Below are 121,896 nucleotides of genomic sequence, written 5' to 3'. Positions count from 1 at the left end.
GCACTGAAATGATGCATTCAAGCTTTAAATAAATCGTACACTGTTTTGTTGCATCAACATAAAATAAAACGATGAACTGAGATCTAAGACTTTTAAATAGTTCTTTAAAACATGTATGAACTACTTAAATATACCGCTTCTACAACTTCAGAAGTGGAAATAAGGGGGCGGACACCTCGGGGGAGGCACGAAGAAAATGTCTCACGTTCCTCCCCCCGCTACGTCATTATTACCATATGTTTTTTAAAAGGTTTATATCCGGAACCGAAACGCTCATATGAAAAAGGGAATTCACTCTGGAGTTGAGAACTTGTTCGCTGGAGAAATGGAGACAGACGAGAAAACGCCACAACAAATGTAAGTCTTTTAGAACTATCACTTTAGACCTATACCTAACGACCCAACGTTGCTTTAAATTGACTTAACTACACTGGTTTCAAATGAACTAACTATTAATTGACCACGTCTCTGTGACTTGCATTAAAGGCAAGAGTTGCGTTTTATTCATGTAGCTAAACATTTCAAAACCGAACTATTTTAACCGTGAAGTATTTGACTGAATCCCAAAGTCAAAAGCCGCTGACGTATCTACCGTACACTGTGGGAGCATTTCATTAAGATGTATAATTTTATAATTTTTGGTATTAATAGTACTGTTATTTTATCTGTCGGACTGTAACTTTCTGTGTCAAACTGGAGCTAGGAGACGGTTCAGAAACAACGCGGGGACATGCCCGGGCTAGACACCAAGTCCATGACAAACGCAAAATGAAAGTTTCTGGCGTACTACCTATTGATTCTTTTCATTTGATTTATGTTCACATGTAAACAAAGTTACCTCTGACTGATGTCATTCCTTCTTTGGAACAGTTTTCCTCCCTTACAGTAGTTTTAATTTCTTAGGTTTCAATCAGTAATCGAGTTTTGCAAACGTTCAATGTGACAGAAAGAAATAGTCGGCTTCTTGGTTTCCCATGCCGTTAATAGTGACGTGAAAATCGCAAATCTCATTCCAAAGTTTTATTTAGTTACTTATAACTCACTCACATATAAAAATGACAACGATTCATATTTTCTTCCCTTTTTTGTGAATAACATATGTATATATACAGTTATGTTTCTTCTTTTTGTGACCAGAACTGAAAGAAACGGACAGTCTCAGATGGATCTTGAAGACAGTTTCGAATACAGATTCCTTACGTCATACACAAAGAGGAGAGTTCCTACACACACGGAGCCCCCACAAAGCAACGGGGCAATAAAAACTTCGCCTGTGTCTTCGAAGAAAAAACGGAAAATTTTTAAACGTATAAAACTTCTAAGTTGTATTTTACCAGCCACGGGCGATAATGCTGACCTGACTGAAGAGAACAGACTCAAGCCAAACTCAGATGCAAGTGAGTTTAATATGTGTATTACAGTAAAAATATTTTACGTAAATTCCTTCTGTGATTTTGTAGAATATTCATTTCCATATAATGATTTACTGTGGGCATGGCTGTTTTTATTTTTTTAGTGAGTCAGATATATTTTGACTCATCAGCATTGTGTCTTGTATTTGCCCTTAAAATTAGTTATCCAAAAAATTATCTATATATTTACAATGGATTAATAGTCTCATTCACCAACAGCACATCTTTGTCATTACTAGCTGTACAGTCAAATTGGCACAACATCATTATTCCATTTTAAGATTTTGAACCCTAGTTTTTTAGCTGATACTGTGCAATAAGGCTTTATGTTGGTCTTTAGTCAGCAGTTTTGTGTTGTTTTTGGGTCTTCATGTTTATAATTTTATGAAACGGATAAACACCATGCTGGGTCAAATTTACAATGATTTATTGCTGTTTATTTCAGCAGGCTCAGAAAAGGATGTGGAGGACATAGTCAACAAAGTGACTAAGATCACAGATTCTGTGCATTTCCTACCCACAGACCTAGAATGTGATGCCCCTGGTATGTATCTGCTCTTTGGTTGATCACATTGACAGTTTATTATTCCTGTAATAAAACTGAAACCTGACTTCCCTTCTGTGCTTTGTGTGAATAGTCTACATAGTAACATATGTGGTTGAATAACTGATATAAAATTTAAGTGTAACCTTGTGTTTTGCAGATGTTGTTGATAGAATAGTAGAACTGCTTAGAGAGCAAGGAGATGAACTCGACAAAAAAGTAAGTTAGGTGTGCTGTATCTTTATGCTGGATATTATAAGAGTAATTATTTATTGATTGAATCGAATGTCAGTCTAAAATCGGCTCAAAGTGAGCTGTGTGGTCATACTCTGAAAGGTTACATTTATACCTAACATGCATCCGGTGGGATTGGAGTAGAGAACAGTGCTCAGCATTAGTTTGGTGCATTGTGATTGTAATATCTTCTCTGTACATGTGTATGATGAAGGACTTGAGACTTATGTAATAAACGTGCACCTAGTCCCATGGAAATGTCATGAATAAATTGCTAATCTGATCCAAAATATTTCAAATTGATTATATAATGTCCACAAGATAATTCCATAATGATGTGTATCAGATCCATAATATAGAATGGCATACTGAACTATTATTACTATTATTTAAATATTATGTATTTGTTTTATTATCAACCTTTATCTAGCTGTCAGTCTACACTTAAGAATTATGGAATAATTAATAATATGACAGGTGATTCCAAACTTGGAAAAGGTAGTGTAGCCTATGTGTTTTTACATTTAGTGGCAGTAGTAGTAGTACTACTACTAGTAGTAGCCACCACTAACATATATTTTGTAATGTAGCACACTCTTAATTACTGCTCCACCCTTTCCTATCTGGGTGAGTCACTCTTGTCTGATAAAGCAACTCTGACTCTTCGACAGTGTCAAAGACTCCATTTTAGTGAAAATGGATGTAGTAGGTGTCTGTGCCCTTTTTACAATAAACTTTCTTTCTCATTCATTGTCCACTACTTTGTCTGTCTATAGATTAAGAAAGACCACAAACTTATGGAAGAACTCCAGCAAGTTCTGTCATACAGTTTCTTTAAGAAGCTGACTAAAGGCTATTTTCGGTGTCTGAGCCCAGAGGAAGTTCCACAAGTAAAAGACCCAAAAGAAGTCCAGATTGCTCTGGTTTGTGAAATAACTCACCGTCTGAAAATCATGGACCGCCACCCAATGAACCGAGTGCTAGGCTTCGGGGCCAAATACCTGCAGGAATATTATACCACCTGGATCAATGAACAAGGCGGCTATGTGAGTAAATTTAACTTGTAATAAATCTAGTCAGGTTTTAAATGGTCAGTGCTAGAGTTTAAATGTTTTTATTCTGATTGTAAAATCTGATTAGCAAATCCATATTTCAAACAATTTTTTTTGGAGGAAATATATATTATTATAAGGTATTCCAAAAAACTAAGGTGCTATACAGTTACCAATCATAGCATATAATTACTGAACTACAATGTTGGGTTAATATTTGATTATGCTTTACTATAAATAATACATAAATACAAACATTGTATTTTGCTTTTAGGGACAAGAGCTTTGCTTTATTTATTTATTTCTTTATATGCTTTATATTTGATAAGGACAGACTAAACTGAAATACTTTGTTGGTTTCTTCTCAGGGTAAAGTCTTTAGCACAGATGATGATGCTGATGAGGAGGTCCACTGAGCCAGGAGGATTTTAGCCTTTTTTCCTTTAGTTTATTCATTTGAGCCTTAATTGCGGTTACCAGTCAGCTAATAGTATTTTTTGTGAGAAATTTCAGGCATGTTTATAAGCATGGACAGAAGTTTATAAGCTGCCATAAATATCATTCATTGTCTGTAACTGCTTATCCAGTTCAGGGATGTGGTGGGTCTGAAGCCAAGCCTGAATCACAGGGCCCAAGGCAGGGACACAACTGGAAGGGGCATCAGTCCATAATAGGGCACCACAAATTCTCTTACACTTATGAACACTTGAATAACCCACCCTCCAACATGTGTTTTTGGACTGAGGGAGGAAACTGTAGCAGCCAGAGGAAACCCATGTTGCCATAAATAACTGAACCTGAATTTTATAAATATTTATCTGAAATTCATCTTGTAGCAAACAACATCTCTCAGGGGAGTATTATTGCATGCACCTTATATGCCTTATATTGTTTGGGGGCTTCTGTTGTTGTGTTGTGTTGTTAATGTTGGGAAGGGCTTTGATGTATGTTTGAATATAAAGTATAAGAATAATCTACTCCAGATTGAACTGCTTGATTGTGCATTTTGTCATAAGTGACCAACCTCACGGCTGCCTTAAGATATTTATTTCAAATTATTTTTTAATTGTCCATGTAAGTTTTAGCAAATTTAGCAAAAAAGAAAAAAAAAAAAAAATATATATATATATTAGCCAATCCACATACCAACATGTGTTTTTGGACTATCGGATATCGGAGAAAACCGAAGCAAACCAACTCGGACAGGGGGAAAACACACCTCAAAGACAGTCACCTGGAGTGGGGCTCGAACCCACAACCCCAGTGAAATGCAGCAAAACTAACTGTTGCAATTCCGTGCAGCTCTTTGTAGGATATTAATTATTAATATATTATTATTAGGTAATATAAGAAAATGTTTTCATATATTGTGATTTCCATTTATTTATAAGATGTTTTACTTGTACAATAAAATTTTTTATTATTATGTTTTTTCTTAACTTTTTATTGCTTGTGTGAGAGAGAGTTAATTTAATGCAAAATGACGAAAATGTGTATTGGTTTTGGCTGCAATAATTCAATGTACAGTGGGACATCTGTGCACAAATGGCCCAAAGATTCCAAAATATGCAGAAAATGGACTAAATTTGTCAACTTTAAACGGGCACTTTGGAAAGGACCATCCGCTCACTCCGTTATCTGTAGTGCTCATTTCACTGGTGCTTTTCCAACAATATGGGCATGTAAGGACACCAACGAAAGGTGTTCAAGAGCCTCTGTAACATGGAGGTAAACAGGGTAAGGACACTCACTTCGCCTGTTTTAGTTGGTGTTAGTTAACGTTAGCTTGACTCGCTAAACTCGGTGGCTCAGATTATACTCGGCTACGTAGCTGCATTACGGAGGTTTATAGAATTCGAGTTCGACTTCGATCACATTTACAAGACTAAAGGTACCTCTAAATATGAGTTTAGCTTATTGCTAGGTTGTTGTCATGAATAATGTTTGTTATTTAGCTAGATACTGTCATAACAGTCAGTCATAACGGTGTTTTACCGCGGCGTTCGGCTGTTGTCCACCAGTGACGTCACACGGCTGCGTTCAAGAATTTCCGTAGCGAGCTCGGGTTTTATTTATTTAATAAAATTGTCAGTTTTAAAGCGAATTAAGCATGCAATTTTCATTTTAATTCATACTCATATATGTCAGTAACTAAAATCACGTGAAATATTCATGGAGGTCCATTAAGTGGTGCTTAGCCTTTAAAGGTTGTAAATGCATCAGATATTTAACTTTTTGGTAAATATCTGCTTTCATTTGGGCAGGTAGATGCTTTAGTAACATTATGTACACTTGGTTTGTGTGATTTGTGCAAATGTGGTTTGGGATAATATGTTTGTTTCAAAAGTTAATTCTATCTTCAGCGTTTCACTGCTATAATTCCAATAAGGTGCCCGTTTAAGGTGGAACTAAATATTTGAGTACAGAAATTGTGAATTAAAAGCAAATATATGCCTCCAAAAAAGGCATTTATGGTGGAAGGATAAATAAAAAGAAGATATCTGCCATGCCCTGAAAACTGAATAGTGTAGTAAAAGCTTGTAAATGCAGGAGAAAAAAAAACGTGGGCGTTTGTTCACGTTTTTAGCTTTTAGCTAGCATAGATTAATGTTGTAGAGAAATGATTACTTTTGTGTGTAAGTTGGTTATGGCACCTTTTAACTATTATTATGGTCCAAATTTCATAAACCTGAACTCTGTTTTCCTCAAACTGGCTGAGTTTCGTGTCTGAGGAGGTGGGGGAGGGGGATATGTCTCCCTTCGCTATTTTGAATCTCTTTTGCAGTCGTATTTAAAACCCACGTCAGTACTCGGCTAGATTGCTCCTAAAGTATCAGAGAAAATAAGTGCACAGAGTGCACAAATAAATACACATTCACATCAGATGTTATATTACTGATTCAATACATTGTTCTAGTGTTATACCACACAATCGTTTGCTTAGTTTGCACATACAAGGTATTTTCTGTGGCTCACTGCCGCCATCTACAGGGAAACTGCCGCTCCAGCGTAGTTGGTGTAATTTTGGGGCAGGCTCACATGTGAAGAGCCAATACGTGTAAATACAAACCCCTCTGGATCTCGACTCAAAATCCAGATAATCCTGAACTGCGCTTAATCTTTTTTGTATTTACATTTTAAATGTAATATTTGGTTACTGTATTGGTACACAAACGGCTACTATTTCACATTATCGGAGTCCCACCTCCTCGCTTAATGCCAACATGATTGGCCGTGCCGTTTCTTCATAAAATTTGAGAGTTGTTGATAAATATGGTGAAAATAAGTGTCAGCTCCTCGACGATACACCGAGTGACATTCGCAGTGTGCGCCACAAACGTACTGTAAAAAAAACATTGCATGTATTATATAATGAGGAAGTTTTCCGTCGGAATTTGTGACGACGGTGTGTGTGTGTGTGTGTGTGTGTGAGGTGATTACACCTGCCCTACCTGCTCGTCACCCAAAAAAAAACACTTACCCTAGAGAGAGAGAGAGAGAGAGTGAGAGAGAGAGAGATGCAGTTTTTTATCATTATCCCGTTGAACTGTGTGAACTGACTCTTGTTCACAGCTCTGCTCCACAGGTGAGTACATGCCGTTCACCCTTCCCCTGTCCGCAAAACCCCATCTCGAGAATAATTTGCTTACTTCAGGCTACTCGAGTGTAACTGAAAGGAAATGACCATTTCCTTTTCTACTTTTCCCTCAGTTTCATTTTAATCTCAAAACCGAATTCCTAATTTGGGATTATTTCCTGTGTTCGATGACAGTTTTGCTGCTGCGCAGTTGGGTCTGTGTTCGGGTTTAGAGGTTAAATGTCGTCTGAAGAAGATTCAGGTCCAGTGCTGATAGTCTGATTAATGTTGAATGGATGGCGAATATGTATATTAATGTGTATGTTTTATTGTTGTTTGTTGTTGTTCACTCAAACTTGTTTTGCTTCTACGTCATTTACACGACACATATTTGAATGTGTACGTTCCTCTTTATTTTCGTGACGGAACATTTACATCAATGCATTTATTTTAGGCATTAATCGTTCGTTTATTCCAATGAATAATTAATCCCATCTTAGTTCATTTATTTCCTTTACTGAATTTACACCCCCTGCATTTCAACAGGTAATATGTTTTTTGCTGGTTGTTTACACAAAAGTTTCAGGAGATGATGTGTTTAATCAGGATTATGTGTGAGACAGGTAACATTTTGCTTGTCTAATATTTATTAAATTACTTCCAGTTACTCCAGATTTGGAAGTTATTTTCATTCTGTTTAATTCGTGACAACATCAGTTCTCTTGCTAATTCACACAACCATTCTACATACAGTGGATTGAAGATAATTCCACCACTGTGTTTGATACTTAAACCCCCCTGCAACCAAAAAAATCGAAGCAGTTGAACAGTGTTCTCTGGATTGATGAGGGTACTTCAATGAGTGGTATTTGTGATCCAGAAACAACCAGCCAACCCGTGCTTGCAAGAAACTGCCATTGCAATATTTCTTCAGCGTTGTTGCTATATGAAAGATACACGAATTGACACAAGATTTGTTGTATAGCTTTTCTGAAGTCATTTTGGAAGTGGCATGTTACTCACAAGCAACAAATTCATCCAAAATTGTTATACTGTTAGAGTTGTGTCTTTCCTTGAGTCTTGTAATCACTCAAGGAAAATGCACAGTGTGAATTCTTCAAGCAGCATGTATATATATATATATATATATATATATATATATATATATATATATATATATATATATATATATATATGAGAGAGAGAGAGAGAGACATTTTTTCTTACTTGACATTACACCATTTGACTATTCAGATATATATATATATGTGGACGAATGTGATTAAGACTCTCACAGAACTGGTCTAATATCTAGTACAAAGCCTTCTCCAGAAGAGCAAACATAGTCACTTCAGCAAAGACTCCCGACCAATACCCTTCATTTCAAAAAGTCAAACAAATTTCAGAGGTTCTGTTTTTAAAAATTTCTTTTCTCTTTTTCCCCAGACGACATCTAACTGTCTCCATGCCTGTCATTAGAAAGTTTTCTCCTCCACGCTACACGGATCCAGTTCGTCCTTTATCACTGCTAGTTCTGAATAAATATCCCAACTCGCTCCAGTTAGATGGTTCTTGCTGGAGTTCCCCAAGCCCTCCACCCGGGATGAGGCCCAAAGTAAAAGGTCAGAGAGGGGCTCGGCCTCCATTGGCTCTGGACCCGAGAGATGGAGAGAGGGAAGCAGGGGACGAGGCGAAAGGTGCGGCTCACAGAGCCAGGAAGAAAGGCTACAAACCTCCGGATGTGAGGACCATTTTTGAAGCACGAGTCCAGGACCCCCGGGTCAGAGTGGAGAGAGGGGAAGGACACGCGTTTATATTGAAGAAATTTTGTTTGGACTGGTGTGATGTCTGCTGTAAAAACATCTTACAGGATTGTCTCGAGTGCACAGGTGAGAATTAATACAAGCCTAGATACCTTCTCAACACATACTTTTGCTATCAAGATGTTCTTCATGGTAAGATGACCTGCTGAGATTATTTAAGAAAAGTTTTGATATATGATCACCATCCAAAAAATAAAAAAAACCCTGAAAAAATCTTGAAAATGTTACAGATACAAGATATATTTCAAATAAGGGATCAAACAAGTACATTCTTACTGTGTAAACAGCCCTATTCAAACCACCTGGTTGCAGTGCCTGATCCTTAAATGCAAATGAGCCACAGCTCACTTCAGCACGAGCACCCATAAGTGAGAAGTGAGTATTTTAGCATTTTAGCTTTTATTCAGTTGTTTCCCCACTGTTGCCCGGTGTAGTTCCCACCCATCGTCTAGGTCTCCCTGGACTAACACTAACACAATCTCATTGAACAACACAACACACTTGAAGGAGAACATTAACTGCTTAGTTCTGTTACATCATCTTATTGACACCTGCACTGATTAGCTTCACCCTGAGAGATGGAGTATAGGAAAGTCAGGTTAACCTACCAAAAGAGGGTGAGGTCATGTATCTGATCTTGGACTTTCAGTCACAAATTTCTGTGCTACCCAGAAAAAAAGCTCATCTTTTGAGGATAGGCACGACTTTTGATGACACCTTTATTTTTAAGAATGCAGTAGGGTATAGAATATCAGCACTATTTAAGATAGTGTCCCAGTGTTAGACAGGATTGTTTATCCTGGTTAGGTTCAGATAGAAAGACTGTCTTGCATTGTTAGAATAGTAGGTAAGTTTAAGATATGGAAATGTTGGTGTACGTTTTTGAATAGTTCTTTATGAAATGTTCTACCCAGTTTGAAATGTTTTCTATAGTCTATATCACTTCCAAATCACGTCCAAAAGAACACGCACAAGAAATAGGCGTGCACATGCATGCTCACAAACCTGCACACATTACAAGCATGTAGACAGACTGGTTTCTGGTTCTTTGGTCACTAGATGCATTCAGGTGGAAACATTTTTTAGAAAGACAACATATATGGAAGACAGATATGACACTTCTTGATTTAAGAGATAGTACTTTATAGTTTGACAATTAACTTATTAATAATACCTTGATTTCTCATTGGTCTGTATCAGCCTTGATATGTAAAATAAGAAATAAAGATTGGCTACTCAAAACTGTACGTACGAGTAAGTGTGTGAGTGAATGTGTGAGTGTGTGTCACCCTGCGATAGACTGGCACCCCTCCAGGGTGTGTTCCCGCCTTGCACCCAGTGATTCTGGGTAGGCTCTTGACCCACTGCGACCCTGAACTGTATAAGCGTTTACAGTCAATAAATGAATCAATGAATAAATACATAGTGGAATAAAATGATAAATCAAATCACAGTACTGCACTAGGTAAAAGTGCCCCAGATCAAAAAGGCTTTGTTCAAAATGACTTAAGTATCTTCCCAAAACTGATAGGATTATGAGTATTATCTGAACATCAAACAACCGCATCAGGAATGTGTGAAACGTACAGTCTTGTTCTGCTCTTACGTCAGGAAGAAAACTTAACACATGAACCTGATTTTATCCGTTAGAGCTTAGCAATCAGTTCTGCCTTTGATCTCCTTCTGGGTCTGTATTGGGACTTCTCTCTTTTAAATTTTCATATGTAGCATTTTAACCAAAGCTAAAGCAGTGTTAGGAGTATTTTTGAAGGACTTTTATTGGTGTAGTTTTCCTGTCTGAACGTGGAATCAGACCTTATTATTCCGTATGATGTGCAGCAGTGTTGTACACTCTATACTAACTTCTCATACATTTACACTGAAATACAAGTAATTGTTAGTTCATCCAAGTACAATATCTCTTAAAATGGCTGTCACTACTTTGCTTGTCTCTGTTTTGCTCTGAGTGGTTGTTCATTCACAAGTAGTGGTGACTGTGTTCACTCAGATGTATCACCTGGACAAAGGTGACTTTGACCAAGACTCATTTTCTCCTGCTTCTGTTTAACGTGACACCAGTCTCTAGTGATTAAATAATCAGGCGAAAGAGTGAGACGCTCACTGGATTGAGTGATTAGGATAATAGCCTGCACTACACCAGCCATCTATTTTTTATCATATGCTCCTAGGCTTGCTGCCTTCTAATTGTTGTCTAGTAATGCTATAAGAGGCCTATTCATGATCATATAGCATGTATGAGCTCATAGTAAGTTTTCAGATTTGTGTAGCATATTTTGAAATTTACTTCTCATTGTTTGTACCCACTTATCCAGTTCATGGTCACGGTGGGTCCGGAGCCTCCCCGGAATCACTGGGTGCAAGACAGGAACACACCCTGGAGTCCTTCACAGGGTGACACATACACTCACACATTCGGACACTTTTGAGTCACCAATCTACCTGCCAATGTCTGTTTTTGGACTATGGGAGGAAACCGGAGCACCCAGAGGAAACCCACGCAAACACGTGGAGAACATACCAAACTCTTCACAGACAGTCACCCGGAGTGGGACTCGAACCCACAACCTCCAGGTCCCTGGAGCTGTGTGACTGTGACACTACCTGCTGTGCCACCCCCATCATGAATATTACATATTATTAGAAAGATACTATATTTTATCTCTATGTGTGACGTAGTAATTCAGAAAGGACAAGGCTTAATATATATATATATATATATATATATAAATCCAAATTTAAAATGATAAGACTTACACTAAACCCTTTTACAACATTATACTGGATATTAGCATTTAACATCTAGTATATTTATAGCAATTGGATAAAAGTTTACGAAGACATAAAATATCGTGAGTTTGGCATAATCCAATATAATATTATAGCCCTGATTGTTATGTTTAATTTATATTTAATATGATATATTGTGTATAATGGCATAGGACAGTACTTTTTTTTTTTTTTTTTTTTTTTTTTTTACTTGCTCTGTTAATTTGCATTGCATGGTTCTCATAGTTTTGAGTTTCCTGTGGCTTGTGTGTTTTGTCTGGTGCTATTTGACACCCACCTGTTGGCTCCCCTAATGTCCATCTGCCTGTTTGTATAGCACCCCTGACAGTTAGTCTAGAGGAGACTCATGGGCCTGTGACAATGTAATGACGAGCCACAATGGACTGCCTTTAGGCCAGCTGACTCTAAACATAACAGAGGACCAGACAACTGGACACACACACACACACACACACACACACACACACACACACACACAAGCACACATTCTGGGGCTGGTGGGGCTCACTGAGGGGAGGCCACCAACAGTTAATAGTCATGACATACAGCTCAACTAGGGCTGCATGGGCTAGAGAAAGACTCAGTGAAAGAGAAAGAGAGATAAGTGAGGTGTAATAGACAGCTCACTTGTCTGTTGGTATATTATACACATGGAAGAACCCTGTTTGTTTGGAGTTTATTGTGTGTATGTTGTATGAGTGATGGGCCTGGGCCGGGGCTTTGGACGGACGCTGAGAAGACTGACTGTACTCTTCTACTGCTTCCCCAAAGCCATGCGCCGCTCTGGCTGCCTAGAGCTTAGTCTGCTCTGGAAGACCTCTGGTGAGTGCAGTACATTATAGTACAGAGCTAATGTGTTTTCTGGTTCATACTGCAGGGGTAGGCTTCAGTGTTTAGGTGAAGTGCTATTTGTTGTGCTTTGTAGATGAACTATACTTGTTAGTGTATTAAAAAGCAAAACCAGAAGAGAAAATGTGGATGCACTGCAGAACAAAAAAGGCATTAGTTTAATCTTGTGTTTCAACTGCCTGTTAAATGTTTGGGGACATCTTGATTTTAAGCCTAAAATTTTAGTATGATTGAGGTGATTTTTCATAGTTCACAGTAGCATGCGTTTTTGAAATACAGCTTGAGCAGGAAGTACTAATTTTTTGTATTAAATGCCTAAAATTAAAAAGTGTTTGTCAAGTTTTGGATAGTAAATAAAGTGGCTGTGTTTTCCTGGTACAACTTATCCCCTCCCCCACCCTCTGGCATATTATAAGTAGGTATGCAATATACAAGTTATTAAAAAACAACCCTGTAGCAATTAGTAAGCCGTTCAGTTGAATTATGCAAAAATCATTCAAAAACTTATTCACAATATTAGTCTCTTGCCCCGTCTTTCTGCTCTTGGTGCTAACAAGCACAGGTGTCTGTTAGCTGGTGAGACAGATTTGGGCAGTTTGACATTTCTAGCAATAATACTGAGGATAATAATAATAATAATAATAATAATAATAATAATGATAATAATGTGATATAGATTCATAAAGAGAGAGAAATTCTGCATCTCCCCTCCAGTATTAAGTCTACTTTACCAAGCATGAATAAATAAGCATCACTTTCATTAGCAAGGCCACACATTGCCCACCTGTGTGACTGAATGACCAGCAGCAGGGTGTTGGGTTTTTGGGTTTGGTTTTGGCATTGTGTGGACTCTGTATTGTTGCTGCTGGACGCTTTGCTGCCTCAGCTTATCTGCCCTGACCCACATGCTTTCAGACAGCAACAGAGCAGCTCATTTGATAGCTCCTGCAGCCATATATTGCCCAAGCATACCAGAGCAGTGTAAACATTAGCAGATTCTCAGTACTGGAGAATGTGGGTGAAGTCAGGGTTTAGCGATGCTTTTTTATTAAATAGCAGTGTGTGAATATGAACACAGTAGACTGTTCAGTATATAAAATTGTTCCAAAATGAAGAGTAAGTAAAGGGTGTCACTCTGGCAAAAATCAGAGGTAGTGTTGCAGTCACACAGCTCCAGGGACCCGGAGGTTGTGGCTTCGAGTCCCGCTCCAGATGACTGTCTGTGAGGAGTTGGTGTGTTCTCCCCGTGTCTGTGTGGGTTTCCTCCGGGTGCTCCGATTTTCTCCCACAGTCCAAAAGCACACATTGGTAGGTGGATTGGCGACTCAAAACTGTCCGTAGGTGTGGGATAGTGTGTGTGTTGCCCTGTGAAGGACTGGCACCCCCTCCAGTGAATTGGTGTTCCTCCTAATTATCGGTATCAGTATATTTAACCTCTCTGTTCTTACTTAATGTTTATGAGCCAGGCCTGCTTGTTGTTTCAGCAGTCAGTCAGAAATGCAGTCTGTCTGCCGGTCAGGAGCCAAGCCAAAAGGAATGTTTCTTCAATCAGAATGTGTCTTTTTTTTAGAAAAGGATGCGTCTTTGAAAAACGTATACACTTCCCTCCAGTATCCAAAATGTAGACATTTGGTCAAGACTATTAAAGTCTATGTGAGATCTTGACAGATATGTCACACTGATTTATTTGGTTTTGCTCAAGGGCTAAGAGACTAATGTACTGGAAACCATTTTAAAGCATAAAATCATGGCCATATCAGACTGCTTAAAGAAATAGTTCACCAAAAATAGTAGCTGATTATGTGGTCCATGCTTTTAATAATTGAATCCACTGCATGAAGATTTAGGCAGGCTGAAGTATAATCAATGGCTGTATTTAAATGCAGAGACTTGCCGGTCAGACTGAATTAAATTTAAGATATCTATCTGAGTTAGATATCATCGCTGTCCAGTTAAAAACATGTACCTTCATTTCTGTGGATTTTTTGTTTGCTGCATTGTTTGAACACAGCAGCTGTCCTTCACACTATGTGAACACTTCATGATGAATTCACCAATAGAAATGCTCCAAAATACAGTGGAATTATATATTTTTATATTCACTTTTTTTGAAAGTGAGTAATGTCTTTCCTTCTCCTATAAAGTTAATATTTTGGGAGATAAATATTTTTAATTGGACAGTAACATTCATATAACATTCAAGTAATATTCCATACTCCCGATTTTCTTGTCTACATTTGAATTTAACCGAATTTTGTATAAAATAATTTTCTGTAAGGGCGGCACGGTGGCGCAGCAGGTAGTGTCGCAGTCACACAGCTCCATAGGCCTGGAGGTTGTGGGTTTGATTCCCACTCCGGGTGACTGTCTGTGAGGAGTTGGTGTGTTCTCCCCGTGTCCGCGTAGGTTTCCTCCGGGTGCTCCGGTTTCCTCCCACGGTCCAAAAACACACGTTGGTAGGTGGATTGGTGACTCAAAAGTGTCCATAAGTGTGAATGTGTCTGTGTTGCCCTGTGAAGGACTGGCGCCCCCTCCAGGGTGTGTTCCCGCCTTACACCCAATGATTCCAGGTAGGCTCTGGACCCACCGCGACCCTGAACTGGATAAGCGGTTACAGATAATGAATGAATGAATAATCTTCTGTGTATTGACAAAACCAGAGCCATAGGTAAAGATTCAGGATTAATAAATTCATTGCTTTTAAATGTGGTACAGATCATAGTGATATTTCATAAAATTATACCAGATTTGGAGTTTTTATTTGGTGCACTTGTGTTTTTTTAATGGCATAAAATTAATTCTGGTTCTTAGCTTTGAAAGAGCTAATTAAAAAAGGTTTCCCTTTTTTTGCATCCATCCATTCTACCATCTCTTTTTATTCTTTTAAATCATTTTCATCCTCTCCTCTACAGACCAGCTCTTGGCTTCTGCCCTGCTGAATATTGTAAATGTTTTACATCACGTTAATGAGTTAATCAGATACATGCATTAACACGGCTGTTATTTCTAATATTTAGCAGAATATTAACAGGATTATCCAGCTCACTTAATCAAGTAGATTATAATCAGATTGGCTTGAATTCTTATTTACTTTTCCAATCAAAGTGCAAATATGAATGTGTTTAATACTGATTGACAGTTTATTAATTCTGATTAACACACACACACATATTTAGTCTCATGTGGTATTTTCTTCATGTGCCTTATAGAACAATTAAAATGAGCATAAGGGAATGTGTAGCCTAGACCAAACCGGTGTCCAATTCCAGTGGTTTTACAAAGGAATGCTGCCACATTTCAGGTCTTAGTGTGAAGTGAAGAAAAAGCCTTAGTCTCCTGAAAATCATCTCATGTGTGACAGGTCAGATGGAAGAAATAACAATAACACAGCAATATTACTAAAGGTGAATGTACTTAGACTATGACATTTATGACTTTGGAGGTGGAAACAGGTCAAAGTAAAACGTGAGGTTTTTGCAGGATGTGACAGCATTACGTAAAGCGTTTTAACTACATCAACTCAATTTGGTATAAACAAGCTTCTGGGGAACAAAATTCACCAGATATTTTTTGAAAACACATTTAAAAAAGATTGAAAAATGGCTTGTGATCTTTAGGAAGACAAGGTAGAGCATTTGGAGAAGGAACAGGTGTTCCCTAGAGCTGTGCCTCTACTCGTTCTGGTTTAGGGAATAGAGTCAGAATTGACGGGAGTGGAAAGGACATTAGGTGTGTGTGGCCAACTCCCTGAATGTCGTCATAAGCGACATTTTTATATAATTGCAGACAGAGAGTTGCCCATGCTTCTGTCTCATTAGTCATCTTTATCACACACAAACATTTTCACCTAGTAGAGACACACCACTGTGTTGGGATATTCAGAGTAAATGTGTGTTATACTGAGTGCTGAGTTCTGTCTTCACACGGAGACTAATCGATAGATCTGTCTCTCCCTCATTACGGGAAAAGCAATTACTGCCAGTACAAACCAGCACTTTTCATAAACCCCAGAGACCACAACTAATAGTGTGTATGTGTGGCTTTGAGAGTCTGTTTAAAACAGCAGTTTGGGAGGAAAAAAAATCCTGAGCCTTTTACTTATTGTAAAATGAGAAATCAGTTATAATATCAGGTTATATTAATCCCATCCAAATTGACGTGTGGGTGAATATTCCATCATATCCTGGGTTAATGCAGTTCTCTTGAGAATGGAGGATCTGGAGGACACCTTTTTTGATTAAATAAGTTTCCAATATAAGAATAAGTTCAGCTACCGATCGATCCACAATGCTAATGGCAATGCTTGAACTGAGAATCCAGTCCAGCTGTTATTTTCACCATAATTTCCTATCCAGTGTGAATCTACCATAAACATTACTGATGTCAATTGGTAAAATTACCTTTACCCAAAGTAAAACTGATCAGTCTGAATAGGGCTTAAGTCTGCATCTTTAGTTTTGCACTACAAGGGTAATGTATTTCACACATTTCACACTCTGCAAACTGTATTCCAAAATATGCTCATGTTTGCCTCAATCTTTTATGGTTAGTTTTGAACTAACCATAGATTAGATGGGTTCTTCTAAAACACCTTTGATAATACCCATGCATAATATCTGCTTTCATATAAATAATTACAATATTCAATATATCAAAGCACATAGTTATGTAACTTATGTATATGTATGTGTATTGTCTGTGGAGATTGGACAGCAGACAAAACACAGACCTTCACTCGCCAGAATGCACCTCTATTACTGCTCGAATGATGTATAACAACTCTGGCATTTTATTACACTGGGATCTTGGACAGCTTTCCCATTTGGAAATCCCACCAGTCTGTGTGTGTTCAGGGGCCAGAGAGGCATGTTTGAGGTTGTTGGTAGTTGGAGAAGAATGGAGAATGTGCAGAATTCAGGAAATTGTACAGAAGAAAGGGATTGAGGAGAGGACACTAAGAAAACAATAGAGCAAAGCTATAGTAAATTATTTTCAAAAGTGTACAACAATGTAAGATCATTTGTTGCTGGTAAATATATAAAATGATTTGAGTTAATGTCCTATTCCAGAGAAACCTTAGAGCTGTTTAAACTGAAAACAAGGAATGCCTCATGTTTATAAAGTAGTAATCAAATCTGAAGCCTTGTAATGCTGGTAAGGGTATTTGCATAAACATGTGATTATTGTACCTTATACATAATTTCACAACTATGTATAAAAACTGAACCAATTGGACTGAACCAATCCAAAATAAGACACATTCTGGTGTGTAGTTCATCGCATTTCAGCCACTATAGGGGTTTATATTGAATAAAATATTAATTTATTGCAGTGATATGACGTGCGAACTATAAAATCATTCACTATGACTCCGGATCTAAGGAGGGGAAGGGATGGGTTAGCTTTGGTTCTCTGGCAAATAAAACACAGTCTCTCTCTCTCTCTCACTCACACACACACACACACACCACTCTCCCCTGCTCTGAGGAAAGTCCTCTCTCATTGTCCATCAGAACTCAGCCAGAGAGCCAAACATTTGACAGTCAAATCTCCCCACTCAGCACTCAGAGAGAGAGGGTGAGACGGAGAGGGAAAGAGGGAGGCAAATGAGATTCAACAGAATTGTGAGGACGAGAGATGAGGGATGCTTTAAGATCTTGCACGGTAAACAGCGTTTGTTTTGTCTGATGGATTTCCATCAGCCAAGCCACGCTAAGTGATAAAGGCGAGTGAGGGAGAATCATTTTGTTATTTGTCTGGAATGGGAGCAGCGATGTGCAAACTTTCGGACAAAATCACACAGCAAGTCAAGCAGAGGTCCTCAGGTAGCTCTCTTTTCCTCATTCTATTCTCAGACTGTGTGTGGTTTTGATTGTGCAGTATAAACAGCAATGTGTATGTACTGGTAATTATGTGAACTCAATATATTTCATATGTACATACTGCTGATTATGTTGTATTTTAGAAATGTAATTTTATATATACACATTTTATAACAATACAATTTTATACAGTGCCTTGCGAAAGTGTTTGGCCCCCTTGAACTTTTCAACCTTTTGCCACATTTCAGGCTTCAAACATAAAGATTTAAAATTTTAGAATTAAAATTTTTTGTGAAGAATCAACAACAAGTGGGACAAAATCGTGAAGTGGAATGAAATGAATTGGATGTGTCAAACTTTTTTAACAAATAAAAAACTCAAAAGTGGGACGTGCAATATTATTCAGCCCCATTACTTTCAGTGCAGCAAACTCACTCCAGAAGTTCAGTGAGGATCTCTGAATGATCCAGTGTTGTCCCAAATGACTGATGATGATAAATAGAATCCACCTGTGTGTAATCAAGTCTCTGTATAAATGCATCTGCTCTGTGATAGTCTCAGCGTTCTGTTCAAAGTGCAGAGAGCATCATGAAGACCAAGGAACACACCAGGCAGGTCAGAGATACTGTTGTGGAGAAGTTTAAAGCCAGATTTGGATACAAAAAGATTTCCCAAGCTTTAAACATCCCAAGGAGCACTGTGCAAGCAATCATATTGAAATGGAAGGAGTATCAGACCACTGCAAATCTACCAAGACCTGGCTGTCCCTCTAGACTTTCAGCTCGAACAAGGAGAAGACTGATCAGAGACACAGCCAAGAGGCCCATGATCACTCTGGATGAACTGCAGAGATCTACAGCTGAGGTGGGAGAGTCTGTCCATAGGACAACAATCAGTCGTACACTGCACACATCTGGCCTTTATGGAAGAGTGGCAAGAAGAAAGCCATTTATCAAAGACGTCCATAAAAAGTCTTGTTTAAAGTTTGCCACAAGCCACCTGGGAGACACACCAAACATGTGGAAGAAGGTGCTCTGGGCAGATGAAACCAAAATCGAACTGTTTGGCCACAATGCAAAACGATATGTTTGGTGTAAAAGCAACACAGCTCATCACCCTGAACACACCATCCCCACTGTCAAACATGGTGGTGGCAGCATCATGGTTTGGGCCTGCTTTTCATCAGCAGGGACAGGGAAGATGGTCAAAATTGATGGGAAGATGGATGGGGCCAAATACAGGACCATTCTGGAAGAAAACCTGTTGGAGTCTGCAAGAGACTTGAGGCTGGGACGGAGATTTATCTTCCAACAAAACAATGATCCAAAATATAAAGCCAAATCTACAATGGAATGGTTCACAAATAAACGTATCCAGGTGTTGGAATGGCCAAGTCAAAGTCCAGACCTGAATCCAATCGAGAATCTGTGGAAAGGGCTGAAGACTGCTGTTCACAAACACTGTCCATCCAACCTCACTGAGCTTGAGCTGTTTTGCGAGGAAGAATGGGCAAGAATTTCACTCTCTCAATGTGCAAAACAGAGACATACCCCAAACGACTTGCAGCTGTAATTGCAGCAAAAGGTGGAGCTATAAAGTATTAACGTAAGGGGGCCGAATAATATTGCACGCCCCACTTTTCAGTTTTTTTTTTTTGTTAATGTTTGACACATCCAATATATTTCATTCCACTTCACGATTGTGTCCCACTTGTTGTTGATTCTTCACAAAAAAAAATAATTTTATATCTTTGTTTGAAGCCTGAAATGTGGCAAAAGGTTTAAAAGTTCAAGGGGGCCAAATACTTTCGCAAGGCACTGTACATTGTATCTGCCCATTGTACTGTGCTTATGTGCTATTTTCTGCCTGTGTTTGCCGCGGGGATTTTGTGTGCAGTCATATGGCAACTTGGTACTGTTTAATTGGTGAAACGGAATCACACGTTGCTAGTGGCTACATTTGATTGATGAGATAGTCAGGTGACAGAGCCTCTGTTGGAAGTCTCAACCAAACAAAACAAAGACATTGTGCATTGGATGGATCGATAAAATTAAGTAGCGTGTAGCGTGCAGAATGTAGCTTAATGTAACGGAGTGCTAAACAGTACTGCTTTTTCTTCACAAATATACTCAAGTAAAAGTAAAAATATGCTGCAATTAAACTACTCTTATAAGTACAATTTATCCAGAAAGCTACACAAGTAAATGTACTGCGTTACTACCCACCTCTGTACCAGACAAATTCAGTGATGTTAAAGTGTTTTCTGGACGGGACCATTCTCAATAATTCTTGCCTGCGGCATGTTCTTTCAGACTCACTTTTTTGAGCTTCGTATTCACAAGGGAATGATACCCTGTAGCTATATCTTTTGCAGATGTGAAGCATGAGCTGAGCTTGATTTTCTCCTGCTTCTCAAAGATGCAAATTTATCTGATGTGGTCCAGTGTAATAAATGCCTTTTTTAACTTATTGACAGCTTATCAGTCAATAAATTACTGTCAGTGTACAGTATTGCTGTATGCACAAACCCCTTTTCATGTATAAACAAGAATCTGTCAATTGTAGTTACCTTGATGTTGAAGGACTCGTGCTCCATCCCTGTCCCTGCCTTGTGCCCAGTGTTTTCAGGTAGACTCTGGACCCACTGCGACCCTGAACTGGATAAGTGGATACAGACACAGTTTTGCTGGTGGAAATTTTGTCCATTCTTTCCTGATACAGGACTAAGTGTTCTCTTCATATTACGCCATTGGGGACAGGTCTAGACTGCAGGAAGTACAATCTGTGTCTATGAAGACATGTTATTATAGCACATACAGAATGAGGCCTGGCATTGTCTTGCTGAAATGCCCATGGACTCCCCAAGCATATGTCTCTCTAAAAACCCAGTGTTCACTCCCACATCAATGGAAACAATTATTGTTTACAGATAGAATTAATGTGTGGCGTTCTCTTTGCTTGGTGTTGTAAAGTTTCCAGTTGCATTTCTTAATGTAGTGGTGGAATTCACATTCACTCAAACACTCACACTTACGGACACTTTTGAGTCACCAGTCCAACTACAAATATGTGTTTTTGGATCGTGGGAGGAAACCAGAACACCTGGAAGAAACCCATGCGGACACAGAAAGAACACACCAAACTCCTCACAGATAGTTACCTGGAGCAGGACTCAAACCCACAACCTCTAGGTCCCTGGAGCTGTGTGACTGCGACACTACCTGCTGCACCACAGTGCCGCCCTCTGGATTATATTTTACAATGTTATGCACAGTAGTACTTTACAGTGGAAGTAAATTTTGGCACATAATCTTAAGCAACCTCTCAGAATAAACTTTTGGTGTAAGCTCCTTTTGTACACAGCCATGATACACACGCCTTTTACCAGGTCACCTGCTTAATATGTTCAAGTCTATTTGGAATATTCTTTAAATTTTTCTGTCCCCACATATCTGGAGTGTGTTGCTAATAGAATTCTAAATAAATTTTTTAAAATTACATTTCATAGTTTTTTAGTAAAAACATTTAATTTTTCTTTGTGCATTTTAAGTTAAAATAAGCTTCAAAAGAATTAACACATTCTGGTTTTTACAGCATTTTACAAAATATCAAATTTTCCTTAAATGGGGTTGGTAGTCGTACTATATATGACAGTATTTTACTGTCATTCTATATCATTAAAAACAAAGTAAGTGCCAATAGTGAGTCACTGTTGAGAGTAGTTTCACCTCAGTAACACTGACCAAACCTCAGGCTAACTCTTTAGCTGTATCTCCATCCACAACAAAAACCTACCGATTCATTGACTCTACCCCTTATGAATACAACTTCGGATCTGCTTCATACATTATAGATTACTTCATAATGTACTTCCTGCTTGCCATCACAGTTTCCCATTTTTATTAATGCATGTTAACTTGAAGATGTGTATTCATTGAAAGAATCACTGGGTGCAAGGCAGAAACATACACTGGAGATGCATGTTCAAATTTGAATGTTTTTGTTAATGCTGTGGAAAACCTTAAACCGTGCTCTTAGTATTTTACATTTTATTTCAATAGAGAACAAAGGGAATAGTTACAGTTTACTGAAACTGTTAAGACTGGAATACTTTATACTTGAATAAAGCCCATTCTGATTGTGATTGAGAGAGCTACAGCCTCAGTGCACAGACTCACAGAATGAGACACATACCAAACCCTCTCCTTCACTCTGTCTAATTGAATCCAGCCAGTTCATGTTCAGAATGGACTGTTGGCCAGCAGCCAGTGTGTATGATATTAGTAAAAAAGGAACTGGAGATTGAGTTCTGTCGGAACTCATGTCTGAAAGTACATTAGTTCATGTTCTAATTAAATAATACTGCTTGTGTTCTTTTTTAATAAAAAAAAAAGACTCCCCTATCACACAATGCTACCAAACAGAGAGGGTAAATGCGGAACGTGTCCTAAAACATGTTCTTTTCTTTTCAAACAGCCGTTAAAACAGCATCATTGAACAGCTTAGCACACTTGGCAGAGACTATAGTAACACTGAAGAAGTACATTTTGATAAACATACCAGAACTGATACCTTGATTAAGATACTGAAAGATATCAATTTTGATACCAAACTGAAAGTGAGACTGGATCATTCCATAAATAACTGTAAGGTGCTGGAAATGGGTATACTTGTGGAGTATTAGCATATAACATAGATGTCCAATTCTCCAGTTGAGTCTAGATGCTTATTGGGCCATTGAACAACTTTCACATTGAAATTAGTTGGTAGGTGCCATGGAAGTATTCCATTCTTCTATATTTAAGAAATTTGGTCAGTACAATAAAAATACTGAGTTTCATTTTGCCTCACCTGGAAATCTACATGCATCTGTATGTCAGGAATGAATTCTCAGCAACTGTTTTTTTTTGTTTGATCAGAGTGCATGAAGTGAGCTTTGCTTTCGTTGCAGTATTTGCATGTCATGCAAAGCCACACTCCCGGTGTCCTAGATAACCCAACTGAAAAAGATGTTAGTATGCTGAACAATCTTGCTTATATTAACACAGAACCTTTCATTCATTCATTATCTGTAACCGCTTATCCAATTCAGGGTCGCGGTGGGTCCAGAGCAAGGCCGGAATACACCCTGGAGGGGGCGCCAGTCCTTCACATGGCAACACAGACACACACACATTCACTCACACCTACGGACACTTTTGAGTCACCAATCCACCTACCAATGTGCGTTTTTGGACTGTGGGAGGAAACCGGAGCACCCGGAGGAAACCCACGTGGACACGGGGAGAACACACCAACTCCTCACAGACAGTCACCCGGAGCGGAAATCGAACCCACAACCTCCAGGTCCCTGGAGCTGTGTGACTGCGACACTACCTGCTGCACCACCATGCCGCCCTTAACACGGTACCTGAGTAAAGTTATTTCATTACAAAGGATTGCTTTAATACCTTTTCTCTTCTCTTCTCTAGGTTGTAAGTACACATGTCATCCTCACTGTCGTGATCAAGTGACACTTGATTGCCACTCTAATGTGTCCCCCAATGACGGTCCACTTAGTCCGCTCAACCAAGACCACCTTAACAACAACCAGTCTTCACACAACGTAAGTGTAGTTCTTATATGTGCCTTTGTGTAACCCGTGATATGTAACTCACGTTGTCACATTACCTTCCAAGTAATGACATAATGTATTGGAAATCCTAATTTCTGTTTGTACATCATACATGTATACACTACGGTCATAAATAGTGGACAGCAGCTCATTCGACATATCATCTGAAAGAAATTTATTAGGAAGTGTTTGTCATCCTTAGAAGTCTCTACTTTTTTGGGATGAGATGATGTACAAATTGGATTCCAAAGAAGTTGGGACACTAAACAAATTGTGAATAAAAACTGAATGCAATGATGTGGAGATGGCAAATGTCAATATTTTATTTGTAATAGAACATAGATGAAGATCAAAAGTTTAATCTGAGTAATTGTAACATTTAAAAAAAAATATGTTGATTCAAAATTTCACAGTGTCAACAAATCCCAAAAAATTTGGGACAAGTAGCAATAAGTGGCTGGAAAAAGGAAATTGAGCATATAATGAACAGGTGGAAGATCAATTAACACTAGATACGCCAATTGACAACATGATTGGGTATAAAAAGAGCTTCTCAGAGTGTCAGTGTCTCTCTGAAGCCAAGATTATAAGAGGATCACCAATTCCACCATTGTTGCGCAGAAAGATAGTGCAGTGATACCAGAGTGGTGTTACCCAGCGTAAAATAGCAAAGACTTTTAAGTTATCATCATCAACCGTGCATAACATCATCAAAAAATTCAGAGAATCTGGAACAATTGCTGTGCGTAAGGGTCAAGGCCGTAAACTCTACTGGATACTCGTGATCTCCGGGCCCTTAAACGTCACTGCACCTCAAACAGGAATGCCACTGTCAAGGAAATAACAGAATGGGCTCAGAAATACTTCCAGAAAGCATTGTCGGTGAACACAATCCACCGTGCCATCCGCCGTTGCCAGCTGAAACTCTACAGTGCAAAGAGGAAGCCATTTCTAAGCAAGCTCCACAAGCTCAGATGTTTGCACTGGGCCAGGGGTCTTTTAAAATGGAGTGTGGCAAAATGGAAGACTGTTCTGTGGTCAGATGAGTCACGATTTGAAGTTCTTTATGGAACACTGGGACGCCATGTCATCCGGACCAGAGAGGACAAGGATAACCCTAGTTGTTATCAACGCTCCGTTCAGAAGCCTGCATCACTGATGGTATGGGGTTGCATGAGTGCTTGTGGCATGGGCAGCTTGCATGTCTGGAAAGGCACCATTAATGCAGAGAACTATGTTCAGGTTCTAGAACAACATATGCTCCCATTTAGATGTCATCTCTTTCAGGGAAGACCCTGCATTTTAACAAGATAATGCCAGACCACATTCTGCAGCAATCACAACATCATGGCTACGTAGGAGAAGGATCCAGGTACTGAAATGGCCAGCCTGCAGTCCAGATCTTTCACCTATAGAGAACATTTGGCGCATCATAAAGAGGAAGGTGCGACAAAGAAGGCCCAAGGCCATTGAACCGTTAGAGGCCGGTGTTAGACATGAATGGGAGAGCATTCCTATTTCTAAACTTGAGAAACTGGTCTCCTCTGTCCCCAGACGTCTGTTGAGTGTTGTAAGAAGTGGGGGATGCCACACAGTGATAAAAAATGGCCTTGTCCCACCTTTTTTGGGATTTGTTGACGCCATGAAATTTAGAATCAACATATTTTTCCTTTAAAATGTTACATTTACTCAGATTAAACGTTTGATCTGTCATCTATGTTCCATTACGAATAAAATATTGACATTTGCCATCTCCACATCATTGCATTCAGTTTTTATTCACAATTTGTTTAGTGTCCCAACTTTTTTGGAATCCGGTTTGTACATCAAAACCTCAGTAATGTGCTTGTGCTCATTTTATGAACAAATCTGAACGTATGAAACGGTTGTACTGTGCTGTCTACCGACAGTAACCAGTAGTGAGCACAAGGGGGAGTAAAAGCTCAAACAAATACTCTGCTGAAGCAGCATCAACCTCCAATTGTAACTAAATGATGGTACTTTCTTTTAACTTTCATTTGAACTCAACAGAACTAAAATGTAGGTGTTATTTTCACACAAATGTCAAAAATATGTTAATGTTAATCTCAGTGAAAACTATTAGTACTTTTTTGCTCCACTTATAAGAATGCTGAACATATGAAGTAATGGTTTTTATTCTATGCGATGGGTGTGTATTGGCTGGGGCTCATCCTTTGGCTTGACCATAGCAATTACTGTCCCTTCTGAAGCCTGCACTTAACTGCTGTCTGTGTGTGCAGTAACAGCTTCAGCTTAAGCTTGATTGCCTGTTATTTAGTGCCATATGAATGCACTCACACACGTACACACTATCTCCAAAATGCATTCTCTCTTGCCAAATCTACAATAACAATGGCTATTTTTCAAAAGCAGGAAATTTCACTTGGTAAGGCAGGAAAAGAGCAGCTTACTGATCAGAACATTAATGACCTTTAGTGTTTGGGGTTTACCACTTTGGCACCTAGCACTCACGTGACAAATACATAGACTGTTTTGAATGGTGTCTTTGATTCGTGAGTGTGGGCTCTCTGTGTGTATGCATGTGTGTAACCCAGTCAGATTGATATATGTGTGTGTATGTGTGTGTGTGTGTGTGTGTATAACCTGTCGGCTCCCTGCCTGGTGTGGTATGTGTGGTATCCACGCTAAACTGCCTCAGCTTAGTAGGGTCTTAGTGTGGGAAAACCAAACACTTTAAAATGTAGTGTGTGGCTATGTGTCACATGGACATGTAAGTCAATGTAAATGTAAATTGACATTAAAATTCATACTAAGCATTCACATTTACGAAAAATAGTATATCCGTGTAAGAAATGATACCTATTTATCATTGCTGTGATAAATATTATTGATTTAGAAATATAGAAAAGCAGTTTGGAAAGGTCATAGAGAGAGAGAGAGAGAGAGAGAGAGAGAGAGAGAGAGAGAGAGAGAGAGAGAGAGAGAGAGAGAGAGAGAGAGAGAGAGAGAGAGAGAGAGAGAGAGAGAGAGAGAGAGAGTTTAATTGTCGTGATTATGGGGCCTAGGCAGAATCTGTATCACAATGATGCCACACTCTGTGATTAAGAAGCCAGTCCTGTGAATAGAAATCTATTTTGCAATATGTTCAATTCAGAGAGAGGATCCTGCTCTTTTTAACACTACGCTTGCCAAAATAGTCATTAAGTTCAAGATATTCCGTTTTTTAATGTCAGAAAAATGCAGAAGATGTTTTAGGGGTGTCTATACTGAGGTCGTGAGGTCCACATGGAGAATGACAGAGGTGTAAATATGATCCAGATAAGGGGAAGAAGCAGACAGATGCAGGAAAGAGAGTGTTTCCCTTTAGGAAAAGTATCAGGATGCCTGTGGCACATTAGAGCCTGGCAGAAACACACACACACAGTATCACCCCACCATAAAACTCTCCAGGTGGTCTGTGACAAGCCATAAAAAAATCCAAAGTTAAATACAGGGCATTATATAATTGCATGACTGTAAATAGTAAAGTCTGTAGGCTAGAAATGATAAATAAATGCAAAACTGCTTGTTGCACTTATATGATCTTAAAAACATTGTGGCTTATGTTCACAGAGAAAGGCGAGTGGAGTTTGATGATTCTGAGAGTTTCATATTTATGTGGAAATGCTGTTAAATTTTTGGCAATGCTGCTGGGGAGGGCTTACCCTGGGATTGTGCTCCAGAGTCTTGGAGGCCCTGTTTAAATCTGACCACAGCAACCACAGGGCTGTGTGACTTCCAAACACACAAAAGACACACACATGCCAGGCTGTATATTGTATAAGTGTGTGTGTGTATGTATGTGTGGCTCAGTGTCTTTGCCAGTCAGTACTAAAGTTTCATCTCATCCACATTCTCACAGAATCTGATATTCTAACAAACAGGCAAATTAAACTCTGATTAGGTGACATGCCAAAATAAAACTGTTGTATAACTTTACAGTTTCACTAAAACCTCAGTGAAATGGGTTTGAAAGTCAACTGTAAACATAGTGCTGTCTCCAAATTTTAAAGGGAAATCATCTTTTTGAAATTGTGTAGCTAATGTAAACTATGTTTGAGACCACTGTTTTTGTGTCAGACAATCAGCCATAACATTAAAACCTCCACATTTTTTTCTACATTAAATGTCCTTTATATCAAATCTGTTGATGCATACCTGCAATTTGTAGTTATACAGGTACAGACTGTAGTCCAACTACTGTTCTGAATACTTCTTAGCACTCTTTAACCATATTATTCAGTGGTTAGAACCCTCAGGGGACCACCACATAGCAGGTATGATTTGATTGGTGGATCATTGTCAGCACTGAAGTGACACTGACATTGCAGTGTGTACTGGGTTGATATGAATGGATTAGACACAGCAGTACTGCTGAGGTTTTTAAACTCAGTGTACACATATTGGCCACTCTGTTAGACAGGCATACTTTGTCGGTACACCTCATAGATATAAAGTCAGAGAGAGAGAGTCAGGACTATTGGCTGGATAGTGGTCTATTCACAGCCGTGACACTGTGGTGTATTAAAACTTTTGCATGCTGTGTCTGATCCGCTCACACCAGTGCAACACACACTAGCATGCCACCCAATTGATACCAGCACTGTGGTGGTCATGGAGGGATCCTGACCATTGAAGAACAGAATGAAAAGGGATGGATAACAGATGGAAACAGATTGTAATTGTAGGACTAATAATAACATCTATATGGTAAGTGAAGCTGAAAAAATGTGCAGTTAGTGTATAAGCAAGAACATGGCCATAATGTTATGCTTGATCAGTGTATATGTCATCTATGACACCCAATGCTGTTTCAAACATACATTGTGCAGATAAGTAGTAGATAGTGGTTTTTGAGACTTATTTCAACTCAGTCTGACTTTTTAAACGGTTATGTAACTTTTTTTTTTATCTATAGTTTATATTTATGTTGATATGTATGTTTGTGGAAAGAAATATTTTACTCTTAAACCCTACTTTAAGTCAGTTCATATCATGTGAGGCAGTGATGTATGAACTGACTGATGTCCTTAGACTGATTCTATTTGAAAGTGGTCATTATTAGATCTAGAGGCCATCAGATCTAATAGTTGAGGCCACTGACCTCTTTGCTCATGACATAGGTTTTCTGTGATACTTGGAAACCATAATATTATTGGGAGAGGCACCAAGGTTTCAAATTCAATGTGACTGAATTTGATTATATTTATTAATAAAGGCTTAATAAAGTGTCCAGTGTTGTATACATGTAATTATTGGTGCAGATGTTCAGTCAGCTTTTAAAATTGCAGACCACAGATATAGTTTCTGTTTTCACATTTTGTAGTTTTGAATAGCCTGTGATAGTTAGGTTATATTGATTGGCCTTTAATAGTTTGTCCAATTCTGGGAAGATCATCAGTTTAGCCACTTGAGGTTGGCAGACCAAGAGTGCATAAATGGCCTCACTCTCTCTGGATGGTTAAGATTGCCCTTTCTCTCCCCCTCATCACTCATAGCAAGATGCTAGCCAGTGCCAACTTGTCTTAGCCAGTGAGGCTAAGCAGTTAGTTTTCCTTTAAGTGTGTTGACCTCTCTGTTTTTTACATTTTGACTCTATGCATTTATTCCCTGATAGATAATAACTGTGAATAGACAAATATCTCTTTTCAACTGCAGGCCCAAATGTTTCTAAATGCTCAGCCTGGTTCTTTCTGTTTTTTCAGCTAACTACACTAAGCGCTAATGAACTATTCAGATAGCTGGCTTAATGACGTAGTGATTCACTGATTGGCTCCACAATTATAATAATTTGTATGTCTATCAGTTTTCCTAGGCATCTCATAATCAGCACAGCAGATGGACACAGAAAATGTAAGCAGGCTCAAAAGTCCAGACCAGGGCAAAACAGCGAGTTGTGGATGCGGTGACTTTTCAGCCTTTCGGTGAACGAGGCCATGCGTCACGTTTATGCAAAAAATGTTGTATCATCCCTTATTTTGCATAATTTAAAAACTCCAGTTACTTGTTTGTATTGTTAAATACCTATTATAAACTGTCCCAAAATTAGAGTAAAAAAAACCCCTCCTGTTACATTAACTTCCTTTTCAGGTAAGGAATGTTTTCTTTTTCTCCAGTATAGTTGCCATTTTAGAGATATAAGGTTTTGTTCCAGTGCTTCATCAGTTCACAGGTGTAGATTAGAGACAGCCTGTCTGTCTGTCCTCAGGACTAATCCTGCTCGTGTCTTCTCTTCATCCATTTAACTAGGTCAGAATTAACCACAGCAGGGTGCAATTCTGTAAGCTATCCAGCTAACTTTCACACGCACTGCTGCACTTCAGCAGGTTTTGTTGGCATGATTACTCAGCTAAGAACAATCCCAGCAAGAATTGGTCTGCATGTGCTACAGGTATCTACTCTCAACACCAATATCAAAACACTTTATTCAATGTATTTCCCCTTTTAAAATAAATTGTACAAAGTTTACTTTCTAATTTTCTTGCAGTCATTTCAACCTATTAACAAGGCCTCTCTCATCAAAACACGTTACCAAGCTGGAAATTTGGCACATGCTTCACCCAAGATGTTTTAAATGCACCACAGCCTGCTACCATTTCTGTTGTACATGCTTAGATAGGCTGCTACCAGTGTATCTAACAGATGGCTGAACTGGCTAGTGTCATGCTGAATAATAAACGGAGTAAGAGGCATTTATTCATAAAATAATTCATTTTCTGTAGCTGCTTCATCAAATCAAATTTATTTATATAGCGCTTTTTACAACTGATGATGTAACAAAGCAAGTTCACAGAATTCCGGTAAGACAAAGTTTTGACATGAAATGTAAAAATGTAGCATCCAAATCTGTGAGTGTGTGAGCTTCATCTTGTTCATGGTTGAGGGGAGTCCAGGGCCTACCTGGAATCAATGGGAGCAAGGCAGAAACATACTGTGGATGGGGCTCCCTGGGTGTGCCTGGACATCATGCTCCCACATATTCACTCACACACTCACAAATTTGGATGGTTTTGAATAGCCAGTTCACCTAACAGCATGTGTATTGGACAGTCGGATGGGAACTGGAGTGCCATGAGGAAACCCATGCAGACATGGGAAGATGAGAGGCAATTATGTTTCCTTGACATCCTATTAATCGATTACTGTGTCATCAAACCAACCATCTTTTTCAGTGCTTAGATTTTTCCACCTCTGAGAAGCCCTTAATAGTTTGTTAATATAACAGGATACAATCCCAAGAATTTAATTTAGGTGAAGTATTGTGCCAGTCGAATGGGATGCTGTAACATACTTTTGTCATAGTGAACACTAATGTTTTGAGCGCCCTTTTCTTTTACATGGTAAATTGGCATCACAGGATGTGAAAAAACACTGCACTACAGTGGTTTTAAAGTCGCTGGGTCTTGAGAAAGTGCATATTGAACAAATATTGCAGAAGGCGAATGAGGTTTTACTCTAAAACCACAGAATACCACTCTGTGGAAGCGGACTGACAGGGAGATTAGCTGACTGCTGCTGTAGCTACTCCTTGATCAAACTAATAAAATGCCTTTTCATGGAAATTGAAGCAGAGGCGCTGTGTGTGAATCATTGGGTGCTTTTTTAATTGTTACCAGGCTTGGCCACACTTTGATTTATACTCAGCTGTCTCCACTCCAGAACTGGAAAGTTCAACATTGTTTCTTCAGTGGGTTTGGTGTCGAAACCCTGTGCCACTAAATCTCTCCGTGTAATAACATCCCTTTTCCTAGAAACTGCTAAGTGAAACAATTTAAGATTGTTCACCTCCCTTTTACCTGCTAATGCTTAGCTCTTTCACCTCACTTTAAGATTTACAGAAGCATTCATCAAAACACAAGCCAAATCCAATAATCAAAAACCTTCCACTACAGAGATTATGTTTATGACAGTATGTAAGATATCATGAAGCAAATACTTGTCCATTTTGAATGCAAGTGTAATTGTATATAAGTCAATACACATTGATAGTAAAGTTATTAGGGGTGGGCAATTCAATCTTATTTTACAGTCAAATGTTCACTGTATTATTTAATTAATAATGGACCCACTCAGGTTGAGGCAAGAGTTAAGCAACTAAAGAAATTGTCCTTCCTCAGAAAACACTCATTCTAACAGCTCTGGGTCCAGGCAAGAGTGAGAAACTGCTGAGTGTGGAACTGAACACTGGTTAACTGTAGCTCAAACGTAGTATTACAATTTCTTGTTTAATAAAACCATGCCCATCCCCAGAAAACAGATTGAAGATGGGCAATATGGTATTACTTAGCAATGCACTTTTGTAAGTATATCAATTTTTATGTTGCAAACACTGATTGACAGCATGCATTACAAATATTTGTGGACACATGCTCATCCAAACTTTCTTCTGAAACCAAAGGTATAGGAGCCCCCGTTTTTTGAAATTTACAGTCTCCACTCTCCTGGGAAGGCTTTTCAATAGATGTTTGAACACTGTAATTAGAATGGAGTTCTAACACACCAGAGTACAGGTCTCACTGCTCCACACTCTCATTATTCTGGGGGGCTTTATACCCCATTAACCAACACTTAGATTTGAGAATGGTGACCTTAAGGTCATGTGCAACTGCTGTTTTCTATTTATGCTTTAATATGGATATTATTCAAGTTGTGGCACTTTTTAGCATAGTGCCTTATCATACTTGAAGACGTTTGTGCCAGGAATGTACACAATGGACATAAATTAAGGGTAATTTGCATAATTTATGGTAACTGAATTTAATCTATAGTCTAACTAATATGTCTGAAAACATTTGGACATACAGAGTATAAACCTTTTGCAGGTGCGAGATATCGATCATTGCAATACATAAACATTTTGATGTAAGTGTTTATATGTAAGTGTAAATATTTATATGTTTATATATGTGTTGCTATGGATATGTTCTGAATAAAGGGCTCTTTATTCAACTTATTTAGTAGGCTTAATAATCCAGCTTATAAAAGGATATTTTAAGCATAAGTTGAGTAATTAGTATTATTATGGTTTATTGCAAAATCCATGAAAAGAATGTGGTATTTCAATAGCAGTGGATATTTTTAAAAGGCTTATGAATGTGGAAGTGAAAATTTTCAGGCCAAATTTGTAATCCTCTTCTAAAATCTTCATCCTTCCCTTCTTTGCGAAAGCAAATCAAGGCACTATTGTGTTTTTAATCTGTAGAGTTTGAATGAACCCTGGTGTACACAAAAACCACATTAAATCTAGCTGCACTGGCAAAAAATCTCTCACTCTGTGTTTATTTTTAAGAGCAGGACTGAAGCTGAAGCAAGCATTTGCTTTCTCTACCTGCGGATTTTGTGGGCTCAGAAATATTTAATTTCAGAGGCATTTGTATGTGTCTACAGCGCACTGATTACAGAGTGAATTTGGACAGACAGGTAGTTTTCAAAAGGCTACAAAAGCTCACTGATCTTGTGTTTGTTCACCACAAGGCAAGATGGAACGTGTCCTGGACTCCATTTGCTATGTTAACAGTCTCTGTGGTTTGGTTACCTTGTATTTAGTCTTCTGTTACTGTCTGGGTCTGAGAAGTTTGGCTGTAGAAACTGTGATTTGCATCTCCAGACTCTTCCAGGTCTGAACACACTGAGCTGTTTGTGTGTGTGTATATGCTTGTGTTCATGCATGAGGAAACGTTGATGGGGGCTTGGAACCAAAATGTGTAGGTCATCATCTCATTCATTTTGTGAATGAGTCTTTCATCATGAATGAGGTTCACCTGAAGAGCTCTGAAAGAGTTTGGGGAAGATAAGAAGTAAAAAACAAACATTGACAGTGAGTTCAAGTATAGGTTCATGCTCGCAGCAGATTGGGTCATTGGCAACATATAATGCTGAATGAATATTATTTAGTTAAAAAAATATATATGTACAGGGGTTAGACAATGAAACTGAAACACCTGCCATTGTAGTGTGGGAGGTTTCATGGCTAAATTGGAGCAGCCTGGTGGACAATCTTCATTAATTGCACATTGCACCAGTAAGACCATGTGCATCCAATGGTTCAAACATTGTGTCCTGAAGGCGGTGCCGTGTATCAGGACGACAATGCACCAATACACACAGCAAGACTGGTGAAAGATTGGTTTGATGAACATGAAAGTGAAGTTGAACATCTCCCATGGCCTGCACAGTCACCAGATCTAAATATTATTGAGCCACTTTGGGGTGTTTTGGAGGAGCGAGTCAGGAAATGTTTTCCTCCAACAGCATCACGTAGAGACCTGGCCACTATCCTGCAAGAAGAATGGCTTAAAATCCCTCTGACCACTGTGCAGGACTTGTATATGTCATTCCCAAGACGAATTGATGCTGTATGGCCGCAAAATGAGGCCCTACACCACACTAATAAATTACTGTGGTCTAAAACCAGGTGTTTCACTTTCATTGTCCAACCCCTGTATATAATAAATGAACCAGTAAGATTTTCCATTGTAAAATAAATAAATAAATAAATAAAAATAACAGTTATACTGAAAACAGAAAGAATCTCCCACTAATATTTTTTAACCTTTTATCATAGCCTGTTTTTGATTTTAGCCCTGGACTTTAAATTTGTCCATATTCAGTCGGCCTATATTCACCCCTGCTGTGTGTCTAGACTCCTTCCTGAATATGCACTGATAAATTGCATATGAAAATCTACACTCAGTTATATCCTAAGGGATATACAGAGTAAAACCTCACCGTAATATTAAACCATGCTGTGTGCTTTGATCATGAATGCAGTGCAGTCTTTGTCTTCGACAGTCCATCATTACTGTGCCTGGAGGTCAGTGTATTCTAATCCCACTGCTGGATGCATGTAAATGAAACCAAGATATATAACCTGAGGAAAAAGGGTATGGAAAATGTGGATATTGCTCATCTCAGATATCTTAATTTCTGGAGAAATGGTATCATTACTGGTATCAACATTGATTCTTTTTGAGACAAGGAAAAAGGCTGGTTACAATACCTGAATTATGCCTTTGTTGTCGATACCAGTTTTTAAAAAATAAATAAATAAAATAAATACATAATAATAATAATTATATATATATAGTTGGTGTCTTTGTTGCTGTAGATGTCTTTTTTTTCATTTGGGTTCATGAACTATTTTTACATCTCATGTAAATGAGACTATGATGATCAATGAGATAGATGAATTACGTACTCCCCAAGCTGTAAGGAATGTCCCCAAGCAAGAAAGGTCAGTGGCCACAGGTCTCTCTCTCTCTATCTCTCTCTCTCTCTCTCTCTCTCAAACACACACACACACACACACACTTACACTTTGTTGGCCTCTCAGGCTCCATTGTTTAGTTTAGTATGTGGAATTACTGGAAAAGCATTAGTGGCTGGGTGAAACTTCCTATTAACGCACATCTTATCCACTTGTTATTTTCCTATTTCCTTTCAGTTTTAAGGTCACCTACTTAAGGGTGGATAAAATATATGGCAAAATATAACATTGTGATGCTTAATTTTTACTTAACAGTTTCACATATTCTACACTAAATGCATTTTAACATGGCTAACTGCTGTTCAGTGTTCATTACGTTTTTATGATATTCGCAATTTGCACAGAAAAGTATAATGTTATATTAATATAATAATAATATAATTTATTCATGTATGTCATTTTGGGCACAAACTCTTGTTTTCCTTTTTTCTTACTAATTGTTTGAAACATATTAGACATTACACTGAAAAAATGTCTTGTATCTACAAATATGTAGCTGGACAGTGTGGATGACCCCAGATTAACTGGGGGCAGATCTTTAGTAGGGTTTTTGGGGTTAGTGTGGTTTGGCTGTTCCTTCCCTGCTGGGTTATTTTTAGAGCCTCTCTGTATTTTTTGATTTATAAAAAGCCATGTGTTCCACAAAACTCTTGGAAGCTGCTGTTTGTGGAGGCAGATGTTGCCTGCGTTTGACCCTGAAGCTGTGTTGCATTTAGAATGGACATGCTATCAAATACTGGGTGGGCTGATGTAGTATTATTCTGGAAATATGAGATAGGAGACTTTTGAAATTACCACAGTGGAGATAATTAAGAGAATCTTATAATGCAAATTAAATTCATATATGTGCTTTACAGTATTGCTTTTTATAAAAGTTATTTATCACTGATGACTTTAACAACTTTCATGTGTGGCTTTCACATTTTACTGGAAAAATATTATGATATATCTTATGAAATGACACATAGTGTTTTGTTTTTGTTTTGTTTTGTTTTTTTTATGGCAACTTTCTCTTTATATAATTCAGGACAAAAATGCACCAAAAAAGTTCTCCAAATGATTAGTAAGTGGGCCAAAAGTGGCTAACCCCAGAATTGAATGGTTTACTCGTGGAACTGGTTCAAAACCAAGCTTACAGGCATCCAGAAAGCCACCATAAACACAGTTTGTAATTTGCCATTGGAATGGAGGGTGAGCAGCTTGTGTATGGCAGCTCCTCTCCAAACAACTCCAGCTTCTGATGGTTTTTAGTAATATTTACGCTTCCGTCTTTTGAGAAGACTAAAACCAGTATTCCTTTTGGAATGTAATATACCAAAGATTATGGAAATTTTACATTTTACATTGTCTATTTCAACACTGACCACTATTAACTGTTTATAGAACACGAATGAATGAATTAATAATATTTTAAAGTACAATAAATGTTGGGTGTTTGGGTGCCCTGGTCCAGTTTTGAGTCTGTAAGTGAATTAAAAACATTATTTACAGAGAATCATGAAGAACCAATCTGCGTCGTTGTATTTGCTGAATTTAACAAAAAAATAAACACCAAATTAGTCCAGAATTTATGACACTTTTTAAACATTATTATTTAATTTTTTAATGTGTTAAGCTCAGAAAATAATATGTTTTAAATATTTGCATTTAAGCTTGTATTGTATTTTTAATAGTACCGTGGTAGTTTGTATTATATTTTGTTCTCACTGTCATGTATGAACAGTCTTTCTCGTGTGTGCGTGCGCGTGCATGTGTTCATACGGTGGGTGTGTCTTTTACTGTGTGAGACTCCACCACAGAGAGGAAGAGGGAGTTAGGAAAGCGTTGAGTGTGGACCGGTTAGAAACGTGTTTTAAGACGGTTTTACTGTATTAAATGATTATTTTTTTGTCTTGTATGTTTACATAGCCTGTATTTTTTTTGAATGGAGAGAATTGTTCGAACATTTATAGATATTTATAGCAGCGAATGTTTTTCACTGTTAACGTTAAAGTTAGCGTCGCTAATTTTTTCGAATAACTGACGCCGCCTCGCAAGTTTAACAGTCGCTAAAAGTGCTCTGCTCCTTCATTTGGATTTTAACTAAACTGTTTTTGATTAAAGTGCTGTTTTAGTCATTTTTTAATGTGGCACGGCTTGAGAACTGGAGTTTTTCCCTCTTCAAATGACGTGGACGAGCACCATGAGCAGTGGTTACAGTAGTTTGGAAGAAGATTCCGAGGAGTACTTTTTCACCGCTAGAACTTCATTTTTCAAGAAACCGTCAGGAAAACTCACAGAGCAGAAGGTTTGGCAAAAATACATTTTTTGACGTTTTACATATTGTTTTTAATATTAATGTTATTTTCTTTGTGTTTGAAATCGGCCCACGCCGCGTCCTTCAGGCTGCTAGTTTTACACGTTACATTAGAGCCCATGTGCTACACAAATAATTAATTTAAGTGTCTCCAACCGACACCCATTTATTTGATATTTGTGTCTGTTTATGTTCCAAAACCGATGTAATTCATTTTTATATTATCACTAACCAACAGGTGTATAACTCTACCTTGTTCAGCCTTTAATACTGTCATGTAGGTAAATGAGGTCTGTTCTAGTTGACTTCCCTGCGCTCAAAAATCTTTGTAGGTTGAAACACACTTGACAACACAGGACTAAACTACTGTAAGCTCTAACATATTTCTACATCTCTGCTCGACTCTCTCTGTTGCAGCATGTTCAAACGTATCAGTTCCAACTGAAGGGGAAAAACATTGCCCAAATTAAAATCAATCAATAAAACTGTGTCACATTGTGTAGACAGCATTGTTTACAAACTATAGTTCCAAGTATAAAAGTTTCTATCACAGTGGAAGGTATTTATTCATTAATATCCAGATCTTACATCTTTTAAATAGATTGAGCTTAAATCTAAGGATGTGTTTCAAATAAAATATTCCAATGATAATAAATTCATCATAAGTCACATGGGACTATGATAAAATAGAAGAACAGTGTTTTATTGTCCATAAACATATTCCGTAATCATGTAATAAAAAGAAAGTGGCTTATATCAAACCTTCTGATGGATTATTATAAAACATGACCACACAAGATGTTATCACCCTTGATCAGTCAGAATGGGTGTCTGTTGGGCTTGAAACCATTGATGAATATTGGTATCATACACTCTTTTTGCCCCCAAAGCCTTGTGCATGTTGAGTGAGTTGAGAATATTACATGCAGTGGTGGGGAAGCATGTGTTTTTTTGTGAAGTAGTGCAGGTGAAACTGCATGACCTGCATGAAAAGGCCCTTCACTGGCCTCTGATCTTGTTAATGCTTATTAGCTTTGTCTGCAGGTCCTGAACTTTTATGATAATGTAGGTCTGTTTCTTCTCATCAAGACAGGATTGTTTCAGAATGTGCATGATTTGTGTGGATCCAGATTTTTTTCCCCTCTCCCCTCTTCCCTCTCTAACCCATATTGTTACTGGCTGACGTCAGCATTCCCTTCATAGAAGACAACTGTATTGCATTCATCAGACAGATTTATGCTATGTCCATTACTCTAGTGGGATTCTGTGGCGCGTTTGTCCTCCTGTAATTTGAATATGGCCTCCATAAGGCTTTTTCCATATTTTTTGTGTGTATGAGTGCAAGGAGAGCTCTGAGGATGTTGTAGTCTAGCAGGCATTCATAGGCTCACCCCCACACTTATCAGTTACTCCTATTGTGTGAGAAATGTCAGCAAGTGCAGTGAAGTTGTCATGGAAAGCTTTTGTAATGAACAAGAATGATGTAGCAAACTTTGTTCTACAGAATGATTTGGTTATATTTATATTACTATAGTTGCTGTATAGTGTGCTGTTAAGGATTGAGAATTTTTTGGTATTTGCCTTCGGAATCAATGTGATTATTTATTTATTTATTTGTTTGCTTGAATCTATTTGTTGTCTCAGTTAACCCCCCCCCCCAAAAAAAAAAAAAAAACCTTAACTCACCACAGTCATCTTAACATGTTCTGTCATTCGAAAAAGCAGGATCTCTTAGCCTTGTTTAAGTTCTGATAACTTAAGCCTAACGTCAAACTGGTTGTACTAGAATAACCTGACTGACATATTTAATGGCCAGTCCTCAACTTTTGCCTAAATTATCTAGCTGATAGGATCCCTGATTATGAAATTACCCCTGGTGAGGAAGGGGTTTTTCTAATACTTCTAGTGTGTTGGTTATGTATATGCTTGGATTTCATTATCTTAAGTGATCAGTATAACAACCCATGTTGTAAGGTGATTAAGGGGGATGTTTTAAGCAAATTTTTATGAAAACATTTCACCTGGACAGAGAGCCTTTGGCATTTTTTGTCCTCTGGAATATAAGTATTACCAAGTTCACAAAACAGGTAATTCCTGGCAAATATTAGGCAGCAATATTAAATGCATTGTAATGTGGACTTAAATTTCTTTGTGTGTCTTACCTGCCTTGTATGGTTAGGGCTGTGGATGTCCAGTTTAAAAAGATTTACTTCAACTCCACCAGCATCAGGATTACCACAGCTTACTTCCTGTTTTTTTTCCCTGCCCCCTTCTCCCCAGTTTGTCTCTTGATACTAATTCATCATATGTCAAGCAACATGCAGACCACACAGTAGTTTAAAACGTTTTAATTAAAATGTGTGTTATGTTAATAAATAGTTTATTATTATATATATATATATTTTAAGCATTTTTTGTTAATTAATTAATTAATTGATTAATTTTTACCGCTTCATCATGTTCAGGGTCACAGTGGGTCTGCAGTCAACCCGGACTTACTAGGTGCAAGGCATTAACACACTATGGACAGGGCACGAGTCCATCAAGCTAACACATGCAGCCTTTTGTTTGTAGATATTTCAGACCTGTCACACCCACAACAGCAGTTTCTTTCTCAATAATGTATTTCATAAGTATGAAATGCTTAACACTTTTAAATGACTGTACTTTATTAAATAACATTTAATAATCCTTTATTAATCCTTTAGGAAAAACATTCTCCACAGTACTAATCCAGGTAGACAGAATTTGTGTTATGGTTTTAGCAAAAATATACCTGAAAATAATCATTATGGCACTGACTCAAAATTGACAAATTGTTGCATTCCTGTTACATTTTACAATACACGATACAACAACATTTCCAGAGAAGTTGGGACATTTTATAAAATGCAGTGAAAACAAAAATTAACCACATGCACTATATGTCTACGAGGCCATGTTGTTGCAGCATGTACAAAATATGGCATTGTCTTTCTGAAAAAAGTAGATTTCGCAGAAAAAATGTCATCTTGGTGGCAGCATCTTTCTAAAAACAATGTTTGCCTCCACATCAATGGAAATTTCTCACATGCGGATCACTCATGATGAAGTCACTGTTGCACCCCTGTACCATGAGAATGATAAATTTGCTCATATAACTGATGACAGTCTGGATTGTCCCGTTCAGCGTTAGCATGGAAAAGGCAACTTTCATTTTTATTATGACAGCATGCCAAAACATGGAACACAGCACGTGTTTCTACTGTCTTATGGAGCATTTGAGATGAGCTTGGGCCCAGAGCATATCCACAGAATTAATGTATTGATTTCTCCTTGCGTAATTGAGTTTCAATTTGCTTTTCTTGATGCAGTGGTAGACTCTGTTTTTATTTATTTATTTATTTCCCCAAGCCACATGGCCATATTTATCACTGTAGCATGACAGTTTCTTATATGGTGCCATCTGAGGGCTTAAAGGTCACACTCATTCAACATTCATATCCAGCCTTTTCTTACTTGGACAGTGTTAACATGTTTGGAGTATGTTACAAGCATCAATTTCAAATTTCGTTTATATTTAAAGAACACGTTTTCAGTGATAACATTGGAATATTTTTTTTCATTGTACTTTTTTCAATTAAATCAATTTTCAAGAGAATCAACAAATCACAAATTTTTGTTTTTATTACATTTTATACAATGTAATTGGAAACAGTTTTTGTAAACAAGACATTTTGACTTTAACCAATCTGTCCCTGTATAATATCTGTAACAACAGAATTGTGTTTTACCTTAACTCATAAATCTCCAGTAGCCTTATGTTCTTTAATGGTCATTGTGTGACTTGGTGGACTGTTTTTTTTTTCTGTTAAATGCAATAAATATGTCCTGTATTGAATCTGTTTTGTCACCTCAGTGTTGTGGTTTTTAAATAGAAGCCACAGATGGGATGACCCCTGGAAACAGCTGCAGTGGCATGCTTTCCAAGCAACCGGGTAATGAAGGGATGGCCCACGCTCCCTCATGCCCTGCAATAGGACACAGTCTGTCCTGAATGTCATAGAGGGTGTGATTCATTTGCTTGGTTACAGTGAAAACTGTACAGATTATTGTGCTGCATGTGATCTATATGTGATCTGTATGTGATCTATATTTCAGGGAAATTGTATAGAAGCTGAGACGCACCTTTTTTGCACAAACAGCATTGTGCTGCTTTTTCTGTAATCTCCAAAATCAACAGCTGCAGCCACTTTCCATTAACAGCAGTGAGAGCAGATGATGCAAAATCAACACTTTTCTTCTTCCTGCTACAGAAAGGAAGGGTCACATTATTTAACTTTTCAGTCAAATAGAAAGTGTCTGTTTTGTTGTATTTTCTGTAGATAACATGCACTTACTGGCATTTCCAGGGAGACATTTTATTGCACAAACGAGTGAGGTCAAAGCTAGGGTTATCATGATATTAAAATTTTGACTTTGAGGTCAATTTAAAAACCTTCCACTTGTTGAACAAATAAATCGCATATTTTGAACGGAAGATGCTCAGTGAGATATTTGACCAAACTTGTAGTTTGTAGCTTGTAGTAAAGCCTGTAAATAAAGGATGAAAAAGCATTGAAAATTTGAATATGTAATTAGTCACAATATTGTAGATTTTAACTTTCAGTATACAGTGCAACACTAGATAAGGCCAAACAGCCTGATAGAAAGAAATAGCTATCTCTGCTTCACAGCCCATGTCTGTGCTGTAGTCTGACTGCGATAAAATTAAATCATCACCTCTTCCAAACTTGAACATGGCTAATATATATGCAGTTGCCCATTCTAACAGCTGCCAGCAGTGGGTATAACAGCAGCATTGTTAAGACCTGCCTACATTTGACTCAATGCCTTTCGTCAAACACTTCTCTGCCAGTGTGGGTAGATGGTACTTGGATACGTTGCTCTTTCCCACTGTTTGTCAATGCCTCACTGTGTGCGTGTGTGTGAGAAAGAGAGAGATTACTGTACAGAAAGCTTCATGCATGACCTCATTGTTCCTGAGACCATTTGAAGTCATCTGGCTGAAACAAAATTACTTTACCTTCTCTTCACACTATTGGACAGGTCTTCACCTATGACACCTGCTTTCAGTCCTGCCCCCTTTGAATATTTTCTGATCCATTGTGTAGCAGTTTCTGAAGGGTTTTCCAGGTATATCCTGTACTGTCTGCTCCACTAGTCTGTTACATGTAACTTAAATGTGGCACCCAAAAGCTGCTGTATTAAAAACTTGGGCATACTTTTTTATGGTGTTATTCACAGAAGATAAATCATTTTATTAAAAGGTAAACACATTTGTGCTTTAACTTTGCAAGTTGCAAGTAGTTGCTGTGGTTTATTCCTTTTACTATAGATGTTTTAAACTTTATACTGGTTTATACCCAATATAAACCCATATGAACAAAAAGATATGTGGCTGAAAAAGACATTTGCACAAGCTTGTGAAATTTATGAGCGGTTTTTACCAGAGATCTTGACTGTTTAAAAGTCTAATTAATGCTACTTGGCAATATAGGACATTTTGTTAAACATTTGATTTGTCTACTGACTACATCATGGTGTACAAAGTGAAGCTGAAAAAAGCTGGAAGTCACATGGTGGAAGCTGTTTGGAGAGAAAGCCCTGAAGCGTTTTTATGTTTACATTTACAGCGGTCTTTGGTTGGTACACAAAGCTAGCCCTAAGCACACTAACCTCAGCTTGATGTAATGTTGCCCTTGTGATTGAATCCACATTTTTTTCCTTATTGTTTTCTGTTTTGCAGTTTTGTTAAACAGCATATATTGCATTGGAAGGTCTTTTATAAGCCAATTGAAATTGTATTCGTGCGCTGTCATACAAAGAGCCCTTTTGTTTTGCAGAGGATTTGTGTTTATAATTGCTTTTTTGGATTTATTCTATTTGGATTTGTTTTCATCTGAGGTTCACCATTGGTCAAGAGAAGGCAGAGTTAGCTGTAAGTAACCTCTAAAGCAGCCTTTTGAATCATGGACAAGATGAGGTGTGTAATGGGCCAAGTTTGAGCAAGGTGTATATAGTTACATGAATTTAGTGTGCTTTCATTGCTGGCATGTATCTCTCTTGAAATGTTACTTGATGGAAACAATAGGTCCTTCCAAGCATTGAAGGGAATTTGCTGTTTTTGATCTTGGGGCTACCCTTAGTGTAAATCATTTTCCAGCACAGTACTGCAGTTAACAGGGAGGGGGAGAGAGGCTGGTTGGTTTCCTACCCTTCCCAAAAGTTACACAGTGCAGTTTCTGCAGTGCTGAAGCCCAGACTATCAATTTCAACAATACTGAAGCTGTAATTTTTAAGATATAAATATTGCATAGTGTTCCTTTAATTAAAAAACTGTTTAGAGCTATGAACCACTAATTTTAAGGACATGTAATTTTGGTCAGTTTTAGTTTTTGATGTATTGGCATAATTTGTAGAAAATGTAATGTAAAACAGCGAACTAGACATCTGTTGGCCCACCCTATTCTTGCAGTGGCCCCAAACATAGCCTGAGCCAGACTCCTCAGGCAGAGATGGCACTGTGGTGGTGATGCATTGAGCTGCAGAGCCTTGTGTAGCATCTGGACGCAGTTTTCAAAGCAGAGCTCTAATTACTGCTATCAAATGAAACGTGCAGAGCTTGTCGACTGTTTCTCGATAGGCCTTTGAAGTTGGTGAAGGAGAAAAGCAAAGATAACTGCTGAAATGGTACCAGCTTAAACTTCACTGTGAGCTAGATTATCTCATTGCACCGGCTGTGTGTCATTTAATTTTTTTTTAAGTGTATTATTTTTTTCTTCACTTTATTGTACCTTTGCTCATAGTTTGGGCTATTTAAACATTTTTTTCCTGAGGCAGGTTTTCACATTTTATGGCTTGTCGTTGTGCTTGGATATGATTTTGGCTTCAGTCTTTGTTTGGCCTTATCATTTCCTGGTTTTTGCAAAAATCTAAATAAGCTTTGGCTGTACGAGTTGCATGGAAACACCCAGTCATGGGTGAGCTTTGTCCAGGCCTTCTAATCTGACAGAACACTTGCTGCTCCTGACAGTATCTGATTCTGCTGCTGTTGCAAATCACATCTGTAAGGGCTGGTTGTGGCTCCATTCAAGTGTTCAGCTCCAGTAATTATGAATGCACGAGTTTGGAAAATAAAATAAAGCTTCACAATATATTCTGAATATTTTTTTTGTTGTATTATTGCATACTTTTATTGCAATATGGCTTCTTGACATGTTTACATAGTAGTAGGTATGTCACAATACCAAAGTTGGTACCAATACCATAAAAAATTTGTTACCACGCCAAAAAATAAACCAATGAAACAAATGCATGTCAACGTAAAGGCTTTTATTTAAAAAGTCTTTTCTGTAAAAAGGTGCAATTTAGTTAATAAATAGATTTTTTTCCCATTAGTTTTGTTTACTGTGGTTCCTAACCCCTTTAAATGCCAGACATGTTGGAAGTTGGAAGCTTCACTCTGATTGGCTGTAGAGTAGGGCAACCTCTCTCAGACTCCTCCTGTATTTATATTGTCTCAGTGGGGGAAGGCACCTAGAGAAAGAAATCTAAGCTTTAAAAACATATTCATTGTCTTTTTATTGTTTGTTGAGCTTGTGGCTACCAAATAAATCCGTTTGAGTTGACTTTCGCACTTTCTGAATGCGCTCTGCTGAATAATGGGCCTGTTTGTCCTTCCTCCTTGGTTGCCATCGCCATAACCTGGCCCCTGATTGGTCTACAGATTTGATTGACGTGTTATTAGGACACTGAGAGCCCAAGCTGCACCGGGATCATATTTTAATTGTTTTCTGAATTTGTTGTACATTTTGTAAACTTTTTGCAAGTTCCCATTACACAATCATGAGGATTTATTAACAAATCGGTCTCGTTTTGAAGGAAACAGCCTAAGGTAAAGGCTGTTATGCTTTGTGTGTGTGTGTGTGTCGCTTTTAGGCTCTCCAGGCTTCATGATGCAACATTTTGTTTGATCATCAGACTCAAACACTAAATATTTCCATACAAGGGGTGCAGCGATACACACATTTCACAATACAATACATATTGCTGTTTTTGCTCCACAGTACGATACATTTTCAGTACAACAGGGAGAAAGAACATGATTATAATTTCCCTTTTATTTTTTTAATGTAGAGGTCAAAGAGACCAATACAAACACAACAGTATATTTGGAAAGATGACTGGTAACAGAAAAATTTCATAGAAAAATAAAAATGTCCCCATTTTTTAAAATAAGTTCAACCTAAACGCAGAGCTTTAAATTCACAGTTTTTCAGCACTGTCCTGCTGCTCTCACCGCCGCAGCAAAACAACCCCCTGTAGGAGGGACTGTGACTACATTGGCTGCTGATCGGCTAAATAAAGGTGATGACAAATGAGAAGCATGTTCTCTGTTTAGAAGCTGTGGAGTATCTGCCCCTTGCTCTGGCTGAGAGAGAGTTGCGTGTCTCTGTCTAAAACCAATGCCATAACAGTGTGACCTCAAAAATACGAAACAAAATGAATCCAAATACAGGACGATTCCATATTTTACGGGACGGTTGGAAACACTAGTTCCAGACCAGCCTTGCTCCCTACGCTAGTAAGCAAATTGTAGGTCCATATTTATCGGTGTCTCTAAGGAAATGCAAGTTGCATGTTTGATTGGGGAGTTTGGGGTTTTGTAGTATGTTATCCAGAGTCGTGTATCGTGTGATATATTTCCAGTCTCTGTAAAAAATTGGCAAAAACAGTCATGTAGTGTGAAATACCCAGTCTGTTTATAATCTTCCTTTGTAAATTTGAGCTGCATGTAGCGGCGCACATGCGCGTCAGTTTCTGCTTCATGTGCTGTCATGACAACTGCCCTGTGTACTACCTGTAGGGAATAGTGAGTAGTGGGACATTTCCAATACGCCTATGATATCAGTGCTCGCTTATTATTGTGACCTTGTGTGATCTGGGAGATCTGTGAAGCATTCAGTACCTCCAGTAACACAGGAAACAAGAACCATATTGTTTTTCGAATTTTGGTATTGACTTGGTACCAAAGTATTGGTTCTCGTGACATCTCTACATAGTAGACAGGACTACTTTGTTCAAAATGATGTACAATGTTTGTATTACATGAATACCTTAATTTATATAAAAAAAAAATATTCATTTGAAACTTGTAGTGTGAATTGACCACCATACTTCTGATATAAAAGTGTGCTCAAATGCATCTTAGCTTCTATGAACTTTAATTTTTTCCATTGACCTTAGGCTCCCTTTGTGATCCGATGAACACATGATGGTGTGGACAGTTTGCTAAATGTAACCTTGAAACAGGATATCTCCAGTGAGTGAGGAGTGCCTGGGTTATGTTATGGGGCTGCAGCACCTGGTGCATGTCTCATCTGATCTCAGCCTTTTTCATTCAGCCTTGGGCTTTGAAATCTTTCTCCAAACCAACAGTTCGCTCAGTGAGTGACCTCATGGCTCAATATCGCAGTAGATGTGAGTTGCTTACTGGCTTAAATATCCAAGTGAACAAAGGTCTCTCTCATTCTTCTTATCTCCTCAGTTATAACTCACATAGATATAATGTACGACAGACGTACTGTGGTGTTCTGGCTCAGAATTAAGAAGGTTCTCAGCAGCTAACACTTAGTGAGTCACGTCATTTGCTGTGTTTTAAGAACCATCTTTAGCACTTACATTTTGTAAGAGTTTTAGGAACAGTGAGAGTACTGCCATTCTCCAGTTGAGTCCAAGGATAAAAGGTTTCTCTCTGGGTTAATCATTTTCATGCAATCACCAGAAGGGACAACCTGTTAATGATAAATGGCGAGAGCTTTGTATTTTGTTCCAGACTTGCACTTGATCTGGTTGGCATTCGTCTTTTAAATTACCTCATGGTCTTGTGAATTATTGTTTTTTATTCTTACTCAATATATAGGCCTTCAAGAAGAAACAAATACGAAAAATACATATCACATTTCCGTTTTGTAATGTATTGATTAAGTTTATTGTTAAAATGTTAAATTATTTATGTATTTATTAATTCATATACTTTAATCTAATGAGAATCATGTCGCATCAGTTTGCTGTAGGGGATGTGTATAGCAATTGGTAAGAACACTTAGAAAAATATCTATTAAATCCTGTAAATTTATAATATATATTGAATTTGTGTATCAAATTCTGATGTTCAAATATTTTAAAAAGGGGCCAGCAAGAATGTAATCCAATTATGAAAATTAGACCTAAACATTTCTAAAAAGATTTAGGCTAGCAGATGTTGGGTTAGTGGGTGTCAGTTCCATTGTACTCTATTGGAGCTGAGACTCACACTTCCCATTGGATATGTCACACATTTTTTGTTATTTGATTAAGATGTTCTGGTGAGTCATGGTGCTTCATTGAGCATCATATCTGCTGTGTGAACCAACAGAGGGATTAAATTCAGTTCTTCTTTTAAAGAGGGAGAACTTTTTGCCTGGGAAGGTTTCAGTTCCTTTATTGTTTAGTTTTATCTCCCACTAGAGTAATGAAAACTCTTGCATATTGAGTTCCTTACTGGTGATTTAAGCCTAGAGCACACCCTCTTATAGCTGGCTCGTCCTTTATACTCATGTTATCAAAATGTTTTAGGGCCATGCTTTTTCTCTTTCTGTTAACTACATTGAATTTTCATTTTATATTTATTCAAAATAAAAATAACTTTTGACACAGTTTCCATTGCTGCTACTTAAGTTGGTGTGACCATATCAATTTGAGAATGCCCTTCACTTAAGTTGTTTTCTCCTGATATGTTTACCTTAGTTGTGTGCCCTTGTTCAAGGGAAATGTCTGTAACAGGCTTGCCAGTTCTGGTTTTCCTATGTTGACTACTTATGAAAGTCATCATGAGGAAGTCTGCGCTTTTGTTGGCCAGTCCTCTGGGCATTTCAAATGTTCAGGGGATCAAAATCTGGAATTGTGTTTTTTAATGGTTCAGTTACTTTACACACCCAGGGTCTGGGTCTAGTTTGTGTAAGCACTGCTATAGTGCTGTCCTGGCATAAACTAAGTTATCAGAAGATATAGAAACTGTGGAGGTATACGCTGATGTATTATACTCACTGCAGTAAAACTCTTTAACGTGACAGTCATACATTGTAAGGTTGTGGATAATTCTTAAATGGTTCCAGAATGACAGTATTTTAAATGCATAATGAAAAAATCTGCCTAACTATCCTGAAAAACAAGTTTTCACAAGTACTTTATAGCTTTAAGTGACAGTAGGTGTTTGAAGGACACAGGCTAGATATTTTCGGTTTAGTGTAGACTAAGCTTGTTTTAAACTAAATGAATGTATATTGTTAAGAATGTTTTTCATCTCCAGCCTTAGGAAACATTGATCATTGCTGAATTGAGTCATCAGTTAACTCACCTAACCAGTTCAAATTTTCAGTACTACTCCATTTACTTCATTCATTATCTTTAACCGCTTATCCAGTTCAGGGTCGCAGTGGGTCCAGAGCCTACCTGGAATCATTGGGCGCAAAGCGGGAATACACACTGGAGGGGGCGCCAGTCCTTCACAGGGCAACACACACACACTCACACACTCACACCTATGGTCACCAATCCACCTACCAACATGTGTTTTTGGACTGGGAGGAAACTGGAGGACACAGGGAGAACCCACCAAACTCCTCACAGGCAGTCACCCAGAGTGGCAGTCGAACCCACAACCTCCAGGTCCCTGGAGCTGTGTGCCCCCGTGCCACCCCCATTTACAACAGGAAAAACCAAAACTTTAGGTCAAAGGTCAAGTTTAGAAGTACTTTTCTCATCCACTCATTTACTTATTTTGTCATACATCTTAGATTTCATAAACACAGAGGGAGATACAATCTTGGACTGACCTAGTTTATGACAGTAACTACTGATTATATTCTTGAAATCGCTCAAGTCTCATCTTTGTCCACATCATCATAGGGGTCTCTTCTCACTTTTTAGCCAGGCCAGATGAGGTTCCAGAGCTGTTTATTTTTGTGTTCTGTTGCATTACTCATTTTTGTGTGTTGTGTGACAAATATTTTTCAGCAGGTCTGCTGGTAGTTGTTCTTTCTTCAAACATTGGTTTCCATTCTTCTTTTCTCTTTTTCTTTATAATGCTATTCTACATAAACTCTCAAGTCATTCTCAGAAAAATCCAGAAATACAGGAACCTGCACAGACCTAGTGGCTATCCATTCTTCCCCAGGCAAACAGGACGTCATGTTTGGCTGGTTAGTACTGTCAAATGGCTCTTCTTTCTTGGTCCAATCAGCTGCCACATTTCCTAGCAAGAGACCGACAGCAGCCAACATATTAAGCTAGCTTTAGTTTGAAGGGCACATGCTCCTCACTGAATGTACAGCTGATAATGAAAAAACATAATTACCAAAAGAATTTGTTTGAGAGGAAAGGTGGGGTGGTTGTGGACTTCCTGAGCTTGCTGGACAGGAAAGAGGAGTGTGGAGAGAGCCACTTGTGCTGCATGGAAGCAGAGTATTCACGTCAGACTTACTTCCTTGGTAGTTTAAGGAGCATTCTGTGGTAGTCTTGTGAAAGGGAGCAGCTGCACTCTATAAAAAGGTTTTATGCTCATCGATTTACAAAGCATAAAGTTTAAAGAACTTTCAGATAATTAAATAATTCTGTATAAGGAAACATGCTGATCCAAGCCAGGAACACTTTTAGAAACCATTTTTGTCTGATTATTTTCTTTTCTGATTATCAATTGTCTGACGTTGAAAGTACAATGCTGTGTTACATTCTCACTGCTTTGTATTATTTCTTTTATTATCTTGCTCAAGTGCATACTTTGTTTTGAACCGTTTGCTAGTTGGTGAGATGACATCAGATGTTTTTATCACTATGAATCAAATGGGAGTGTTCAAAAAACCTGTCTGGCCACACATTACACATCCTGTTCCATTGAAGTCAGATCACAATTATAAATAAGTTTAGGGTCAACACTGGGACTTTTGTGTTCAAATAAATGTACCTAGTCACAAAAGCACCTCCTAGATCTTTTAAGTCATTGGCTGTTCTCACTTTCTCACCAATCAAGAATACTTCAGGACCTCTTTTCTGAGTGTAGCTGACTGTAGGCTCAATCTAATGATTTCATCCTTCTTAAAGTAATTTGCCTTGTTGGGGATAAATAGGGAGGTTTATTGGTGACAGATGGATCTCAGGGACACCTACCCATTTATCTGCTTCTTCACCTACTGAGGGATTCTCTTTCAGCTTGTGCTTAGGGTGTTCGAGAGGGAGGATACAGTCTTTCTAAGCGTGGGAGGTTGGACTGCTTTTTCTGTGCCATTACCTCATCGAGAATGTGTTTGTTTTGCCTTTGTCATGCTCTGCTGTGCAATGGCGTATATTAACCCTGTTTTTTCTACATGTATCTTCTATTTTCTACACTCTGTGCCTGTTTAAGTATAATTTGTGAAAATCCTACATTTGTGAACTGGCAAATTGATGAAAAAATGCCTTTGAATTTGTTAGTGGTGTAAGCCCCTTTAATGATATTTCTTATTTAGGATTCTTTGCTGAATTTTACCTTCATTTCATTGTTTTGATTATTATGATTCAGAAAGCCCCACAGTATACACCAAAGTATTTTGTTCTTGAATTTTGTACCTCACTGTAGGATTTAAAATTAGGCCAATGTGTTTTTTTTTTCATTGTAACTATTATAACTAGTGTGTATCCTAAAGTCATAGTAGTTAGCAATTCTCTCCAATACAGTGCACGTTATATGAAATTCATTAACTGTCTTATCAGCCAATTAGCGGGTGGTTACATTTACTCTTTGATGGGTTTGAGCAAGGTACACAAATGAGTTGTTGATGGCGACTCTATGTCTCGCAGTTAATCATGTGGCCACAAGACAGTTTACATCAGTAGCATTTACAAAGCAGCCCAAGCAATGAGCTTCCCTCAGAGAGCAGGCGGTGCCCACATCATAAAACTCACCAGATCAACATAATGGTTCTCTGTGTTGCTGGTAAAGTTTTACACAGCACGTATGATAATAGTGTGACTGACAGTCCACATATGCAACTCACTTCTCACAGAAAAAGGCCTTGGATTCTTGTTTACATACCTCTAAGCATCCTTTGTTGAACTTGGTGAATAGCAGACAAGGGTTCAGTAGGAACTGTAGTTTTCACCTCAACAGAAAGTATGCGGTGTAGTTAATGGTAAGTTTGTGTGATGCAGTAGACCCTTCATTATAAAATCTTGCCATTCAAAATCGTCTTTCTTATGCTTTTTTAAATGTGTGGAAGTTGTTAGTATAAGTTATTGAAGCTCGGTTTTATGTATGAGAAAAAACCATAGTTAATATTCTGACTATGTGCATTGTAAATTGTTGTTTGCAGAAATTCCAGTGAGCTGCAATGTGATTATATAGCATGATTATACGACATCATGAAAATGCATGCACTAGGCCAGAAATTAAACAACAGCAGGGCCTTAATAATTTCAGATTCACAGCATTTAAAGTCCTTGGAGTAGGTGTTCTTTGAGTTTTCAACCTGGGGTGGTGCACTTTACCCTTTACTCCCGTTTCCTCTCTCACAATCCAACTCTGACAAAGTCTGGCTCATGGGAATGTACATGGAAAAACATCATGAGCGCGTACCTGCATGTGTGAATTATCAGTGTCTGACTCGGTGGGCCTTAGTTAGAAACTTCATAGAATAAAGTGTGAATATTTCAAGGATCTTAATTTAATAGGAAGCATCTGGCGGCACAGTGTGACACAGCTCCAGGATCCTGGGGTTGTGGGTTCAAGTCCCACTCCAGGTGACTGTCTGTGAGGAGTTTGGTGTGTTCTCCCCGTGTCCATGTGGGTTTCCTTTGGGTGCTCTGGTTTCCTTCCCACAGTCCAAAAACACACGTTGGTAGGGAGATTGGCGACTCAAATGTGTCTGTAAGTGTGAGTGTGTCTCACCCTGCGAAGCACTGGCGCCCCCTCCAGGGTGTGTTCCCGCCTTGAACCCAGTGATTCCAGGTAGGATCTGGACCCACTGCGTCCCTGAATTGGATAAGACTTTAAAGACAATGAATGAATAGTTCAACATCTAAAAATTCTTTATAAGAGTCAGTGTTTTCCACTGGGGTCTTCTGTGCACTGTCCCTGGAACAGGACAGTGTTTTTTGTTGTGAGTGGACACAGTGGAAGAGAAGACACGGGACAATAGACAGGACAGAGCAGAACCCACATGGTACACAGTACTGAATGTATGCGTTGGAAGATGAATGTGCAATGTCTTTAAACATATCATGGTATGGGTAGTGTTGCACTTGTTCTTATAACACCTTAGTGTTACACTTGAATGGCACTTGTTGCTTGGCAAATCCAACTCTGATTCACCCACTTAACAGGTGAGGTCAGGCTCAGGCCATTCCAGCAAACAGCTAAAGCTTTCCCAGCTGAGAAGCAGTTAGACTGCAGCAGACCTAATCCTATTGTGGACTCCAGTGTTACACCCTAACTGGGTGTATTTATGGGTTGGACTAAGCAGATATGCGTAGACCGCAAGGGGGGGATTACCTTTCAATTCTCAGTCATGAACTCTCACACTCCATAACAACATTTAAAAAACTGAAGCCACCTGTTGTTTCTGCCAAACCTCTGCTGCATGTAGGGACTTTTGGTCCTCGCAGGAGGGGGGATTACATCGGGTTTGAAACAGAACTCCCCTCTAACACTGGTGTGGCATTTAGCCTGCACTCCATACACTAGGACGGTCCTCTGTTGATGTGTTGGCATTTGGGTCTGAGAGTGGAGCCTTGCCTTATATGGGACTCCATGCCTCCACTGCTCCGCTCTGCTGTAGGCTTTTGAGCTTTGTTTTGAGCAGGAGCACTCATGAAAGCAGACTGGCTCCTCTTTGCTGTCTTATGACCATGTAAGTGCACATAAGGCTGCTGACAGCTAAATCAGGAAAAAGTGGTTAGAATATTTTTACTGTTTGTTTATTGTTTAATATGAGCAATTGGAATGAAAATGAACTAAAAACACGTTTAACATAAACAAACAAACAAACAAACAAAAAACAACAAAAAAACATACACTGAGGGGGTGCTCTTTACTACTGGATGTCAGTGGTAGTAACCTTCTAAAACAGGCGTCTCTACAATTTAATAGGAGCTTTGTGACCCAACTTTTTTTTTGATTATCTTTGCTTAGAGTAATGCTGCATGCCTAGCACAGTAATGTGCAGTGGGCATTTGTATACTGAAAGCTTTCTCACTAGGTTTGTTATACAGATGTTCTGATGTGGCATTCTGCCCTCCAGTACACTGTCCAGAATTTCCCCCAGGGCTTTTTTGTCAATTCATATATGTATATTATCTCTATGCTGACTTTCATTTTCTCTCTGTTGTACAGGATGTGGAGAAGGACAGAGAACTGCGCTCTCATCTCAGTTTTGAGGAGATCAGACGCAAAGTTGAGCTCTACAATGCTGTCACACGAGACCACCTTAAAATGACTCTGGTAAGAATTAGGGATGCACCAATACCACTCCCTTCCGATACAGATATTTCATGTTCAAGTATCTGCTGATACAGAGTACCGATACCAAATCTATCTATCTTAATTACTAGATGGGTGTCTATAAATCCAGATATTTATATTGCCATACTTACAGATTTCATTTTGTTAAAGCAGTGTTCTGTATCGCTAATAAGATATAATAAGCTTGAATAAACGCTTACGTTTCATTAACTGCACATTAAAAATTTTCACTGCTATGAAAAAATAAATATCGCCACAATGCAGTAACAAGTACAAATAGGAAGTCTTAGTCTAGCCTGACTGAACAGATTTTTACACTGTTATGAGGATATTTGTCATGAAATGCACTTTAAGCACTGCTGCTGACCTGTGTTAGCGTGGTTTTTTGTGATTGCTTAACTCAAGCCAGTGTTCTTTGGCATACATTAAGCTGGTTTTACATTACACGACTTTTAGCCCGATTCTAAATATTTTTGCCTCGAAATCAAATATCAGACAAGTCACAGCCTGTCAAAGGTTTGTTTTTTTTTCGACGCGACTTTGGACATAGTCGCGTAGTGTAAGCTGTCCACCAACTCGAGGCTGAACAAGTCCCTTAAACGGCCAGTGAGAACAGAACACAGAAAGTAAACACAGGCACGTGCAGTGGAGCTCTACCGCGGAGGACAGATTATACGGTAAAACTATGAAATAATACAATATATTACTTAGTGTTGGATGCACATGTCCCCGAATGAGTATTACCTGTAGGAGAACATACAGGAACAAACATTTATTCCAACTGTATTCTAATTTTCCATTCCGCCTTAAATGACACAACACTATTGCTAGCGCAGTTTCCGACCCATTTAAGGTGGAGCGTAGCCGCAACTATGTGCTATTCTCATAATTTCCAGCTCCCGCTGCAGTGTGTAGAGACCGCGCTGACCGAGTTTTCACATCCACAACCCATTTTTACATTTAGCTTTTTTCTTTGTGAATCTATACAAACAAAAATGCAAACAATAACCACAGAGACTTGTAAGTCTGTATTTATTTATTTATTGTGTAGTATGAAATACCCAGTCTGTTTACAATCTGCTCTGACTTAAATTCGAGCCGCATCTAGCGGCGTGCATGCGCATCAGTATCTACTTCATAGGGTGTGTCCCGAAAAAAGTGCCCTGTGTACTACATGTAGGGAATAGTGAGTAGTGGGTCATTTCAAACACACCTATGATATCGGTGCTCTCTGTAGCTGATACTGTGTTTAAGTGTCAGTATCAGTATCGGTGCAACACTAGTAAGAATTCTTCCTCTTTTTTTTTCTTTCCCCAGTCTTACGAATTTTTATTGTCACAGTGACTGTATTCATGCTGTTCATTGTGTAAGAATTGTGTGTGTGTAGCCTACCTTTTGTCTTGTGTTGATGACTGTCATTCCCATCACAGAAACATTACTCATGCAGCCTTGGGACTCCATTCAACCTTAACCCTTTTGTGACATGATGATAAGGCCTGTGATGTCAGATGAGCTGCTTTTGTTTGGGTTGCCTATTTCACGTGTAGATGAGGGCTGTTATCATGGAGCAGGCCCTGTGTGACTGAGCTATGAATTGTTCTGCGTTGAATGTAGTTTCTGTTATATATGATCCAATGTGCACAGAATTTAAGAAATATATAGATAATATTTTGCTGAACATAAAAAAATTGTAATCATAAATGATCAAATCAGCAAGTTTGGAGCTTGGTTCAAGGCTTCCTCTATCTTATTTTCTAGAGTATAGCCTAGACATTTCTGTCAGATGGGTCTTTGTTCTTTGTTTCTTTTAGCCAGAGGCAGTCATAAGTTTCTACTTGACTTAGGAACAGTGCAGTATTTTGTATTGAAAAACAGCTTGTGTTTTTAAGTTTGAATATCCCATCAAACACAGATATCAATATAGCAAACTAGAATCATCATGATTACCGAATTTACTTAAGAAATGGATTAAAAACAAATTTAATTTAGATGTCATTGCCATCCGTTAATATTATAACGTTATAAGTGCAAGAGTTTTTGTGATGGGGCACTGTCAGCTATTCTCCTTAAAAACTCTGATTGCATGAATAATTTCCAAAATAATCCGAACAATACTGCTGTATATAATAGTGATAGAGGGTGAAGAGGTGTTAGAACTCTCAGCTAAAACATTTAAAATCTAGGTCTGTATTACAGTGGCATTCTTATGTTTCAGTAAGCATATCTTTGAATACTAGGCTTGCTTGCTGTCCTATAATTCCCTCTGTGTCTTCCCTTTGGCCTACTCTACACTCGCCACTGACATTTGGACTAACAAGCTTAGAGAGATTGTGTTGCCACCAATCTGAGGTCCATCTGGACACATGGCCCTGCTCTGGCAAATCCAACTCTTTTGCTCTTTCACTTATCTTTCTACTCACCATACAATACTTCCATAAAGGCCATGAAAATACATTATATTACTTTACATTGTTGCATTAATGTGTTTGTTGTATTGCAAAATGTGGTAGAAAAAGCTTTAACTTCTTCTTTTTTTGTGTGTGTGTGGGGGGGGTTTATATATTTGTGTGTGTATGTGTGTGTATAAATATATATATATATATATATATATATATATATATATATATATATATATATATATATATATATATATATTTTTTTTTTTTTTTAAGTATAAGAACTAGGCAGGAAGGGTTCGTATTAATCAAAAAGAATATGCAAAAAAAAAGCCATCCTGGTATCAACTGAAATACAGGGTAAAATGGGTTTTCTGTTTTTGGTGTCCTGATCTGGTGCCAAGTATTTCTGTTCTGACTATTATTCCCTCCCACTGAGTTACATCATTTATTTTCATCAGTACTTTGCTGTTTATGACAGTGGAAAATATCCTGATTTCCTGATGATCTCATTATCTTAATATCCCTTAGTGATTAATGATTTATGTTTTATTACTTTATTAATGTAACAATTTCTGGCCTATACATTTATTGTTCACATAAAACTATTTTCCATTCATCAAATGTCATTTTTAAAGATAAATAAATAATCAACATGGTGCTATGCCTTTATTTCCATATGTTTTCTATCATAACTTGGTATTTCTCTGCTATTAAATGTTTTCTACCATCTGCTTATATGGTTTATGCAAACTGAATGTCCCTATGATTCATTTTAATAACAATATGCTGTTCTGTTTGTTATGCAGTCTTTATTAAAGCATCATATTGTACCTTATGAAACTGATTACTTATTCTCTGTAATGTTAGAATCCTGATGGCCTGTACACAGGCTTCATAAAGGTGCAGCTGGAGCTGCGGAGGCCCATCACTGTGACTGGTGGAGGAGGCGGAAGGGTAAAAGGCCAGGAAGCCTTTTATTTGCCACATGGATATGTCAACACTTTGCACATCAGCAGCTCCAACACAGTGCAGCAGGTGATTGAGGCTTTGCTGAGCAAGTTCACTGTGGCAGACAACCCAGCCAAGTTTGCCCTCTACAAACGATTTCGCTGCGAAGACCATGGTGAGTGTGTATACCAAATTCTGTGAAAGTCCCATTTTGTTGTAGCTATCAAAATTTTGGTTTATGCTACCTGGTAGCACTTATGGACTGGTAGTGGAGGACTTTGAGGACTGCCATGAAAATCTGCATCATACGAGAGTTATTTATTATTTAAAACGTAAATGGCTTTTTACAGAATTAACACAGTCCACGTTTATTTTTTTTGGGGGCTACCTGCTGCAGCTCTAGAATGTATGGTAGTTGGTGTACATGGTCCAGATGCTGCAGTAAATGTGGCTACCAGGATGACAGGCATAGCATAGATAAATCTTGTGCATGTGTGTTTGAAGCGTATGTATTTATGGACTCACTGCTCTTCTGGATAGCACTACTACTACATATGCCACTCCTCACTTTTGAGCCAAAAATATCCCATGCCATTGCATACACACATTAACACAAGCTGACCAGCTGTTATCCATGCCAGCCTGTTGACAGCTGGTGCATTGGCTGATGCCAGTCTCTTTACCCACAAGCACAGATTTCAAATAGGAAACTCTATGCAAAAGCAGTACCACACAGAGCCTGTTTTGATTTATAAAGCTCTGCCCTTCTCTATTTATCTCTTTTAAATCTATTTTGGAACACTTTTCCTCCTCCATCAGGGGCTAAACCAGCTATCATCCCTCAAAAGTGACTCAGATCTTTGGCTGCTCGAGGTTCCATTGTCATCACAGACTCAGATTAGTGCCAGACAGCACATATGTCCCAACAATTAAGTTCCTGCCCTTCCAGCTCTGAGCTAATTGCATAGAACTCAGTCTGAACCAACGTTTGTGTTTATATCAATTGTTAAATCTTGACATCTACAGTAGTTGTTATTATATTCTACCTTTGTTTTTTAAGTTTTCTTAACAATGTTTAAGTTGGTAAATTTAATATAAGGTGTCATATATAAAAAGTGTTCAAGAGGTAATGTTCTTGACACAAAGGCCTGGAGCTTATTTATATATTTTATAAAACAGAATGTGTACATGCCTCATTTATGATTCACAAAAATAAAATATTTTAGTCTGTTATTAATTTAGAGGTCTACTGTAGATGGAAATGTGCAGATTTAGTTTGTCATAGTGCCTCAATGCAAGTGGAGAGATTATGACCTGAACACATTTAGATGAGTGAATGGGGTGCTAAAACCTGCAGAGTGTTGCCAGACATTGGGAGAATGTACCAACTTTGCTGTCTGGAGGTCTCAGAAATTTCTCTCCCACTGAGACAGGTATGTAGTGAAGCTTTGCTGCTTGGTAAACTCCCCACTGTGTTGTGACTGGAGCAAAAGAGCATGGGGTATAGTATGTTGAAAACACACATTCAGTTCCCCAAGGAAATGTGTGCTCCACCCATTGTTAAATGTAATGTTGGAGGGGGCCTTTGAGCTCTCCTAATTAAATGGCCTGTCTAGACCTCCTGAGCAGCTTTGTAGAGAATGATGACTTTTAAATGCTTTATGAAGTCCTGCTTCAGAGCTCATTAGAGAGCATAGAGAGTGCTCGTTTGTTCCCACAGCATAGGAACTGGTAAATTATTTAATATCATAACATAGTCAAAGCATTCTGCTGGATGCACAACAGCAACTCCTTGTGCCTTTAACCTATTAGAGGAATATTCCAACCTTTTTCAGCTTAATCTGTGTGAATAAACAGCTACACACTGGCTTCTCTTGGACCTATTTTAATGCAATGGGGCCTTTTTTTTTTTTTTTTACAGGAAGTACAGGAACGGAGACAGAATTATTTTTTATAGGGACTGGCTGTACGCTTCATATGCTATAGATAGAAATTATACTGAGACCAACTGATTTAAGCTTTTAAGGATTATCAACAATTTGTAACTACATACTTGTTTCTACACTCACTGTTAATTCTCTCAGCTCCACTGACTATACAGGGGCACTCTATATTTCAGCAATTACTGCAAGTAATAGTTTGAATTACTGCAATTTTACTGACGTGATGGTTGTGTGTTACTGTGTGTTGCTTTGGTGAGTTGATAAGACACAGCAGTGCTGCTGGAGTTTTTGTTGTTCATTTTTACTATAGTGCGACACACTAAACCACTATTTCAGTTCACTACAATTCAATTTCTGTATTACACAGATTGGTATAACCTAGAAAATGAAAAAAAAACTTACATGATTTAGATTAATCAAACATGACTTTCTATACATCTGTGGTGGCAAACTCCTCTTAGAATATTTTTTTTTTGTTTTTGCAGCTATGTTTAGAGAGTAAATTCAAGAAAAAAAGCTCAGCAAATTCATGAAAAGATGCACAGTAAATTGATTGTGCTTTTGAGAATGTATGAAATGTGGTGCTTTGTAAGAGTCTTGCACTTGCTGCATTTTGTGCAAACAAAAGTATGAATTGCTGATCCAGTTCACATTGTATTAAAATTAAAATTGTTACACCGTTAACTTGCATAAGTCTCCTAGAATTTGCTAAATAAGAAACACTGGGTAATAAAAATATCAAGTAATTACTGAATAACAATGAGCCATCCAGATATCATGGATAAACTATTTTTAATATTAACTTTTTTGTCAAATGTGTTAAATTTATTGGTATGAAGGTGTTAAGAACTTTTCCATTGCTGCCCTGCATTTTGTTTAAACAGCCACTGGCACACCTCAGTTTCTTTAATAATCCAGACATATTGAATAAAGTGAGCCAGTGCCGTATAAAAACAAAGGTACTTTGGAAGCTCATTCCCGAGTCATTGTAAGGCAGTGTGAGTCAAGATGTTACACAAGTATTTGGCTGAATTTCTAATGAAGTTTTGTAATGATGTGATAAGAATAGAAGCATATTCCCATGTCCAGTGTTGCTATGGCTTGTTGTGAGCTTTTTTTTTCCTGGTTACAGTCACCCTATCAGGTTTAACAAGTTTACTTTCGTAACGATTTTTTTAAAATCGTATGTCACCAGTTTTTCTAGCCAGTTTTTCAGTGTGAATGTGCTGTCCATTTTCAGGCTTGATCTCATTCAGTGATTGTGATTTTGTCTATACTTGCAGTGTGTATCTGTAAGCTTGCAGAAGGAGAGCACCCTCTGCTCCTACGTCTCCTGGCAGGGCCCAACACAGACACACTCAGCTTCGTGCTACGGGAGCAGCAAACAGGCGAGGTCATGGTAAGTCTAAAAGAACGATTCCTATTGGACCTGTATTTAGATTTGATCAAAATGCAAAGTACGATGCATCTAATATATGGGCTGTTGTGTGGAACACTGATCTAACCCCTGTTCTGTCATTTCCAGTGGGAAGCATTCTCCATTCCAGAGTTGCACAACTTTCTTCGGATCCTTGATAAAGAGGAGCAGGATCAGGTCCGTGTAATAACCACCCGCTACAATATCTATAGAGAAAAACTGGAGGCGGCGATTCGAGCAGTCAGTAGCCCTGACTAGCAACATCTCACAGAGAGGGCAAAAAGCGTGAGAACTGCTTTAGAGATCTCCAGGAATACTCCCTCTAGAAGCAGGAGGTGGCAAACCTCTCCTAAAAACTCTGACCTTCAGAGAGCACACAGGATTCTGCTTACTTTCCCAGAATACACCCTTCGTGCCATATTCCCAGCTCTCACGTGCTCTCCATATTTCTTTTCTTCTTTTTTTTTTATATTAAAAGATTATTTACCTCTTAATCTTGTGAATTCAAGCCTGAGAATCTGATATGTCCGATACTTTTATTTAATTGGTGGATACTATGGTTTGTACATACTTTTGTTTATTGTTTTTAATTTATGTGGGTGAAGATTTTTTGTTTGTTTGTTTTGTTTTGTTTTTTAAATAGTCTTATTTTATTGTGAAGAGGCATAGCAACAATCCTTAATGATGACCGAATGATTGGAGATGTCAGCAGTGATTGACAACAACAGTTCATTACTAGTTCTTTTGTACCAAAGAGTAGAGAAAGTATGACCTTTGATGCATGATAGGCAGGGCTATGACCGATTGTGTTGGTGGAATAAGGCTTTACCTGTTGGTGAAAGCTGACGTTTAAAATGTTTTATGTAGTTTTAGATTCAGAGAAGCTGGTTCTACATCAGAACGTACTACTAGCGACACTAACAGATTTAGTGTTGGTGTGTTTGGCTGTATTATTCCGCATAACAGAGCAAACTGTTTGTCTGTTGAAAATTTCAAAGATTCAGAAAGATATGTAGATAAGTGATTCTCTGGAAAGAGATAAAGAAAGAAGGCAGAATGTGTAAGCAAATGCCCAGTCAGGCATGTTAATATAGGCCTGAAATGGCTACCAAAACTAAATGTTTTGCGTAAGAACTTGAAAAGTATCAGAAAGCGTGAGAGTATGTTGATTAGAATTTTGACTCTGGGGCTTTATTTAAATCCTCAGAGAGAGAATTAAGTGGGAACATGAAAGGCACGTTGTAACTGGAACAGAAATGTTTGCAGGAAGTTGACGTGCTGGTTTAGAGGAAGTAGAAATACTTTAGACAAAAACAGACAGACAGTAAAATGGGAGCAAATTAAATTAGCTAGTGTTTGAGCTGACCTTTGCTATCTACAAGGCTGGACTTCTCTTGGCATCTCTTTTAAACAAATGACAGACTGCTTCCACTGTGGGACGTTAAGTTAAATATCCTCTCGTGATCAGAGCCTAAAAGCGTCAGGAACAAAGCCAGTGTTGTTGGGCACTGGCTTGAGGGAGGGAGGGAGGGAGGTAATTGATGTAACTCTACAAAGGCTTTAAAGGGAGAGAAGATAAAGTGTATTTTTTTTGCTGGAGGGTCTGTGTCTCTGCCTCCTCTGTTGAAGGTGTAGACTGAGGAAATGTGTTGGGGCCACTATGCTATTAGGCTAGGTCCACGTTTAATCTGCAGCTGTTGAAGTGCTGTCTGTTTAATTATGTGCATGTGCTTGCTGTTTTTGATATAAAGCATCATTGCAAGCACTGATTTCCAACTCTGAACAGACAGATCATATGATATATGTGAGTTTTTCTCTGGAGGTGGAAACTGCTTTTCTGTTTATGTTAAAACTTACTGTAATTTGTCTATGCAGAAAATGTCTTAAGGGCAAACTTCTTTGAGCTATGTTTCATTGTAAAGGTTAACATTTACACCATGTTAAAATTTTGTTAAATGATACTTGTGTATCAGTGGTTGAATTTTTTTTTTTAATGTATAAATATTTTATGTTTCCTGCTAGTACTGAATGATGACTTTCTGATGGGTACTGCATAATAGTCTGTGCTGCAGTGTCCAATGAAACAAAAATTGTGGTGATGTGGGGACACCTTTTGGTCATCTGCTGTAATAGCATCTTAACGTAGGCGTCCTACAGCTTGTTTGTCAGGTTTATTCTTTTTGTTTTGTTTGTGAGGCACAGATTGTTCTCTGTAAAAAAAAAAAAATAAATAAAATAAAAATAAATTATATATATATATATATATACACACACATGTTCAACCAAAGATCTAAGAAGAATACAAGTATAAATTAATAATTTTATGTAATTTGCCTGGTGCAATCAGTTTGTACACCTCACCTAAACTTGTGTATAGCTGTCCTTTTTAAAAAGCCTTACTGTGGCAGCTGTTATTTGTAAACACTGGGTTAATATAATCTGAAATTTAACATTTAATTGTTGCAGGAGTTTTGAATCAATAAGCCATCAATATTGTTAATCTCATCGCTTTGTTACTCCAGTATTACCAACTTAAGGCTGAGGGTTACACAGGGCAGCAGTAAGGATTTAGACAATTTAAAAAGCATTTTGGGCACTTTACATTATAATTCAGGGAAGTTTTTTCATTTTTTTGGGGTCTCTTATTATTGTTGTGTAACAGTAACTGCATTTTTTCCCACTGAAAGATAGGCTTGTTCTTTGGAGTTTTTCACCTAAACTTGATTTTTTAAAAGAGGATTAAGTTTTAATAGCCCATTTGTAGAGCAGAACTGTGACTGAATCCCATTTTAGTAACCTAGTATTTAAGCCTACATTAAAACTATGGGTGTGTGAGTACTACTAAATAAATTTCATTTATAAATGCATGCATTATATTAATCCATGCATATCTTTTTTTTGGCTGTGAACGACATCACTGGCCGGTGATTTTAAAAGTGGTTAAGGTTGGGGTTTGTTTGTTTTTGTTTGTTTTAGCAGCACACCACTGATTAAACTGAAAGGTGTTTGTAACCTATATGCTGTCAATTTGCCAAAAACTGTTGAATCACAAAAAAATCTCAATACAATTTTGTTCTGTGTTTTGTTGCTTTGTGCTACAGACTGTGCTAGAACATTTTTGAGTCTACTTGTTTAACTTTGTGTTTAAAGGTGACCTCAGGGCCAGTTTGGATTTGATGCTAAATCCTGAAATATAGCATATTTCTTTGGACAGTTTAGGGTTCTCATCCACTCCACAAGTTAAAATTAGATCAGCTTATTCTGATCAACTGGCCTCTGGAGTTAAGGCCGTGTAGGCTCAGTGTTCATCTGCTTTTTACTCTGATAAGTTGGCCAGTGGGTTAGCAGAAATACTATGTGATAGCGTAAATTGGTCAGAGTAATCAGTGCTGTGAAGTGGACTTGCATAAAACAACAGGGCACTGTCAACACATACAGCTTGTTCTGCTATTTGTGATGATGGCTGAAACAGGTTTATTTTTTTAGGAACTGTTTCAGCACAGAAAATTGTTACCAACAGAGGCCTTTCTGGTTAAAGACTTGGATTCGCTGAATAAAGTTGAAATTGTTTCTCAGATTTTCACTGGTGTCATGTCATTGCTTCCACCCTTTTATTTTACTTGTTTTAAAGCAATAAATACTCAATCAGGTTTATGAATTTTTAAAGAAATACATTTTATTAATATATATTTTGTTTCAATATGGAATATGTGGTGCAATTCATGGAAGAAATATTAATTTTCAAAGGGAAATATAATGGCATATTACATGCAGATATTGAGTTTCAATAATAATAGTAGAATTAATGACCATTACTTTATTATTTGCATTAGTGAACCGGTAAACTGTACTGCATCTCAGAAACATGGAGCTGAAGTGTGAACACAAAATGTGGAACATCCAAATTCCCTGTGTAGTCCACTTCAGAGGGAACTACTGAAGTGGCTGGAATACACTTAATCATACCAGTGTAAAAATACCTCAACTAGTGAAAACCTCAACTTTGTTGAAAAAATCAGCTAATCATAAGTAATTCTCCACATTTTATAAAGTCATTAAAATGTATTGGAGAAAAAATAAAGTGTAAATATGCCTTTCCTCCCTCCCTCCTTCCCAGTAACTGAACGCAGAATCTCTGGCTGCGTCCCAAACAGAACACCACCTACTAAACAGTAGGTCAGAATAGGGCGCCACCATTGGAAGTCCGTTAATGACAGCATTAGCTATGTGTGTGGATTGGGACGCAGCAGTGCCGGTTGCGCTGCCGTGTTCTCCACAGCGTCCTCTGCTGGTGTGGGTCCACTCCGCTCGATCTTCATGGCGCCGGAGATTCACCCGAGTCTCCACCGAGAAACTCAGCGTCTCGGACTTTAAAGCAGGACCTTACAGACATGTACGTACCGAAGTGTTCGACTACGAGCTTTAAACTCACCACAGTTTACATATCAGATACTAAACACTTTCTTACTTCACTTGCAGGCAGATTTTTTAGTAAATTTCATAAATGTTATTATTGTAAAACACGAAACCAAGTGTTGCGGTTGTTTACAGCGAGAGGGTCCATTTTATATTTTAGCTATGTTCCCTCCCAGTCTCAGGGTTGTTGTGGTGGGTCGTTTCAATGTTTCTACCTGTAAATGCTGGCATAATATTCATAGTCTTCTAATGAATACCTGCTAATAAAGTGAGGGGTGGTCTCTGATTTGACTACTGCACTATTTATGCATTAACTGCAGCTGCAATTTGAGGAGTATTGAGAAATATAGGAACACTGATTAAGCATTATATTATGTATATTTCTGCTTTTTCTTTAGGATTGGAGCTCTGAGTGTCGTTTTGTTGGCTGTTGCTGTTGGCGTTTATTTTATTCCTTCTCCCATTGAACCAGAGTCCTTTGTGTAAGTTAAGTGCTGAATATCTGAAGCAGCTCTAAACACCCAAAGTTCATGGAAAGTTCAGTGACTGTGAGACGAACCGATTTCATGCCGCGATTCTCGTTGAATGAGTGCGGGCAATCAGAGAGAGCCGTGAAGACTAATTAACATACGCGCCTTATCATTGGCCTGACGTAATTTGAGGCGTGGTCTGGCTTCACAGTCAAAAGTTTGCACACTATGTGTAATGTAGGTTTAATTTTAAAACTTTTAGATGGATGTTTTTTTATACCCTTTCTGCCAAATATTGTATTATAAATAGATTAAAAATAATCAGTTCTGTTATTGTACAGTGCTGTGTGTCACAGTCTGGTTTCCCAAACATGGGTTAATTTAACTCTTAAGTGCCAAGAGTGAATCATCATTCAATGATTCATTTACAAATTGTCTGTAAATGTTTAAACCTGTTTAAGGCTGCAGTCAAGAAATGCGATATTATTATTATTGTGATATAGTGATATGAAATATTGATCCCTACTAGTTTCATGTTTTCTGTGTTATTTTATAGATTCAATGTGGAGTTTGTGAATTGCTTTGTTCAACTCTGTATTCATTTGCTTTAGATTTGAAGGACCACCCCCTGTTCTGGAGGGTCCTCTGGCGGTCAACACCAGGCTACAAAAAGGAAGAAGGCTGTTTTCTGGACAGCTCAAAGGACCAGAATCTTTCACTGCAGACCAGAATGGTAATTGGTGTGTGTGTGTGTGTGTGTTTATTTAAATGTTTTTATTTAAAATGTTTAAATAAAGTTAATTTATTTACTAAACCATATTTTCTCAGGGAATGTTTACACAGGAACAGTGGATGGGAAGCTCTGGAGGATCACCAACGACACCCTCACTTTCATCACTCAGATGGGCCAGAACCTTCCAGAATGTGGTAAGGATTCCCACTTAATTAGCCAACTAGCACTAACAGCTTTATGAATGGTTGCTTGTTTCATTTTTTTCTTTGTTTGTCTGCTGTTAATTTGATCTGTCTGGCTAAATTATTTAACATGATTCCCTAATTTTACACAGCACAAATGTTCCTATGGAATCCAAATTGTCACAGTTATAAACAGAGTCCTGGATTTGGTCCTCAGTGCCCCTTGCATTGCTTCAAGACAGAATCATCTGATTAATAAACCTTAATTTTCAAAGGCTTAGAATGTTTTTAATCAGTTGTATAAAACACTCATTTGTGGAGAAGTAGAGTGTTTTTGGTAAAATGCGGTTTGTGTGAAGGTACCATTATGTGCAGGTGATTATTGTGGTTTTAGAGAGACATATGATGTCATTAAGGTGCCCTCTTTCCTAGGGAAGTCCATGGTTATTTCAGCAAGAAAATACCAGGCCTCATACAAGTGCATGACTTCATAGACAGATTTCATGTGTGATTGATATTCTTCCTGCAGTCCCGATATGTCTGCTATGGCATGTTATGAAGAGGTGAGTTACAGCAGACTGTTGAGCAGCTAATATCTTGCATCAAACCTGAAAAAGGGGGAAGGGGTATATGCTGCTGAATTAAATTTTTAACTAATTTTTCACAGCAGTGATGTTACATGCAACACAAAAATGCAACTAATTGCATTAAAGATTCTCCATGAAAATCCAGTCTTAAACGTTCAACATAAACCTCAGTTAGACTGATTTTGTAAGAGATTTCTCATTAAGAAATATGCAAACCAAGCCAAAGCTGAAGAATTGGATTTAGCCGTATTTTTGTTTGTGTTTGGAATCTAGCATAAAGGAGCATGAGCTTAGCGTGTGTTAAATCACAAACAGCCCTTGTTTTCATCTAAGTACATTAGACACGTGCTTGTGATTTACTAAAATGCACTATTTGTGAATATTTGTGAATGTGCTTTGTAAGTCACATAAGACTCCAGTGGAGATGCCTTCACTACAGCTTAAAGGAGTTTTTCAACATTTTCCAACTTCTTTAGTGTCAGTCTTTTTTGCCTTGTATTGTGACAGTTTTTATTTAATTCCCCTGAAATTATAAACTGACATGAACCCTAAACATTACTCGCCATTACCCTTTGCATGTTGAAATCTGCAGGCTCCAGCACAAACTTTGAGCCGGTGTGTGGACGTCCTCATGGGCTGCGTCTGAATCGACACGGACAGCTTATAGTGGCTGATTCCTACTTCGGCCTGTTTAAAGTTGACCCCTGGACAGGAGAGAAGACCCTGCTCTATTCCAGCAAAGAGGGTACTTAATCTTTATAGGACTCACTGCATTTTCCCATACTTTCTTTCACAGAGAGCAATTCATGAAATAATTAATTTTATTTAATTTCTTTATATTATAGAATTTAAAGGCTTGTTTGTGTTAATGTTACATGTATATATCTGGTATATGTAAATGAAGAGGTGGATTACATTGTAAATAAATGCGTTTGTTATTGTGATTTAACAATTTGAAATGTGTTGTTTAGTATAGTATAGTATACTATAGTTATATAACTATATTATATAGTTTAGTATATGTATAGTATAGTTTCCATGTATGACCTAGGGTGTGATGGGATTTGAAGATGTTGGTATATTATATCAAACGTTTATTTAATAACTAAAAAAAGCAATGTGTTGTTGAAATTTTTTTATATTTTCCCATTAAGAACCTCAAAGGCCATATGTCTCTTCTAATTTCGCATTTGTTCCTAATATAAAAATGCCTTTTGATACTTGACACTTGACTTGATTAATGCATAAATATGGAGTTTGAGATAATAATTATATTATTGAGATAATAATTGATAGCGGTTATTCTTTCCTATTTGCCAGGAGCTGATGGGGTCCCCTTTGGCTTTCTGAATGGCCTGGAGATTTCTAAAAATGGAACAGTGTTCTTCACAGACTCCAGCAGCAGATGGGGTAGAAGGCATGTTCGCTATGAGGTCAGTGTGAAAGACGAGAGTAAACCAGATACTGTCGTACCCTCTGTCTGAAACAATGACCTATTCAATATATAGTGCATGATTTTGGTGTTCTGCCATTTTGTAGTACCGTCTGAAAACTAAGTACACAATTTTCACTGCACTCAAACAATCCCAGAGTGGACTGCAATACTGTACAAATGATGTATCTTAGTGGATATGCTTAATACACTGTGTTGTTTGGTTTGAAGATTCATTCATTTATCTAACGCAGAAATGCCAACCTCGTCACAGAACTGTTGCAAATGTAAATAGCAGATTCATTGAATAATTTAATAAATATTCACAATATAATAATAATACTTTTTTTTACTTAAAACCAGTGGTTATAGTGGACTGGCGGCATGATGTTTATACTTTTAATCTGACAGAAACTGCTGTTACACAATAAAGAGCAAACCCACAAGGTAGTGTTTGAAATTGTTTACTACACTCCTGTATAACAGTGAACTATACAGTGAGTTACGTAGGGAATAGTGAGCAGGAGGACATTTTAAACAAGGCTACAGTCTCCTCTGAAATTCCCTTGACATTTGTTGCTGAAGTTTACAGATTATAGGTTAACTTTAGCCAATTGATTTCCTTTTATATTATTGATTTACCTTTATACTGTTGCCTTTCTGGTCTCAAATATCATATCCATTGGTCAACACTTTAACTAAAAAGATTTAATTAAAACCATTAGCCGTTATGTTTCATATGTTCATCTGCTCTAACGCGGCAACTTTCTCAAACATTCCTTGCACTCCAGCGCCACCTTGTGGTTAGTACCGAGCACCACAAGGCTTGGTTAGCGTAATTTTTGTAATTTTAGAATAAAAGCTAATTTCATGTAGTAATTTTTAGATTATTGTTTCCTGAATAATGTTTTTTTTTTTTCAAATGTAGGTGTTAGAGACCAACCACCTGGGCCGTCTTCTTTCTTATGATCCTGAATCTGGACGAGTTCAGACTCTGCTAGACTCACTCTATATGCCCAATGGCTTTGCCTTCTCTCCTGAGGAGGATTTTCTGCTGCTAGCAGAGACCAGTATCGGTCGCATCAGCAGGTAATACCAGTGCTTATCCAGCATATCCTTTGAAATGAAGGGTTTTAACAGATTTTGTTCAGAGTTTGTTCCCTTTGCACATTAACAGTCTTTACACTTCTGAGAAGGCCTTAGGATAATGTTGGAACATTGCTGTGAGTATTTGTTTAGATTCAGCCACAACAGCATTAGCGAAATCAGGTACTCCAACATGTCCCAGTGGTATTAAACGTTGCTCCTTCCCTCCAGAGTATGGGGCTGCTTCACAATCCGATACTGGGTGGTTTTATACCACTCTTGCACCATGTTTAGATAATGATAATAATATAATAATAAAATGTTAAAGTTATTTACTTAAAAATTACAAAATGATTAACCTGTAAAAACATGTTTATTAATCTTTGATTCAAAGAAACGTTTCTGATAAATAATTAAGTAAAATAACCTATATTTTCTGAGGTTCTGGTTGAAAGGACCCAAGGCCGGCACTAAAGAGATGGTTCAAAACAACATGGTCGGATATCCGGACAACATTCGACTCAGTGACCGGGGGACATTCCTGGTGGGCATTAATACTGTCCGCTTCCGAGGGCGATTCCTCCCGCCATTTCTGGACATCCTTGGACCATACCCCGCTCTCAAACGCTTTGTGGTAAAGGTCAGTGAGGAAAAAAATTCACTTCTCCTTTGAAGTTGAATAGTGCTGTTATTTTGTGCACAAATCCACAGAATAAAAAACGGGAAGAGCCATTCCAGGACTTGCCTTTGCTGTATTAATAAGCAGGTGGTTCTGAAATTCTTCTACTCAGTGACATGACAGACTTTTTTGTGTATTGACAGTAAAACTTACTTAATATATTAATCAGTCAATGAAATACAAAGACAATAGTCTTATGTAGAACGGTATGGCCACAAATTAACATTGAATATATTCTTAATATATTTCAAACTATACACTGGATATTTGGTAATGCATTCTAAATAGGAGACATTTATGTGTTGATAATCAATATGTCTGTGGTAGATGATTCCTCTGCGCTGGTATGATGCTCTGCTGCCTTCCTATGGTCTGCTGCTGGAGCTGGGGCCTGACGGAGAGCTTCTGGATAGTTTGCACGACCCGACGGGTACCTTGACCTGGGCCATTAGTGACGTCTTCCAGCACAGAGAACGCTATTATCTGGGCAACACTGACCTACCCTTCCTGCCAGTTCTGGAGCAGTGGAGCTGATGAACCAAGTGGACAATAGTTGAAGTACAATATTGTTTGATGATAATACACAATATTCTACACTTTTAATTTTGAGGTCAGTTAGGTGTAAAGTAAAATTACTGACTATCAACTGTCGGAATGAGCACTGCTATAGCAACATACACAATATCAGCAAGTTTCTGTTGGGAGTTGACTCCAACTTTGCTGCAGTTTTCTGGAAACTCTTTATACTAGATACAATGATTATGGATGATTTATTCAGGATCAGATCAGAAACTCCACTACCAATTCCTCCCTAAGCTAATGGATAGAATTCCACAGCCCAGAGCTGGGTGATCTTTATACTCATTTCGTCAAATTTTGGTGCTGAAGATGGTAAGCCAAGGCTCATCCTATAACTGACAATGTCAGCAATGGGTGCACCTTAAAATAGCAGAAATCACTCAGATGAGGTGTAGAATATGCTATTTTCACCTACAAATCCAGCAATATACTATAGGTTTTAAGACGTTGAGGAAGCAACATGCAGCTCAATAGTTACAGACCCTGGTCTAGATTGGTATTTTAAAGATGTACTCCTGCCTTGTGAGAAACGTCAATATTTGTTACTGTGATGCTGACTTGGTGTGTGATTATTCTGTGCTGTGTAGACATTTTATAATACTTCAACATAATGGGAAGCCCTGGCACATACTTTTTACACTGAATGCGTCTGAGCTCAAGTCATAAACTGATTATTCAAGCGTGGTATATCAAAATTTTAATTTTAAAACCACTAGATGTGTCTAGGCACTAATACTAAGGTACATTAGAATAGTATTGTATTTGTTTTACAGAATGTATATCCTGTGTTTGGCACATCAGAATATGATGTATTGTCAAAAACATTTTATAACGTCTTAAATATAGTTCAACCTTCCACATCCATTCTCAGAAAGTGTTTCTCCAATTATTTCAACCAGGAAATTTAGCTTTAGAGACTACTGTGGTGATAAAATGCTAGTAACATTGTTTACAACCGATGTGGCAAGGTTTACATTTATCATTATGGTTCAAGTATTCCTCCAATATTTCATTCAAAGCCAAATAAACAAGAGATTGCAATGGTTTTTTCACATAAACAAATTCACCACAATAATGAGTTCACATTGGTTTTATTGTTCAAACTCACAAGCCAACACAAATTACAGGAAAAATACTCTCACCCACAAAGAAATGGTAGAACTGTGTGCAAAACTAAACACTGAATATTTGAAGATTGGAAAGTGCCTCAGTGAAAATATTGTGAAGACAGTTTTGTCTCATTTTAACATGTAGATGGATTCAACTTAATTGATTTCTACTGCTTCTACACACAGTAAAGGCAACAGAAACTAATGATGTGCAAGTTTTTAAATCAATAGAAATCGATGCATCAACATGAGTTTTAATGTGTAGCAGTCCAAAGTGGGAAAAGTTCCCTCACTTAGTGAAACCACTGCTGCTAACTTTAGTAAGCCCCTGTGTTTTCGTCGTAGCAAAATAGTAATTTCTTTAATAAAAATCTTTTCTTTTTTCACATTGTTAGGTAGACAAAAATTAAATGGTGAAAACATCTGCTTGTTTTGTGGTGTAGTGGTTAACCGTAATTGTTGTCCTTTGTGTCATTCACAACTGAACTAAAGAGCAGTATGTAATCCTAACATTTTCTTCTCAGCAGGTATCTGATCTGATAAAAGTGAATAGTGGTCAGTGGTGAACGGGGACAACTTGAATCAGTTTCAGCTTGAGACTGCTGTTATCCACATAGAAATGTTACTCTTTGCAATAGTTCAGAATAAAGTAACCATCTACTCTCTTTAAAAATGAAAGGTCTCTGCAAGGTTCCAGGTTTGAATATGTGGTTCAAAGTAGAAGCTATTATTGGTACAGATTCTATAGATTACCTTGACTACAAATTCTGCATGGAAAAAAATCCAATTAACAGAACATGCAAATAATCCTTGTCAAATACTTGCTGCATTTAAAATGACATACAAAATATTTGACAGGAGCATTCAATAAAAGCTGGTTCTTTGGCTAAATCCCTCCAAGGAACCCTGTTCTGGCACTTTTAGATTTAAGAGAGCAAAGAATCACTGAAGCTAATTTGAGTTAAAACATTCAGTCACTGAAACTTTGGCTTAGACCTACAGCAAAACGCTCAAAACACATTTGTTCCTTTCATACAATGTCAGGTGTCAAAACTGGCAAAAAAACTATTTAAGGCCTACAAACCTCTGTATTGTAAACTGAATATTTTCAAAAGAATCCAAAAACACAACACAGATAGGTCACACATTGATATGTACCGGTCTAGACCATACAACAACACACACTGATGACCTTTCATGTTTAAAATGAAACAAATGGGGGGTGGACTGAATATTAAAAACGGTTCAAACCTCACATCCCTTCTTGCTCCCACTCTAAAGGCCTAAATAAATGAGTTAGGTTGTTAATCTCAAAATACAGAATGAATATTAAAAAAAGGGAATTAAATCAAATGAGATGCAAAGAAATCATCCTCTCGTAGAAACGGCAGCTGGCACACTTTCCAATAAACAAAAAGCGTAGCCTTCGCAGAAAGTGGCTAAAGAGGATCAGCATTGTGCCCCACCCCCTCACTCTAGTGCCCCCTTGTGACTTCCTCCAGTAACAGATAGTGGAAAGGCTGCATGTCTTTGAGGGAATGATCAAGACACAAAGGCAACAGCAGGGCAGGCATTCCAGAGACGTCTGCCTTTACTTCAGCGTCTGCCGCAGTCTGTTTATGTGTGGACTAAAGCTGCTGAACATCAGACGAGGGTCAAACTTAAATCTGAAACAACAATCAAAACCAGAAAACATATTCACCTTTGAATAGAACTGCAAAAGGCTACTTTATGAAAATGACAAAGCAAAAGACGTTACTGTGATGTTATTGTTCAAAGGTGGTTTAGCTTAAAAGGCATTTCACCTGATACAAACACAAAGCATTCTGGTCCAAAAGTAAGTAAATATATACTTTTCAGATATAACACCTACAGATTTTATGAAGTAAAGGAGCACTGACCGTGAGTCATAGACTCCAGGTGTCCTGCAAGACTGCCCTGAGCATGACTGCAGCATCATCAGACGATGGTTCATCCTCTCCAGAACCTCCTGGTCGATGGTCTTGGCGATGTTTGTCAGCTGGAAGGGGTCTGCTGTCAAGTTATAGACCTCCACAAACACCTACAAGTAGAAGAGTTCATGGGAAATAAAAAGTTTGAAAGACTTGAATTGTTTTTAAATTATGAATCCTCTAATACCCTGTGGTGGATAGGCTCACCTCATTATCATCAAACTCACAGTACTGCAGGTTCACGGATTGGGACACTGTGCGAACACAGGCGTATGTGTTGTTATAAGAGTCCTCACATACACAGTCAGGGAAACACTCCTAAAGAGAGAACAGGTTGTAACATTACATTTGTTTTGCTCTTTCATACATACACACAACATGCGCTTTTGAACTATTTATATTTTTAAAATGCAGAATATTTGTGTATTCAAATATATAATTATATATCCATATTCCAATAAAATTACTGAGCCAGCATACAACATTCTGTACTATATAGATCAAATATATTTAGTCTTGTATCTTTGTATTTTAGATGAATGTGTTTTAAAATATGAGAACTGAAAATGTCAGTGATCCTCTATGAAGCTGCTTTCAAACATCATTCCAACACAAGACTTTTCTGGACTTTACCCGGAGGAGCTATATGCATGAATGCAAATATCCGCAACAGTTGTCCTGGACATTACCTGGACCCTATCCTACTGGCCCCAGAGTCCAGTTAAAGTAAGCCATGTGTGAATAAAACTAATGAGAATCGTGCTGTATCCTCTGCACATGCTGCAAAGGTGCTGCCCCATGCCTAAAGCATGCAGAACATTTCCAGCTATGAGAACGCATCTGACAGAAAATCTCCTTCTGTTTGCTACATATAAATGGACAACTCTGAAAAATCTCTGAATCTTATACATGAAAATGACTTTAGACAATCAGTCATGATTTGCTCTGATTGATTTGCCATAATAAAGTTTATTCTTAATTTTTAATATTTGTGTTTTTTTCCCCACGTTTCAAAGAGATGCATTCTGACTAATGGCACGTTTCCACCTCGTGCTACCTACTCCGATTGGATTTTTGCTTTTCCACTAGGCAAATAAAGCCCCTGGTCCGTGGATCCAGTACTTTTTTTAGTCCGTGCTTGCATGCAGTTCCAAGTGAGCCAAAACTAAACTAAAACACACTGAAAGTTCCTTACTGAGACTCCTGGACCCAGGATGGGGCAGGCTGGGTCAGAGACATTGTGTCCCTCTCCCTCATACTCCACCAGAAAATCAGTTCTCCAAGTGCTGCTGTTTGCCTTCTCCGTCTGAAATGTACACACACCGATATAAAAAATATACTTACTTTTTTCAGTTCATGTTTAAGGGGAGTGATAAAAAACACAATAAGTCATGCATATTGTTGACCAACTCCATTAACATATGTTTGAAGTATTATGCCATGCGCTTTTTATACTTTTTTCCACTGTAACATACCATAACAGGCAGAAAAGACATTCCATCCATCTGTGTCTTATTCACATCGTACCCTGCCATGTCCAGGATCGTTGGACCCAAATCTATATTAGCCACAAGTAACTGGTGAAAGAATTCAACAAAGCCATTTCATGAATATAAATTATCTTAGGGTCTTAGGATGCTGTGAATTCTGAAAGTGTGTTTGTATTACCGGGCTGGTCTGGTTTGGCTTGATGTTTGGCCCCCGTACCAGCAAAGGAACCCTTATATCAAACTCATAAAGCTGCCTCTTGTCCAGAGGCAAAGAGAACTGGCCTAAGAAAAAAAAAATAAAAAAACATGCAAAAAAGCCCAGAGTACATTGAATTACATTGAAAATCTGGAGTTTCTTTACCTGTATGGTAGCCATTGTCAGATGTGAAGATTATGTACGTGTCCTCCAACTCGCCCCGAACTTCCAGTTTTTTCACCACCTTCTCCACAAGGTCATCTACAGACAGAAGGGTGCGCCACCTATGGGAACACAAAAGCCTCATTAAACTCCAGATCTAAGGTCACCAAAAACAACTTAGCTATTTTTGTCATATGAAATATATACTTATGCCTTAACAATTGAGTGTAATTTCTCATTTTTCAGTAGTGTACTCCATAGCTTTACTTTCAGTTTTTTAAAGAAATCTGTTGGAATATTTTTCACACCTCCCAAGTTTACTCTTAGAATTTAATTACATTTTTTCTCCTTCTCATGGTCATTCCACTCTTTGCCCAGCAGTTTTTCTGTTTGACTGGCATTTTTTTCCATATTTGTCTGTTTGGTCTTCTCAGTAATGGCTTCTAGACAACTCCATGTAACTCAACCATATGGGGCTGAAAACAAATCTTCCTACAGTGGAGGAAAACTTCCATTAAATCCCTCAGATCTGAAGCAAGGGTGAAGTTTGATTGTCTCTCTCAGAGAGAAGATTTAAGCGTTGTTTATCTGATGGGGACAGACTGTGTATATTTTAAACCACTTCTTGAGCTTCAGCTTTGGAAATTTTAGTTCACAGATCTTACAGAAAAATGTGTTTATTAAGTGTATTTTTAAATGAAGGTCCGTGTTTCAAAATGCAATTACATGGATTACCTTTTTCTGTAAGCATTGTCTAGGAATTCCAAAGAGGAGTTAGTCATTGGGGTTTTGGCTTGTCGAATAAGCCAGTGTTTGTCCTAGAAAGAGAAGTACACATGGTAAAACACTGGGAAGATGAAAATCTAGTGCAGATAAAATATAAGCAGCTGTGTACCTTGCCATGGACATTAAAGTTGGGATCTCTTGGTGCTTTGATATTGGAAAACTGCCCCTCGTATTGCGGGGCAGCAGTCCAGGGCGAGTGAGGGGCAGGCGTAGACACCATCATAAAAAATGGCCTGTAGTTGGACTTGTACTGTAGAAAGTCTATGGAGACGTTGGCCTATGACAGTGTGAAACAATATATAAAATAATATAAGACATTGATCTTTCTCAATAACCTGACTCCAAAATAACCACACAAGTAATTCTTAGTGTAAACCTACCAGAACATCAGTAAGATAATCCTCACTATAGTTCTGTCCATGTTTCTGTGCTCTGCCATTCACAGATAATGTGTAGTTGTAGTATTTTGAGTTTTTCTCCTATGGAAAGCAGAAAACAGAATTATCTCTGTTCCTGATTTTCTTAAATAAATCAAGAATATTACCACGCCATATTATTCATACACTATGGAGTACCCATTTCCCACAAAGGCACCCTGAAAGGCTGCTCCAATATCCCACATTGTGCCTCATATTTCAATCATCAGCTCGACATCTTGGGCTTGAACAATTCCATATAAGGCTCTTAAACAGATATTTTAAGGAAGTGCTCTATTTCAATTTAATGAGTACATTCTCCCAGTGTCAGGGAAAATATATCTGTCATGTTCTCCAGCTAGGAGCATGTCTATTAAATCATCTCCTCTGCATGACCTTCACCAAGGCCTGAAATAGACTGCATTTGTAAGCCCATAGATAAACATTCAATGACTTGCAAGCAAACAATTTTTGAAAAAAGACATCTAAAATAAACAATGTGCAAAACGAGTAGTTCCTCAATCATAATATTAGCACATGCTAATAATCATGCAGCTAGAAAAGTGACCAAACATTCAAGACACCAAACATTTTCTATAAAGATGCTTAAAATGGGTAGTCTGTTGTGTGACTGGGACTTTTTCTTACCAGTGCAAACCAGTAGTCCCAACCTGGTGGAACATGCTCCACTCCTCCAGCCTCTTTATTACCATACTACAGTAGAAAATTGAGTGAAAGAGACAAAGCTGCTCAATCATTGCAGAGAAGAGAAGTTACCAAAACATACATATTGTTTGTCACTCTAGTCTTTGTTTTAATCACGAAAGACAATAAACTAGGGAAATTAAACTTGGTTTAGATTACAAGTGTAACAAGAACAATCACTGTATAAAGTCACTGGATCTACGTATGTGCACCATAGGCCTCTACACGTTTATCTTTGAAGTAAATATGATTTTAAAAGGTTATCATTTTTATGAAATATATAAAACAGAGCACTACTTGTTACATCTTTTGATGTGAAAAATGCTCAGTTTTTAAGTATTGTTCTTGTATATTTATTTGCAGAGAAAGCAAGAATCAATTAATTGGAAAAAATAAATAAATTGTTTTATACAATCCACAATATATTTCAGAATTAATTATATAAATAATAGTTGTGGACTTGTGCAAAACTACTTCTAAGAAAAGCATGTAGAAGCTTATCTATTGGTGAAGCAGACCTTTACAATATTAAAATTGCCTTTACCTCATTTAAATACTTTCCAGCAAAAAAGGTCTGGTAGTAGCCATATTTCTGAAGTAGAGCTGGGAAAGTAGAAGGCTCCTGGCTCTTTTGCCAGGCTTGACTGCTGCAGTTGCCCTCTAGTGTGTTATTGATCACATGGTGATTGTGTGGATATTTGCCCGTCAGTATGCTGGCTCTGCTGGGGCAGCACAGGGGACTGGCAACAAACTAAGGAAAAAAATAAAAGAGAATATGTTATCTAAATCTGGACAAATCTAGGTAAATATTTCAGCAATTCATCCATTCAAGCAAAATATTTAACAAAGGCCTGAATTACACCTATATTTATTTAAGGGATTTTATAAAATCTGAACATAACAAAACTGTTAAAATGTATACAAATCAATTCAGGGTGATTTGATGAGAGGTATGCTACTCTCGAGAAACAGGTGGGAATGGTAATACCGCTGAAAGAAGAACACAAGCAGATTATTTTCCCAGCTTGAATCTAGTTTGAATCTGTAGACTAACTTCATCAGTCAGGTAACTGGCTTTTGGTTAAGGGGATGTGTGGAATAAACTATAGAACTCCAGCAGTCGTACATTACCGTGTTCATGAAGGTGATTCCAGCGTCTCCAATGAGTCTTTTTGTTTTGTTTAAAGGGATCTGTGGATTAAGGAAAGGTCAGGTATTTTTACTTCTATAGCATCTTGTTCACAGCCTATATACATATTATATACATTCTATATACATAATATATATATATATATATATATATATATATATATATATATATATATATATATATATATACTTTGAAGAAGCCAAAGTAATAAACAAATGTCTAAAATATTACAAAATAAACAAACAAAACCTTTAAAACATTACTTGAAGTTATTAATAAAACTTCAAATAATTATTTCAAAGTACTCACTTTATATTTAGCTGTGTTCTTAATTACTTTTTGAATGGTTTGCTGATTACGTTAATGTATTCATGAACCCTTCAGGACATTTGTTTATTAATTCATATAGTAATTAATAACATTTTTAAAGCTTTAAAGAACCTAAAATAACCCGGGGATACATCAGCTGAGCTGTAGAAGGCCTGAGCACATCAACACACCTCCTTCCACAGTGGACCGGGAAGAAAAGACTGGAGGTCTCACTCACCATTCCACCGATGGAGGAGTCCAGATCATCAGTGAGAATAAGGACGATGTTCGGTCTGCGGTACTTCTTCATCTTCATGTTAATGTTAATGTTGTTATCCACAGCGGCTGAGAGAATCAACACAGTGACGCACATCACACACAGCCGCAGAAACATCGCCGAGCCCATGTTTACATTCAACTTAAAGCCCTCTGCTACAGTATGTGGTGTCTCTAAGCTGTGCCTGCAGTTTTAAAGTGTTTAAATGTGTTGAGAAACCCTTCAACTCTCTCTTCCACACTCCCCTCTTCTCTACCGCTGCTCCTCTCGGTCACATGCTGCGCAGAAGCGGAAACCACGGTCAGCTGATCACCATCCTCATCACTGATTGGACACACCCTTTGTTTTTATTTTTATTGTAGCTTATTTATTAATATTCACTGCCATTGATATTATTATGTATAAAAACGTATCATATATATATAATACAGTTCATATTCAGAAGGTATTTTTTTTCCTAGATGATTTAATGGTAGTACCAATATATGTCTAAAAGTTTGTAGACAACTCTTCTAATGAATGAATTCAGCTAAATAGAACTTAGGTCAAAATGCCCAATTACAAAGGTTGGCTATAGAGGTATAAAGCTCCACTCAGGATTGGGCTGTGGAGCAGTGGGAATACAATGTCTGGAGTGATGTGGAGATGGACTGGAGTGACTTTTGTGATCCAGAATTAAGACTGCATATATGTATTTTTACAAATGTTTTGGCTTCATATGTGAATGTTTGCATAAGTGTCAGCCAACAAACTTTAAAGGCTGCTATTTTTTTTATTAAACAATGACTCCATGTGATGCTTCAGAGATGATGCAGTCACCTTTTAAATGCTGTTGCCCGGACTCCCTTTCTCTCCCTCTGCCCGTTTTGAAGCTATTGCAAGGGTTGGGCCTTTCTTCCAGGGCACACCAGGAGCTTCTCCACATAGCCCTAAACCTGAGCTCCACACCAGATGTAGAGCCCCTGGTGAATGCCACAGTATAATCAATAAATGATACAATATACTCCTATTTATTTACAGAGTTAATTCATTTGTTTGTCCATTCGCTGATATTCTCTAACCGCTTTATCCTGTTCAGGGTCACAGTTGGTCCGAAGCCTACCCTAAATTACTGGATGGGGCACCCTGAAGGGGGTATTGTCCATCACAGGGCAACACACTCACACATTAACTCAAACACTCGACACCTATGGACACATTTAAATAGACAATCCACCTAACAGGTTGTTTTTTTGTTTGTTTGTTTGTTCTTTTGTTTGCTCTTTTTTTTGGACCTTGGGAGGAAACCCATGTAGAAAACCTGAAATAAATTTATCCACACACAATTTTGGCAAAGCTATTACACATTCTGTCATAATCACACAATAGGTCATAACTAAATCATTCATTGTCTGAAACTGCTTATCCAATTCAGGGTCACGGTGGGGCTGGAGCCTACCCAGAATCACTGGGCACAAGGCAGGAACACACCCTGGAGGGGGTGCCAGTCCTTCAAAGGGCGACACACACATTCACTTTTTGGAGTCGCCAATCCACTTACCAACAGGTGTTTTTGGACTGTGGGAGGAAACCCACACGGACACAGGGAGAACACATAAAAAAATCCTTACAGACAGTCACCGGGTGTGGGACTCGAACCCACAACTTCCATGTCCCTGGAGCTGTATGACTGCAACACTACCTGCTGCACCACCATGCTACCCATAAGTAAATCAGTTGGTAAATAAAGAAAACGAAATTCTTTAAGTGCTATTGAATTTTTTCCCATCTCTGACAAGTTGAAAAGGATTTAAGACTCATTTGAAAATGCTGAGGGGGGGGGGGGGGGGGACCCTAACACTTAGAACTGGACCCCGTATTGGGACAGGATTTGAATGTAACTCCTCCCTGATGAGGTTGTTGCACCTGCGCCCTGCTGAAGTTTTTTTTTTTTGGCTGCACATTTAATTCTCTCCTGGAGAGAGGGGGCGCTTTTGGGCGCAGAAAGGAAACAAGAGCCTGAGAAAGAAACCTAAAGCAGGAGCTCAAACAACTCCAACACTCAGCAGCTGAAGGAATGGCATGCTCCCGGAACTTCAGTTCCTTGTTTCACTGGTATACAATGATATAGTCGTGGCTATGGATTTAAAGGACACGTAGACTTGAGGACGTAACGAAGGAGTAGAGAAAAGTAAAGTAGACCTTTTAGAGGAGAAATGTAAGGATGTCCAGCGTAGAGTTTGGTGAAATAGAGCTTAGAGAGGTTGACATATGTGCTCAGGAGCGGTGCTGGGGGGAGGAGGAGGAGGAGGAGGAAAGCGGGGTTTTCGAGCTAGCGGCGCCGCAGACCGTTGTCACTGAGGCCGTGGGCGTCTTTAGATCACCACCTTCTCCGCACACCGTCCGTTCTCCGTGCACCCGGGAGGACGCCGGGTTGTTTTCCGACTTTTCCGAGTTCTCCGAGCGCAGGGCCTCCTCCATAGTGGACCGTCTGCTGGTGGAGCTGTACGACAGAGCCGCGGAGAGCTACGACAGCTCCACAGAGGCGTCCGGACCAGAGCCCCTCTACAACAGTTACAACAATATCAACAACTGCAACTTCACGGGTTCCAGTTTCCTACAGGAACTCCAGAGCAAAAACACCCGCAGACACCAGATCAACTACCTCTCTCACAAAGGTCTGTACTAACTTACCGCATTACAGATGTATGCTACCTCTCTAAATTAGACAAGACGACAATATGTTACTTGTGGATTTTCTAAGTGCGTAGCGAGCTAAATAATGATAACGAATTCCTCTAGAAGGAACAACCTGCTGTCAACCGAAAGATTGACTGAGTTAGATGAGCAAACACACGGTTTAAAAAGGCGTGGCTTTACTTGCTAAAGAATTGTTTAATTTTTCCTTAAATATTAAAATACATTGAATTAAAGTTAATCATGATTTTAGTTTCATTTAATGTTTTTTGGGTTTTTTGTTTTATCTACTCATGTTGACCTTTTATCCGTTTGCAAACTTTCCGCCTCCCTTAGTTACTGTTGCTATGTAAGTTACTTGCTCGGTTCAGGCTGAACCCCCTGGAAAGAGTATCAAGTATAGTTTTTTTTTTTTTTACTATGTTAATATGTCCATGTTGTTTGTACGCTAGAAGACACATCATGAACGATATAAACAGTCAACGCCCTTACTTATCATTTCTGCTTTGAAACGGCAGTGTTCCAAGGCAGAATCAAATGGACGGATTCAGACAGTCAAAGCTTCTTACATCACAAGCCCAATGAACCAATCACGTCATCTTGTAGGGCAGTGGTTCTCAAACTTATTAGACCAGGTTCCACCCATTATCAAACCAAAACCTCAAAGTAGCACCTATGAGTTTTGTCACAGAAACATGTGCACCCCTGGTTCTTCCTCTGTTCTGGGGGCATAAGGCAAAATCTTGCTTGAATTTTTGCATGTTTTTGTTGCTTTTTTATTTACTTGAAATTTGCATGCTTAATACAAAATGATCTAAAACAATTACTAAAAACTAAAGAGAGAATACAAATAATTAGACCTAAACTGAATGTTTTAAACACAATTATACATTTATGAGAACATATCAAATGTATGGGCAGTAAAAGTTTTGAAAGAAATAAACATGAGAAGTGGTCAGTTTAATATCAGTTATGTGCTTTAATAGGCTAGTTAGCAGTAGGTGAAGAAAAAACCGAGCCAAGTATTTACTCAATTACAAGAAGCAAGTCTGTTTGGGAATGGGTGGGTTATACTAAAAGATACAAAGAGGTTGGACACAGCACAAATACAAACTACCTCATACACACAACAGCCCACCAAACCAAAATAAACACACTAGTAGTATAGCTCTCACGCAGCTCAATTTCCTGGGGTTTGGATTTAAATCCTGCCTCAGGTCATTCTCTATGAGGAGTTGGGTGTGTTCTCCCCGTGTATACATGGGTTTCCTCTGGGTGCTCAAGTTTCCACCCACTGTCCATAAGCATGCTGGTAGGTGGACTGGCACTTGAAACATGTCCATAGGTGTAAATGAACATGAGCATGTATGATGCCATGTGACAGACTTGCACCGCTTCCTGGGTGTGCTCCTACCTTGCACCCAATAATTCCAGGTAGTCTTCAGACTGTCTGTGACCCTGAACAGGATAGCATACCAATGTGGATGGTGATTTTTGAACTGTGCCAGATGGTCCCACTCCTCTAGCTCAGATGATGCTATACCCATGAATTACAAAAAAATAATTTCAAATTTGATTTGCCAGACCACAGGACACTTTTCCACTTCAGCTCAGTCCATCTTATGCTGGGATCATACTACATGAATTTAGCCCAATTTCGGCACGATTTGACCTCTCCGACAAATTTCCAATGTCAGAACCGAGCGCCGGGGCGAGTGACGATTGTGTAGTGTGACATAATCAAAGATCAGCGATGTGGCATCTGGGACACCACACGACACCATAACGAAAAGTCCAGCATGTTAGAATCTTTTAGGTATTTTTGCCTAGTCTGACGTATCCTACGGCATGTTTCTTGACAAAGACCAATAGGAGGACAGAGCGCTGTCTGGCGTGCATATTTAAACACAGAGAAGAGAAAGAGGGAGGCTGCTGCTGCAGCTGTCAGGTGAAAAAATGTAACTGAGGAAATTGTCTTGTAATGATAACACATTACCTCAGGTTCTCTTTGCAGGACAGACATGTGATTTAACTCTTCTCTCCTCCTCGAAACACACAGGAACGGGCCCACAATTGTGTTTTCTTCTTCTTTTTGGAGCACAAATCCGCTAGCAAAAGGGCAGAGTTTAACTTTTTGAATTCAGGTTTCGAGAAGTGTTTCTAAACCCGTGAAATGATTTCTACTACAGTAATGTGTGTGTTCTAAATTCAGTGCCATCTGAGGGCCCAAAAGTCATAGCCAACCAGTATTGGTTTAGGGTCTTGTCCCTGGCATATAGAAATTCTCCTGGATTGTCTGAATATTTTAAATTGATATTATGTACCATAAATGATGAAATCCTTAAGATCTTTACTGTTTTTAATTTGAGACAATGTATTATTGAATTGTTTCACTATTTGCTGTATTGTCATTCACAGACCGGAAAAAACCCTCCCCATCTTTACTTCTGAAAGATTCAGCCACTCTGAGATGCTGAGATTTTAAACCCAGTCATGTAGCTGACCTGTTGCCAATAATTAGCCTTCAAAGCTTAAGCACTGTTTTATTGCCCAGCACCAACTTTTCCAGAATGTGTTGATGGCATCAAATTTAAAAAGTGCAAATATCTAATCTGGGGGCGGCACAGTGGTGCAGCAGGTAGTGTCGCAGTCACACAGCTCCAGGGGCCTGGAGGTTGTGGGTTTGATTCCCGCTCCGGGTGACTGTCTGTGAGGAGTTGGTGTGTTCTCCCTGTGTCTGCGTGGGTTTCCTCCGGGTGCTCCGGTTTCCTCCCACAGTCCAAAAACACACGTTGCAGGTGGATTGGCGACTCAAAAGTGTCCGTAGGTGTGAGTGAATGTGTGTGTGTCTGTGTTGCCCTGTGAAGGACTGGCACCCCCTCCAGGGTGTATTCCCGCCTTGCTCCCAGTGATTCCAGGTAGGCTCTGGACCCACCGCAACCCTGAATTGGATAAGCGGTTACAGATAATGAATGAATGAATGAAAATACCTAATCTGACAAATTTATTAAGCTAACAATCCACAGCTTAAATTAAGTCTTTTTTCTTATTAAAATAAAAAAATTCAGAACTCCAGTTTTGGAAGCCCTGGTATTTTGTGATTACAGTATATTAGTAACCTTGTAAAATAATCATTTTTATGGAACTAATTTTGTGTCAAAATTCAACAAAAACAGAGTTTCTTTTTTCTGACTTTTGGAAAACATTTCATGTGTGAGTGGGTCTTAGAAGATGGCGTTCACCTTAAATCTCCATTGGTTACTGTCACCACCTGCTTTTAAGCATCTTCAAGCAAACATTTAGTGTATAGTTAACTTGAGGCTGATGTAGATAACGTACTGTATTTCAGGAATTTAGATTATGTTAAAAACAAATGCCTAATTTAAATCCATATCGGTCTGTTTGTGCATAACTTACTTTTTTGCATTTTGTGTTGTTCACTAAATTGGGCTAGAGACATGTTTTCCTTTAGGAAAATGCATGTAATGGACTGCACTTAACTGTCATTGTTTCAGTGCAGCTAAGAATGAGAACACTGCCTTGTTTGTAATCTGAAAAAAAAAAACCTTTCAGATCATTGTTTGATTGCTTGTGGGATCCAGATTTGAAACAGCATTTTTTTTGTCTACGTCTCTTTTCAGATCCAAAGGAACTGAAATGGATTATTGATGAAGTGAATTACCGTATCGGTATCCAATCAGCTAAATTGATTAGGCAGCTTAAAAGGAAGGACCGGCTTCTTCACAAGCAACAGAAGAAATGCGACATCGTCACGGCCTGCCTGCAAGCCGTCTCCCAGAAAAGAAGTAATTGTTAATCAGTGTTCTCTTATTTCATCCATTGCCAGTGCTCCGGGTGGTTTAGTCTTTAAATCTTCCTCTTAGCAGAGAAGGATCAAGTTGCATAAGATGCAGCAAGTTTTGTGCTGCATAAGTCTTTCCTAAATTTAGTTTTTAAGCTTCTTTTTATGTGTTCTCCCACTTATTGGTGTAATTCTTCTTTGAATGTTGCTCAGTGGGGAATTTAAAGAACTCCAATCAACCTGATTTCCTCAGTGTTCAGGTGCTGTTTTTAACAATATGGAGTAGAAAATGATGACAAAAATTGAGATCATGTATGTTTTTTGTTCACCTTTCAAACTGAAATCTTCTTCAGAGCTATTAACTTCATCAGTTCACACCAACATCTTTATATCCCTCTCTGTAGCATTCCGATTATCCTGTAGAGTTCAAATGAAGGCACGCAAATTATTTACTGCAGCATATGTTGATGTCTTTGTTTGTTTATTATTTCATACATAATTATTATGAACTGCAGCTAATCTAAAGCTGTTTATTTTTCAAAAGAACATTAGACAGATTTGTATTGTTTCAGTGTATGGCTTATTTAAATTTGCATACAAGGATTTTGGAGCAATATTAAAAACTGATTCCTTTTACCATGCATAAAGTACATGCACGCTCTTGCTCTAAAATTGTTTGACATATATGTAAACAGTGTTTATTTAGTGCTCAAAATTTGGCTGATACAGGATGAGCACAACTATGTTTACAAAATAAGGACTCTAATGGGAATTGCTCAAAAAAAGCTATAGCGTGACTTATCACAGGTGACCTCTTAATGAAAACAATGTGATGTGATTTTCTTTTCTATTTTATCCACATGCAGCATGACCACTGAGCAGGTACAGTAAAACATTCTGAACACAAATGTCTAAAGCTCTGCCTGCTTTAATTTTGTTTGTTTTCTCATTGTTATGTGACTAGCAACTGAGCAAATCAATGGAAAAATCAAGGTTTTTCTTTCAGAGTGGCACTGATCAGCCACAGAATTAAAACCACTGACGGGAAAGTGAATAACATTTGATTATCTTGTTACCATGGTACATATTAAGGGGTAGGATATAAAAACCCAGTTTCAGGAAAAGTTGGAATTTATGGAAATGCAGTATTTACAAGGATCTAGGGTTTGTTAATTTTCTTTAATATTTATTACACTGACAAAATAACAAAGGAAAGATTTCTAAGCATTTCAGTGAGCAACTTGATGGTATTTTTTAAAATAAGCAAATTTCGAATGGGGTGCCTGCAAAAAATAATTGTAAACGTTTTACAGAATATTTCATTTACTCAATTTTCAAACATTTCACAATAAACAGATGAATATAAAGTGTATACAATGACTGACATGCATATGGGTGAAGGTACCCCTTATCCCTTCCCACAAAGTCCATGGTTCTTTCAGCAAGACAATGCCAGGGGTCTGGAGTGCCTGCAGTCCAGATCTGTCTTCTGTAGAACAGAAGAACAACAGTGACAACAGACTGTTGAGCTGTGGAAATCTTGTATTAGACAAGAATGGGCAAAGATTCTACTTGAAAAACTTCATCAGTTACTGTCCATCAGTTATTGTATCCAAACAATTAAAAAGTGTAATTAAAAGGAGAGGAAAGGTGATGAAAAACAGGTAAATGTTTCTGTGCAACCTTTTTTTTGGAGTGTGTTGCAGGCATCAGATTCTAAATGTGTTTGTATTTACAAAATACAATGAAATAAGTTTGTCAGTGGAAACCTTTTTTAGATTTATCAGTTAAATACAGGTGCAAGAGCATTAACAAATAACAATGTTTTTATTGCATTTTACAAAATGTTATTTTTCTGAACTACGGTCTGGATTAAACAGCAGGGATCCAGTCAGTTCATGAAGTTGTTGTGTGGGAAGCTGGAAAAATAAGCAAGCATAAAAATCTCTGTGATTTTAACTGGTCTCAATTTGTGATAGCTAGATGACTGAGTCAGAGCATCTCAAACGACAGGTCTTGTGAGGTGTTCCCAGTATGCAGTGTTTAGTACATTCCAAAAGTGGTCTATGGGAGGACAGCTAATGAACTGGCAACAGGGTGAATCCAAGGTCCTTCTCTGTGCAAAGTGAAGGCTGTGAAGGCTAACCAGTTTGATCTGATCTGAACTCTAGCACAACCTGCTGAAAACATTTATGCTGGTTTCAGTCTTGTGTCAGAACTCAGTGCATTGCACTTTGCCAAAGAAGGGGCTGTATAGCTGGAGACCAATCAGAATGTCTGCCAAGCACTGTTCAACAGCTGAAGCACCTGGTTCTATTTGAATCTGAGGTAGCCCAAAGAGCAATGGAAGGGGAACTGGTCTGATGAATCATAGTTTCTTTTACAGCACGTGGACGGTTTTGTGTGTGCACTGCTTAATTGGTGAACAGATGGCACCAGGATGCATTATGAATAGAAGGCAAGCAAGCACAGCCCACATGCACTGGGCAGTGTCCTTTTAGGGAATCTTGGGTCTTTGCTTTCATGTGGATATTATCTGGAGGAACCGAAAAATCGCAATTTACAGGACTTGAATGTATCTGTTGTTAATGACTTGGTCCCAGATACCTTCTATGTTTTTACAGGTCAAAGCCTTTTTTTTGCTGCACAAGGCTGATCTAAACAATATATAGTTTTAATATTATGGCTGACTACATGACAGTATTTCTGTTATAAAGCACAGGACAATAACATTATCAGATACAATTTCCTTATTTAACTGATTACAAAAATCAGACCTGGTGGATTAAAGTTATTTCTGGTTTTCCTTGGGGATGAGCCACATTTCCTTTTTCCTCTGAGGGGAAATTTTTTTTTCTTGGCTTGGATGATGTTGATTTTAATCTTTTAGGATTAAGAAATAAAACATGGCCCAGGGTTAAGACGAGCAACACTACCCACCGTTTCTGTCCTTCCTTCCCTATCTGTCCATCCCTTTTTTTTTTTTTCGGTTTGCACCTCCCATTGCATCTTTTACCGCCCCCCCCCTCCGCCTCCGCCTCCTCCTCCCCCTCTCCTGCAGAGGCACAGGAAACGCTCCTGTATGGGGAGCTAAAGCTACATTTTGGTTGTTTATTTAAAAACCAATAGCCGACATCTCTGATTGGTTTTGCGTTTCTAAAAAAGCCAAACGGATGGATCTTTTCTCGGAGGATATACCGGAGGTTTGAATGAAGGTGTGACTGAAGAGAAGGATTGGCATCAGCTTCAGTGAGATCGCCATTTTCCATCTTTCTTTACGCGGGGCTGGACTAGGAGAGCCTTATGTAGGATTTACATTTCATAAGAACAAAACACGTGCGTAATACTTTCCCCAAGCGCCGTTATCTGAAAGAAAAGCAGGAGCAATAGGTAAATACGGCGTGTATTGTGGACACCGAACGTGCTTCACCCGTGGCCAATCCAATACGTCTTGGTCAAATTAGATCATGAAGCAGGACCGATTCGTGGCCTCCAGGAGGTCGAAGATTTGTCTAAAACGCCAAAGTGCCGGTGGAGTCGGCAACATCATTAGCAATGTTCTGAAAAAGCGCAATGGCATCTCGAGGAGCGCCCCTCGCCTGCTGTGCACACTGGAGCCAGGTGATAAAACCATCAGGACTGTCTGGCAATTAAACTACTGATATTTATTTGTATATATTTGTTTGTTTTTATAAGCGTTTTTGTCTGAACTTTGCAGCTTGATTAGCCTCCAGTTGAGTCTTTGCTACACCAGCGTAGATTGCTGATCTTGCGTCCCCTCCCTTATCTCTTGTTTTATGAACAAATTCTGAACGTTAAGGTTCTGTCTCTAATGTAGGGGCACCCTACATATGGAGCACGGGGCAGATTGAGACTCATATAATGGGTCTTTGGTAACTGGCCATGGTGCTGAAATGGTAATCTAGGTAGTATAGGTACTTTGCTGTGAAATTGAGTGATGGTTTGCTTATTTATTGTGATCTATTCTGGAATTAAATCAGGCTGAACGTATTTTTCTGAGGGTTTAGATGCTGAAGGTGTCTAAAGCCCTATTCGGACGAGATAATTACCCCCACTTCCACAGGTAAAACTGTTACCTGAGTATCTCTGTCATTTTTCCGGAGTGCGCGCTCCCGTTTCAGGAAAAGATTCCCGAGCCTTTTACCTACTGTAAAACGAGCAATAAAAATGACTCCAGCTAATACAAATCCTGTTCGAATTGAAATGTGGGGTCACATCCCGGGAGATTTTCGCGTGTTCTCTCGAGAATGGAGGAGCTAACGGAAGCGTTTAGTGAAGAAATATAAGGTTATACGGTAAACGCTCAGCGGCTGAACAACACGCCGGGGGGTTGTGACAGTCTAAAGACTCCAAAGCTCTGCTGTGTCTGATCCACACTGTTTGAAGGCAGTGCATGAATCGAGTAGCCCCGCCCATGTCCATTATATTCACCGAGATTTCTTATCCAGTGCGTATTCACTATAAACATTACTGACATCTTGTGGAAAAATAACACAACCCTAGCTCCCCAAAACTAATCCCGTCCGAATAGGGCTTAAGACAGATCATATTAGCCTACAGCACACAGCTATTTTACAATGTTTGGGGCATCACAGTTAGTAATAATAATAGTAAAACACATTTAACTCTATTTACATTTGATTTCAATTAGTATTCATAAAACTACACATGTTGAATTTGTTTTACTGTGATAATACGTTTTTTTTTTCTTTTGAGGGTTGTGATAGTGAAACTCTCTAAGGTTTGTAATTTTTTGAATTTTCTTTTTAAGGTGTTTTCTGGTAATGGATAAAAACTATTCTAAGGGTAGGAGTTGTAGACTGTAGGCCCGTGTCCTCCGTTTTTTTTAAACCTTTATATCGTATATATATTATAACACTACAGGTCAGTGGAGTGCAGTGTGTGGGAGATTATAGTCACTGACTAATCCCTTGAAGCCAGTGCTGTGAGATGGACTAAATGTGAAAAATGGTCACTGGTTTTCTGTGGTTTGATGCTTTTAAGCTGTAGAACGGAGTCATGGAGGAATGGGAAGCAGGTAGTATGTCTTTAGTACTGTGGAGAATTTACAGAAAACGCTATTTTATTCCCATTAAATTTGTGTTTTATTCAAATGTTTTCTCTGTTGAAACGTTCTCTGGGGGAATGGCTAATGGCTAGCAAAACATGTAGCGTTGTACCGTGACCGCGCAGAGTGGTTATTTTTCCGCGTGATTCTTCCTCGGTTATTTTACAGTACAAATATGAATTGAAGGCTCCTGCAGACTTTAGACGTATGTCCTAATGATGTTATCGTTTTATAACTACTATAGAAAAAACAGCGGCGCCGCCAGGAGAGTGAGACAGGTATAAATCTCTTATCTAACTTTCCTTTCGTAGTTGAATATTCACTGGTTTGAAACTGATTTTAAAACCCCACAGACTACCGTAACAAAGTTTCAGAGTATTCGTTGTTAGCTTCCTGTGCGGGACCTTACAATGTCTTACAAGAACCTAACTGTACTTGTTCTGAGGAGGGTTAAATGATAGAAAGCACAGCTTGTATCACAATAAATTGGGGCGTATGAACTACTTAAATAATGCGTGGCAGTGGCTTAATAATGATGAAAACGAGAATAATAGTGGTATTAAATCTTAGCTGTGAGGAGGCTGCTGGAATGCCCCCAGAACTCATTTATTAGTTCCCACAAAATTAATTTTTTGTTCCCAAATACTGCCTATACCTTAAGGTGGACCCACGATGTATTTCATAGTTCAAACATATTATTAAATTATTTCTTAATAATAATACACCAAGTGTCTTTTTCACATTTGTCATTAAGTGGCTCCCGTGCCCACTCCTCCCCACGCTTGTTACCCGGACGTCAGGAGCTGGGCTCCATGAAATGAGGCAGCTGTGGAGTCATTCATTTTTAATGAAGTTATTTTTTGCTCAGTGTAGATCAACCTTACCTTCACTTCCAGCTGTTACAGGTTGATGTTTGAATGCTTACAAATTATAAAGAGCACATTCAGGAATAAAATAATCCTAAATAAATTACACAATACATCATTGAATGCCAGGCCCTGTAACAAAATCCTGCCACACCCCCACAATCTATAAATACACTCCAGTGTCTGGAGAGAAAATTAAAGGCAGTATCAGAGACACATGAGACTTGCTTCCACATGGTTTCTGGGTAAGAAACTTGGTTCTAAGCAAACATCTTACGATTAAAATCAAGAACTGTTAGGTCATGTGGAAGAGGGTCTTTTTAAGACGAGTTTAACCACCAAAAATATTAAATGATTGCAATGTAAACGGAATCGATTTGATTTGAAATGAAATCCAATTTGTTTTCCTTACTTTATAGTGAAGGTGTTTTGAGTCATGGTGGCAATGTCTACAAAAGATATTTTGTCATGGTTTTTACAGTCTTAAATGATTAGTCAACCTGCATGTGTCTTTTGAGATGATATGTAAAGTTAATCACGGTGAAACAGTCTAAAAAATAAAGATTATTCCTTGGGTACTGTTTGGCCATTTAAAGCCCTGAGTGAAATAGCTCATCTTCATTTGAGGTGTACATATTTTGGATGTGTGTATGTTTATGGTGTCTGTTTCACATTTGTGTGTAAGGTTGGATTAGGAAATGTAATCTTATTTCCTATACAGCCTTTTCTTGTTTTACCTTTACTTTGCCAACTACTAGTAGCTTACTTCATATTCTTCCCCCTTCTAAGGAGTGGACACCAGGCTGAAGTTTACTCTAGAACCATCCCTGGGAAAGAATGGGTTTCAGCAGGTAAATCATTTGTGTTTTAAAACTGTATCACATTTACTGTCATTGAGATTGACTACACCCAAAGTGTGTTATCACTGTTGTGTGAATTTTTGGTAATGTGTGTATTGTAGTGGTATGATGCTCTCAAGTCTGTGGCTAGACTCCCAACTGGAATCCCCAAAGAGTGGAGGAAGAGGGTACTTATTATTATTATTATTATTATTATTATTGTTTTTATTATAAAGGATCTGTAGTTGTGGTTTTTTTTTTGGGACTTTGTACTGAAACACAGGGTTTGAATTGAACTTTCAAGGTTAAATTTAAAAATGTACCCACTGAAGATGTTCCCTGAAGATGTATACTTGAAAAAAATACTTGTACATATGAAGTGTTCTGGAGTGTAGAGTCAAAAGAACAGTCACGGTCCAGTTACTTAGTAACTGTTAATCAAATACAAATTTTAATGTTTCATGTTTGTGTAATCACGTAATGGGATTTTGTGTAAGATGTTTGTTCTGTATTGAACCAGGTGTGGCTAACACTAGCCGATCAGTACCTTCACAGTATCTCAATAGACTGGGAGAAGACCATGAGATTTGCTTTCAATGAGCGCAGCAATCCCGATGATGACTCTCTTGGAATTCAGATTGTTAAGGTATAACTGAGATGTAATTTCATTTTTATTATTCCACATCTTTTTGGAATCTCATGTTAGAACTAAAAGCGTTCCTATTTTTCATAAAAATTCTAAACCCTTTAAAACTTTGTAAATGCATTTTGAGCAACATGTGGTGTTAGTGTGCTTTAATTTGAACACTGGAAACAGGCTCCATAAGAGCAAATATTTGATTGCAAGTCAGCTGTCAAACTGAAAGCAGAGAGAGGAAGTTTATTGGAGGAGATATTTAATGGCGTAAAGTGGAAGCACTCTGATTAAATGCTAAATGGCCCAGCAGGATGTTTGCTGTGTATAGAGCTTCAGGACTGAGTGGATAATGGAACAAAGGCAGTGCATGTGACCTCCTCCCCATAAAAGGCTCAGTGATTCATCAGTTCAGAAGAAGGCAAAGTCCATCTCTCTCTCTCTCTCTCTCTCTCTCTCTCTCTCTCTCTCTCTCTCTCTCTTTCTCTCAAAAGTGTGTATTTCCTAGTGATATTCTTTTTGTGTTTTCAGAAAGCAGATGACGGGAATCTGTGCCATTACATTTCACTCTTCTAAGTTCTGTCATCTCTGCTAGATTACGTGGAGTAATACTTGAAAACCTTAGTTTAGAGCGACATTATCATGCAAAACTGGCATCCTTAGAACGTCTCTCAGCTATTGCAGGGTTGGAACTTACTGTGGTATAATTACAAAATATCTGATACATTATGGAGGTAGAACTGTACTACGTATATAGATTTTGTTGATTGTTGTTGCTGCCCTACTTATTACATACAACTTTTCACACTCTCCGTATCTCCCTTTGCTGCAGGACCTACATAGGACAGGCTACAGTTCATACTGTGGTCAGGAGGCAGAGCAGGACCGCGTTGTCCTGAAGCGGGTACTATTGGCCTATGCTCGCTGGAACAAGAATGTCGGCTACTGCCAGGGCTTTAATGTGCTGGCTGCTCTCATCCTGGAGGTCACTGAGGGCAATGAGGGTGATGCATTAAAGGTCTCTGCTGGTTATTAGTTTTGCAAGATGTACCATATTTTTTCATATTTTCAATTTTTTTTTCTAGAACAGAACAGGATCTGCCTTTTTTCTGTATATTTAGCCAGAGAGCTGTACACTTTAATCATAATGTTTCTCATAACTCAGAACATCAAAATTTTCACACATCACATTATTCTGCTCCTACTGTAAAACTGCAGTGTCTCACCTCCATACACGGCCCTCGTCATAAATCTGTTCACTCTGTATCCTTTCAGGTGATGATTTATCTGATTGATAAAGTGCTTCCTGACAGTTATTTTGCCAATAATCTGAGGGCTCTCTCTGTGGACATGGCTGTGTTCAGAGACCTGCTGAGGCTTAAGCTTCCTGAGCTTTCTCAACACCTTCACCACTTACAGAAGGTAGCCAATCGAACAGGAGGAGGTGAGTGATTTCCCCTAACATGTGCTTTCCTCTTATAATAGCATCATAATGATTTTTTTTTAAATTAATTAAATAAAAAAATAAACTACAAGTAAATACACAAAAAATGTTTCAAGAACACTATTGAATTGTATTTTAATAATGACTAAATTACAAAAGCAAAGCAGAAATATATTCATTCATTCATTCATTCATCATCTGTAAGCGCTTATCCAGTTCAGGGTCACGGTGGGTCCAGAGCCTACCTGGAATCATTGGGCGCAAGGCGGGAATACACACTGGAGGGGGCGCCAGTCCTTGCAGAAATATATTGATTAGGGAATATCAATAAAGTGGTCAAATGTTAAAAATTCCTAGTGCAAGGTTTCTTAGACATATTTTACTAACGATTCCCAGTGTGCACTGTTCCACACTTCAAATTCCATAGTCGCTACGTGGGTGAGCAGTATCTGCAAAGGTTTGTCCTGTCTTTCTATATGGCTCACTGTAAACCTGTGTTTGCAGGCAGCTACGAGCCTCCACTCACCAACGTCTTCACCATGCAGTGGTTCCTTACCATGTTTGCCACCTGTCTGCCCCACCACACAGTGCTAAAGATCTGGGACTCTGTGTTCTTTGAAGGTTCAGAGGTGCTGCTGCGTGTAGCCTTGGCTATCTGGGCCAGATTGGGAGAGTAAGTTAGAGTCTGTTAAGCCTTTTATTGTATTTGACATTGTGTTATAATAGAAAATTAAGTGTGATATTTTTTTTCTGAGTGTCTGTTTAATTCTGTGCCCTTTCATTCTTGCTCTCTGTTCCTCTACTAGGAGGATTGAGGAGTGCCAGACTGCAGATGAGTTTTACAGCACTATGGGAATTTTGACTCAAGAGATGCTGGAGCACAACCTGATCGAATCTAATGAACTCATGCAGGTCAGAGTGCCTCTAAAATCATTTTTAATGCCATTAATTATTTATGCTTTTTTTGGTAGCATCATGAAGATGAATATTGTACAGTTAAGTGATATAGTTGTATGAAAATGATGGTTCCAACTAACTAAATGTCAGAATCCTATCATGTTTCATGTCTTCAGATCTAATAATGCTATATTTCTGTCATATTGCCTAACCCTAATTTACCCCAGTAATTGTCCTTTCACTAGCAGCGTCCTAAAGTAAAGTGAATGCATTGCAATTGGAGTAGTATGTAACAATTTTTCAAGATTATTTCTCAGATGTCTTTCTGTGTATTTTTTCTCTAACAGACGGTGTATTCCATGGCTGACTTCCCCTTCCCCCAGCTGGCAGAGCTGAGGGAGAAATACACTTATAACATCACACCGTTCCCTGCTCCAGTTAAAGCCAATGGCAGGTATGTAACTTGAGAAAGCAGGCATTGATTACACCACATATCAGCAAGTTAACCTTGAGTTCACTGTTTTCTGCTGTAATGTCTGTGTGGATGCTTTATTGAAACATGCAAATATGACATGCAAATAACATCGTAACTGACAACTTTCCACTTCAGTGTAAAGATAAGCTAAGGTGTTTTATAACATTGTAGTACAGGTGTGAATTTTATGAATGCATTTGAATAGCTGCTTACTGAGGCTACGTCCACACACATCCAGATATTTTTAAAAAAAAAAAACGGAGGTTTCTCACTGTGTTGGGGCCTCCCATCCACACACATTGTTTTAGTTCACTGAAAACAGGTTTCAAAAATGCTGATGTCACACTGTGAGCTGCTCATGTCTGTTTCTGTTTACATTAGCAGAGCATGTTCTGAGTCTCTTGCTATTCAATGTCATGACCATGGACGTGTGTGGGGATTTTAGGAATATCACCATGTGTGCTTCTCATATTAAAATAATTTTAAAATTGGTTTCCGATTGTAGCCAGGGCCTCCACGGATGGGAGAGTGATGATGACGGTGATATGGATGATGAAGACTCTATTGTTACTGCTCTGGGTTGCCTGGGGCCTCTGGGTGGGCTCCTGGCTCCTGAGATCCAGAGGTACCAGAAGCACTTAAAAGGTAAAAGCATGGCATTTTGGTAAAATTGACATTTCTTTCTAACCCATTGTGTTCTTTGGCTGCTCACTGCACTAATTGTCCCTCCCTTTTCCTGCTCTTTCTTCCACATCCTGCAGAAAAGGAAGCAATGATCAGCAAGCATTATCAACCAAAAATGATAACCGTGGTTAGAGCTAAAGAGAAGCTCTCCAAGCCTTTTCTAACACTTACTTTTGAAATATTTTGTAAATTACAGGATTATTTCAAATGTAGATTTATTTTGAAATTACTGAAAATAAGCCATATGCCAGGTGGATGGATGTCTAAAAATGTTTTTTTCTTGCCCTGTTTCTAGATAACAGAATTCCCACTGTTGCTTTTGTAACCCCTGTCTTATTACAGGGTGTTAGCAATGATTAAAATGTTTTGCAAAAGTATTCTCTAAAGCTGACAAACTAATAATTAATCCTATTATTAATAATATTAATTATATATATATATATCCCGGGTGAAATATGTGGACCATTGCGGGTTTCTAAGGTTCAGTTGAGACCCACTGACGTGGACAAAACTGTAACCAATATAATCATGCTTACGTCACACATTAACAGTCTTTACGTAGGTGTGTTATTTGTCTTCTGATGTGACTGATTATTCCCTTTTGTTTTAACTTATGTTTGCAGATCAGCGAGGTGAGCAGAGCTCTTCCTTCAATAACATGGCAGAGCTCAGCCCGGGGGCTGTGGGGGCTGGCAGAGCTGAGCATCAGGCCACTGTCAACAGCATGATGCTGGAACGCATGAGCACAGACATCAGAGCACTGACCAAACAGTACTCGCGGATAAAGAGACGACAACAGCAGCAAGCCAGTCTGCTCTACATCCGCACAGGTACAACTCAAGAAACAAGTGCATGTGTTTGTAAAGCTTAGAAGTCTAGATGTAATATTATCTTAAACAAACTCATGTAAAAGTAATCATTTCTTTACATAAAATATATACAGACAAGTTTATGTAGCTTAAGTGTTCAAAATCAAAACAGATTACAGACTCTGTAAACATCATTTGTAATCTGGAAATCTTTGAGATATATACAGTGAAGGCCATTTATATGGATACACCTTAATAAAATGGGAATGGTTGGTGATATTAGCTTCCTGTTTGTGGCACATTAGTTTATGGGAGGGGGGAAAACTTTTCAAGATGGGTGGTGACCATGACGGATACTGGAAGGCTGTGCTAGAATTTATCCTGCGGTTTTGCTATCAGTGTGTGAAGAGTGGGAGAAGAGGGTTGCACTGACAATCCAACACAATGGGCAGCACTTTGAACACATTTTATAAGTGGTCAGAAACTTGTAAATACCTCATGAAAAAATAAAGTTACGTTAAAACCAAGCACCCCATTGTTTTTATTGTGAAATTCCCAATAAGTTTGTTGTCTCACATGACCCTCTTCCCATTGAAAAAACAAAAGTTGAATCCAAACTTGCTGACTTCAAAATGGCCGCCATGGTCACCACCCATCTTGAAAAGTTTCCCCCCTCCCATATACTAATGTGCCACAAACAGGACGTTAATATCACCAACCATTCCCATTTTATTAAGGTGTATCCATATAAATGGCCCACCCTGTAGATATATTTTTGATATATGTAACCTTATTATTATTATTTTTTTCTTTTCATGGTCATTGAGGTCTTTTTAGCATTTGAATTATGGTACATGGTTAAAAATCACAATAATAAAATCACAATAACATGTTTTCCCTTAAAAAACAAGAGTGTTTGCACACAAGAAATGTGTTAAAGATGTAACAAAGTGGCTGAATATGTTTGAGGATCCTGTTTTAGGTCCACAATGTCACATGTTTCTCTCAGGGCTGCCAGTGGAAGCAGAGCATGTTGCTCCCAGTGAAGGAGCAAAATATGACTCTGGTACTGACCACTCATGGTTTGATACTGGCATTATTTTGGGTATTGGGTTGCTTGGAATAATTTCCTAATATCTTGGTGGTCTGGAATACTGTTCTGAGGTTATTTGGAGCAATGTTTAAATGATTGCAGACTGATTTTTTTTATATGAATTCACTGATGCTTTATACTGAGGCTATTCAAGTATTAATCAAATATTAATAATTTAAATAAATGCTTTGTTGCTGTCATAACAATACCTCACTGCTCAATAATGGTGACTTTATAGAATGAGGGTATTTGGGCATTTCACATAACCCAGTCTAAATTACTTTGGTGAAATCAAAGGGCAGCTGATACTTCCAAATAGTGTAAAAAAAAAAAAAAGAATACTTACAAGGTGAAATTTTTATGACAACAACATTGTTAGAGGGGTTGGCCTGGTGTCTATAAATGCAGCAGCATGAGAAAATTTTATCTTGTTCCTGAGTTTGGCCAGTGCAGTTAAGCCATGTATAAATATTTTTGAGGTAATATGAATCATTTGGCCATTCATGTTGGTTTTGTTTTAGATAAATGTCCAGCCACGAGCATCCTGGCATCCCAAGTCCACACTTCACCTGTGGTCAACCATCTTCTCCTGGGAAAGAAGCCTAGAGCGGCCCAACGTCCCTCCAGGAACGGTATCCCTGCTGGCACATTACCCCAAGCTCAGTCTACTCCAAACCTGGATCACGGATCTCGGGCCAGGCTTCAGTCACCTTGGCGCACTCACGTCCGCACACACCGCAGAAATCTGGCACGAGCACGAGCTCAACTCGGGTTCGATGACTCTTTGACACTGGAAGATAATGACAGTCATGAAGACCAGCCAGATGCAGCAGGAGAAAAAGAGAAAGAACAGGATGAAGAGGAAAAGGTTGAGGAGCAGGAAAAGGAGGAAGAGGTTTTGCAAGAGACTAAACCAGATCAAGACTTGGAGCTGGACATCCAGGATGATAAGTCTGGAACAAATGTAGAAGAAATGAGGGAAATTGAACAGCAGTTATCTGTTCTAGAGCTAGAAACAACAGCACAAGCTGGTTCTCCAGCTGTTAGTGATGGAGATTTAGCCTCAGTTGAGCTGCAGTCAGAATTTACAATGCATCCAGAATCCGAATTGCCTTCAGAATCAAAGGTGCATCCAGAGACAAACCCAGAGTCAAATGTACAGCCAGAAACAAAAATAGAATCAAACCTGCAGCCAGAATCCAACCTGCGGACACAATCCGACCTGCAGTCAAAAGAGCATCCAGAATTAAACCTGCAGTCACAGCAGGTTTGCTCTACTCGCCGCACAGCTTCTGACTCTTCTAGCTCAGAGAGCGGTGGGGGTTCTCTCAAACAAAGCCCCTCGAAACCACAGCAGATCTTCTCACCCTTCCCCTGTGTCAAAGCACCTCGTAAATCAGTTGCTGCCAGGAACTTGGGTCTTTATGGCCCCACACCAAGAACTCCCACTGTACACTTCCCCCACATGAGCAAAAGCATGAACCGACTGGGAGCTAGTTCCTCTTCCTCCACCAGGTGGCGATGATCAACAGCTTTCTGGTTAAGTACATGACCTTTAATAAGTATGCAAGTACAGCTCACCACAGAGCCCTGTCTCTGAAATCCTCTGAAAAACGCAGAAGAGAGCCTGTTTAAGTCTGTTCTACATGTTTTACATGTGGTAGAAGTATAGCACAAGGGTATCCAACCTATCCATGCTCTAACTACAAATACTTCCTTTCATAGATGTCAGGTTTGGTACAGTCTTTCAAAAATCCCATTAATCTTAAGAAACGTTGGTTCCCTTTATTAAAGTCATTATGTGATGTTGAGTTTCAGCTAGATTGTAATGTTGGCAGGTTTGATGCAACAAACGCTAATTTTATCTGGCATTAAAACAACATGCGGTCAAGTACTTAATGACTTTTTACACACAATTTTTACCGTATGCAACTTACTTAAAGCTAAATTAAGGCTGCACCAACATGGGAATTGTGGTCCCAAATAAAATGTTAACAATTTTAAAAAACTGTAGAAACTGATACCTGTCAGGATAAACACTACAGAGAAAAAAAAGATATTTATTTTTCAGGTTTCAATGTAGTTAAATTGATCAATTACACATGATAACAGTAGCCCAAATTTGTCTAAATATTCTGAATCATGAAGCCATATGATCGTTTAACCCTTTAATCTTGCTTATTAATTTCAAAGTTTGTTTGCTAGTGTTTTGCTAACAACCGTTGTGAAAGTAATGTGGATGGGGCATGGATAGGTCAGAACAAGCCCTGAAGGCTAGTGGCCAGCACAGATGGACAATTATCCTACTCAAACATAAAATGACCCGATTCCACTCAAGTCAGTCACCATTTTGTGCTGGACATGAGGTGCTCTAGTAGAATACAATCATTGATGCAACCAAGCTGCTGTGATACACTGTATGGCCAAAAGCCTGTGAACACCAGCGCATCCAAATTTTCATCTATAATCAGTTCCATGAATAGGGAGTCTGGTCCACACAGTTTCTATTGTTATTTACACTAGATATTCAAACATTGCTAGGAGTATTTGATTGCATTCAGCCATGGGAACATTTTGGTATTTCAGTTGAATTAATGGTTTTGAAATGCAAAACCATTACAACTTATCCCAAAGGTACTGTATTTAACTCTGTCACTGATAAATGGAAATGCAGTTCTGCAGATCCAGTCTAATGCAGGGGGCTGTAAACTGCACGAGTTAATTCTTGGCAAACAGCATTGGACCTTAAGCTGTTCCAAAGCATCCCCTTTTGTTTCATGCTTTTTAAATGAACATAATTTAAGTTGTGCATGCACAGATTGATTTCACAAATTATTAGGTGTGTCTACAAAAAGTTGGGCTTATAGTGCTAATTTGTGTGTCAGACAGTACAGGTATATGCCGATGAAGGAATTTCCAGGTTAGCAAAAGTTCACTCTTGAATGTGTCCATTTTTTTCCTTTCTCTTCCATCTGAATATTTCTATTTTAGTAAAGGAGTGACCACTTTATCTCTAGCAATAGCCATTGCAGGAGGTTCTGTTTAGCTTATGGTGTTTTTCCTGCTTTCTGGAACCACTGGCATTTAAATGTGTGCACAACAAGGAAGCATATTTGCGTGAACTCTGATATTTCAAATTTAAATGCTTAAAGAACACTATTTATTGGCTGGTAAATGTCTTGCTCACGGTTAGAAGACTGAAAACACAATAACCTCTTTCCCTATAGAGTGCTGCTGACAGCTCACTTTATGTTGTTTTTCTTGACTTCACCAAAGACATCATTTCACTAAATTTGCTTTTCACTGGAGTCTTGTATATTTTCTATCCTATTAATTCTCTCCTCTTTGACAAAATATAATATACATAGTAATATATAAATATACTAAAAATGAGAAAAGAAATGATTGTCCCAATGGAATATTTACTTCCTCTGATGCAAAGGTGTTTTTTGTTTTTTTTGATGACAAAACATATCTACATCACTTCAGAGTAAATAAAATCATGCAACAATAAGTGGGCTTGAGAGTGTTTAATTTCCTTCTAATTTTCCTATAGCTACACATCAAAAGAAATGTAAATTAATTTTCTTTATTACTTTAGACTTTTTTTTTTTTTTAAACACGACCACTTTAATGTCTTCAACACAACCAGTGGGTGGCGACGTTGCCACAGTTTTCCTCTCGAGATGAATCTGTTCAGAGATATTCAGTTCAGCACAGATCACTAATACAGTCACGTTTAAAGTTGAAAAAATATAAATTAATCCTGTAATACTGTTTGATAGTGATGTGATGTATAATACGGCTGTAGTACTAAGAGATCAATCATAGTAAATGCATCAATTTACAATAAGGTTCTTAACATGTAATTTTACAGTAGTTATGCTATGGCTTGTTTGTTGTAAAAACTCTCAGGCAGCTTTAGCATAATATATTTACTTACACACACCATGATCTCAAAAATCAGAGCAGCGTTGTATATTTATTTATTTATTTATTTATTTATTTGGGCATTACAGATGTCCACACAATGTATGGGCTCATATTTAAAAAGGTGACCTCAACAGGGGGTCAAGATTGGTTTTTCAGGAAAATCTCATGATTCCATGTGATTCAGACACTGCTCCTTTCTCTTCACCAGAGACTTCACTGTAGGAGATTTATTGCCATGTACTTTACCACAATATCATCAGGAGCGACAACTGCGGCACAAATATATGATTATGATTATGATGAGTTTTCTGGTCTATAATGTTGTGGCTAATTTAAACTAGTTAACAAACTGTTAATAAGTGTAATGTTCTCAACACAAATAAAATAGGATTGGGAACTGACTTTCTACAAATTTGTTTAATTTTTAAAAAATCTCTTCTCATTAACCATCATAGTAAAGCCACAGGGCAGTTATTTCCTCCGGTTGGGAGAGACATTGAAATCCAAACCTAATATTTGAAATGAGTGGTTAAGTCTTGCAAAATAACTATACATTTTTTATTTTATTTATTTATTAATTTTTTTTTTTTAAGAAAAGGACTGGACTTTCCCCATGCCATTTTGTGTTATATGTTTTCCCTCTCAGTTTCCAGTCTTCTCCTTTATAATGTTTCTGGTTGATCTGTGTATTTGTCAACATCATCGAATACACGTCCCATTTAACAACAATTACTACACAGAACAGTTATGGGCAAAGGATGGACAACACAATTTGTCTTACCTTTAAATTAAACTGCAGGGAGCTGGCTATTAAGTGATGATATATTGTTTTAAAGTCTCTCTTCTCTAGTTAATAGCTGGATTTGAGTTGTGAAGGTTTCTAGAACAGCATGTGGTGGTGATAATTTTACCCCGTGAAATCCCTGCTCTGGCTCAGGGTTCTCTCCCAAAGTCTAAAATAAATAGCCAATGTAACTTCTGCTGGATTTATATGCATCACTGTGTGCTTGTGAGAAAATGTTGGACACAGAATTCCCAAGAGTTTGGGGGACGGTCTGTGTTCTGATGGAATGGGCAGACGTTTCTTCTGGGACTGGACCACAGCCCAGTTCTGCTTGTGTCTGCTCCAGCTCTGATTTCCCCAGAGGCTAATTTGTCTCCATCAACTGGGGGCAAAGCTGGATGCCACCTACTCCTGGAACATCGTTTAGACCCTTGTTTAGCCTTAAACTGTGCTTACCTGAAAATGTCTATGGCAGAAACAGGCTACTGACCTGCTGTATTCCCTCTGTATGCATTACCTTTAAAATATACATCATGTAATCGGAAGTGTTAGAAAAAGAGGTGATGAGGTTTGGCTGTAATGCAGGCTATTAGGAATGATGTGAAGTAGAAGGACAATCAAAAACACTTGGCAATATGTGAAAACATGGAAACAAGCCCAGCTTGAAAGTACTAGTCCTAAGAGTGGCCTAAAAATATAGTCAGGAGCAAATTACACAGTAATAAATTGCAATCGGTGCCAAGGAATACAAGAAACGGCATGAATGAATATGAACCACAGATAGCAAGCAAACCTATGATCTGTGTAATGAATACAATCTAAGTTCACAAAAGCACAGAACTGACTGGCCAGACTGGGCATGTAGTCTACGTGCCATTTCTTTTGTTACTCAAGGGGTTCCACAAGGATTAGTCTTTGGGCCCCTTCTTTTCATTGTATACACGCTTTCCCATGGAAAAGCATTCCTTTTAATCTTGACTTTCACTGCTAAGCGGATGATCTTTAAAAAAAAAACACCTCTTGACCAGCAAGAAACCTGTTTATCAGAGATCAGCAAATGGATGTAATTAACTTCCTCACGTTAAATAGTGACAAGACTGAACTCATGCTAATCTGTTCTAAAGCAATTTTCTTGGAAACTGGATCTCGTTCTCTCTCTATTGATGATTTAGTTTGATCTCCTTCGTCCCTGGTTTGTAATCCTCCACTTTTTTCATTTACTGCTCACAGTTCTATAATTAAAACGTTATATTTTTGTTTGTGAAATATTGCCAAAATTAGGCCATCTTTCTCTCACTGGAATTTTTATTCATGCCTTCATCTTCACCCGTTTCGACTACTGCGTCAGTCTTCTTTTTGGCATCAGCTCTTCTGTCCACAACGGATCAGAACTCTGCAGCTCACCTTCTGACTTGCACTTGCTCTCACCAACATATCATGTCTGTTCTCCAACATCTTCAATGTCTTCCCATAAATTACTGAATTCAATTCAAATCAAAATACTCCTTCTCACTTACAAAGGTTCCATTTATACATGTCTGATCCTTACAAACCCACTCACACTCTCAGGACTTCCTCGGCTGAGTTGGCTGAGTCCTTCCCTCTAGCCTCCACAGCTATTCTGTAGGTCTGCTCCGTGACTCTGGAACTCTCTTTCCCCTCTGGTCTAACATTCTTTAACTCTCTCTTTTTTCAAATCAGTTATTCAGTCATTCTTTCATGGTCTGTAACCATTTATCCAGTTCAGAGTTGCAGTGGGTCTGGAGCCTACACGGAATCAATGGGCGCAAGGTGGGAGCACAACCCTGGGGGTGCAGTCCTTCACAGGGCAACACACACTCGCACATTCATATTCAAATCAAACCACAAAAGAATACAATTTCTTCCTTGCTTATAATATTCCACAAACTAATCTAAACCCTGTGTGTAAAGTAAAATAAAATAATAATAATTGACACACGTTGTGGCCATCTCTAAATCTCCACATTATGGTTAGAGACCTCCAAACATTAAAAATCATGAAAAGAGATGAAGATATTGCTCTATTCCTGCTCCATAAGTGGGTAATATTGACTTATTTTTGCTGGAGGTGGAAATATCTCCAAATTCAGGAGAGTGCTCACTGCATGAACGTAAACACACACAGAACGTGTTACAAAACTAAACGACTCCAGTTACAAATGAGCTTCTTACAGAAAAGTTAAAGTTCAGACATGTACAAACAATCAATTTTATTCAAACATACCATTCCAGGGAGGACAGCTGGGTACAGCCAGAATCACTTCCATTGCCTTTAAATGGAAGAAAAACTCAGAACAAATATGCACAAAAAAAAAAAAAAAAAGAAAATGCATGTGAGTTTGCCATGATAATAAATTTAATGTGACCTACCCAGGTACAGAGAGGGAACACACCCTGGATGAGGCACCAGTCCATCACAGGGTATTGCACTCAATTTTGCACCACCAGTCCACTTATTGACATGTTGTTGAAGGGGAGAAACAGAAGCACACACAGGAAACCTACACAGACACAGGGAGAACACATCAAACACCTCATAGACAGTGTCAAGTGACACTTCCTGTAACACCACCAGGACACCCACCTTTAAGTATACAAAAATAGTAATTTGAACATCCTTTGTGTGCTACAGTGTCTCATAAATTTAAATAGGATTTTGGCTCAAGAGTTTAGGTATGCAAGCATAGACAAATATGAACACCCACACACACACACTCCCATCCGGTTGCATCCTACCACAGCTCCAGTGTAATCTCAAATAATATAATCCATGGACGTATGACAAGGCATGATTAAAGATCATCTGCATTTCCGCCTGGATTACTCACTGAGAAAGTGGAGTAGCGTGGGTGGTATGTTGTGTATGAGTGTGTGTGTGTGTGTGTGTGTGTGTGTGTGTGTGTGTGGTTTTCTGTAGGCTTCCAATATTGAGCATTTAATTAATTTCATCTAAAACAATCACCACTCATTTATTCAGTTTTGGTACAAAACCTACACACAACAGCATACGTACAACTAAATATATTATATTTTCTGTATCCACATTATACCTTTATTACAGTTAGCATTCTATCCAGGAGAACTAGTTTTTTCAAATAAAAGAGGAATTAATTTTGTCTTTTCTCCCATACATGACAGTTTTAAATGCTGTTCATACGAAGCAAAGCTTTGGTGCTCTACCAGGTCTTAAAGACAACATCAACAATTGGAAGTACTGCCCTCTCTAGTTTGTTTATGTGGAAAAACATTGTTGTTTGTACGTGGCTGAAGTTTAATTTGTCTGCAATTTCTGCTGTTTTACCACACTCGTTTGTAACTCGAGTTGCTTAGTTTTGCAGCACTTTCTGTCTATGTTTACTTTCATGCAGTTAGGGTAGAGCATCTCGGTTCACGCTTTTCAATATTTAGAGATCTATCTATTGTCTGACCAGCTCCAGATGGCTTTAATCTGGCTGGAGTGAGTAAAGAGAGAAATCCTAGCATACCAGATTGAGACGCATTGTTATTTTTACTCATTTACTGACACCGGTGCAAATAACCGGAGAGCAAGCAAATTGTTATTAAAAATCCTCATAATCTGAGGATGTGTGTGTGTAATGGAGATTTTTTTTAGTGTTTTATTACTATTACTATATAGTTATAGTTATATAGTTTATTTACTACTACATATTACATATATAGTAATTTAACCAAATTTTTATTATTATTTATTTTTTTAAACCCTGATCTCCATTATTTGGTCCCTTTGTTTACATTTATGTTAGGTCAGGATGTTACATTTGCCCTTGTTCAATTACATTTTCTCTACAGTCCCATTAAAAACTGATATTTAGAGTGTAAAGCGTGAGCTTAAATGTACAGGTGCATCTCCATAAATTAGAATATCATCAAAAAGGGAATTTATTTCAGTAATTCAGTTAAAAAAGTGAAACTCATATAGATTCATTGCAAACAGAGTGATCTATTTCAAGCTAATATATACTTTAATGTTGATGATTATGGCTTACAGCCAATGAAAACCCAGTAGTCATTATCTCAGGAAGTTAGAATAATCAACACTAAACACCTGCAAATGTTTCCTAAATGGTCCCTCAGTCTGGTTCAGTAGGCTACATGATCTTGTGAAAGACTGCAGACTCGACAAATGACCAGAAGGCAGTAATTTACACCCTCCTGCTCTATCCAAGCATATTAATGGAAAGTTGAGTGGAAGGAAAAAGTGTGGTAGAAAAAGGTGCACAATCAACAGAGACAACCGCAGCCTTGAAAGAATTGCCAAGAAAAGGCCATTCAAAATTTTGGGGGAGATTCACAAGGAGTGGACTGCTGCTGGAGTCACTGCTTCAAGAGCCACCACACACAGACGTATCAAGGACATGGGCCACAACCAGCCGCTCATGACCCAAAGACAACACCAGAAGCATCTTATCTTAGCCAAAGAGAAAAAGGACTGGTCTGTTGCTCAGTGTCCAAAGTCTTGTTTTTTCAGATGACAGTAAATTTTGCATTTCATTTGAAAATCAAGGTCCCAGAGTCTGGAGGAAGAGTGTTTCCACAATCAGTGATGGTTTGGGGAGCCATGTCATCTGCTGGTGTTGGTCCACTGTGTTATGTCAAGTCCAAAGTCAGTGCAGGCATCTACGAGGCAATTTTAGACTACTTCATGCATCCCTGTGCTGACAAGCTTTAGGGAGATGCAGATTGCATTTTCCAGTAGGACTTGGCACCTGTCCACACTGCCAAAAGTACCAATACCTGGTTTAATAACCACAGTATCAGTGTGCTTGACTGGTCAGCAAACTCGCCTGACCTAAACCCCATAGAGAAACTGTGGGGTTTTGTCAAGAGGAAGATGAGAGACACCAGATCCAACAATGCAGATGAGCTGAAGGCCGCTATCAAAACAACCTGGGCTTCCACAACACCTCAGCAGTGCCACAAGCTGATCACCTCCATGCCACACCACAGAGATGCAGTAATTCATGCAAAAGGAGCCCCAACCAAGTATAAGCCCATATACTGTACATGCTTTTCAGTAGGCCAACATTTCTTTATTAAAAATATATTTTTAAATTGGCCTAATATAATATTATAATTTTCTGAAATAATGGCTTTTGGGTTTTCATTGGCTGTAAGCCATAATCATCAACATTAAAATAAATAAATGCTTGAAATATATCACCCTGATTGCAATGAATCTATATATGAATTTCACTTTTTTAATTCAATTACTGAAAAAAATATAATTTTGAATGATATTCTAATTTATTGAGATGCACCTGTATTTGTGAAAAAATAAAAGCAGAAAGATGACACCATGCCACAAAACTATCAGAAGTGTTTAATTAATGGTGACAAGAGGGAGTGCATGTTCCAAAGTCTTTGATTTACTCTGAGATGATGATAGAGATGTGACATGTGAACAGTATGCAATCTTAAGGAAGAAAACAAAATAATATTTTCCTTTTTTCTTTCTCAATTAGTGCCTATTATCTGATTAATTACAAGTCAGGACAAGCATCTAACTTCTGTGAAAGCTGTACATGTATGAAAGCGGTGTGGAGATGGCTTCATGTGTTCTGTGTATAAGGCCAATGGGAAAGAATTTGTCTGCTATTCCCAGCAGAGTGATTTTCTGTCCAGTGTTTTTTTACTGGACAGTCTGTTGGTCAATTCCCATTTTACTGCCTGAATGAACTTGGGTAGAGCAGCTTCATTGAATCATAGCTCTCCTGGACTGGCTGAGAGTAGCATGCTAACATGCTTTAGGGCATTCGTTCCCACATCAATCATGCAGCCATAGGTAATTTCCCATGAAAGCCAAAAATAGAGCACAGTAATAAATGTTACATTAAACTTTACATTGGCATTCACCCATACTCAGCTTATCCGTATAGCGATTTCTTGAGGTGCTACATAAGAGCAGCGTTCACATTTCCAAGTTAAAACAGAATTCCATAGGCCTTTAATTATATCTGCATAATAAAACGTTACAAATTTAAAAAGTCATTTTGATGTGAATTGGTGGTTCTAGAGAAAACATACAGAAAAATAGTCACAGTGATTATTTACTGAAGAAAAGAAAATACCTGGTTGTGAACTTGGGCATAGAGTTTTAGAAGAAAATGCAGAAAAAGAAAAAAATCCACAATATTCATTATTCAGTGTTTCTATATGATCAGATATGGATAAGGCTGATAGATCTGTGGGTGCAAAGATAGTCCAAATAAATAAATAAATAAATACATAAATAAACACTGTAGAGTCTCCAGCTGTTTTACATGAAGTGGGTTGATTCAGGCTAGTTTCTTTTTCCCATTCCACACATGTTGCAAATGCTAACAGCTGTGTGCTCCAGGGTCAAACGGCAGGGCAACAGCAGGTTAAAGTAACTCATGGTAGGATAGAAAGCAAAGAGGTTTTGTTAGTTTAACTCTCTCCATATGTACCATCTGCTTCAGTCTGAGCTCATGCTGCTAATCATAAGTATTGTGACATGAATGCTCACATATTCTGACCTGTCCCTCAATATTCTGACCTTCTGTCTGCATTGAAACCATCCTGCTTAGAAAGATTAATGCTATATGTTGGGGGTTGGAGGAGTGACTGGATTCTTGTGTTCCCTGCACATTTGCAGATCTGTGGCACATATATGAGTGCAAGGGTTCCTGCTGGGAAACAGTGTGTGATAAGACACTATCCATTTCCAACGTCCAAAATCCGTGATCAGAGCCATGTGGTCCCTCATTCTGTACCTCAACACATCCACCTATAGATGTCCTCATAGGAGGCGGAAAGAGCCAGGTACCCACAGCCATCCCTTCTATCTCCTCTACGGACAACCTCAGGAAACATGAGAATCAGCCTGCTGGAAAGATGGGTTAATTTCAGCTCAGTACTGAGAAATACTATGTTTCCTTGTGGACACAAATATGTTTATTACATTTGCATTAAGGTTTTGATATTAGTTTTGAGAGCCAAAGTGGAGCTTCTTTTTCTTATGTCTCTCAAAGATGAAAGTTTAAAATCAGTCAAATGTTTGGGACAGTTTTAGTGCTCTTCCAGGTCTTGCATGGTTGTTTAGAGTGACATTTTCTCTTCTTTTCTAAGTATTCCTCAGAAATATTGCTTGAATAACATTATATATGACCATTTTGAAGGGTGATTATAAAAAAAAAATCAGGACTGAAACTATTAATCCATCAATCCATACAGAACCCCCCTCTCTCTCTAACTCTCTCTCTCTTTCTCACACACACACACACACACACATACACATGAGAGAAACAAAGCTTCCTCTTCTTCAAGCAGACACACATCACTGAGCGCTCACTGAGCTTTAATGGCTGAGAATCTCTGAGAATCAAATGCAAATAATGTAAGTAATACGACTGGAGTTACAGCTTTCTTCCTTCAGGCTCATGCAGGACCAGGGGAGTGGGGTCACTCAGGAGGACAAACAGGACAAAGAGAAGGGGGAGGAATAATAGAAAGATACACATAGGACACAGCTCAAATTATACCTTTGATCTGCTGTAATATATTGTATTGGTTTCACTTTGTAACATATAAAACTGTGAATATACTCAAATAGAGGCAAATAAAGCAAGCAACAAAAATCTAATTAAAGCCTTGAGTCATATCCGCTTATAACTTCACTCAAAGTTAATGCACCATTCCATTATATATACACTGAGCACTGTACTGGTCCAGCATAGAGTCAAAAGTGCTTCATTATCAAATCACAGAGGAATAAAAGTGATGAGCAACGGGTTGGAAGCAATTTGCTGTGATGCAACTATTCCTAGCAAAATGAGCTAACGTTATTAATACTTATATAATATTACAAGACCATGAGCTGGATTAGAGAGAGGCACAGAAAACCTGGCAAGGATTTGCATGGCTCTGGAATGAGACATATATACAGTTCAGAGTCCGGATGCTACTCTTCAGACTCCAGGCTTATCCACTCAAATATAGATCCTGAGTTGTCCACAAATCACCACACCCTGCATCCTACATTTATATGTATTACTGCAATACTCCGTTCTTATTTAGACTGTGTGGTTTTATTTACACTCCAAGCTAAAATGTAAGAAACACAATATTACGTCTGAAATAAAAAAACTCAGAGAGAACAAGGGGTTAAAACATAAGCCATGCTATCACATAATTAATGTTGTGGATTAATTTCTGTATTTGCGCTGCATGTACTGAAGAAGAACTTTCAACATATATGTGTTTAACATGTAAATTAATTTTTTTTTTTTTTAAATGTCTTTCTTCCTAATTTTTGCTGTATTTTCTCTGCAAATGCTACTTGTCCCCATTTCCACCCTTTCAACAAAATTCCCCTGAAAACACATTATGTTTGGCCTAGGGAGAGTGGTGGAAATTCATGCTTCTTCTGAGGACAACCTGCTGCTTTTTTTTGAAGGGCTTCTCATGCAACACCAATGAAGAGATTAGCATGTCTGAGGGGAATGTAAACTGCCCAGATTTGTCACTCTTTGTGGCATATGCCCGTGCTAGCTAGCACTGTTTGCAGGGGGAAGGGCAGAGAACACCTGAGGCGCGATGACAACTGTGCTCTCCAGGACTCCATTGCCTGAGGAATTACATTAGTTTGAACATACAATGTCCAGGTATGTCCTGCACCACTCTGGTCCCCAAATTGCACTTTAAAGCTTAAATACACCCCCTAGCTCCAACCCTAGTTGAAGATCCTATAATGCTCTGAAGTGGGATGGGCCATTGCTTGGAGCTCTGAACACAAAGGCAGGGCTTTCCTGTGCATACCTATCCTCCCGTGCAGAACAAAAAGGGCATCATCACGAGAAGGAATTTGCATACTGTGCTATGCCACTGTACACGTCTTGTACACTGTGCACCAATAGCAGGGGAGAACCTGAGAGGCACTGCAGAGGTGTTTTTGTTTTGGTTTGGTTTGGTCTTTTTCCCAGAGTGTGAAAACATATTTTATCATGACAGGTGAAAAGTTTATGTAATTACTTTTTTAAATACACACAGAAAAAACCCTTGTAACCTTGTAAAGTTGATGGTAATGATAATGATTAATATTCCACACAAATCTATTCCTGTGTATTGCATGTCTGCATCTAATTGTGTCCTGGTGTGTCACAGTTATTTTGATGTTTACTACAGCAATAAATTTACAAATCAAAAACAGTCCTGATGTAGGCGGTCTGATATAAGAATGTTGTGTGTTTGAAAGCGTATCTCCGGTTTGGGCCTTTATCAGAACTGCAGTGTGTGTGTGTGAGTGTGTGTGTGTGTGTGTGAGCATATCTGCAAAAGCTGATGTGTGTGTGTACTCAGTATGAGCAAAGAGGGGGGTCAGTGAAGCGTCTCTGGGACTAAAAGCTGTGCTTAATGTCAGTGACTTCCTTAATTACTCTACAGCCACATGCACTCTAACTATTTCACACATGAGCCAAGAAAATGCCCATCAAACCAAAAATATCATCTTCTCCAGTGAAGCAGGGTTGTTTGTTTTTCCCGACCGCTGCCAGGCCTGATAAGATCTTCAGGAGGTTGAAACATGCACACTCCCACAATCCAAATACCGCAGCCCAACATCAAACCAGCAGGTTAAGCAGTACATTCGGCTTCATATCAATATTTAAAGAGCGCACTGCATGTTACTCTAAGAGAGGCATGTTATCAGTCAGTGCCGAGAATTTACTAAATATCAAATACATTTAGAACAATGACAAATGTGCAGATCGACTTAAATGCCCTCCATCTAAACATTTTGCAGTTCATTTTAAGCTTCCAATTACTCAAATTCCTTGGCATAACACAAAAATTCAGTTCCAATAGTTGAAAAAGAAACACACGCCGCTAAAAAATTACTGTCAAAAGTTAAATCAACACCAAAACGATCCATTGGCTCTGATGCAGTAAAGCGTGGCGCAGGTCAGTCTGAGAGGAAATGAGGAAATATTTCCAGCAATCCAGTTTGTTTTAAAACAAATGCCAACGGTGCAGAGCCACAGTCTAAAAAACACTGGAATCACTCAAGAAGTAACCACAGCAAATCAAGAAAAACATTTCTTTCATGTTTATCTGACTGTTTTAGTAAATCTCATTAATCAACGCCATTAAGAGTGTGTCTGCCTTGAATGTAACTACACTGATTTTATTAGGGAGCATTTTTGTAGCTTTTTAATAATTTTATTTAATGTGGAAAAAAGACAGATAGTTTTAAATGTATTCATTCATTCATTATCTGTAACCGCTTATCCAATTCAGGGTCGCGGTGGGTCCAGAGCCTACCTGGAATCATTGGCGGGAACACACCCTGGAGGGGGCGCCAGTCCTTCACAGGGCAACACACACACACATTCACTCACACCTACGGACACTTTGGAGTCACCAATCCACCTACCAACGTGTGTTTTTGGACTGTGGGAGGAAACCGGAGCACCTGGAGGAAACCCATGCGGGCACGGGGAGAACACACCAACTCCTCACAGACAGTCACCCGGAGCTGGAATTGAACCCACAACCTCCAGGCCCCTGGAGCTGTGTGACTGTGACACTACCTGCTGTGCCACTGTGCAGCTGTTTTAAGACCAGGTTTCAATGCTTTACTCAGATAAGCACAGCACACTGTACCAATAAAATTCTACATTTGTCTAACAGTTGTAACATGAGTGAAACGTGTAACATTTTTCTGGATGAATGTTTTTGCCACATGCCATAAATATAAACAAAACGACACACTCCTGAGTGTCCCTCTCAAGTGACGTGAGGGTACCTCATGGACTGTATCTCAGACTCTCAGACACTCATCTGATGCTGACTCTCAGCAGCAGACTCTCGTCATGGACTTCTGAAACTCACTTAGACGTGAACACAAACATCTCATTACATCACACTCTCCCCTTCTGCCACGCTGAGACTGAGATGAGTAAAGAGACAGGAGCAGTCACATGACAGCCTAAAAGCCCACAGGTGCCAGGGGGCATGGCTAAGAGAGGCAAGGAAATGCAGACACAAAACAATGCAGACACAAGCCTGAACCACAGTAAACCCATAACAAAACAAATACAAACCCTGACATCTGAAACCTTCCCACACATCCTCAAGTAGTTTGAGGATTTCCTCTGAATTTTCTTATCACACCTAACAATATAAACAAAGTCAGCTTAACCTGTTTAATTCAAAGGAAATGTCAGTTTCTATTATGTGGAATGCCAGCAGTGCCCACATTCATTGTTTTCCAGTGTCATACATCATTTATTCTCAGCTTTTAGATGTTTCTTAACAACTTTAACCTAGATAAATTTAGGGGGTGACTGACAACATTTTATTATTTGCGGTTTGTTGTTGTTGTCTCCTAAGTGATGTTTTCTAGATTAAAGACTCGAAAACTTTGTTCTTCATAGCAAATAAACAAATCAGATATGATGACACACAACTATTTCTGTTCAGTAACTGGCTTTGTGAAACTTCCTATTTTCAAATTCCTGGAATTATGGATGGAGTTTTTAAACTAAATCTTTTAAACTTCCACTAGGAATTTTTGGTTTGAAATCTGAATTGTTTGTCAGTTATATTACTTGGTAGTTGTTATGCTTTTAATAAAGAAAATATGTCATATGAAATGAGAATAAAAAAGTGTTCAAAGTTTCAACGTGTACTTGAGCATTAACTGTTGAAGTAATAATCATCATCCCCCTGCTCCGTTATTTGACGTGCAACTCCTCATAGTAAATAGGCTGGAAAATGTGATTGTTTTCTTCATGCGGTTATTTATTTATTTATTTATTTATTTATTTATTTATTTTAATGATTCATATTTCAATATTCAATATTCATTATTGAATATAATTTCCATCCAGTCTTCCACATTTGAAAACTGACAACTTATTTTTCTTCTGTTTTAGGTGTCAGTGCTGGTTTCCATTTGAATTTCCTATAAGTAAATCCCATTTCATTCATCCCATTTCTTACAGTTCTCTCATAAATATTAACTCATGTTTCTGCCCATTTGTTTTTAATTTGTCATTGTCTACTTTTAAGGCATATAGCTGGATGATATTTTTTTTTTCATCCTGACAGTGACATTGTCTTGGTCTGCATGTCTTGGGGCCATGTTTTCTTTTAGTTAGCCAAGTACAACAGCTCATTAATGTCTGTAAGCACTCACTTTTATCTGTAAATTAATTTACATTTTAAGATTGCACGGTGGCGCAGCAGGTAGTGTTCACACAGCTCCAGGGACCTGGAGGTTGTGGGTTCAAAGCCCACTCCGGGTCTGTGAGAAGTTCGGTGTGTTCTCCCCATGTCCGTGTGTGTTTCTTCCGGGTGCTCCGGTTTCCTCCCAGAGTCCAAAAACACACACTGGTAGGTAGATGGATGGCTCAAGTGTCCATAGGTGTGAGTGTGTGCATGTTACCCTGTAAAGGATTGGCACCCCCTCCAGGGTGTGTTCCTGCTTTTCGCCCAAAGATTCCGGGTAGGCTCTGGACCCACCGTGACCCTGAACTGGATAAGTGGTTACAGACAATTAATGAATCAATATTTTTTCTATTCTTGATCTGGGAAAAGTATATAGAATTTGAATAATTAATTAATTAATTAATTAATTCATTCATTCATTCATTCATTCATTCATTGTCTGTAACCGCTTATCCAGTTCAGGGACGCAGTGGGTCCAGAGCCTACCTGGAATCATTGGGCGCAATGTGGGAACACAACCTGGAGGGGGCACAAGTCCATCTCAGGGACTCCACACACAACACACTTACATCTATGGACACTATAGAGTAGCCAATCCACCTACCAACGTGTGTTTTTGGACTGTGGGAGGAAACCAGAGCACCTGGAGGAAACCCTCATGGAGACTTGGAGAACACATCAAGCTCCTCAGAGACAGTCACCAAGAGCAGGGCTCAAATTGGAATCAGAATCATTTTATTTAGCAAAGTATGTTGAACAAACAAGGAATTTTTCTTAGTTAGTGCACACATGTAACATACAAATCAGGCCAGACAATAATAAAGACTGCTAACAAGTATTAAATTGAATAAATAATTAGAATATAGAATAAAATATAATAAAAAAAACAGCCATGCAAAAGGAACTAAAGTGAATGTGTGATACAAACTTTAGGTTATATTTTAGGTAAAAAACACTGGTGTTTTTGGAGTTCAGTTCTTTTTAATAATTATTTTTATCCATTAAGAGGGGAATGAAGAAGGAAAGCAGATAGCAGATAATAGTGCTATAATGCTTAATATCTTTTTGCAGGTATTTATTTTAGATTATTATTACAAATAAGAGAATACATTTTTCAACTACTTGTCAGATGAGAATGAATACAAGCTCAAAGTTAAAGTTAGCAATGGATACATGGCTCTCTAGATAAATCTAAATCTTAACAAGCATGGTGAGACCATGCCATTCACCCCTTGCAATTTGAATAATGGTTTTTATCTTCATCTTTGGCGTCAGTTATTTGGCTAGAATCTATGAGCACAAATAACTCATCACTACCTCAGGCAAAACTGATACAGACTCAATCAGTGTTCTTAGGTAAATGTGCTTTAATTTTAACTTGGTTGTGATGTCACATACCTAATACATTCAAAATGAGTATTTTTTACAGAATTGATTCTAAACATCAATCCTATGAGTGTTAAAGTTATTTCTTGTATGTCAGCTGGACCCACCGCCTGCCTCTAATCACAAGGATGTTGACCTCACATTTATATAATAAGGAGGAAAAAAGAAAGGAGGATGATGACACAGTGTTCCATCTTATTCTCCAAACAGCACTAATAATACAGTCTCATAGATTCTGGTGACACCTCTCAAGAACTTCCGCTCACACTTCTCTGACTTTCTGGATTATCAGCTATCTCTGGGCAGAGGGGCAAATTGACCATAAATGATGGGAAAAAAAAGAAATGCTGTATCTATTTCTGTGTTATAACCTCCAGGATGTTTAGTGAAAAGAAAAACAACCAAGCGAGTCAGAACAAAGTAAAGACAACAGTGAAACAAACTGAAATTCCAATCCTCTAACAGCTAGATTTGATGATTTTGTTTGATAAATCTAAGAAGGCAGGCATAAAAGTGACAGGTACAAATAATATTACGTCTTGAGGGGAGCTAAATGACGCATCTTTGGAGTCCAATGAAAACACACTCATATTGCAGGCCAACAAAAACATACATCTTGAAGAGGTAATAAGCAATGAAATATTGCAGCGCACGAAAGGCAAGATCCTGACTATATTACTTCAGGATAACCCTGATGTACAGACAAGCAGTTTATTCATAACTCAGACTCATCAGTCACACAAGTAGAGCTATTTAGAGAGCCCTTGCCATTTTTGGTAAAGATGAGCCAATAAATGCCTACGTGAAAGGAAGAGACATATGAGTGAGGAATAATAGATAATAAACACAATTTGTCACTTCCTATAAGTACTTTAATTGAAATCTTATTTCTGACAAATGTTGTTTTTCACATATTAAAAAATGGTCATTTGAGCTTTTGGAAAATTGTAGGCTCTCTTAGTAGGATCCTTGTGGCTATTATATTTATTAATTAATATATGTAATGTTGTGACTCTATATTGAGCTGCTAACAAGCAATGTGCATTGAGGCGAGAGGGGCCAGAAGCCCCAGTTGTGAAAACAATATTGATTTAACCTAGCCAAGATGAAATGGAAAACATAACTGTTTCCTTTTAATGACAGTAATTATTTCATGATGGCAATTCCTGGCTGTGTATAAAAAGTGTTTTCTTATAAAACCCTGGAAAACTGAAATTCTTTATTTCACTTCATAGATGAGTTTGTGAGTTTGTCTATCTCTCTGTTTGAACAGAAGCAACTAAAGCTGTCTCCTTTGATTTATTTATGTATTTGCTAACATATTATCTATTGTTCTGTAGACTTTGTATAAAGTACACAAACCCAAGGCTTATTTAAATGCATAAATATAATATTAACACACACCATTAATATTATCATCAATAAGCGCAATAGAGAGTACTGTGTAAAGGCTTAGGAACATAAAATTATTATCCCTGATATCTAATTCAGGGTCGCTTTGAATCGCTGGCGGCAAGGTGGGAACACACCCAGGGGAGGGTGCCAGTCCTTTGCAGGGTGACACACAGTCACACATTCACTCACACACTCACACCTAGGGACACTTCTGAGTCACCAATCCACCAACCGATGTGTGTTTTTGGATCATGGGAGGAAACCAGAGCACGTGGAAGAAAACCCACACGTACACAGGGAGAACACACCAAACTCCTCACAGACAGGATCCTGGTCACCAACAGGATCCTAGTGCTGTGTAACAGTGACACTACCTGTTGTGACATGGTGCTGCCCTTAATGAAGTATTTATTAACCAGTAAAACTAGTTTTTGGACGATAACTTCAAATAATACTGGACTGCCATGAGGAGAGATTTGGAAAGAGTAAGTCAACACATTCCCACAACACATTCCCCCAAAATATCACTCATTTAAAAATGAGGTTTTTGTTTAAGCAAATAAACTCTTACAGCTTAGATAAACTGCGTTTTATATTTCATTTAATACTTTTGCACAGCACTGTGCAAATACATTTAGAGAGTGTGACTCGTCACTAATAAATATTAATAGCCTTTGTTTTGAAATAGTTTTCCCGTAATTTTTCTCTCTGGGTTGATAGGATAGCCCTCCCTTTAGTCTTATTATTTAGAACAATGGTAGCCAACACGGTTGTCTGTTAGCTACAATAAAATATAGTGTCCTCCTGCAAGCCTGCTGGGCTCTAAAGATGTTGCTTAAATGGCAGTTTAACAGCACAGTCCTAGCTAAAATATTGAATTAGCAGGGACTAAAATAGTCAAGAACCATTATGAATCTTATATTTTTAAATGTAATATATATATATGTACATGTGTGTGATTGAAGGACATATTGCTTTACAAAATGTTGAAGATGTCAGTCCTAGTTCTCCTGAACTTGTGGGATCTTTTTACCTGCTACACCTTATAATTAGCTTTCTTCTTCAGAAGCCAGAGCATGTTTGCTTTCCAGTTACAAAGGCCTCAGCACCAGCCTGGAGGCTACCACAATCTCAGCCTTAGGTCGGGTGCTACTGTATCAATTACCACAATCTGTTTTGGCATAGAATGGTGTCTGAGCAGGAAATTGCCTGGAGCAGAGGTAGGCCAGGGAAGGAGACTTTTTAAAGCCATTTCCATGACAAATGGATGCCATGCCTAGTTGATTTCAAAACATACAGGTTAATCACCATTCTGTCTTAATTAAGGGTCCGCTGAGTTTGGTTTGGATTCCCTGTAGATCTTGCAGTGCTGTGAGGCAGAAAGTGAACAAGGGATGAAATTCTGGTGCTGGCCAAATGCTGGTGAAACTTTGTGAATAATAAGAACTAACTTTGATCTGGGGTGAAATGTGAAGCTTTGAGAAAATTCCCCGAATGGCAGTTTGGTTGCTCCAGGACAAGTCCCACCACAAGCAAGTTAGGAGATACGCTTGATCCTGGAATCACATTACACAACTCCCACTATCCTGTCATGTCCAGGTAAAGAATAACCTGCCCACACATACACACTCATCCATAGGTAAGTTATATATATATATATATATATATATATATATATATATATATATATATATATATATATATATATATATATATATATATATATATATATATATATATATGCATACATCTGTGTGCAAAATTTAGGAAACACTTGCCGAATAAAGTTTCTTGATTTCCATAGTGCTATGTGCAAAAGTTCAGGCAGTTTTAATGCAGTAGTATTTTATTTCATAAGGGCTTGAATTAAGTCCTAATGAGTCAAATCATTTCTAACTGTAAACTGTAGGCTTAAACAAGAGTCCTGGTCTCATCTAAGCAGCTGACTGAGGTTCTGTGACTGAAGACAGTGGATTCATACTTTGCAAGATTTATTTTTGAACTTCTCAGTTTTTAGAACTCAGGATGTTTAAGCTAACATCCATTCATTAATTTATTCATTCATCTTCTTTAACCACTTGATCAGGTTCAGGGTCACAATGGGTCCAGTGTTTGCAGTGGGTCCCCACCGGATGGGGATCCCCACCGGATCCAGCCCAGGACATCTCATACTCAGTTGGGTAACATAGTCATCACATTATATGTAAGTGCATGTATAGGAAATTTAATTTGAAAAAAAGACAAACATCCAGAAAATACCCTTATGTTTAAAAAGGTACCATTTGGGAAGATTTTTCAGAAGGAAAATGCGAAGTCAACATCTGAACTATGACACAGAAACATATTAAAAAGACAGGCGTTATGTAATCAAGTGGTGTGATCTGACAAAACACAAAAATCATCTCTTTGAATACAATCAAAATTTAGAAAAAGAGTAGAAGCAATTAAAAAAAATGACATTCTACTAATAATTAATAATTTGAAAATGGAAGCTAAGGCCTCACAGACTGAAGAAGAAACTAAAGTTGGAACCTGGTTGGACATTAAAAGACAAGATTTACGACATACATCAACATTAACCGAAACTAAGGTTCTGAAATGCACACATTTTCTCTCACTGCATTCCAGTTTCTCCAATAACTGATATAATTCTTCGGTAACCTTTCAGTTTTATAAAATTATCCAGTAATTGTGGATGGGGTGTGTATGAAAACAATCACAAACAAAAAAAGCAGATATGACAGAGTAGAACATGGCTAAGGAAACAGGTGCATTCTCACTGCAAGTGTATTCTGGAAAATATGAATCATTCTCTTTTGTTGATGCTGGTGCTACATCTCCCTGTACTTCGTGTGTGATGGTTCTGTGCGTTTTGTGTTTGTATTTTTTCACCTACACTGAACTCGTGAAACCGTCAGAAGCATGGAGCTGTAAAACTGTGGTTTACCTTTGAGATAAAATGTTACTCTGTTTGGCTGATTAGTATAAACCCAAGGGAGGTGCGTGTGAGTGTGTGTGTGATCTACCAAGTCAGTATGAGTTAACATAAGACAATTCATGCCTTCATCCTGACCTTGCAAAATTTGCTTTGCTCCCTAAAACCACATCAAACTTTTCATAACATATTTTATAGTTAATACATAGGCATATCATAATACTACGATCACCTCCTAGTTTCTACACTCAGTCAAATCAAGACAATGAAACTGGAGTGGATCAGTCAAGGAGTCCATAGTCCATGAAAAGATGGATTCACCTCCTCTTCATTGGGTGACCACACAAGAAGAATTCTGCATGTTTAGGACCCTTTATTGGATGCAGTTCTGAATCAATCATTCATTCGTTCATTATCTGTAACCGCTTATCCAGTTCAGGGTCGCGGGGGTCCAGAGTCTACCTGGATTCATTGGGTGCAAGGCGGGAATACACCCTGGTGGGGGCGCCAGTCCTTCACAGGGAAACACACACACTTTTTACAGACACTTTTCAGTTGCCAATCCACCTACTAACATGTGTTTTTTTTGGACTGTGGGAGGAAACCG

The 121,896-nt window shown here is 38.3% G+C and overlaps 6 protein-coding genes across 7 annotated transcripts; 5 read left to right on the top strand and 1 right to left on the bottom strand.

Annotated features, from left to right (window-relative positions):
- Positions 1–238: 238 nt before the first annotated feature.
- On the top strand, positions 239–4,636 carry LOC136695484 (uncharacterized). 2 transcript variants are annotated; one of them, XM_066669598.1, is made up of 6 exons: positions 239–357; positions 1,138–1,397; positions 1,861–1,956; positions 2,117–2,175; positions 2,967–3,236; positions 3,611–4,636. In XM_066669598.1, the coding sequence occupies exons 1-6, from the start codon at positions 278–280 to the stop codon at positions 3,656–3,658; spliced, it is 813 nt and encodes a 270-aa protein (XP_066525695.1). In that variant the 5' UTR covers positions 239–277; the 3' UTR covers positions 3,659–4,636. The 2 variants fall into 2 exon arrangements, with proteins under 2 accessions (XP_066525695.1, XP_066525694.1); XM_066669597.1 differs by having other exon boundaries at positions 1,858–1,956.
- Positions 4,637–7,086: 2,450 nt separating this feature from the next.
- On the top strand, positions 7,087–29,684 carry LOC136695284 (ras association domain-containing protein 5-like). The gene is made up of 4 exons (XM_066669271.1): positions 7,087–7,138; positions 8,266–8,708; positions 23,593–23,726; positions 29,563–29,684. Exons 1-4 carry the CDS (start codon positions 7,116–7,118, stop codon positions 29,569–29,571), a joined length of 609 nt encoding a protein of 202 aa, XP_066525368.1. The 5' UTR covers positions 7,087–7,115; the 3' UTR covers positions 29,572–29,684.
- A 7,147-nt stretch (positions 29,685–36,831) lies between these two features.
- On the top strand, positions 36,832–64,171 carry rassf3 (Ras association domain family member 3). Its single transcript, XM_066669270.1, has 5 exons — positions 36,832–37,309; positions 53,766–53,873; positions 57,161–57,416; positions 60,468–60,583; positions 60,710–64,171. Exons 1-5 carry the CDS (start codon positions 37,187–37,189, stop codon positions 60,857–60,859), a joined length of 753 nt encoding a protein of 250 aa, XP_066525367.1. The 5' UTR covers positions 36,832–37,186; the 3' UTR covers positions 60,860–64,171.
- Positions 64,172–64,886: 715 nt separating this feature from the next.
- zgc:194209 (uncharacterized protein LOC570908 homolog) lies at positions 64,887–71,868 on the top strand. The gene is made up of 9 exons (XM_066668551.1): positions 64,887–64,994; positions 65,416–65,499; positions 66,099–66,220; positions 66,316–66,414; positions 67,582–67,734; positions 68,310–68,422; positions 69,350–69,510; positions 69,949–70,147; positions 70,514–71,868. Coding segments are annotated over exons 1-9 (1,140 nt in total). The 5' UTR covers positions 64,887–64,992; the 3' UTR covers positions 70,721–71,868.
- On the bottom strand, positions 71,858–79,608 carry gnsa (glucosamine (N-acetyl)-6-sulfatase a). The gene is made up of 14 exons (XM_066668550.1): positions 79,279–79,608; positions 78,713–78,772; positions 78,126–78,332; positions 77,525–77,590; positions 76,841–76,939; positions 76,570–76,737; positions 76,410–76,492; positions 75,678–75,796; positions 75,495–75,598; positions 75,302–75,403; positions 75,022–75,132; positions 74,034–74,144; positions 73,776–73,936; positions 71,858–73,541 (listed from the first exon to the last, which is right to left on the bottom strand). The coding sequence occupies exons 1-14, from the start codon at positions 79,444–79,446 to the stop codon at positions 73,466–73,468; spliced, it is 1,635 nt and encodes a 544-aa protein (XP_066524647.1). The 5' UTR covers positions 79,447–79,608; the 3' UTR covers positions 71,858–73,465.
- A 1,678-nt stretch (positions 79,609–81,286) lies between these two features.
- On the top strand, positions 81,287–102,111 carry tbc1d30 (TBC1 domain family, member 30). The gene is made up of 13 exons (XM_066669688.1): positions 81,287–81,974; positions 85,635–85,799; positions 92,540–92,601; positions 92,712–92,777; positions 93,110–93,235; positions 94,056–94,241; positions 94,499–94,667; positions 95,172–95,340; positions 95,474–95,579; positions 95,912–96,018; positions 96,545–96,684; positions 97,347–97,553; positions 99,147–102,111. The coding sequence occupies exons 1-13, from the start codon at positions 81,521–81,523 to the stop codon at positions 100,148–100,150; spliced, it is 2,961 nt and encodes a 986-aa protein (XP_066525785.1). The 5' UTR covers positions 81,287–81,520; the 3' UTR covers positions 100,151–102,111.
- The last annotated feature ends 19,785 nt before the right edge of the window (positions 102,112–121,896 follow it).

This window comes from Hoplias malabaricus, chromosome 4 (assembly GCF_029633855.1).
Source record: "Hoplias malabaricus isolate fHopMal1 chromosome 4, fHopMal1.hap1, whole genome shotgun sequence".
In the NCBI taxonomy this organism is placed as follows: Eukaryota; Metazoa; Chordata; class Actinopteri; order Characiformes; family Erythrinidae; genus Hoplias; species Hoplias malabaricus.
The sequence above is the reverse complement of the archived record's forward strand: the minus strand, read 5'-3'. Positions and strand labels throughout refer to the sequence as shown.

What these genes read in the sequence shown, in the direction of transcription:
- zgc:194209 (XM_066668551.1), top strand. An exon ending in ATTGAACCAGAGTCCTTTGT is followed by an intron (nt 65,500 to 66,098) that starts GTAAGTTAAGTG and finishes CATTTGCTTTAG; the next exon opens with ATTTGAAGGACCACCCCCTG. An exon ending in CCAGAACCTTCCAGAATGTG is followed by an intron (nt 66,415 to 67,581) that starts GTAAGGATTCCC and finishes TGAAATCTGCAG; the next exon opens with GCTCCAGCACAAACTTTGAG.
- LOC136695484 (XM_066669597.1), top strand. Translation starts at nt 278, where the DNA reads ATGAAAAAGGGAATTCACTCTGGAGTTGAGAACTTGTTCGCTGGAGAA. An exon ending in CAAGCCAAACTCAGATGCAA is followed by an intron (nt 1,398 to 1,857) that starts GTGAGTTTAATA and finishes TGTTTATTTCAG; the next exon opens with CAGGCTCAGAAAAGGATGTG. An exon ending in TCAATGAACAAGGCGGCTAT is followed by an intron (nt 3,237 to 3,610) that starts GTGAGTAAATTT and finishes GTTTCTTCTCAG; the next exon opens with GGTAAAGTCTTTAGCACAGA.
- tbc1d30 (XM_066669688.1), top strand. Translation starts at nt 81,521, where the DNA reads ATGTCCAGCGTAGAGTTTGGTGAAATAGAGCTTAGAGAGGTTGACATA. An exon ending in GTACCAGAAGCACTTAAAAG is followed by an intron (nt 96,685 to 97,346) that starts GTAAAAGCATGG and finishes TTATGTTTGCAG; the next exon opens with ATCAGCGAGGTGAGCAGAGC. An exon ending in TCTGCTCTACATCCGCACAG is followed by an intron (nt 97,554 to 99,146) that starts GTACAACTCAAG and finishes GTTTTGTTTTAG; the next exon opens with ATAAATGTCCAGCCACGAGC.
- rassf3 (XM_066669270.1), top strand. Translation starts at nt 37,187, where the DNA reads ATGACGTGGACGAGCACCATGAGCAGTGGTTACAGTAGTTTGGAAGAA. An exon ending in ACCACCTTAAAATGACTCTG is followed by an intron (nt 53,874 to 57,160) that starts GTAAGAATTAGG and finishes CTGTAATGTTAG; the next exon opens with AATCCTGATGGCCTGTACAC. An exon ending in AGCAAACAGGCGAGGTCATG is followed by an intron (nt 60,584 to 60,709) that starts GTAAGTCTAAAA and finishes TGTCATTTCCAG; the next exon opens with TGGGAAGCATTCTCCATTCC.
- LOC136695284 (XM_066669271.1), top strand. Translation starts at nt 7,116, where the DNA reads ATGGCGAATATGTATATTAATGT. An exon ending in GCGAATATGTATATTAATGT is followed by an intron (nt 7,139 to 8,265) that starts GTATGTTTTATT and finishes CTTTTTCCCCAG; the next exon opens with ACGACATCTAACTGTCTCCA. An exon ending in GGATTGTCTCGAGTGCACAG is followed by an intron (nt 8,709 to 23,592) that starts GTGAGAATTAAT and finishes TCTCTTCTCTAG; the next exon opens with GTTGTAAGTACACATGTCAT.
- gnsa (XM_066668550.1), bottom strand. Translation starts at nt 79,446, where the DNA reads ATGGGCTCGGCGATGTTTCTGCGGCTGTGTGTGATGTGCGTCACTGTG. An exon ending in ACTCCTCCATCGGTGGAATG is followed by an intron (nt 78,773 to 79,278) that starts GTGAGTGAGACC and finishes CTTAATCCACAG; the next exon opens with ATCCCTTTAAACAAAACAAA. An exon ending in AGCCAAACCAGACCAGCCCG is followed by an intron (nt 75,404 to 75,494) that starts GTAATACAAACA and finishes TTCTTTCACCAG; the next exon opens with TTACTTGTGGCTAATATAGA.